This window comes from Passer montanus, unplaced genomic scaffold (genome assembly GCF_014805655.1).
Source record: "Passer montanus isolate IOZ18808 unplaced genomic scaffold, ASM1480565v1 scaffold66, whole genome shotgun sequence".
NCBI lineage: Eukaryota > Metazoa > Chordata > Aves > Passeriformes > Passeridae > Passer > Passer montanus.
In genome coordinates this window covers 504,235-626,130 of record NW_024371704.1, presented here as the reverse complement: position 1 = coordinate 626,130, position 121,896 = coordinate 504,235, and the positions used below count along the sequence as shown (strand labels likewise).

At 44.3% G+C, this 121,896-nt stretch overlaps 1 protein-coding gene across 5 annotated transcripts; it reads right to left on the bottom strand.

The window, feature by feature from the left end:
• Nucleotides 1-252: 252 nt before the first annotated feature.
• Nucleotides 253-52,329, bottom strand: FN1 (fibronectin 1). Of its 5 annotated transcripts, XM_039728587.1 has the most exons (46): nucleotides 52,108-52,329; nucleotides 51,748-51,876; nucleotides 50,135-50,272; nucleotides 48,178-48,309; nucleotides 47,914-48,051; nucleotides 45,422-45,580; nucleotides 43,815-44,015; nucleotides 43,010-43,189; nucleotides 41,377-41,553; nucleotides 40,789-40,941; nucleotides 38,849-38,977; nucleotides 37,234-37,377; nucleotides 35,346-35,467; nucleotides 33,960-34,137; nucleotides 33,659-33,835; nucleotides 31,970-32,098; nucleotides 31,763-31,852; nucleotides 31,030-31,224; nucleotides 29,436-29,708; nucleotides 26,268-26,534; nucleotides 24,580-24,674; nucleotides 24,090-24,258; nucleotides 23,729-23,815; nucleotides 22,816-23,007; nucleotides 20,167-20,439; nucleotides 18,937-19,119; nucleotides 17,549-17,638; nucleotides 17,144-17,413; nucleotides 16,681-16,797; nucleotides 16,168-16,332; nucleotides 15,380-15,535; nucleotides 14,517-14,630; nucleotides 12,587-12,856; nucleotides 10,654-10,841; nucleotides 9,502-9,589; nucleotides 9,155-9,331; nucleotides 8,578-8,667; nucleotides 8,205-8,384; nucleotides 7,585-7,674; nucleotides 6,330-6,796; nucleotides 5,666-5,804; nucleotides 4,635-4,799; nucleotides 3,458-3,583; nucleotides 2,784-2,890; nucleotides 2,164-2,274; nucleotides 1,012-1,882 (listed from the first exon to the last, which is right to left on the bottom strand). In XM_039728587.1, the coding sequence occupies exons 1-46, from the start codon at nucleotides 52,262-52,264 to the stop codon at nucleotides 1,808-1,810; spliced, it is 7,452 nt and encodes a 2,483-aa protein (XP_039584521.1). In that variant the 5' UTR covers nucleotides 52,265-52,329; the 3' UTR covers nucleotides 1,012-1,807. The 5 variants fall into 5 exon arrangements, with proteins under 5 accessions (XP_039584518.1, XP_039584521.1, XP_039584517.1 ...); XM_039728584.1 differs by lacking the exons at nucleotides 1,012-1,882; nucleotides 20,167-20,439 and adding an exon at nucleotides 253-969; XM_039728583.1 differs by lacking the exon at nucleotides 20,167-20,439.
• Nucleotides 52,330-121,896: the final 69,567 nt, after the last annotated feature.

The following is a 121,896-nucleotide window of genomic DNA, read 5'->3' as shown; positions in this document are numbered from 1 at the left end:
AAGGATCACTGCAGAGTTGTTCTCTGGTCCCTCACTTGGGAAAACCAATCTGGTTTAATGGGAAATGACCCCTCTGTGTCTCTGTCTGGGCCAGTTTTAGTTCTCAGATTTTTTTAGGGACATGTTTGGCTTTTGAGCACAGGTGGGGTAGAACTGACTGCTGCTGCAATCATCCTACTCTTTGCAGAGGTTTGGGGTGCTCTGTAGATAGCAATCCCTGAGGGCAGCTGCCACATGTCAAGAAGGCAAAAGGAGTTTTCAGGTGATGCTTTATTGGGTGCAGAGCATGCCAGTGCCTGGAGCAGTACAGTGCGTGTGCAGCCGAGGGGAGGGGGCTCAGCAGTCCTGACAGCACCTGGCCTCTCCTGCCTTGGCAAAGGCTGCACAGGTCCTGGCAGAGCAAGCAAAGGGACTCACTGCTGGCTTGGGTCACTCAGCAAAAGGCTTATGAGGAGCATTTTGTTTACCTCCCTCCCCACCATGAGGTAGAAGCACAGGAGACAGGGGGCTGTGCCTGTAACAGCCAGGCTCAGACCCAGCTGGTGCCTGGCTCCTGCTGCGTTTTGAAGCTTTGGACACATTGAAATTCACAGGTTTGGACTGTCTCACTAATTCTGGCACCTCGGCTACTGAAAGCTTATTGAATTCCAGGTATGGAACGAGCTGTAGCTCAGTTCATGTGCGAAGCAGGGGCTGTTTGCCTTTCCCTCCCTTGCCCTGTTGCCCCAAAGCAAGCCTGTGCCTCCTGTCCATGCCATACCTACCACTGTCTGTGCTCTACGGGGCAGGGGTGCAGCTGGAAGCCTTTGATTAACAAACTGCTCTACCAATATTCTCTCCAGGTTTACTTCACTCTTCTTGGGGGTGTTTGTTCCATCTCGTGTCAAGGCAATGTTACTCCAGCTCTGAATCATCCCGCTCAGAATTATCCACCTCAGAATAATCCAGCTGAGGATAATCATCTTCATCCTAAATTCCACGGCAGCAAAGAGAATCACTTAAACTATATGACTGGTTTGTAAATCTTTTTATTAAAAGAGTTGGTTTTTTTTTTCTTTTCCACAGTAGTAAAGCTTTGGCACTTACAGTATAAAAATAATCACTGATCATAATTACACCAAATTCCTCTTTTGTCAACTGCATACTAAGTGTCTTCCATACATTTTATTCCCATATAAAAACACTTGAAGGTCAGGGGAACAAAACTGATAAATAACAGTATGAGATATAAAGATACAGCTAGAAAAATACTAGGATCATCAAGAAAGAATTAGGACTGTGCATATTTTAAATATCACAGTGATTGGATTTGCTGTTCCTATCTTATTGCTGGCTGCACGCTTATGTGAAAGCAGAAGTGTTTGGTGGACTTTCCTATCCCTAAACCTCAGTATTGTTGTACTCAAATGTTCTTGCATAGCACGGGAACCTTGAATTTCTACACCCTCCCTCCCCATTTGTGTTTTGATCCCCCACCAAATTTGTGATTTACAACCTCTCCCCCTCCTCCCCTTCTTTTTTTTTTTACTTGCCCTCTTTAAATTTGAAAATATTGACTGGAATTCAACCCTTTGAGCAAAACCAAGACAATCGCTATCAATCATGAGAAAAGTCTGAAACACTCCAAGAGTGGCGCTTGGAGAAGCTGTGAGTTGAGCTTAAGCTGGGAAAATGGCTCCAGAGCAGGGGGCCATTCTCACTAGATGCAGTTTTGCTAGCATCACTCCAGTTTGGATGGTAACGTGGCACATAGGGGTTTACACTTTGGTTTGTCTGTTGCCATGGCCGCAAGCAGTCCCGCTGGATGTTACTTTCCCCGTGGATGTTGTGTGTCTGCCTGTACATCTAGGGGCATGAAACACTCAATGGGGCAGTTGACGTTCTGTCGGGAGGGAAGGAAATCAGTTAGAGCTCTGTCCCGGGTGCGGTTTGTGCTGGGAGCTGCTGTTTCCCAGCACAAAGCACACAGCTGGAAATCTCTCCATGCACTACTGCCTCAGAGCATGCATCGAGGCCCTGCTGGGGCTGTGTGTGTGGGGGGTGAGCTCAAGCAGGTGTGTGTGTGTGCTGGGGCTGCCATGCACTGCTGGGGAGCACCGACCCGCAGCCACCCCGCCGCCGGTGCCACGCTCAGGAGGGGCATGGAAGGGAAGCTGTACTCACAGTGTTGGTGGCCTGGTGGTACCTCTGGGTGAACTGCGTGTAGGTGTGGCCAGCAGAGCCTTCGGGGGCCACCTCCACGCTGGGCCTGCGGCAGTTGTCACAGCGCCAGCCCTGCGGGGACAGAACGGGCCCTCAGTGCCGTGGCCAGGAGCTGACAGGGCTCACAGCATCCCAGACTCAGAGGGAGCCTAAAGCTCATCCCATCCCACCCCCTGCCGTGGGCAGGGACACCTTCCACTGTCCCAGGATGCTCCAAGCCCCATCCACCTGGCCTTGGACACTTCCAGGGATCCAGGAGCAGCCACAGCTTCTCTGGGAAACCCGTCCCAGACCTCACCACCCCCACAGGGAAGAACTTCTTCCTGATATCCAATCTAAATCTACTCTCCTTCAGCTTAAAGCCATCAATTCATGATCATTCATACATGAGGCTAGAGCCAGCAGCACCCATGAGGCTGCTCCTGTGTTACACCACACAGGCACCAATGCAAGTACTGCAGCTCTAAATACTTCTCTCCTTATCTGGGCCCATTTTGGCCCCTTCCATGACCTGAAACCCTGCTAAGTGCAGCCCAGCACAGCCTCCCCTGTGTCCCACATAACCCCCCCCTCCTGCTTACCTGCTGTCCTCCGTAACAAGTGCAGGAGCAGATGGCCCCAAAGTACTCCTTCTGCCACTGCTCCCCAACGTGGTACATCTTGCCGTCGTCATAGCACGTGGTCTCATCTGTGGAGGCACAGGCAGAGCTCAGCTGCAGGCCTGGGCTGGGCTTTAGGCATCCTCAAAGCAGCCTGGTGCTCAGCAGGGGAGCCCCTGGGGAAGCGTGCTGCCCTGGTCTGAGCAGAGGCTCCCTGGCTGGCAGGGGAACATCAGACATGTTCACAGCCCTGCAGACACTTCAACCTACAGCAGGGGGGTATTTTCCTGACATGAGCAATGCAGTTTAAGTCACAGTGTGAAGGCCAGAGGAGCTTGAGGTGACAGGCCCTGCAGGGAAGTCCAGCTGGGGCAATCCACCCCTCTGAGACAGTGACACGTCCCTGGTGTGCAGCTCCAGGGCCAGAGGCAGGCAGGTGCTCAGTGTGCTCTGACCTGAGCTAACAAAAGGTTTTCTCCGTTTCAAGCTCAGGAATGTGAGATTTATGCCTTCATCTCTTGTGAAAACAGACTGAAGCTGTCACCACTTCAGCCTGAACCAGACACACTGACAGTCTGCTTGTTCCCTGCAGGACAGAGCTGAGATGCTGGGACTTGCTGAAGGAGAGCTCAGACTAACAGCACAAAGACACTTACGAGGTTCACACTTGAATTCTCCTTTTCCATTCCCAAGGCAGGTGCAGCTCATCATCTGGCCATTCTCCCCCTGCCTGTCCCACTTCTCCCCAATCTTGTAGTTAACTCCATTGTCATGGCACCACTCTGGAGAAGGCAGGGGAACAAGAATCAGGAGTTATCCCACATGCAGCAGGAAGGAAAGAGCTTGGCATTGTCTCAGGAAAGGCAGGAGAAAGAATCTTCTCAGCTCATCTAAGGCCCAAGGAGGAAATGGGTTCAGCTCCTGCAGTTTTTAACTGCTGAAGGCTGTTTCAGCTCTGGAAAATGTGTAGAGGCTCTTGGGAAAAAAGTAGGATGTGATAAAGAGTGGGGAGAGGCGGTTTGGTTCATAGGAGATGAAAAGAAATTAAAAGGAATTAAGAGATGTGGGGCAGGAAAGGAGAGAAAAATATTTAAATGCTCTTTTTGTGCAAATACCCAGCATAAAATTTACCACAATCTCACAAAACAGCATGGGTAAGCCATGTGTATCAAATAATGAAACATAAATATTAATCCTGTAAAATAAGCATCTTTTCCTGCAAAATTAAGTGTCTATACACAGACTCGTCTGAATCTATGCAAATTGCAGAAATACTCTCTGCTGAGCTTATTTCACAATTTAAAAGCCTAATTTCAATTAGCTGGGTATATGTTGTGTTAAACTGCTCAATCAGAGCCTTTTGTTCCATTCCCTTATGTCAAGTTGGATTTTTTTTTTCCCATGTAAACCACACAGTTCTGCAAAGAATAAAACTTAATGCCCTGGGCAGAAGTGTTAGAAAAATTAGAAAACTGGTTTTGCAAGCTGCTTTGCAAAGGCTGCCTGCAATGCAAACCATATTTATTGTAATACCAGCACTGGCTGTAATACCCACTGAAATCCACACTTTCCCATATTACCTAGACATGTGTGGCAAGGTAAAAAATGTCTCTTATCTATACAATACTGATTGTTGCTGATGGCAATTCTAGATCAGCTGCAAAGCTCAGAGGCAACCAAAGTTTTCCATCACTTCTCACGATGCAAAACACCGCTTTGGTTTAAAGATCCTGCCTTCATTTGCATCATGTTTGGGTCAGGCTGAGTCTGTCAAACATGCCACTGCTGCTGGGGGAGAGTGGGGATGGGGATGGTTAAGAGCAAGCTACTCACTAGAAGAGTCACATCTGAAATGGCCACTGCCAAAGCCTAAACACTGGCACCAGAGCTTAAAGCCAGTATCAGATAAGCGCTCCCATTCCTCGCCAATGGAATAGAAGGAGCCAGTGTAAGTATCAAAGCAGGTGTCATCAGCTGGCTGGTTTAGTCCTTCAGACACTGGAACAGAAAGAGAAGAAACAGGCATCACAACCAGCAGTGGGAACTGCTGAAAGACAGACTGGTTTTCAGTGAATACACACGTTTTTCTTCTTGTAATATCCTGCCAGTAATGGAGCTACCCCATGGGCATACACTTGATGGTTGTCAGCAGCCCAGCTCCCTGTGATTTATTTTCCATTTGCATGTGTCAGAGCAGTTGAATGATAAAAAAAACTGACATGAAGGCTATTTTCATTTTCATTTGCCAAGTTTGAAGCAAGTATGAGTTTTTGCATTTGCTGCTGGTGAGCAACAACCTGACTCTGGCCTGTCTTTAGGAGAAAAGGTGCTGTAAGGTGCTGAGGAACAGCAGGGGGGTGGTAGCTGCATGTGCACCTTTTTGGGGTGCTGCAGGTTCTGTGTCATGGCAGGCAGATGGGAGATGGAGAGCAGACCCTGTGGTTGGGCAGGGATGGGTCACCTTAGGTGTGTGCCTTGGCTGGTGGGTGCTTTACAGCCACCGGTTCAGGGTGTGATGATCAGGGTCAAGAGCTGATGGTGCAGTCTGTGACAGATACATGACTCCCTTTAAGCAAAGCAAATACCACACCTGCCTTGGGGTGTGTCTGCAGCCTCAAGGCACACTCTCTGTGCTTGCACAGCAGCTCAGGACAGCTCTCATCCCACCATCAGTGTGTGTCAGTTATCCAAAACCAGAGGACCTCACAAATCACTTGTCCCAGTGTCCTGCTAGGAACTGTCCTTGTCAGAAGCTTCTTTTCTGAACTTTTGCTAAGCTTGGGCACCAGGTAGGTGACCCTGAGTAAGGGGAATGAGGCAGGGGCTGCACAGGTTCAGCCAGGCTCCCTAAGGCTCTTCCTTACCAGTATTGCCAACTGTGACCACCTCCTCCAGCACCTTCTGTCTCCGGTGGTCCTTCAGGGCTTCCACTATGATGTTGTAGGTGGCCCCTCTTGTGAGACCCTTGAGTGTGGCACTAGAGGAAGTGCCAGGAACCCTGAACTGCAACGAGAGACAATGCCAGGTCACCAGAAAGGTGGGAGGGAATAGCCTTTAGGTGTTACCTCTCTCATAGGAAAGACAGGGTGTTTAGGATGACCCCTATGCTCTGTACCATGATGGAGCCAGACCACTCCCCTTAGATACTCAGAGAACTTCAAACAACACCAAATCAGACTTGGCTACTCTGGACTATGGATCACGAGGGGTTAATTCTGCCATTTCAAGGAAACCAAGGGAGACTTCATAGCAAGAGTGCTGTAGCTTGGAGAAGCAGCACCTCAATCTCTGAAACTCCCACTCAGCTTGCTGCCCCCTTCACTGGTGAAACATCACTGCTGACAGCATTTCAAACTTTTCTGGTTTTGCAGTTTTATCCTGTAGCCTTTTCCATAAAGGAGATGAGGAGGCTTTCACCCATCCTGCTCTCAGCTACGTGTTAAACAGACTCCTAATGCTAATTCCTGCCACTCCCTTAGCACAGCAAAGGTGCTGAGAGACCCAGGTGAGGCTTCCCCACGCCGTTACCTGCAGAGTGTCCTCGTCCTGGCTGACGGGCTGGCAGGAGATGATGTACTCGGAGCTCTCCAGCAGCGGCCTCCAGGAGATGGTGGTCTGGGACAGGGCCTCCTGGCCCGCGCTGTCGTTGCGCCGGGGCCCGCGCGAGTGCGGGTACGAGGGCTCCACCACGATGGGCACCTGGTAGCCCGGGATCTCGATGGCCTCGTCCACGCTGGGCAGCGGCTGCCGCGAGCCCGGCCGCAGCGGAGTGGCCGTGGTGGGCCCGGGCCGCCTGTAGCCGTGCTCCTCGAAGAAGATTTGCTGGCCCTGGTGTCCCACTGTCTGCGGGTGCCCAGAGGAGCCTGGAAGTTGGATACCGTTGCCATTGTCATACCTGTTGTTGGTGAGGTAAGGGGTCCTCTCGTCAATGGAAGGCACGTCCAGGATGTCGGGCTGGTTGGGGTGTGGCCTGCTGATCAGCGTGGGGAGCTCATCTGGCCAAAGAAAGGTTAGAGGACATCAAGCAAAGCAACAATGGCAAATCAAACAGCTGCGTTACACCACTCCAAGCATCAAATTTTAGCAATTACCCCAAGATGCAACACACTTTTTATGACCTTGCACTGATTGTAAAGGTAATTTCCCTCTCTGTCTTTCATACATAGCCATAAGAAGTGTGTTGGTATGAAATTTTCATACAGCTGAGCGACACTTTTGAACACTGCAACCCAAAGAAGCCACCACCACTGCCCAAACTGAGAAGGAATGATTACAAGAGATAGTTGCAGGTTATCACTTTAAAAGGAATCATTGGTGAGCAGGAAAAAAATTGCTCCTTAATCATATGTGGATGTCCAGCTGGTATTTTGCTTGCTATAGGTCAATCCTGTACTGTGAAAGTTGCAATGTAAGAGGAATGCAACAAGCAACAAATTGAATGGATTATGCATTTGACACCAAGTGTTAGACAATGATGTTAACCCTGATTTAACTATCCATTAGGTACCCAAGCAAGATTCATCATGCACACTGTTCTGTTGCTAGTGTTCAAACACGGGTAAGTGTTATTAATATAAATTTAGAAGTGTACCTCCTGCATCCTTAGAAAGGAAAACCTCTTTACAAAGCCTATTTGACTCAAAGAAAAGGTGTGTGTGAATGGGATATTTTTAAAAACGTTATTATTTCAGTCCTCCACAAGTGTCCTTCAATGTCTTTCACTCTATTCCCCAAGTGGAAGCTCTCTCCTGTTGGCACACAACAGTCCAGAGCTTTGTTTTACCTGTCCTTTTTCTGCCAACCAGTGGTTCACTCTTCTGACTGTTCTTCACAGCAATGATGTAGATGATGTATTCAGTGCCAGGTTCCAAACCTAGGGAGGGAGGAAGGGCAATTTTAGACTTATGAGTTTCTTTTCTTTTAGATTATGAGTGAGAACTAAGGCAGAATGAGAGGTGGGTATGGCTACAGTATTGGGTAGGTGCATTTCACACCCAAGGTTTTCAGGACAGAGTTCAGGCTCCTGTTCCTCAGAGCAAGTTTGCAGTATGACCATATCAGCTGGGATCATGGACCCAAACATAAGGGATCTTCAGCACATGTAACTGGTGGGTGCCAGAATCAGGGGCTTTTTTTCCTTGAAAGAACAACAGTTGTGGTGACAGTAGAAACAAGCACCAGACTGTTCAAATGTGGTGGTTGTTCTGATCAGTGGAGTGCAATGTGTTTGTAGGACAGGTGTGCTTACAGGACCACTCTCTAGTACTGGAAACCACAATAAAGGAACACAATTTTCTGCCTACTAGCTAATCATCAATTATAATCACATTTCATAATACCCCCTCCCTCTCTCTTGAAACTCAAGTGTTTCAGGTGAAGAGCTCCCAGACAAAGCAGAGTTACCAGTAATGGTAGCCTCGGTGGTGCCAGGCCGGGGCCGAGGCAAGACCTCCTTGACTGGTGAGCCAGGTTTCTCATATCTGATGATGTAGCCCGTGATCTTGGCTCGGGGAGGCTGCCAGGTGGCCAGCAGGGAGTTGCTCGTGGTTGTAAGGAAGCGTAGGTTAGAAGGAGCATCGATAGCTGGGTGGAAACAAAAAGGGTTTAACAAGTCAAATGCAGAAAAAAACAGCATATTGTTCACCTGAGCTACACCTGCTTGACACCCTGTAAGCCACAGGGAATATTAAATGTGGTCAGATATAAACAACTCCTAACTGGCCACATGTGATTGCTGTGTGTTAACATGAGCAAAAAGGTCAGACAAGATCATTACCAGTGGAGGCATCCAGTACCACCGGGGAGCTGCGTGCATTCTCGTTCAGAGTATACAGGTAGATCTTGTAGTCAGTGCCAGGCTGCAAGCCTAAAATGAAGTTGAAACACAAATGTTAGCTAAGGAGAGGAAGCCACCTAAGATGGTCATCAGAAGGTCTTTCAATAACCTCTTCTTGGAGCCTAGTCTTTTGGAAATTAAAGGTAAATATCTAATACGTAGTTTTCACTAAAAAAGAGACAACTGCCCCGTGGGCCGGGGAGAGTGCCCTTGGCTGTCTTGCTGATCAGACCTTGACTGGACAGACAGAAAAACTTTGTAGATAAGGAACAATAAACTCAACTGAAGACCAAAAGCAAGAGTTCAGACTCCTCCTTCAAAGCGCGGCCTGCCCAGAACCACCTTTTCCCGTGCTGGGGCAGAGACAAGTAACAGCTGACCCCTGCAAGTCCTGATGCCTCAGGTATTTTTCCCATCTTTTGTCTTATAGTATTTCTCATCAAGGATATTAAATTCCAAAACAAGAACCCAGTGTACTTCCTGATATGACCCTGGAGCTGCAAAAGCCCTCACTTACCAGTGATAGTGTAACTCCTGAGCTCAGGGCTGATGGTCCTCTGGATGGGGTTCTGGCCGCCTGCAGGGACAGCTTCCACCAGGAAGCCAGTGATGGTCTCAGTCTTGGTCCTCCAGGTGATGGTGATGGTTGTCTCAGTGACATCTGTCACCCGGGGCCTGCGAGGGGGACTCACATCTGCACACAAGGCAAAGGGTCCTCTCAGTACAGTGGGGACTGGCAAGCTTACCAGCCAAGGGTTGGTGCAGCCTGGGATGGGCTTTGGACAGAGCCCCACTTTGGGCACAGCTCCTGCCCTCTGCACCCACACAGCACTAAGTGGTCATTTGGGGAGGTTCACCACTCACTTTCAAGGGTTGTGACCACGCCCTGGGCTGGTCTGCTGGTCAGGGAGTCCTTCAGGGCATACACACTCACTTCATACTTGGTTGCTACCTACAATGGACAGAGTTGTACCACGTTAAGAGAAGGACCTGGCACGGGGGGAAATATTCCTGCCCTCAGTCAGTGTTTGGTGGAGCCATGTTTCTCAGTCACCACTTACTGAAACGTGAAACCTTGAAATAAATTGGGGAAGAACTGATGGGTTAATTCGAATTATTTCCAGGTGGAATAAAATAGTAGGCACAGACCCTGACACACTGTGTACACGTGCACACTCAGGAGCAAAAGAAATCCTGGAAGAAGCTTATTTATCACCCCTCATTTTAAAATCTGTGCTTCAAAGCTGATTCTTCAGAGAAACTCTAATTTCCCTCCTATTTTTCCCAGGGTTAATGGATGCCATTTGCTATGATAAAGAATAAAATAATGTGAATAAAAGATAATTGTGAATGTAACAGCATGGAGGGGTGGGGGGGTGTATTTGGCTGCATCAGACCATGGGTCCATTTAGATGAGAATGTTTTTTAAGGCTCATTTTTGAAAATGATTCATAAAACTCCTTAAAAACAGATCAGTAGCTTTTTAAGATTGCAGGAACCATAAAAGCAGTTATTTTCAGCCTTCTCCAGTTCAGGAACTCCTGAAATGCTTCCAGTGGAGAAGATGGCTATATAGCAAATTTAAGCCTACTCACAAAAGACTTGTATTTTTAACTTATATTTTGCAGATGTCTTAAAAATGGGCAATAGACTGCCAGAGCTCCCATATCACAGCGTGAAATCTCTGCGTCAGATCACTTTATCTGACCTCTTTTGTGAAAGATGAGTAAAAGCATTTTGCTGGGTTACTCTTGATTGTGAACCTGGTAATTTGCATTTGATTAGGCATCCAGTCTCTCTGTGCTAGATGAGGAAGGGGGTAGAATGCAGCTTCAGCAGGCCAATTACTTGCCTTTTAAAAAACCTACACTGCTGAGTAGCTGCAGGCTGACTTGCCATGAGCTTCAGAGCCAGACCTTTAGGAGCTGCAATGATCTACTCCAACTGAAGCTCCTGACACAGGAATCTGAAATTTCTTCAAAAATCTACTTCCCACAACACAAAGAAAAAAGTTACCATCAGGCCAGACACGACTGCAGATGTGCTGTCTGGAGAAAGGTTGATTTCTTTCATAGGGCCAGTCTTTTCCTTGGGGTTCACTCTGACTCTGTAGCCAGTGAGGCGGACGTTGGGTGCATTCCAGTTGATGGTGAGACTGGTGGGAGTTACCTGAGTGAACTTCAGGTTTGTTGGAGGTGGAATTGCTGCAAAAATCCAGACAGGCACATGGTTACTTTAAAAAAAGACAGCTGGGTAAGACAGAATTCTCTTCTGAACATGAGACAGGTTTAGGCCAGGAAAATGGAGTGCCTTGTGCAAACACAGGCATAAAGAACCCTGGGAGGGGACACATTGTTCAGGAGGAGATTCTCAAATCTACAGAAACACTTTTCAGCAGAAATAAGGAGATATCAATGCTTCAACCCTGAAATTAAGTGAGCAATGACATTTGTTGTGATAGAAGGTAAAGGCTTGGGAAGGTGCTTAAATCTCTAGCAGGCCAGGCTGTTTTAATTATTCTACCAGTCTCTGCTTTTCATCACACAGCTCACGGTTTAGTCCTGCTCCACTTGCCCATGTCTGTTAATTTCCAAAATACGATGGATGATTTACAAAAGTAAGTAGGAAGCAGGCTCGGGAATTGCAGAGAAGATATAAAAATACTGCAAATGGAGAGGGGAAGCATTTTACAGCCACTTACACAGCGAGCAAGGCAATGGAAAAGCAGAGCTGTGGTGGCCATAAGGCTCATCACACAAGAGCCTGTTCAGGAGCTAACACATCCACTATCCTTACAAACAAATGCTTGCTAAAAAAAGGAGTGTCCATTGAAATATTCTCTTGTCTTACTGTTGGTAAGCCTGGGGCTGTAAACAGAGCAAAGATATACCTTACCAGAGTGCCCACTATGGCACATTGCTATCAATGCTTTCCAGTGTTACAAAGTGGAAATACAGGGTAACTCTTCCTTCTGGCTTAGCTCAGAGATCAGTCTACAGCCCATGAGAGTCAATGGAAAGTCTTGAATGACTTCAAATCCACTTTTGAACAGCCCTCAAAAGGTAAACCACAGAGGGTGTGTTTGAAAAAGTATTATATTTGCCTTTCTGGCAGGTAGTCAGCCAGCTGTTCCATCATTACATCACTTTGCTTCAGTTTAGCACAGCAGATCTGAACACTAGGACCCACTGAATTCATTCCACCCCTGGAATTGAAGTGCCAGCTTTTCAGCCACAAATGAATGGGAGACCTTTATTACACAGGTGCTACCTGTCTTTGTAATAAAGTCACATCTGGTAATGCTGGAAGCTTGCAATAGATTCCATATTGCTGGAAGCAATGTTAAGCTCATTCCTTGCAATAATTTTCCTTGCTTATCAAGGAATTTTCAATGCATGGAATTGCAGCTGGATCAGCCTGGCACAGAAGGGACTCTCCTGAGGAGGTGATGAGGGTGCAGGGTGTGGGCATGCAGTGGGCTGTGGTGCCTAGGGCAGTGTCAGTGAGGGATCTGCAGGCTCTGAGGGTTCAGCAATCTGCCAGCCCTTCCTGCTGATCTTTGGCTCCAACAATAAGGCCACTGGAGCATGAAAGCTGCCCTCATCTCTCTTGTTGGTCACCACCTGTGCTTTGAGGTGTCCCATACCTTGAAGGTAGGACAAGAGCATTGTGAGAGCGCTCACCATGGATCAGGCTCCGTGACCAGGGACAGGACACCACTGGACACCCTCCGTCCTTTCTCTACGATCTGCAATCCTGCTCTCCTGCCTGCCTTCCCTGATGTGTATGCAGGCTGACCCTGCTCCAGGCAGCTCTCTGGCCCCAGCTAAGCAAACCCTCAGGAGCAATCCCATCCCCAGGCTGCACCAGTTGCACATGGAAGCACACTTTACCCCTCGGGGCAGAACCCGCTGCTGCCATGGCCTGCTGGGGGTGGTGGGAGCTGTACCTGTGGACTGGGTCCCAGTGAGGGGCAGGCTCTCCATGTCATCGTAAATGGCAACGATATTGATAGTGTACTCAGAACCTGGCCTGAGGCCATGCAGCTCAGCAGTGTCTTCTTCGCCCCCTGGGGCCGGCAATAGCTCATGGATTCCATCCTCAGGGCTTGAGTAGGTCACCCTGTACCTGGTGACTTGCCCCTGAGGGCTTTCCCAAGCAATTTTGATGGAATCAACATCCACCTCAGTGAATGTTAGTCCTTTAGGGCGGTCAATGTCTGTTAGGCAAATTAACGGTAAGAGGTTAAGTGATAAAAAGCAGGTTGTGGGTGAGGAAAATAAAAAGCATTTCGATTACATGCAAAGCGGTTTTCAGTTTGGTGTGGCAGGGGGGCACTGGATTCTCCTCTGTGCTGCACCTTGCACACATGCTTACATCCCTAAGCCTGAGTTTGGAGGTGCCAGGCAGCAGGAAAGCAATCTTGGCTTTGCTGAAACCGAAAGGACCTGCATTGCCATCTTCAAAGCAGCCAGAACACCAATTCTTACTATTTTTGAGTCCCCTTGGCACCAGAACTCCTTTCACACAACTCCAGTAGCATTAAGCTACCTTAAAAGTGGACAACATGAAAGAAATAGGAATGCTAAGACCCATTTCTCCCATGTAAATGGTTGCTGGTGCCAAAGGCAGCCAGAGAACCCACCTGGCTCTGTAAGTTTGGGTTCATGCTGCACTTGCTGTTCACTACTGTGCTAAGTGCCAGTCCAAGGAGAATCCATCCCGCTATTTTCTTTCATAAATTAATATCCAATTAACATACTCATCAAGAAAGCAAAATTACTCAGCATATTACATTGCAAAATCAGTTAGAAACAAACTTTTCAGCTTTGTATTGAGTGCACAGGGAATGTCCACAGGTGCAACTGGGTGATATGCACACCTCCCAATTAAACCAATTCACAGGATTTCCTGGCAAGGTGGGAGCTCAGAGCAGGGGAAGTGAGCCTTGCTCCTCAGAAGTCTGGAGTGGCTATCACAGAAATACACCCAGCTGCTACACAAAATGGGGGGATTTAGCATGTAATTTTTATAGTGGATCAAAACCATGCTTTTCTAGAAAGTTTCATCTTTTTCATTTGCCATGTTGTATTAGTCCTCATTTTTCTACATTTTCTAGTTGGCAAAGGTGATTTTTGTCTAGGAATTTGTTGGTTTGAATATGGACTCTTCACTCATTTCTGTAAAGCTCTGGAGAAGCTCTTGTTGTCTGCAGTGTTTGGGGCTGACTCATGGTTTTGAATACAAGCTTGAGCAGGGAAGAAAGAATCATACAAATCCCTACTCCAGAGGTATCCCTCAAAAGCACTTTACCTCAAACATATCCCTGAGTTACAAGGTCCTTCTTCTGTCCCTCCTGTGACCTGAGCAGGACTGTTGTTTTGTACACAGCACCTCAGTCCTGGAATTTTTTTTCTTAGCAGTGTTTCATCCCAAGTTCTTGGTATAACCCATGGGGTTTCCCTTACTCTCTCACACAGGGCAAATGCTCCCAAGCCCAGTCCAGTCCCATAACAGCAATCACCTTTGCCACCTAGCTCCATACAAAGGAGATTTTGGCACATTTAATCCACTGATTGGTTGATGGCAAACCCAATTGGTTGATGGAAACCCCAAAAGACTGTGTAGCTTTAGTGAAAGAAAATAAGAAGCGCAGCACTTTGAGGGGGCAGGAAATTGCATTTTGGCAGTGTTTGAGGCAGAGGGACTGCATTTTTGCCAGCATCTGCAGCTTAGGTGCATGGTACTTCTCACAGGGCAGACCACCTCACACTCTCCTGGAGATCAGGCCCCTGGCTTTTGCTTTCCCTGGGAATGTGGTGGTAGGTTCAGAGATCAATAGAAAACCCGTGTTTGCTCCCATGAAGTGAAATACATACTGGTGACAGCTGTCTCAACCAAGGGCTGGCTCTCCCCGTTCTGATTCTGAGCAATGACACTGACCACGTACTCCACTGTGGGCTGCAGGCCTTCAATAGTGACTTGAGTTTGATCTGGCAGGAAAGAACACCAACAGTCAGAAAGAACAGCACAAAGCTGCAGAGAGCTGGCCTCAAAGGAGCCTTGAATGACTGGCCTGTCTAAGCCATACCATGAATAGATGTTATTAAAACAAGGTGGGACTGACAAATTAAATTTGCCTTTACGTTGTATCATGCTTCTCTGGCAGTGCACAACTGCCTTTTGTACCTGCTCCAAGGCTCCACAGCTGAAAGGGCAGGTTAGCACAGTGGGTAGAACTAGGTACAGGGGGAACAGCTTTCATCACTTTTTAGGATAAGACTGACCATCAGCTCAGCTGTATCACAAGCATCCCCAAGTGCTCTGCTGATCCCACAACATGCAGTTTTCCTGAGAGCTGACATGGCATGTTCCACAGGTACTACACTACAAACCTGTAGTGTATGTGACTGAACCCATGCTGTGACCAAGGGTCACATTATGTGACTTCCAGAAGGATTTCAGAGCAAGTTTTGCTGGATGCTAGAAAATCCAATAGTATTTCTTTGAAATGCAGGTGTTTTTCATGCACACTGAGGCTGCCAAGAACAAACTCCTGCAGTTCAGTGGTGTCAAAGAAATATGAAGCTTTTGGGACAAAAATCTGCCTGAGCTCATCTGTCCTGGATGAGACAGAACTAAAATCAGCAAGCTGCAAAACCAAGGTACAAGCAGCAGCAGGATTTTAGGGGTCACATCTTGCATTCTTTACAAATCCAGTGAAGGATGACATGACTCTTACCTGCGGGGACATTTTTCGTTTTTGAGGGTCCATGTCCGTTCTTGGGGACAGCAGTCACCCGATACCCTGTGACTGGGGATGTTGAAGGGAGCCATCTGATGCTGATACTGTTGTCCTGGACATCAGTGACTTGCATCTGGGACGGTGTGTCTATTTCTGGGCAACAAAAATAATTTTTCTGAGTATGTTGGTACAGGAAACCCTCCCTCCACTTTCATGTCCTGGCTGAATTTTATTCTGCACTGCTTGGAAGACAAAACACATGTTGCTATTTATTTGTCTCTCATGCTAGCCCAAAGCAAAAAAGCCTTAACCAGGATGTGTGGGTGAGTGATCTCATATCAGTGTTAGTTGAGGATTTTTGTTGTTTTAAAGGCTACTTAATGCCTTTATCTGCAGCTACAGCAGGAATAGGATTTGGCTATATCCAAACCAGGAGTGAGATAACAATCTTGGCATTAGAAAGTTAGGTCTCCTCAGGATCACAATCTGACAGAGAAGCTCTGGAATTAAGCCAGCAGTGAGCCCACATTATGAGAGCCCAACAGGATTTCCACTCTGCAGTGAGCAGCTGAGCACTGCTTTTATCCCCATCTGGACTCCACAGGGCTTCCCTTCTCCAAGTCCACAGACTCCTTTTGTGCCACCAAGATACATCACTCCAAAAACTGATGGCCCTACAGCCCATGGCTTCTAAAAGAAACCAGGGATCAGCAGCACACATTGATGGGGAAAAGCCAACACAAAGCTGTGGGGTTTTTGTCTTGTTTGGTTCCATCAGGACTCACCTGTCCTGTAGGTGACAGTGACTGGCTTGCTGCTGGCAGGGCTGTCTCCACGGCCAGTTACAGCATACACAGTGATGGTGTACTCAACACCAGGCTTGATGCCAGTGATGGTGGCAGTAGACACGGTGCCAGGCACTGTGAACTCCTGTACTGGGCTGCTTCCACCTAGCAAGAGTAGGTTAAGAAAGAAATGTAAAGCATACATTTAAAATCTCTACAAAAAACAGGACAGTCCTACATGCATCAAGCTGAAGACAGGACCCTGTTGATTTCAGTGGTTGTTGGGTCAAAATTGTTTTGAGGAAAAGAATGAAACATGTACATAGAACCATTTCTAAAATTACTGGAACACTCTAGATACACTTTCTTTTGGGTAGACAAAATATTATTTGCTCTTTTTTAAAAAAGGCACCTATATGTCTGCTACAGCCCAAGGTGCCTTTACTATTTTCTTTCTAATGGTCTCAGGACAGAGTTTCTGGTCTGTGACCAGCTGTAACAGCCTACCCTCACCTGTTTCACCATAAGTGATCCTGTAGTATCTGACTGTCACTGCAGGAGCATCCCAGGAAATCCTGAGGCTGGTTGGGCTGGTAGGGGTGACTTCCAGGTCCCTTGGAACATCAGACACTAGAAAAACAGAGAATTGAGAAGGAATTTAAACACAGTTGTATATCAGTTACATACTCCACTTATACTGTGCTCCTCTGCTATTCATCTGTCTGCTCAGGGCACACCCCTCTCTAAAGAGATGTATCTGGTTAAAAACCATATGGCATTCGAGTGGATTTAATGAAAATAGCTCTGCTGGCCCTAGAAACATCTGAAAGCAGCATGGGTCCCACCTTTTCCTAATAAATCAGGCCCTACCTCAGTGCACAGGCACTTCCTCACGAGTGAAGCTGGCGAGGGGAGACGTTTAAGAGCAATGATGTTGCTAGAGACACTCCAAACCCAGCCTTCCCTCCAGGCTCACCTGTTGTCTGCTGGCCACCCAAGGGCAGGCTCTCCTCCCTGCCGTTGACCGCGATGATGCTGACCACGTACTCGGTGCCTGGCAGCAGGTTGGTGAGAGTGATGGAGTTCCTGGAGGGGGGCACGCGCTCCTCCTTGGGCCGGGCCCCGCCCTGCTCGGGCTGGTAGCGGATCCGGTAGCCCGTGATGGTGGCACGAGGAGCGATCCAGTGCACGGTGAAGGAGTTGGCCGTGATGTCCGAGAAGTCCAGGCCAGTGGGGGAATCGAGGCCTGGGGGTTTCAACAGACACAAGGGTGAGCTCAACCAAACTGCTTGGCATCATCACAGGGAAAAAAAAAAAAAGTAATTCAGTTCCGTTAATGAATTCTTAAAGGATGGCATTAGCCATGTGTGCACCCAAGTACCTGTTTTCTGGATTCCGTACAAAGGTGCACTCTCATGCTGCTCAGAAACGCTGTAGACTCTCACCAGATACTCAGTGCCAGGCAGCAGGTCTGTGGAATTGAAGAACAGGAATTTGGGCAACTGTTTCCTTGCAAACATCAAGAAGTTAACCAACCTACACAATTGTAACTGTGTTTCTTAGGAGACAATCAGGTTTTGCTTGATGGAAGATCTGAGCCTCCAGGACAATCAAAAGTTTAAATCAGTTATTTTTGTGGCATTATGGTTCCTTGCAGTGCTTTAGCCTGAAGTAGCACAATATCCTAGGTCATTGCTTCATCAGGTTGTGGAGACTGACTAGCAGCAATTACCTTTTTACAAGGTCCATTCTAGTTATCTAGTAGTTTATCTATGCACCAGGCCAAAGCTTTAGCTGATATAAACTGAAACAGGGCCAAAGATTTCCAACACAGCTGCTCTAACTCAGACAAGCTCTAGATTTAGGTTTTACTCTGAAAACAGGTCTTGTCTCACTTAACCAACCAGATTCTCAGAGAAAAAACAAACAAACAAAAAAAAACCCCTATAAATATAACATAGCTTTTGCCCCAAAAAATTAATGTCAGCTTTTGGAAAATGGCAGCCCACATTTTGCTGCCATGTCCTGTAAGGTTCCAAAACAGGATGTGCTTTCTGGTCTGAGCATACAGAGTCAAAGGAGCAATGACCTTTTGCATAATCTGATCCTCTCCTGAACCTCTGCACTGCAAGTCCTTGACATTACTGGCAAACCAGGTGAACAACATGTATTTACCGTTAATACCTAACCTGGCTGCAAATCAATGCAATTGCCTCATAGCCTGATTCATCCCTGTCCTTGGATTGATAGGAAAAAAACTTTCCTGTGGTTTGGCTTTAACACGGGTAAAGCTAGAGGCCAAACTCCATTTGGTGTGAGTTTCTATGAAGCTACCTGCAACATCACTTTAGATCAGCTGAGAATTTGGCCAGCCACATTGAAACAATTGGTTTTTTTGCCTCATCTTGTGCCACATGGACCTTCTCACCCTCTACAACTACTTGAAAGGAGGCTGTAGCAAGGTGGGGGCCAGTTTTTTCTCCCAGGTAACAAGTGAAAAGACAAGACCTCAAGCTGCACTAGGGGAGACTGAGGTTGGATTATCAGGAAAAATTTCTGCACTGAAAGGTTGGTCAGGAGTGGAGTCACCATCCCTGGAAGTGCTCAGGGGGTGTGTGCATTGGCACTTGGGGATGTGGTTTGGTGGTGAACATGGTGGTGCTGGGTTGATGACTCAACAGCCTTGGAGGTCTTTTCTCTTAGTAATCTTATGATTTTATGATGAGGAGCTTCTCATGTTTGTTTAACTTATGCAGGTAACCCACTTACTTGTTAGGATCACCATGTTGTCTGAGGGTGCGACTGTCACCTCTGCAACATCTTCCTCCTTCTTGGCGGGGGAGTAGCGCACCAGGAAACCGCTCAGCACGATGGAAGTCGGGGGAGTCCAAGTCACCCTCATGGTGTCAGGCCCCACGTTAGTGAAGCGCAGGTCAGTGGGAGGAGGCACAGCTACACAGCAAAGAACAAACCCACCTCAGCTCTCAGACTCATATTGATCAAGAGGTCTGTTCAGGGAATCAATCACCAGAGGAAGTATCTCATGCACAACTGACTACGGCATCAGACTCATGCAAACAGACTTCTAAACTACATTTGGTTCTACTACAGTTAAGAGAAAAATGTGTCTGCACTGCTGTCAGGCTGCTTTAACCTCTTGGCAATTCCTGATATGTTAAATGTACCCCGCGGGGCTAATTTAAAAACAAGGTAGCAAGTTTCACTAATGTGCTTCTAGCAGCTGGATTTTGTATTACAGATGTGGTGCCAAGAGAGGTTTAAAGTTGCCATACAGCAGCTTACAGATGGAAAAGTAATCTCATCTAGAATCCATACATGCACACACAGGAGAGGAGAGGGCATATCACTAATTTCCTATGACTCTACTTCTACTCATGTCGAAGGATTTACAGCCTCAGGACTTTCAAACACAACAGGATTTCATGCAAGAACCAGTTTCCAGCTTGCCTTCAGCTCATGCACTATAGAAACCCCTGACGGTGTGGCATGGCTGTCACTGGCATGTACTCAGGGAGTGGTGTCCATCTGCATCCTTTGGGGCATTGTGGAAAGAGTGGGGCCACCATGGAAATGGGCTGCTGGAAGCTCAAACAGCTGTCAAGGCTGGAGGGTGTCTACTGATCTGCTCCGCCCTTCAGCACTCCTATTTTGAGGAATCACAGTTTTAAAGTCTGGCAAACACACAGTTCATGTTTCAGGCTCTTGATTCCAACTGGATCCTGGAAATCTGAACAGCAGAAGGTGAATGAGCCTGGCAAGTCTGCAGTCATTCATGGTATTAAAATGCCTCAAATTCAAAAAGGAGCAGCACCATATCCATCCCCAGCTGCCATCTGGGGAAAGCAGCCAGCTGGGTCTGCCTGGCTTCCCCGCAGGGAGGGGCTCAATTCCTCTTTGGACAAAGCCCCAGCACCCAGCAGCCAGTGACAGCCAGTGACACCATCCACATCACAAAACACAGAAGTTTTCAAAATTCACCCGTTTGCTGTGTCAGAGTGGTAGGGGCGCTCTCTCCGCCATTAATGAGTGTGATTACACTGATGTCGTAATCAATGCCCGGCTCCAAGCCTGTCACTGTGTAGTATCCTACTGAGGAGTCCACAAAATCTTCAAAAATAGGGACACTTTCTCCTGCTGCAACTACTGTGATGCGGTACCCAATAATGGCGGAGGCATTTAACGGGGTCCACCTCAGGCCGATGCTCGAGTCAGTTATGTCAACAAAGCTTAGGTCAGTGAGCTGGGGCACCTCTAATGAGGTAAAGAGCAAACAGGAGAGGCAGAGACACACGGAGGCAAAAGAAAGACAAGGGAGAAAAAAGCAGTGTTTGTCACTATTAACATCGACAGAACTCGGGAAGCAACTGCGGTGATATGCACAGTTTGTCTTGGGGTTTGGGGGAAAAGGAAGGATTTTGGTGGGGTGGTTTTTGTTGTGTTTTTGCTTTTGTTGTTTTCAGTTTGTTTTCTTATATTTACCCTTCAGTGTGGTGTCCAGCTGCTTCCCTGGGCAGACAGAAGTTGAAACCCCAATCCCCTCAGAAGCTGAAACCCCAGTTCTCTTTAGACATGTAATTTTCAAAGAGCCCTACAAAAGGCACTTAACTAGCAACAAATTTACTTGGAGCAATGATAAGCCACGAAGACCCATCATTTTTTGACAAAAACAGAAGCAGAAAAAACAGACCTTTTTTCTTTCTACAGGTAAATTACAAGAGAGTAAAGTTCACTGAAGTGTAAATAAAACAACTCTTGACTGACCCTCTAAAATTCTTGTTTTGCTCAAATGGTGAATCTAACTTTTAACACTGGGATCATAAACTCACTTGAAGAGGCTAAATCAGACCCTCAGCTAGTGAGAACCTTCACAAAGTTCCAGGGTAGATCATCCACTGTCTGAACTATTTACGCTGCACTTGGAAAAAAGCCTCAAATCCCTGCAATGGCTTGAGGATCTGGCCCAGAATTCCTCAACTCCTACCTACCAAGTAACTGCTGCAATTTATGTGCTAAAAACAGATGATGTGAAACAGTAAGTAACAGAACACTTCTGTGGAAACATGGAAATGGTTAAAAAATGACCTTTAAATGGTATTCATTTTGTCAGAGTGACAACATCCCCAAATTCAGAGGTCATGCCCAGCATATGGCATGGCCAAGAGCCTGACATACGTGGATAAAATTTCAAATTTTAGCCTCTGAAAAAGAATGCCCTTTAATGACCTTTTAGATGCCACCTAAATTCCTGTAGGGAAAATAAGCCCAGCTGTGACTGTTTTCCCTACTGATATTATTCCATTAGCAAAGGTGCTCATTTCCTGCATGTTAGGACCAGCAGAATTGGGCAGGGAATGGGGAACTTTAGATGCATCTTTAATTGACAATGGCCAAACCTTCAGTTGCTCAAGTCAATAAACTGGTATTGACTTAAGCCACAGGATTTGTCTGTGTAACTTTATCAGGGTGATCCTGAAACCAGTGGGAACTAATGGATGCTCTTCCTCACTCAGGATCAGACATCAGTGAGTCAAAGATGCAGGACTCTGTGTCCATTCTGTTCATTACAAGTTAGTTTGAAAAGAAATTATGGGACAGAAATATTGCTTTAATAATAGTGGTTTTGTTCTATTTTGATGTTTTTCTTGGAAAACACTTATTTTACAGAATAGGTGCCAAAAAAGAGCCAGTTTTCTGTAAAATAATTGTTTATCCACATGGAATGCATGTACCATATCACCTTTAAAGAGTTGTAAAAGCCAGACACATACATTCTTAGCTTTGCCCCACCAGCAGATGGTGAAGGGCTAAAGCTATTACTGCATAACTATGCAGCATCACAGTATTAGTTCACCCCAGGGAGCACACAGCACTTCAGTGAAGCACAGAAATTTTAAAGCAGTGTTACAAGAGCAAGCAAACACAGTAGCTGGCATCATCTCAGAGCAGAAACAAAAACAAACAAAGCCCTCACAAAGGAAAACTAAATGCAACCATTTGGGGAAATGCATATTGATTTTGCTACTGCGGCTACAAAGGCAGTTTCTGCAGTCCCCACAGATGTCATGTGAGGTGGCACACACCACAGGGTGCCTCAAGTGCTAGTGATGGACCTTTCCATTAAGGCAGTTTCTGCAGTCCCCACAGATGTCATGTGAGGTGGCACACACCACAGGGGTGCCTCAAGTGCTATAGTGATGGACCTTTCCATCTTGGCTTTCCTCTCCACTGTGCTCAAGTGATCTTCTGCTGTTAGTGCTGCCAAAATTTCTCCTGTGCTTGCTTCCTCACTCATACCTCTGTTCACCTACTTCCTGTTCCCACCAGCTGTGCTCCAGATGCTGGGGCACTTCAGGGCTCAGCTAAATCCCTGCTGCTGCCCAGCTCAGTGTAGAGCAGATCCATGTGCTGACACCAGCCTGTGAAGCACAACACAGGCTGCCCATGCAGAGAAGTACACGGGTGTAAGAAGTTCTGTCACACGTTGGAAGGTGCCTATTCTGCTTCTTGAGACTAAAAGTGAAGTCTAAGCCCTCTACCAGCAGACTAAAACAAGTTCAGCATTGTAGAGCTCTCAGGCTCAGCCATTTGAGCTTGTGCAGCTGAAATTGCTGCTCATGCTTTCGTTACCTGGCGTGATGGTTTCTGAGATGGGCAGGCTCTCCTGGTCGTCCTTGACAGAGTAGACACTGACATTGTACTCCACGCCAGGGTTGAGGTTCTCAAAGGTGCAGGTGGTCTGATCTGCACCCACCACCTCCTCCAGGGTAGAGCCCTGCTGCCCATCCGTGGGAGCAGTGGTCACACGGTACCCGCTGATGCCTGAAATACAGAGGCCAGTGTCAAGAGTTTCCTCATGGATCCACTTACATCAGTCCTCAATGCAACAGCTAAAGCAAACACATGACATTTCACAAGTGATTTTGCCACCCTGGGCCCAGGAAAGAGGTTACTTTGTCAAGTACCCCAAAATGAGCTTCCTGTTCCCTTTGAGACCTCACCAAAGCAAAAATCTCAGGAGTTTTGAGAGGAACTTCTCTCAGGACTCTGTCAGGAAAAGATTCAGCTACCAACACAGGTTTTCAAAAACTTTCAATACAGCTTTTATGGGAGTCAATTGTGCAGCTCCCATCAGCTATTGTGGGAGAAGAGTTCATCCTGAACACTGTCAGAACTTCCACACACTTTCCACTTGTCATTTCCACAAATCTTTGTGGTCCATTCTGCTTTCCTTCCCTCAGACTATTTTTCAACCACTAGAGATACCTGAAGAAATCCATCAAATCCTTAAAACAGCTGAAATATTCTAACACATTCATGCTCCAAAACAGGATTTTATACAGAATGTAAATCATTAAGAGTCCTACGACAAGCTGTAGTTAGTTGTGAAATATATCCTTAAGTATATCTAGAAACATGTACATTTTTCTTTAAATTAATCAACAGCTAATTTCCCATCAAATTACAGGCACCACAGAAGAAGTGTTACTTAGCATTCTGCTACAAGAGGAGGTCTGAGCAGAGAGTGAGTTCACGTGGTTACCTGGAGATGTGCTTCTCTCCCAAGAGACTATCAGGATGCCAGTGTCAGGATTGGACTGCAGGCGCAGGCTGGTTGGTGGAGCTAGTGCTGCAAGTGTTCAGACAAATGGGTCACTGATGGCACTGAGAACCCTGCTGGCTGCCTCAGTACCCCTCTCCCCATGATATCCTCAACCTCTGGAATTAATTAGCCAGCAATACTCCCCTGAAGCTGTGACCCTGCATTGCATAAGCCAGTGCTACTTTCACCTATGCACCAAAAAGAAAAACCAGACCACGAGAGGGAGGCAAGACCAGAACTGCCTCGCAGAAGGCAGTGGGGAGTGGAAGAAGGAATGATGGAGGAACAGCAGGTGCCTTACGTGTAGTGACTCTCCTGACGATGGGGGTCTCTCTCTCCTGGCCATCCATCAGCACTGTCAGGCTGTAGGTGTACTCCACGCCGGGGGTCAGCCCGGAGATGACGATGCTGCCGGAGTCGGAGATCACCTCCCGGGGAGCCTCCCCGCCCTGGCTTGGGCGCACTCCCAGCTGCAGGGCACAGACGTTTGCTTTTTAGCCACAAGCTGCCAGCACCCTGACTGACCACCCAGAAGCAGCACTATGGGCCCTCGTGCTGAACTCCAGCTGTTAGTGCTGTAACTTGTGGTGTAGATGTCCCACTTGAGCTGAAACCCTGTGACTGCACTGACCTCTGTCAGCTAAACCTGCTCCCTGTGAGCAACAGGCCCTTTGCACTGCTCCCCTTCGTGCTGCCATCTTCACCACAGTCCACAGAAAATGGCTTTAATCTGCCCTCCCCACCACACTGAAGCAAGAGGAAAAACCAACACAGGACTTAGCCCCTCCTACCTTGAAACCAATCCTTGGGGCAGGTGTCCAGGTGATGACAATAGAGGTCTCAGTCACTTCTGTGTTAAAAGGAGGAATAGAACCAGCAGGCTGATCTGTGGAATGAATTGACCAGAGTTCAAGTCTACCTGCTGTGATGGCTCCCAACAGTTTGAAAACCTGATCTACAGCAGGACAAATAGCCAGAGGTATGAAATTAGTGCTGAACTAGATCACTTCTGAAAATCCAGTGATTTGGAAGGGATCTGACAGATGATTTTTGTCTGCTGCTGGGCTTGACAGACACAGTATGCAAGTGGTCTAATCACAGCCAGGGCTTTTATTCCTGAGGCAAACAAAAATACTCAAGTGGATGCATGATCCTCTATGCATCCAGATCCAAGAATCTGGGGAATCCTGGTTTTTGGCATGATATCTAAAGTGTTCCTCAAAACTCAGCTGTTTTTTTTTAATTCACCCACCATATGCCTTCCAATCAGCAGAATATCACACCCTGTCTGTCATCCAGCTGTCCCAGCAAGGACCATCTCATCCCTCACCAACATCTTGTGAAGTCAGCAGAAAGGAGCCAACGTCAGTCTGAGGTATCTGTGGTCTCAGTGACACCTGTCAGAAGCATCACACAGCAGCCAAAGCCTCTGTGCATGCCAGAATCAGCCCAAATGAAAACACTGAGTTTAATCTGAAATGGCCTTGTTACTAGGGTTATTAATGAAGAGGCTTGGTTAATCAAATCCATAGTCTCAAACTGGACTGGTTTCATTCAGACAAGCCAGAATTTGAAGGCAATATTAAATCTAAGATACCAAATCACATTCTACTTGAGGGATATTTATAGATAAGACTGTCAGCAAAAAGCACCTTGCCAATGTCAACAATGGTACTCTGATTAAAAATTTGAGCCCTTATTTTAGTATAACATTGTTCTAAAAGAAACCACATTCTCTTTTGAAAAGAGGATGTGGTTCTGGGTTTGGGTGGCTCTGAGTTTTGCTAGTTTATGTGATGGCATCATCATTATTTAAATACTGGATCCATTTGTTCTTTTTAGAAGTATGTGGGGGTTTGTTACAGAACTCCCTTTCCTTCCAAAATTTGCTTAATATTTCTTCCAAACCAGCATCACAAATACAGATGACTGAAATGAAAAAAAAAAAAAACCACCCAAAAACCCCCATAGAATACAATGTTTGTGTCAGTTTGGGTAACTGCAGTTGAACTGCCTTAGATGGTATGGCTGAGCTTGAGAAATGACTGCTTTCAGCTTTATGTAAGTACCAGACTAATTATTCCCTGCCCATTTTAAAGGGAGTTGTATTCTCTCCTTGATTTGTCATGCCAAAACCAAACAATTAGGAAGATAAAGTAAAATTAAATTTTTCTGACATCCAGTTAAGCAAAAAGTGAGGTACCAGTAGTAAGTTCTCCCTCTTGTTTTTAATCACCAGGAAAGCTGAAATGTATTTTAGTAAAAGCTTTTTGATGCAAATTGCTCTTTTTCCTGCCAACGAGCTCAAGAAAGAACAACAAGGAGCATTTCCCAAGCTGTTCTGCTGGCACGCTACTTCAAAAGGCTGCCCCTGTAAATCAGCTCACAATAGGCACTTTCAGCATAAGTTCTGAAGAAGGGCAGGGCATAAAGGCAGAGCAGAATGTGATGTGTGTGTGTGTGTGTGTGTCTCACTCACACGTGGTGAAGACGCCGGTCTCTCTGCTGCTCTGCAGGTCACCTTTCACGGCCACGAGGTACACGGTGTACTCGGTGCCAGGCTGCAGGTTCCTCAGCAGGTACTTGGTGGCAGAGGGTCCCACGTTGTAGGTGCGGGGCTGCCCTCCCCTGGTGGGCCCTGCTGTCAGCTTGTAGCCCGTGATCACGGCGCGGGGCCGCGTCCACAGCACCAGCACCGAGTGCTCCGTGGTGTTGAGGAAGCGTAGGTTGGTGGGGGCATCGAGCTCTGGGGAGGCAAAGCACAACACACATCAGCCTCCCAGCCGAATCTCCACCTCACTTCCAAACCAGGGCCTGTATTTCTGATGGATTGTGGGAGGGCAACACAAGGGAAGGGAGAAGGTGGGACCGTGAGAGAGCTGGGAAGTTATTTCAGTTCTACATCCACGCCTCGGTGCCATCCATTAATACACTGAGACAGGCAGACCTGAGCACTCCAGGCTGCACTGATTTGGGTCGCTGCCACCTCTGCATCCCATGGGGAAGGCAGCCTAAAGGTTGACCCCAACACACTCAGGAATTTCAACAGTTTCTCATGAGCACTGAGCATTTTTTAAAAACCGGCTCGGTTTAGACTTGTCAGTGTAAGCACGGAAACCTAATTTTAGCCCTTTTCCATGAAAAAGATTTATTCTTTTAAATGCTTGCCCAGTCCTCTCAAAATCCCTTCCCAAAATAAACCACCCCTACTTTGTCATTTGAATGTCAAAATAAGTAGTAGTCAGCGACTTTCTGCAGAAAACCAGTTCCTAGATCTACTTAAAAATATTCACACCATGGAACCGACCATCCAACAATTCCAAGCATGTTCCCTGGGACTCAGGGAACAGCTCTTACCAGGCTTCCTCCCCTTTTTATCAGTGCCCCTGGGAAGCTGCTGAAGCTGATAACCCAGACAACTACATAAACAAGAGGCTGAGGCAGCACAGCTCCTTCACTGGAGCCACAGTGACTGGTGGAGATGTCACCGCCCTCGGCTGAGGCAAGGTGAGGCTCTGGAGGGGAATTTGCCCCCACAGCAGGCCTGGTACCACTGGCTGCAGCAAGGAGTTCACAGCGTTCACGTGGTAAGTCTCCTCACCTTTTCTAGGTTCTAAGCAGATGTTGAAATTAAGAGCAGTGAGGTTTCATCAATGTTTTTTTCTCCTTCTGGACAAGTAATGTTTTGGCAAAAAAAAACAATGTTTTCATCACTCTCTCAATGATTCAGCGGCAAGACGGTTTTGTCCTTTTTGTTTTCTCCTCACTTGTTTTCTCCATTTTAAAGGAGGGAGGAAAAAGGAAGTGAGGTCTTCCTTCTTCCACCACTGGAAAAAACTGGGGAGGACTTGAAAAGGAAAAGGATGAGTGTGACCCAGCTTAAGCCCATCTCCAACCCATAGGCTGAAAGTCAACTTTATCCCCAGCTGGTACTTAGATCTGGGCTAAGTCCCATCTGACAAAGATTGTATCTTAAAATGTGTAGCCTAAAGTCAGCTCCTTTCTGCACAATTTAATTTGCCAGCTCTATTAGGCTTTTATCACTTCCTCTCCCCATAGCAGAGGAAAAAGGGGAAGATTAAAAAGCCACACACACACACTCGGAGTTTATTTGTAGACTGCTTTGTAACGGAAGGGCAAAAAGAGAATCACATTTACACCGTGGGAAGAGGCTTTTGCTGCAGGGTTTTCCTTGGGAACCCTGAATGATTTCTGTTTCCCAGGCCTTTCGATTACAGGATGCAATTTATGTGAATAGTTTCTGCAATGTGGTTTAGGCCAAGCAGTTAAGCAGATGATCACAGCCTATGGAAAACGATCCCAGACATTTGTGACTGGCACTGTGCTGTCTGAATTAAATGTCTATACTCCAATGTACACCTCTCTGTGGAGTTTCAGAGGAACCCTACACCTAGCCCAGGCTCCTCAAAACAACCACAAAAAAATACAGATCTGGCTGGGAACTGAGCCCTTCTTGTTCTAAATGATTCCAAGAGGGTTCAGATTCCTAAGTCGCATCCTTGCTTTTGAAAGCCTCGCTTGAAAGAGGAGGGAGGGTGCTCACACCATCTGTGCTGGGCTCAAATTAGCCACCTATGGCAAAGGATGGACATAAGGATCCCATTCTCCCTGCACTGTCAAGGGACAGGCACTATTCATTGCTCATAACTTTATGGATGGAAGTAAGGATATTCCTCAAAAAGCATGGCTATATTCACAGATTATCCCATTTCCTTTCCTTCCCCTTCATATTACTAAGAAGGGGCCAAGATGGGTTCTCAGAAGTTGCTCTTATTTGCTGAAAAGTAGCAGAAGAGCAGCAGATGCACATAACTGAATTTTGTCCCTTTCAATAAGCCAAAAAACATCACAAATACCCACTCTTATACTGCCCAATAAACAGGACCTGATCAAACAAACCATGTCCCATGTTCTGTCTGATCTACTTCTCTTGGGTCAAAAATAGAGATAACCACCCAGATAAAACTCCTACTCTTCCATCAGAAAACCTACATCTTGCCCAGCCACTGCTCCTCTCTTCTCTGCACTGCTGCAAAGCAAAAAACAATGCCTGACAAAGTGCATTTCTCCTCACACTGGTGAGGTGCTGCACTGCCACTAGATCATTAGCAATCAGGTTCTGAGGGATCCTGCATGATCCTTCCTTGAATGTGCAGGCACAACTGCTACTGCTGCCAGGGGAGCCAGATAGGCATGGAGCTGTCAGAAGGGAGATGGGGATTTTCAGAGGAGTCTCAGCAAGGCTTCTAAGTCATACTGAAATCTGCCCTAAGGTACCAGCAAAAGAAAAAAATAAATATAGAAGTCACAGGCTGTGATCTGTTCTGTAAAAGAACTGCAGGGTCCATCAATTCTCAGTCAGTAATAAAAAAGTTGAATTCCAGCCACACAAAATTGTTTTAAAGCACCATGAGACTTAAGCTCCCATTGGAAAGCCCTGGAGGAGGATAAATCTGCTGAAGAGATCATTGTTAGAATGAGTGAATTCCCAGCCCTGTCATCCTACTGATGGGATACCTCCTGGGCTAGAACTGTTGCACTTCAAGTGCTCTGTTTATACATTTCTCCAAGCGACAGAGAAATCCACGCTTCAAAAGGCTGAAAAAAGCAGAGGAAAGACACTTACTGGTGGTTTGCTCTCCAGTCAAAGGTTTGCTCTCCCTGCCCTGGTTTACAGCAAAGATCTTGAAGAGATAGGTTGTTCCTGGGATCAGGTCAATGACTTCAGCAAAAGAGCTCCTGGTGATGGGCAGTCTCTGGCCGTGCTGGCCAGGGCGGTTGACAGGGATCACCTCCACCCGATAGCCCGACACCTGGCTCTGGGGGGGGGTCCACATGATGGTGATCTTGATGTCAGAAACCTCCACAAACTGCAGATCTCTGGGGGCAGGCACTTCATCTGAAAGCACAGGGGTACAACAGTTGTCAGGGGGAGTCCTTAGCAGGAGGAGAAGTTATAGGTTTCCATGAAAGGAAAAAATAAATGAATTTTGCTTGAACAACGGCTAGCCCAAGAATATTTACCAAATTAAAAAGTCAGGGTAACCTCACTGTAAACATGCCTTCACATTCCCAGGCAATATTCAAGCAGACTACAATTCCAAACATCACTATCTACTTCAAAGTTTACCATGTCTTCAGAAGGTATCTTGCTGTGACAGAAAGAACTGAAAGACCAGATGTAATATCCTACAGAACTTCAAGTGTATGCAGAACCAATGCCTGAGGGGAAACAAAGTACTCCAGGGGTTGGAAACAGTAACCTCCTTCTAAAATTAAAAGAGAGGGTTTTCAAAACCCACAGCATGTTCTGAATGTCTGATTAACTTGAAATCCACCTTTTATAATTAAACAAGTACAGGGGCTGATCTGGCCTTACTGCAGACAAATGCAAAATGCAGTTCCCTCAGTGCTGGGCCACAGTGCTGCACCCTTGAATTCCTGTGTTTAAATTAAGTTTCTTGAGACTAGGACTGATATTGCCCTAAGGTTAACCAGTGCACATTTTTGGAAGATGCAGAAGCCAAACCATAAAATCATTGAGCTGAGTTCATTCCTGGTAAATTCCCATTTGCAAACACGTGCTTGCAACTTGCAGGACCATGAAATTCCACTGCTTACCACATCAAATCCCAATTCTTTCACTATCCCTTCTTTTGGTTTGGTTATTCAGTCCAAGTGGATACTTAAAGAACCCTGAAACCAGAAGTTTTTCAAATACTGAGTGCCTCAAGTTTAGATCTTATGGAGTCGTTTTGGCACATCAGTCAATGCTGAGCAATCTCCCATCCCCACTGACTGCAAAGGAAAATATTGGGTAGGGCTGGAAGGGAGAGGGAAAAGTCAGGTGAACAGTCTGAACATTGAGTTGTGGTGTCTGAGTACATAACCCTGAAAATCCGTGAGCCAAGTGCTGGGTCAAAATGATACACCAGGCACTTCAGGGGGATTCTGCTAAGAAATCCTCCAAGATAACTTGGGAAATTGATCTCTCTTCTGCAGGCAATGCAAGACCTGCCCACAGTCCAATCCCTGGGAATTACATCCCTCTTAATGCAGAGTGGTGTTTTAACTGCATCAATAAGTATGATTTTACTACAGAACTTCAATACAGTGAAACCTACAATTCAAGCCCACAAAACCATAACAGAGTTCATTTAAGCACTCCCCTAGGTAGCAACAGGAATCTCAGTGACTGAAACCCAGAAGATGAGCATTACCTGTGCGTGGGACCCCAGTGGTTTCCTGCTGGATGAAGACAGGAGTGCTCTCCTGGTTTTCTTCCACAGCATAGATGCTGATGTTGTACTGAACCCCTGGCATCAGGTCACTGAGTGTCACAGAGGTGGCAGTGTCAGGCAGGTTGAGCTCTGTGCTGCTGCCTTCCACAGAGGGTACATAGACAATCCTGTAGCCTGAAGCAAGAGAAATATGCAATCCTCAGCACAAACAGTAAGCACAAAGAATGCTAGAAATGAGGGCTGAGCTGATCTCCCTCCTGAGCTTTGATAAAAATAGTCCTGAACTTCAGCAGGCCCTGTGGCCTGCCTGTGCTCACGTCCCATCTACAGACCACACACTCACACCACCTTCCAAAGCACCATCTGACCTGGGTTAGAATCTCTCTGAGGTCTGACATGTGGATTTAGCCCTGTGCTGTTCTCATGCTCACTATGGGATGGTCTGGATGACAGATACAAATATAAGGTCTTGGGGCTTGTTTTTATTTAACACAAATCCAGAAGGAATTGTTTTACATCCAGCCTTTGCATTGCTTGGTTCAGCCACCAAAGCCAAGGAAATGCTGAACTGCCCATGTGCTTTCCAGCTGGTGTCTCTGACCAGGCAGAATTTTGCACTACCTTTGTCCCAGAGTTATATTTCATTTTCCTTTTCACCTACATTTTAGATTCTACCAATAATGCAGAATAAATGCATTCCAACAGGACAAACCTGTGATTGGAGCCTGTGGTCTGCTCCAGCTGATGACAATGGATGTGTCATCCACACTTTCCACTGTGTGGTCAGGTGGTGCATCAGGAGCTGTTTAAGACAACAAACACAGGAGGACAGCAAGTGTGAGGATAAGAGGCAACAAAAAATTCCTGAGCAAACAGTAACATCAGCTTTCAAAGTGCAGCAACAGCCAACCACACATACCTGTAGTCTGTGAAGTAGACAGGATGAGATTCTGCTCTCCCTCTTCAGAGATCTGGTAGACATTAACAATATACTTGCGACCAGGAAGCAAGTCAGGGATGTTGACAGAAGTGGCTGTGCTTGGAAGATCTGAGGAAGGCAGGAGACAAAAATTTGTTTTAGCAATTCCATCCTCTTGCTGTCTCTCCAAATGAAATAATTGAGAAGCCTGTTCTAATCTGGGCTGAAGCACAGTCTTCCTGTGCTTGGTTCACCTCAGAAGAGTTGTGTGGAGAGTTTGGATCAGCAACCAAGGGCAGCAAGGCTTGCTGTGGGATATTGCAGGGCAGCTTGAGCAGCAGCCCCCTGCACACTGTAGCCATCTCAGCTGAATACTCGTTTCATACCCTGACTGTTGAACTTCCAGTACAGAAATATATGGAAAAACTTTCACATGAGTAGGTTATGTGGAAACACTGACTCATGAGTGAAGAAGAATGACATTATGAGGGCTGGTGAACTTCTTTCCCTTCTCCCAGATGTCCACCTACGTGCCAGATGTAGAAAACTCCCCAAGAAGCAGCTCCTTGCTGACCAGACTGAAACCAAGCATCTGAGAGGAGACTGGGAATTGCCTTTCAATCTGCCTGTAAGCCTCTGTCTGTAGACAGACAAACTCAGGAGCTACTTCACAGACAGCTCAGCTGTCTGGGCAGAAAGAAAGTTGGTGACAGTGCTGGCAGTCCCCACAAGAGCCACTTCTGCTCAGTGTCCAAGCCTGTGAGCTCAGGGGAGCAACAGTCCAGGGAGAATTATTAGGTCAGGAGATTGCTGTTCTTTTTGTCATGTTCTTTCACCACACTCATGTTCCAATAACTATTATAACTTCAAATGCTTGAGGTGAGACATTGCTATTACCACTGTTAAGACAGGAAACTAGGAAAAAGAAGTTAAAATGACATTACATGTAGTGCTGCCATGGGCTCTACAGTAAATGTTAGAAAACCAGGTTCAATTTCTGTGTCTGAGCCCAGTGCCTTTAACCAGCTTCCCAGATCAGCTAAATTGCCATATTATCCAAGATGAGGAAGATCTGACCCAAACAAAACTGACAGAGCAGACTGGAACATGAGATGTCCATGAGATAACAAGCAGCCAAGAGAGGGCATTTGGGAAAGATTTCTCTCTGTCCATTGTGATGGAAGGACAAAGGTATGCCAAGGGAAATCGGCCAGGAAGCAGGTTCAAAAAAACAGATTTAGTTCTCTTTTCATCTGAACTGCTGCTCACTTCAGGGTGCTGTGGAAGCCAGTAACTTTACATGATTGTAAAATGAAAAAAATAAACAAAAAAAAAAGAGAAAAAAAGAGCAAAGATTCATGGAGATGAAAAGAATAATTCATCTACTCAGAGTTATTACTCATCCACCACTCCTGGCTCAGGCAGTTTTCCTCTGCCAAAATCTGGGACAGTATTCTGAGGGGATATTGTTGTTTACTTGTCTTGTTCTCTTACAGCTATTAATGGAGAAAAGACAAGGAACTGAGTTTTTAATCCAAGCTGCTCCTGCCACTCTCATAGCCTCAATGAATCCTACTGAAGGACAGAGAGGTGCTCACTGCGATGTTCACACCAGCTCTGACTGCCACACAGCAGTGATGCCCTGGCTGTGGGCACTGCTTTGCTCTGGCACACACAGTGCTGTCTCACCAAGGTACTGTGGCTCATCACCCTCCTCGCTCAGCTCATACTCAACACGGAATCCAGAAACGGTGTCAGAAGCAGAAACCCAGGAGACAACAAAGCTGTTGGAGGTGATTTCAGTGACAGATTCTGAAGTAGCAACCACGGGAGGAAGAAGAGTTGTCTCTCCTGAAACAGTGTTGCCTACCAGAGAGAGGAAAAAGGTTGCATTAAATATCACTACACTTTTGTGTTAACTGGGATGCACAAAGCAAGGACGTGGGTGAAGGAGATGAGGTGTTCCTGGATGTCCCCCTGCTCAGCTCACTTGTCACTGCTGTGGTGCTGGTTGTGGTAAAATCAAAGCGGGTGACTTCTCTGTGGCCATACTGCTGGACACTGATGAGCTGTCCCTCATAAATCACACCAGGCTTCAGGCCTGAGATGGTGTAGGAGTTCCGGTGGCCAGGGATGGTGGCTTCCTTCCACTGCCTTCCTGAGTTTTTCTACAAGAAAAAGGACACTCAGATAGTGAGAGACTCCCTAGGCTGCAAGCAGGGCAATCCAGTGACCTAACCCACAGTGTGGTCACTACTCACTGTAATATTCAAACACAGCTATGACCTGAATGGCTTTAATGCACAGACAGAATCAAGTCAAAGGAGATGAGAAAAGTATGCCAAGAAGCAGGACCAATGGCATTGAGTTACTAAGTTTTACAGGGGTAAACTAAAAACAGCCTAGCTATGAACTTTACCCTTTAAAAGAAGAATTATTTGTTATAAATTCAATGCATTCCTTCACAAAAAGCACAGTAAGGCATGAAGTAGTGGCTGGAGAAGTTACTTTTGAAGCCTGTTCATAATAACTCTAAGCCATCATCTGAAAACAATATACAGAGAGGTTCTTCCCTTCTACCCTGTGTTTGAACTCTATGGGAAGCTTTAAAATAATGCTCCATCCTCTGAGGTTTGTACTCCAGCGCTTTAAAGTCCATTTCATTCAGGCCTTCATCCAAGATACACTGAAATCAGCAAAAAGACTTGAGTGCCTTGAATGGCTTTGGATCAGGGCCTTTATTGTTCTCCTAATAACAGGCAGCATTGAGGTACTAATGCTCTTAATTATTAAGTGGTCTTTTGTTAAACTGTACCCAGTGGAGCTGGAAGACAGCTCATCTACTTTGGTTAAACCAAATCATTCCTCACAGAGGAACCAGCCAACAAGCTGTGGTTAACCAGTTTTGGTTTAGACTTTGGAGAAGATGGGAGTGATTGTTTATTTAATCCTACACTAAGCTGTTTATGACTTCATATCTTAGTCATTTTTACCTCCACATTAACAGAATAAAATGTATCTCCGTAGTTTCTGGATGTGCACATGTTACTAAAACAGCATTTCTCTGGATGAAGAAACTTCCACAAGGATTTACATTCCTAAGTATATAAACTTGTCTGCTTGCTGTACTAGTGCTTTGTTTAATAAAATACTTCATGAACACAGCAACGAGTGAAGTTTAGGCAAGAAAACATTAAGTGTTTATACAGCACTGGCTCTCCTTGATGCTCAAGAGGAGCTGTTGACCTCAAGAGGACAAAGACACTGAATAAGCAACTCAAGTTTGCTGAAATTGTGTCAGCCACTTCCTTCAGACACCAGAAAAAGCCAAATAAAGTACTCTTGAGGAACAAATGATGACAAATGTGGCACTCACAGGTCTCCAGCGCAAGATGTACTGGGTGATGTGAGACCGTTCAGGAGCATTCCACTGGATGGGGTGGGAGTTTGGCTGATTGGTGCTCTCTGTGATGATCACCTGAACAGGTCCAGTTGAGCCTGAAAAAAAGAAATGCTGGTTTTAACCTGATGGGGATGTTGTGGAGTCATCAAAAAGCAAGAAAGCTGCATGGCTCACATAGTATTTCTATACATGGGAAATCGGTTCTATTGCCTTTCTATCCTTCATTGCTACCTAGAAAACCAGTGAATAAGAATAAATTCTGTGGGGAAGTTAATGTGCACTCCTTGGGTCCATGTCCTCCAAGTTACCAATGAAATGGAAGATGGGAGAGGTCTACTAGAGAAAAGGTCTGCAAAGCAAAGTCTTGCTGTTCAAAGAAATGGAGGGAAGTTCTCAGCAAGTAACTGTTTTCTTCATTAATATCTCCTGCAATGGCAGCAGGGAAGCTGATAAAAAACATCTGCCAAATCCAAGTCTAATCATGCAGCATGGTGAGGGAAACATTTCTGATCTGACACTGAATATACCCTGGAAAGAGACACTAATCTTCTACTGTTTTACTAAATTTCTTAATCAGTTCATTTGAAACATTGAATTTTCATGACTCTGTGGAGGACTCCACAGATAGCGAGACTTTTCTTCAGCACACAGAAGGGAAGGTGGAAGTCCTGAGACAAAACAGGCCCATGAACTGATGAAAATACAAGTTTTGCAGTGCTCTAATGCTTAAGACTACTGACTGCATTCAGCTAGGTCAGGCTCAGGCCTATTTCCTCCAACAAGCTCTCCAATAGACAAGGACAGGTTTTATGATCCTATGGGTTCTCTTTTCAGTCCCTCCCTCAGGGGAGGTGTCACTGAACACTCAGCAGCACTGTCCTCATGTTAGTTCTCAGAAAATCCCAGCAAAGGGATCCCTGGAATCTGCAGGAAAGTGTTTAAGCCATTAAATAGCTGCACCCTCACCCCATTCCCAACATTTCTAATAATAATTTATTTGGATAACCATGTAACATATATACCTGTTCCCTATTTAACAGGATTTCTAGAAAAACAAACCTGTGCCCACAGGCAGAAAATTTCAAAGCTCACCTAACCCCAAACCTACATTCAAAAACATTACATTTGGTTTATTTACACATTTTCAGTCACTCTTGTGTCTAAAGCAGCCCCAAGCCTGGTCTGCAGGCTGGAGGCATGCATATTTCACATAGCTCAGGGAGATGTTTGTTTAAGCAGTCCAACAGGAGTAAATGAAGCTCAGCAAGCCTTAATACTTCATCTTATTCAGATTAAGACAGTGGCAGTTGCAACCTTAAACAGGAAAGTAGAGAGGTTCCCCTCATGTTCTGTTCAGGGAACTGAAGCTGAACAACCAACAAACAGGCATTGCCCATCCCTATAAAGAGTTCCTGGAATTGCCTGGACAAACAAGAGATCAAATATTTAATGTGTTTGGGGCACTGATCAGGAAAAACATTATGTCCCATGATGGATTTTGCTTCTGTAATGAGTGGAAAAGGAAGAACTACATGTCTGAGTTTCAGGAAATGTAAGCTGAAGATTACACATGCGATATCACTAAATACCAAGAGGCAATGTGAACCCAAGCTGTTGTGTGCACTGAGGGTCATTCCCTGAACTAATCCTGGCCTCAGGAATAGCTGCAAACAGCTTGAACCCCTCTTTATAAACCTCTGACACATGCTTGCAATGTGCCAAGGGACAAGGAGAATCTGTTCTGCTTCAAAAGGAAACCAAAATGCATTAGGTACAGAAACCTGAAGAGGTGAGGGGTGGAAAGCTGGCCTTCCTCAGGTCTCACTCAGCAGGTGAGTTCATTTTCTGTTGGGTTTCTTACCTGGGTAGGTCTGCAGAGGTTGGCAGTGCCATTCTCCAATCCCACGGCCATAGCAGTAGCACTGGTACCTGACCCCATGCACATACTTCTCCCAGGAGTCTCCAATCTGGTAGAAGGTGCGGGTTTCTGAGTCCTGGCACTGGTCTGGAGGCACAAGAGGGACAGTTCACACTGAGTGTTACTGAAACAATGGAACAGCTACGAAAAAGTCCCAAAAGACTTTACACAAAGAAAGGCAGCACTGATGTTTATTTGCAAATATAGGTACATGAAGTGGCAACAGAACTGGAGTCTCAAATCAAGGTTCTTAATATAGCACTGCATGTATTAAGTTGGATATTAGGGGGCTAATTCAGCTGTGATGCATTTCAGTGGGATGTTCCTTCTAGAAGGACTTTCATCCACACTGGAGCTGAATTCTGCCCTGGCCTATTGAGTTCATCTCTCATCCAAAGCTAAATCATGCTGCTCCCAAGATCAAAGGCAAAAATTCCTCCTGCCTTCAGAATTCATTTACGTTTTAATAGTCCCCAGAATGTTTTTATTTTCAGCAGAATCTTTCCAGATTTACCACTGTATAAACCAAAGGAGCACAGATCAGATCCTGAAATCAGCTGAACTTGTGTAAATACAGCACAGTACAGCACTTCAACTCTGACAACTGCATGTATGCCTGGCTCCACGGAAATTTTCAGTGAGAACCAGCATTGTGTTTGCTTGGATAAATAAGAGCTTTGTTTAGAGAGAGCCAACAAAATTAAAACTTTAATTGCACTTATACAGATAGCTGAAATCCTCCCCCCACTGCTTCCTTTAAACTAGTAATTTTCAGGAGCTTTACAATCTATGTTCCTTGAGTAAACAGATACAGATACTACTGTTAATAAAGCACAGCTTCACAACTAGCAATTTCTAATAGATTTTCTTGGCAATAGTTTGAAGCTCTCTTGGACTTAGTAATTGCAAACCAAACAGCCAGGTCTTATCTTCCAATCAAGGTTTGCTAGGGAAGGGGGAGAGGAAGAAGACATGAAATCTCATTCCTGCAGAGAATCATGATGGTTTTAGCTAACCTCCAGAGCACTATTAACACATGTTCTCATACTGAGCTTTCTCTTTGCTAGAACAAACGGCAGCCAAAAAAAATCAATTCAGTCCAAGGTAAGTTAATATATGTGGTGCTCCTTCCTCACTTCAGGGAGAAAACTCTGAAAGATTTTAGGATAGAGAAAGGCAAGAAAATTGATCCCAGCATCAGGGCCCAGCTGCATGTTTTATCAGTGTTCAGGCTGAGAGCTCTGCTAAGCTGACAGCTGAGGTACCAGAATCCAGCCAAATGACCACAGGCTAACTGCCCTGCTACCACAGCCTGCTACATTTTACAACATATGCTTGCCAAAGTCTTCTGTGGCACGTGTGATAACTCAAGCATATGTCCTTAAATTAACAAATGTCCTTTCACTTACCCTCAAGCAAATGCAGTGTTGCATTTATTTTTGCTTTTGTACAACTGAGGACAGAAAGTGGACAAAGACTGGGCTCAAACTCACACAGCCAGTTTGTACAGAGCCACACAGTGTGTCTGGCAAGGGGGGAGGGACAGCCAGTGACTCACCAACAGGATCACACTTCCATCTGCCCCGGCCCTGGCCAAAGCAGGTGCAGTTCAGCATGTGGCCCTCATCATGGCGCTTGTGGAAGGTCTGGTTCACGTCGTAGGTGATGCCATCCACAATGCACTGATCTGGGGGAGAGAACAGAGTTTATCAGCAGTAAGTCTAAGCATTGAGACAGAACCCTGCCTGGAGCATCATTCCCTTGTCAGATCAGCACACAGACTGTGACCAGCTCCATCCAAGCCAGAAAGGAGCCCTCCTTTCTGTAATCTGTGACCCTCACAGCGCTGCACACACAGCCCTCCCCCTGAGTTCATCTGTCAGCACTGCACAAATAAGCAACACTTGCAGAAAAGAGGTCTGTAGGACACAATCCAGCTACAGAACTGCCTTGTTGATCCATCAGACAGATTCCACATGTGAACAAAACTCTGAACTACCACACTGACTCTCCAACCATCTCCTCTGAGGAACGTCTCAGCTGAAACTCCTCAGCCTCAAACCACTGCAACTACACAAGGAGAAAAGGGCTGCTCCAAATTTAAGAAGATACAATGAAGAAGTACAGCCATCCTCATGATGTTATTCTGCTGGGCATCTCTGCTCCCCCTGTAGCAATCTGAAGGTAAAGGCTGATCTTTTACACACAAGATGCTGCTGGTGCCTACCAGTCTACTCTTCCCTCATAACACAGTAACCAGACTCCATGCTGCAGTACAATGGCATCACTCTATTAGGTTCAATGTCCATCTGGGATCTGGCCCAGAATTCCTAAAGCCAGTCTAATCACAGCAAGGAGCAGAAAGACAAAACAAACATGAAAACAAGCCCAGAAGCAAGTTGTTTTGTTAAGTGGGACCCAAGAGACCCAAGTTCAGGTCCGGAGTCAATCCTGGACCAGCTGTCCTTGGGGAAGTGAGTCCATGATTCCCATGATTTTATTCCCCATGATACTTTCCCACACCATGGGCACAGCATCTGGATAAACCAAGGAGCACTCAGACTCTCCTGCAGGCGCCAGGGTCTGGCTGCTGTGTTTAAACAGCTCTACTCAGATAACCTCTGCCTTTTGGAAAAGCAAAGTATCTCTACCATCTCCTCAACAAGAAAGACCACTTCAGCTCCAGAATGGAACTGGAGAGAACTAGCTGTGTGAGTGGAAACAGGACTTGCACAGCCCAGAACTTTGAGCAGTGCCTTTCACGCTGAAGGGAACACATTAAAAACCCTTCCAAAGCCCTTGAGCGAGCCTTTCCCTATAAATTATATCCCACTTCAGCAGTGGTGTTAAAAGAGTCCTTTCTTGGCCTCTTGACAGCAACCCCCCTGCCTTTTCCAGACATGAAGCCAATGCTGTGAGCTAGCTGTAGGATGATCAAATGTCTGTGCTTTTAAGTCTTCTTTTTTTGGTATTGCTTAAGTACTTCTCCACGCGGACCACTCGCACAAATGAGTAAATAAATAAGAGTAATCTCCATGCTTTCCTGCCAGCCTTTCATATAGATTAGCCAGCAAAAGGCTAATCCAGCACAGAGGAATTGAAAATTTCACTGCAGAACAATAAAACACAACAGCTCTGCTTTCAAACTTCAGACTAGTCTGGAGTTTTGTCTGTTCTTGAGGTGGGGAGGTGCCTATACTGAGCTCTCTGTAAAGTCACAGTGCTGCCAATTCCTAAATGCAGACAAAAGGAGGGAGGGATATCACAATCAAGACAATCAAGGTTTGCTTCTGCTTCAGAGCCTGTAAAGGCTGGAATGTACTTTTCCAGCACATAAACAAGACAAGAACTTCACAGCTCCTCTAATCCCCTTCCTACTCCAAAAAGTAAACAACAGTTCTTGAGTGTGGGCTCAAACCCACAACAACAGAAAATAATACCAATTTCTGCCACCTCCCACTCCGACTGAAGTGGTGATACCAACATGAAAATCAGTACCTCTGAGCTGTGAATAGGCAATGCAGGTCCATTCTCCACGGCCATTTCCTACACAAGTACATCTCATCATGTGGCCCATGTCATGCTGCTTATCCCACTGGTCCCCAACGCGGTACATGACACCATCGTTGGTTGTGCAGATTTCTTCATGGGCTGGAGAAGAAAGCAAGAGGATAATTATGAGGCCAGAATGTACAAGTTCTTGAGGACTGAGACCATTTGCAATGTCCCTTCATACCAGGTTTCAGATTTCTGCATCTTAGCAAGGAAATTTTAGGCACACACTCAAATTTAGGTTCTCCAGCAGATCTACACCAGTTTGCACCAGCTGAAGAGCATGCCTACCACTGGCTTGTAGCACAGAAGTAATGAAAATTGCCTTCTCCTGGCACTGCTACATCTCTGCTAGAGGTGGTCAATGGGGAAAAAAGGACAAAAGAAAACTTCAGAAATGCCTTAAAGAGCTTTGGGCTGAGACTCAGCTCATTAGAAGTCATCAATATCTGACCAACGACAGAGATCTTCCATTTCCAGTTCAAAGAGCCACACAGAGGTGCTCCATAAGCCCTTTATGGCTCTCAGCCTTACCAGCCATGGGGCAGAACCCAAACTTCTGGTCAGCATCATAGTTCTCAGTGGTTCCACACCACTTCATGTTGTCCCTGCGTCCCTCGGAAGTGCAGTCCGTGTAGTTGCGGTTGTTGTACAGGAAGGGGAAGTGGCACAGAGCACCATTGGAATTGCCACCCCGCGTCTGGACCAAAACTGTACCAAAAAAAGAAGAGAACAGAGGCAAATTCAGCCTGCACTCTCTCTTAGCATGCATGGAAGAGCTTGGAAAATAAACCACTGGCACTACTTTTTCCCATGTGTGCCCTGTATATAATCCACAGGCCTCTTTTCTTGGCTTTAATTAATTCAGATGTGGAAACATAAGCTTTGCACGAGGTCAGTTCAGTTCAAGCTTTGCTCTGGAATGAGCTGCAGAGCCAGCCATGGGAATTCCCAGGAAGCAGGGAAAACCAAAGCTTACTGTGCTTGGGAAGAAGCTTTGCAAATGCCTCCTCCCAAGGCCTAGGGAATGAAATAAACTCACAGCTCTCAGCATACCTGTATTATCTCTGAAGCTATTTCCCAGTGGTGCCCCTCAGCTCTAAGGGAAGCCTTCACCCTCAGGAAAGGGTTACAGCTCAGTTATGTACAACAGGACAAGCCAAAACCTCCCTGCAGGCTGGAAGCTTCATGTTTTGCAAGCAGCACTGGAAAGAGGGCTGTAATCTACCTGAACTAATCACCTCTTGAGCAACTCTGCTTAACAAATATCGGAGAGCAACAAGATATTTACTGAGATTTTTCTATATCACATTTCTCTTTTTCACAGTGTATCACAAGAAGCCTCTCTAAAACATGAACCTGTACATGGACAGGGACAGTGTTTGGGTGGTTTTTTGGGGGGTTAGTTTGTTCGTTTTTTAAAAATAAAGTATTATATGCCCTGCAGAAAAAGGCTTGACTTTTAGCAGGAAAAAACAACCGAAGTAGAACAAAATTTTAAAGAAAGTGTCTATGCAGTGTAGGAAGCAGCATTTTCATGTGGAAACATGAAATATTCTTTCCAAGATCAGATCCCAAGAAGCTGCCTGGACACTGCTCCATGGATGTCTGACAGGCACTCCAGGAAGTGCAACCACACAAGTAGACAGATCTGTGCTGTGAACACTGACCATCCACAGACAAGAGGCAGTGCTGCTGCCTTAGTCATGCCCCAGCTCCTGATCAGTCACCACAAAGCACATGAAGAGCACTGCTATATATGGCAGCCTGGCTAGATATCCAGGATGGAGGGAGTGACAGGACTGCACAAACTGTACTCCATGGACATCCTCCTCTTTGCAGCCTAATATGGACATTGCTTGAAGCAATCCACCCAAGCAAAGCCAAAGATAAGCATCCCTTGGGCCAAAGCTCCACCATGATCAGGTACTCCCATTCTAGGGTCAGCTCAGAGAACAGGACTCAAAGGGTACATCCGTAGCACCCTCCAAAAACACCAAGAGTATACAAGTGCTCTGTCACCAGGCAGCCCTCCATTCACAGCACTGCCTTGCTGCCCTCCAGACTGCTGGAATTGTTCAGGCAGCCTGTCCCTGTGTCCTCTGCTCCCTCCTCCATCCCTCCCCCAGGGTCACAGGCATGTGAAGACCCAGTGAGAAGAGCTCACCGTTCTGCTCGGTACAGAAGGAGTATCTCCTGTCCTGCTCGAAGTTGGAAGTGGTGCTGCACCAGAAGTGCCCGTCCGTGCGGCCTTCGGTGGTGCAGGAGTAGAAAGTCCTTCCATCGTAGGTGAAAGGCAGCACACAGGGCTCTCCATCAGAATTGCCACCATACGTTTGGGTCACGGCTTCAAAAAGACCATCACAGCATTAGACTGCAGTGTAAAGCAATTCACAAATTACAGGGCTCTGAAACAGCAACAGCCCCTCCAGGCCAAGTTGCTGGCTGCTGGGAACCCACACTGACTGCCATGGAGCTGGGCCAATACACACCAACAGACAGCTCCATAGCTGTGGCATTCCTTCACATTCTTTTCCAAACATATATTATTGCAGCTCCATTTGAATGAAGTTATTAATGCTGCTCCCCAAGGGCGCTGTTTCCCTCAGCAGGTTATAAATAGCTCACTGGGAAACGTTCCTGCCCTAAACAAACAGGCTTCAAACAACAAAACCATTTATTTCCCTCTTGCACCTTTCTCCAGTGTGTCTTCTTCAGAGAAGATTTCTGACATGCACACAGAGGGTGCTGCTCCCCAAGGGCTCTGTTTCCCCTCAGCAGGCTGTATACAGCTCACTGAGGAACATTCCTGCCTTAAACAACAAAGCTTCCAATAACCAAACCATTTCTTTGCCACCCCGCATCTTTCTTCAGTATGTCTTTGTCACAGGACACTTCTGACATGCACACGACAGGTTCTACTTGGAAATTAAGCCACAGGACAGTCCTAGAGACCTCACACCAGCTCATACCTATCTCCTGGCAGCTGACTCCGTTGCCCAGGCAGGTGCACAGCATTTGCTGGCTGCCCTGTGTCTTGAGCCACTGCATGCCCACCGAGTAGACGACGCCGTTGTCGGTGATGCACTGGCCGTAGGGCTGGGGCTGGGGCTGCTGTGGCTGTGGCTGGTACAGCGCCGTCTGCACGTTCGTGATGCTGGGGGAGCCAGAGCCTGCGGCACAACGGGACAGAAGGGACATGTGGCACTCAAAGCTCAGCAACAGAAGGCTGCCATTAAGTGCTGAGATAATAAAACCTCGGGCACTCCAGCAGACGGAAGGCGCGACGCTCTTAAGCTTCCCGAGAGGCGGCTTAATTATTCCACTTAGCAAATTTCAAAATTAGAAGAACGACTCCCCCTCTCTGCTAATGACAGCCTCTGGCTTTCAACCCTGTAGAGTGGCTTTAGAAAGCATTTAGAAACTCTTTTCCATATAATTGTTTGGAAAACAATATTTTGGGGGCAAAAAAATTAGTTGAAGGAAATGTAGAATAGAAAAATCAAGATCAGTGACAATAGAATAAAAATTACCAAGGGAGTAGGGAGATAAGGCAAAAAAAGATTAATTTTGAATTTTTCATTGAGAAACAAGAACAAGAAACTTAAAATGTATTCTTTTACTCAGCAATTTTTAAATTTTGAATCAAAGTTTTTAGCACATTACCATTTGAAATAACACTGAGAGACAAAGAGGCTTCTTGTTGTCTGCATCATATGAATTTTTGCTAATGATTCCCACAGGAACCTCCACAAATTCAGCTCTGCTAAAGTAGGGGAAGTAATAATGGAAACCCTTGAAAATATTGGCATCCTTGAAGCGTTAGTCATTTTGAAGTTTAGACCTTCTGAGAGTTTTAAGTTAACCTGATGGTACCAAACAGTTAAAGGTCATTTACCAAGAAAAATTTAGTGCAGGCACTCGGGAAAACACAAGTTCTACATTGCACTCACTGATAAGAAACCTAGATCCTTAAAATGACAAAAAAAGAATTTAGGAGCTGAAGATGTAAACCTTGGGCACAAAAAATATGCTACCCATAAACTAGGCAATATTTCATACCGAAATTACAAGCTATCTCATGTACAGATACTAAACAGCATTGTATACATTCCTTGACATTTTTGGGTTTTTAAAGCTCAGCCATTAGTAGGTGTATTTATCATGTCAAAGAAACCAGATGGTCTCAGTGGGGTTTAAATAAAGGACATTTCAAGAAAGTTACCCTGAGGCGAATACATAAAGTTCAAACATTAACTTGGAGCGCCATGCTCCCAAGACAAAGATAGTTCCTGTGGATGCAGGGCCCTGGATGTGATTTACTGCCCTGTGATAGTGCAGGCAATCCATCTGCTTGTGCCAGCCCCATTTGTGCGTGGAAACAAGGTACCAATTAATCTTATCTCCACACACACTAACAAGGAGCATCTTCTGAACTCTGACCCTCTTTGCTGCTGATCTCTCCCAGACAAGACTCCAAAATATTTGAATTAGGATGGAACAACTCAGCTCCAAGTCCTGACCTGTCAAAACATGCCATTCCTCTTCCCTATGTTCCATGCCACGATGTCCCACTTACCAGTGCTGGTGGTGTGCAGGGCCGTGTGCCTCTCACACTTCCACTCTCCCCTGCCATTCCCAGTGCAGACACACTGCAGCAGGTTCCCACGGTTGTCCTTCTTGCTCCAGGTGTCCCCAATCCTGTAGGAAGTCTTGGTGTCGTGGTCATTGCAGCGATCTGTGTGAGGAACAGGACTCTCAGCTGGGCCTTCTTCCAGCACTCCACCATCAACTCAACCACACAAGCTCATCCTTTAAAGCCTGAGTTAAAGGCTCACCCATTCTCTGGAGCCCACTACTGCAATTCCTACATGCACAGCATCCCAAAATCCTGAAAGATTTCCATTCACTTCCAGAACTGTGCTTCCACTTTGCAGCCATTGTCAAAATGAGCTACTTTTTAAAGCCATTCTAAACCCATCCTGTCTGGCACACGCCTCTAAAGCTAAACTTGTTTTAATGACCCTTTTGTGTCTTCTAAGAAAAAAACAGGAGTCTTTGCAGCTTGGTCATTTCATATTACTCAAAGAGCACAGTTCAAGTTCAGGGCTCTCTCTCGTCTGGAAGGGACTAAAACCTGTTTGAGAGCAACACATAAAACCCCACTTCTTTCAAAAGAAGCCTGCAAGAATCTGCAGAGAAGTTAATACAAGCTGCTCAAGTAATACCAGGAGTACTTTCTAAATCTCTTTAATAACCCACAGCCCCCAATGAATTGAGCAAATGGGTTCAAAGGACAGCACAACAAACTACTTTTGTCTGCATGCCAGATCCACATGGATTAACTAGTTCTTCTTCCATTACAACATTTTACCTTCTTATTCAAGGGAAACTTGATACAGTGGCTCAAATATAATCACAGATCAATGAACATGGATTTATGAAGAACTGTGGAAGGACATATGCATTAAGCCAGACTGCCACTGAGAGAGCACATGGGACAGAGTGTGAATGTAGAAAACATGCTACTGATTCACACTGCTAGAATGACCAGAAATTGAGCATCTGCCAGAAGTATGGTAAATTGGTGAGGCATTCATCATGCAATTTTGCAAATGTGAAAAAAATGTGTCTAATGGACACACTTCTCAATGAAAAGCTGAAATGTCACTGAAGCAACCAGCTGTGATTCTGGAAAATGCTGGCCATAAAAGATATATAACAGCAGCACACACTCGAAGCGTAATGCCGTTTTGTAGGCTAGAGGTATCATTTTATAAACATGAATTTGAATTTCTCCATTCAACTGTAATTGGAAAACAAAATGAAAAATGAACAGCTCCTCATACTGCAATTTCCCCCATGATACAACAGCACAGACCTGAGTGATGGAAAGAAAGCTACTGCCAAATGCATTTTATTAGTAATAATAAGTCCTCCAAAATTCACAAACAACACATTCTGTTTTATTCATTCCCATTTGACAGCTAATGATTTTTCCCCATATGTCTTTAACAGACTTAATATTGTCAAGGCTGGGTTGATTTTTATAGCTTATTTCTTGACCAAGTCTCTCCAGATCTTCCATTTTAATCTCAACCTTCCTTAGTATCATATTCTTTACTGCTGTTTATATCATCAGCTCTGCTGTTTATATCAGCAAAAATCCATTATTTGTGTGCCCCAAGGCAACTAAATATGAGGCAACTGAAAGGCTACAGAAGAGTTTCTCAAACCTTGCATAACCAAGGTGTAAGGTACAAAGTTAAATTTTCTTGAGGCAACTGGTGTAAACCCGAGACAGAAGTAAGCTCTGTGGTGGAGCTAACAGGACTGGAACAGAAGGTCAATAAACAAGCAAGATTTTGGGTTTTAAAAGTCCTGTTTGCTCTGCAAATACAAATAAAATGGAGTATTTACAGTAATGTCCCTCAATGATGCAAAAACTTTAAAAAAAAAATCACCTGTGCTGCTGGAGCGGGCAATGGGGTGGGAAAAATCATAGGCGAGATGGTAGAGCAGGCAAAACAAACCCTGGTTTGGCTAACACATAAACTAAACAGTAATAAAGAGAAGTAAGAAAGTATTTTAATCTTGCAGATCCTGCTGTTGGAAAGGGTATTTAACCTAAAAACCACTTGACTGTCCCTCAGAAGGCTCCTCGAAAGCATAGAAATGGATGTCCTCAGCTAAATGCTCTGCCATTTTGTGGGCCAAGCCATTTCCCTGACTTCCTGGGAGATGCCTGCTTGTGGCTCAGCTGACATACAGATCCCTTACACCCTTCTCTCTCCATGAGACTAAATCCCCAAATAATCCAGGCATCCTTGTCCCCAGCACCGATGACCAGCTCTGGGGAGTGTTCCCAGACTGCAAATGGCGACTGGGGCACCACCACAGGCCTCTCTCCCCTCTTCTGCTTCCCGCCACTCCTCAGGGGACGCCCATCCCTCTCAAACTACTGTTACTTGCACAGGGCAGACAAAGGGGTAACTCTCCTTTCCCACCCAGGATGAAAGATAAGCAGGAAAATAAAAAATAAAGCGGAGCAGCCGGCAGGCTGGCACTTACTTCTGGAGGTGCAGGTGATGCGGCCGCTGCCCTCACCGAGGCAGGTGCAGTCCACCATCATCCAGCCCTGGTAGGGCTTCTCCCAGGTCTCTCCCACCACATAGGATGTCCCGGCCGTGTTGTCGTAGCATCGCTCAGCTATGAGGGGAAAGCGGATCAGAGCCCACCCGGGGCATTCCCACACGGGGACACCCTCAGGGAGGACGAGGAAAATGGCCCACACGCCCTGACTGCGTGAGGGAGAGGGAAGGAGCAGCCGCTTACCCACAGGCTTGCAGGTCCACTCGCCCTTGCCGTTGCCCAGGCACACACACTCCAGCATGTAGCCGCCCGTTTCGTGGGGCCGGCGCCATGTATCGCCGATCTTGTAGGACTGGCCGCCCTCATGGCAGCGATCTGTGGTGGCACACAGGGGAGCCAAGGTGAGGGACACGCCAGGGACAGCATGGTGGTGACAAGGTAAGGGCCATCTGGCCAGGGGCAAAGGGGGTCAGCTGGGGTAAGGGGCAGCAAGGAGGAGGAGGGACACTGAGGAGAATGAGGGGGGACGTCAGCCTGTAAAATGGCGCTCAACATTTCCCACTGGCGCCCGGCATTTTCTGTTGGAGCCCACTATTTTCTGCACTTCCCAGGCCCTGTCCTCTTCCCTCAGCTAACTTCTCCATGTTCCAAACCCCAGCCAAAGCCTGGCTGTGTGAAAAGGGGATGCCAGGGAGTCATGAAGCCCTGTTTCTCCCTCAGACCCTGCTCTCAGGCTGAGGGGTGGCCAGAGAGGGTTTGCCTCCATCTTGTTTGAGGCAACGCCACTTGGGCTTCTCTGCAGACATTCATGAGGGACACGACAGCCAGGACAGCACGTGGAGGATAAGGAGGTGCTTGGTGTGACAGCCCATGGGAAATCAAACCTCTTTTGGGGTTTGGAAAGCCTGCCCTGGAAAGGCAGATTCCCACCCATCAACACCCCACAGCTCTGAGGCAGCCCAGGCTGAGGGAGGGCAGCACGGTGCAGGGCAGTCTGCAAACACAGGGTTTGTTTCTTTGTAAGCATCCAAGAGAAAAAGAAAAAAAAGAAAGAAAAAACACGCACATCCCATCATTTATTAAGAGCCAGTAAAATGTTTTGTGGGCTCATTTGTGAAAGCAGGGAATCTCAGAGCTCTGAAGATTGATTCAAAGCCAGTTGCAGTCAGTGAGACTCTCCAGTGAGCTCTAAACCAGGCTGATGATGAGGAAACAAGGCTGCTCTTACACTCACAATTTCCTTACTGACTCTCTCTTACAACACTTATCATCCCTGCCCAATAAAGTGCCATTAAATTCAGAAGGGCTCCAGCTTCACTTGTTAGATTTAATGCATTATTTTTTTCCCATGCTACAATGATGGCTGGTTTCCGAGTCCTCTGTGGCAACACTACTAGGGTCTGCATGTGTGTCTTAAACAAGAAACTGGATACTTTTAACAGCAAGACTTTTCTCAAAAGGTACCTCAGAGACTTTGAAATCTCAGTCTAAAAATCCTGACACACAGCAATCTTCCTCTGGGCTCATAGAAAGTCCAATTATGAACTGAGGGGAAATTGTGAACAATTCAGTGACTCAATAAGGAAAGGATTTCCAGACAGAGACGTGAAACAGGAGCTGGGGATAAAGGACCAAGGCAAGAGAGGGAAGAGCAAGAGGAAAGTATGGGTCAGGCTAGTGAAAAAGGAGTTGCAGAAACGTGTTAAGCTGCTGTCTGGATATCAAATCCCAGTTCCCTTAGAGACAAGTGTTCAATGACATTTTTGCAGGATGAAGGACTGGCTCTCAGGTGGCATTCATTTATTATCATTTATTCTGAGTAGTCCCATTAATGCTGACTGTGTTATTTTGACCTACCAGCTGCAAGCAGACTTTTTCTCCAGTCACAAAACTACTTTTACACTTGCACCTGCGAAGATGTAACACACTCTTGTACATAATAAATTACTAGCCTGTATGGCTGGACACTAAATTTTGACATATGCTTTCTCACTTAGCGCTTGATCTCTTAAACAAAAGAGGAGTTTGGTTGTGCAAATGTATGTAAATGGGGCAGGGACTTTTAATTTCAAAGCTTTAGTGGGCTTTGGATTAAACCCCATGCAACTGTAGCTAAGAGGCACTGGGAATAGTATGTAAATTGCTCTGGAAAATGTGACTAAGGAACAATAGCTGTAGGAAGAGGCTCTGAGTTACATACTGGCAATGGTGCAGCTGATTCTCCCACGTCCAGCTCCAATGCAAGTACAGTCCCAGATCATGGAGTCCTTGGGGCGCTCGTAGGTCTCCCCGACCCGGTAGGTGGATCCAGTGTATTTGTCAAAGCAGGTCTCCTCAGCTATGAGGGAGAAAAAAAATATTTAAATAATCAGCTTCATGTAACCACACCAGAAACATGCACAGTCAACAGAAACGCATTCCTTGACTCCTCACACAGATACCCCTTCTATCCTGGGGAAAAATGGCTATCAGTCTCCTCTTTCCTCATGGGGTGAAACAGCAGAGAGGAAGTTGGGTGAAACTTGCCCCCTCAAGGCCCAACAATGCTCAACAACCTCAATAACCTCTTCTTCCCTCCCTCAGGGAACCAAAAGTTGCACAAGGCAGGCATGCCTGAAAGCATCAATCCCAGCTGTTTGAAGGCAACAGAAGACAGGAGGGAGCAAACAACCCCTGGAAACTGTGTGCTTTGTCATGCTAATCCTCCTCACTCTGATTTAGCAAAAACTGAGTAGGTTAATCCCAAATTCTGCAGCAGTCCCACCAAAGAAGTCAACAGCAAAGTTCACTACTTGTGCATTGCTCACATTGATGCTTAGATAAGTGATTACAGAACAGCAGTGCTGCCACCAGACTCAAGATGTGAAGCAGAGCAACTTTCTGCACTGCTGGGCAGATAAAGTTCATTGTATCATAAGGAAAACTTTCTATTGGACTTCATAACTGTAAAACTTGGGAATCTCTGCAGGGGAAGGAAAAGTAGTTTGAATCCTCTTTTATGGAGTAAGGGGACTGAGTACTCCTTAAAATACTCCAGTCATGAGGCAGGCAGCACACAAACCTTGCAGAACAGATGGCTGAGATGCTCACATCTGTCTTACATGAACACTGTCAGCCAGGAACCAGTTTTTCATCTCGTCTATCTCCAGAGCAACATAAAGGAATTATGGCAAACCAGTGGCTTCAGACCAATAAATACAGATAGATTGCATCTGATAAACTGAACCACACCGAATCCTGGAGAGACACATCCTCCAGCAGACCTTGCATTTAAACTTCTTTCTGTTCCCTAAACTTTTTCTGCACAGACTAAACAATCTCATTTTACACTCAATTATAGAAAGCTCACAGCACGGCCGGGAGGCTGTGGAAAGTTGTAAGTTGAAATATTTTTAAACAAGCTGACGACACTGCACAGCTATGAAAAGTTGGGGTGAAGCAATCAAACAGAGCAGAGCCAGAGCTGCAAAGTGACTCCAGATTTGAACTTCCCCGTGCGAGTCCAGGAGTCAGTTCAGTTCATTATAAAGAAGAGGTTGGCTCCAAAATTAATGTTTAGATCCAATCCTCCAGAGAGATGAGTGATGTTTGGCTCAGGGTTCTGGTGGCAGGCCCATCTCTAATGAAAAGCATTTCTTAAAATCACAAGCCAGATCTTCAGTGTAATTGAGTGTAGATCCCATTACTGACCCTAAGTACCAAACTTCAGTGGAAAGCCTGGGCTGCCAGCCCTGACTCGTACAAGGCTTGGCTTACTCGGCACCAAAAGCCGCGCTGGGGTCTCGACGCAGACAAAAGGGGCCACCAACTTACGTTCGGGCTTGCTCTCGCAGTTGAACCCTCGGCTCCCACCGTAGCAGGTACAGACCAGAGTGTTCCCCAGGTAAGTGCGCTCCCACTGCTGGTTTATCTGATAGTACCGTCCATTGTCATAGCAGGTCTCTGGGGGGAGAGGAGGAGGAGGAACGGGGATGCAGAGGGGGAAAGAAAGCAAAGTTCGGCGTCACCGAGGGCAGCAGCCGGGAGGGAAGGGGCGCGGGGCGCACACGTGTGCGGCTCCGCCGAGCCGAGGGGCGAGCGCGGGGGTCACACAAAGCCCCCCGGGGCCAGCAGCGCTGCCGTGCCAAGCCCCGCACCCTGCCCAGCCCTGCCCTGCCCGCGGGCGGTACTCACGCTTTCCCTGCGCGGCGGTGCCCTGCGGCAGCGAGGTGGTTTGGGTCTGCGCCTGCCGCCGGCTCTTGCCGCCGGCTCCGCGGCGCTGTCCCCCCGCCGCCACGGCCCCCAGGCAGAGGGCGAGCAGCGCCAGCCGCCACACGGTGCGGCCCGGCATCCTGGCACGGCTGGGCTCGGCACGGCTCGGCTCGGCACGGAGAGCCCGACGGACGGCACGGCGCCGCTGCCGGGCGCTATATAGCGCGGGCTGGGCGGGAGGAGGCGGCCGCCGCCGCCCCAGCGCCCATTGGCCTCGGCGCCGCCGGGGGCCGGGCGGGGGCCGCCACCGCCCCGCCGAGCCCCGCCGGGGTGGGAGGCCCGGCCCCCCTCAAGCACAGCGGCCGTGCCATTTTGTAGAACATCTGGCTGAACAAAATGGCTTTTTTTGACGGGAGAAGCAAACTTTTCTTTTTTTTTTTTCCCGTGGAGCAGCGCTGCCTGTAAGCGGATACTGCTCCGTTCTGCACTAGGGAGAAGGTGAGGTGTAACATACGGGTTGGAAATGGCAACCCTGAGTGATGTTTTATCTACTGCTGGGAGCTCAAGGTTACAAGCTTTCACACCTCACTTGGAAAAATCGGTGTCATTGCATTCCATTCAGAATAAATTTAACACCCTCTTTGTCTGACTTTATTTCTTGCTGTCCAAAATCAACTCTGAGGGAAAAAAAAAAAAAAAAAAGTGAAAGAACTACTAGGTGTTGAGCCTTTATTAAGCAGAAGGGTTCTTCAATGTGATGCCCTAATGTAACCTTGCTGTACACAAATTTTGCCAACCTCTTCCATCAGTCTTCTTCCCATGGCCATCTCTGCTGCTTGGGGTTTTTTTTTTTCCTCTAGTTTGAAGGAGTACTGCAAAGCAGAGTGTGTGTACAGTAGGTGTGGCTCTCAGTGAGCAAAGCACAGTGCATGCCCCATTCTGGTACAGTGCCTGGACCAGCACCCAAGTTCAGACCATACAGGAAGGTTCTGTTTCGTGCTTCTCACACATATTTAGTCTTGGCAAAGGAATTGTTACTCTAAAAAGTCTGCTGCAGTTCCCAATGTATAAAAGCAATTCTTCAGACAAACCTGAGTGTGAAGTAGCCTACAGTGTTTCCAGACATCTTTAAGGTGAACATCCCCAGCTTTCCTTAAGAGTTTTTCAGCATGTTGAGCCCCACGCTCTGGTTCCACTTCCTGCAAGCCCACTGTGTTCTCTTTGCTGATGTGCAAGCAGTAATGTCACTGCTGGGATGAAGGCTATGGCAGCAGGCAGAGTGCTGATCCAGTGCGTGCTGCTTCCAGGAAAACACGTACTTGTGATGTCAGGTGTCTGTTTCAAGGAAAGTTCTTTTCCCCTGTATGAGGGGTGCCCACAGATACATTTACACAAGCTACTCTGCTGAAAACTTACTGGAAATTGAAACCTGACCTGGCAATTGAGGTGAGCTGTGGTGAGCTAATTCCCACCTTTCCTAATTTTTATTTTTAGATCCACTGCGCTGCCTTTTTTTTATTTATCTATTTTTTTGAGTCACCAGACACACATTATCCCGCATAATATTCACAGAACTAAGGTGACCACAGCAAGGGAGAGTATTAACTTTTGAAGCAGGACACAGCATCATAAACCAGCAAATATCCAGTTTCCTGAAATGAGAACCTGCTTTCAGAAAGTGTTCCTGCTTTTCCAAGACCTAAGATATGATGTGTCATCCTCAAATTCCATCTCGCATTCCACCTTATGTCTGGAATTCTCTGATAAAAGCCAGGTGAAAAGCACATTGTCAGAAAATGCTGCTGTTTGAGCGTTGGATGTACTTTGCTTGCTCCAAAGGAAGAATCACTGAGTGGAAATCAGTGGAAAAGAGGAGTTTCCATCCCTACATACAATGAGGAGGCAATTTGAGGTTATTTTTCCAGTTACTGAGTATAGAGCCAATGAATGTATGAACAGACCCTGCTGCTGATACAAGCTGCTAATTGAGCTCAATTTGCATGGAAAAGGAAAGGGTTATGAGAAGTCTTCAAGGACAGCAGGGTTATGATATATCAAATTTGCTCAGGGAAATCTGCTAAATGTAAGAGCTAAGTACCTAAGGAACAGGATGTAGTGAAATAAGCAAACATGAGGAAGAAATATCTGCTTTTAGCAATTATTTGCAGGTGGCATATAAAAGGTTCATGTATCAGGTATAGTTCCCATGAAGGTTAAATTATTGACATTGACCTCATTTCTGCCTACTTTAGGTCCAGTTCATGTAATTTTGCACTGCACTTAGGTCTTCAAGGGCAATATAAGTATTTACACAAACTGAAAATTGTATTGTCTGAAATTTGAATGAGAAAACACAGTGTCAGCAAGCATGTGACTATGCTAATGCTTTCCACAGAATTAGTTACACAAATACAGGCACAAATGTAAGATCCTTGTGTGAGAAAACATTACTGGAAGCACATAAAACAAAATTATAATTTCCAGTGATGCTCAAATTAGTTTCTTGCATAGCCATCGTTTACAAGTCGGCAGAAATAGTCTTACAAGTAGTATTTCAAGATGATTTGGAACAGCCTGGTTTCTTTTTTAAAGGAATTTCTGACAGTAATTACAATACAAGCATGTAGTAATTATTATACTGCATGCTGTTAAACTTTGTGAGATGTCTCTTATTTATTTCTGGAAAGGGATGTAGCTCCTCTGTCCGTCCCTCTGTCAGTTTGTCCCTCAAGCTAACAGGAAATGAAAGGAAGATTCACCTGAAGTCTTCCTTCAGATGACATCAGTTTGAATTTATAAACCACCCGTTCATGGGTTCTGCATCCAAATAAGGATTAGGAATGTCCCAAACCTCTGCTTTAGCCATTGGTATTCTGATTCATGTTCTTGGTCTATTCAGATTTTTTTCCCTACTGAAATCCTACCTTTTTGACTCTTGGCTAGGAAAGGCACATACCCTTATAAGGTTCTCCTGACTTTTGTTGCTCCATTGTATTGCTCTGCAGATAAACCTCTCCACTTGATTTCCTTTACTGCACACACTTGTGGGGAGCCACACGTGTGACTGGGAGCATGGGCTGTCCCTGTAGCCATTCTTCAGCACATTCCAACAGCAAAGAGAGGATGAATCAGTACATAAAGGAACAATCCAAGTCACTTGTTATTCTATAAGCAACTTTAGGGAAAAAAGCCACTTGGGCTTAATGATATCCTTCTAAAATGATTGCTTATAAGGAACAAGAACCATGAAGAGAAAAGGTCAGGATTCCTCTCCTTGACATAGGGAGACCATTAAACGCTTCCTGCAGTTCCCAAATATTTTGCAAGAACCCCTGTTGCGAGCTGAAAATTTCTGAATCATCACAATTTCAAGTCTGTGGTTTTTGTTAGGTCACAGCAAAATTCACTTCAAGGCTGCTGAGGCTGTGCTGCACAGTGCTTCATTCACTGCTGAGCGTCTCGTCCAGGAATCCGGAACAGGCTCTTGAAATGAAATCCATTCCTTCTGCCTGTTAGCTGCAGCTTCAGGGAGATGTAACTCCATGCCGGCTCTAGCACAGGAATGAATTTCATCGGGTATAAATGCTCTGTGACAGGACATTAACTGCATCTCTGGCACTATCAATGGAAATTCCTTCTCTTCTCCCTCCTCCCTAGTCCTTCCCAATGAATTGTTCGTTTCATCAACACAGAAAAATGCATTTCCTTTCTCTAGCTGTCCGTGGATTAGGAGATTTAGTTCGGTCTACCCAAATTGTTGTAGTTTGCCAGTGATGAGAAGTTTGCAGCCACAGCTCTTGTTTTGCATTAGAGTCTGCAGTACTGTCAGCCCCAGGCGTTTAACCCTCGTAAGCCACTCCCTGCAAAATCAGGGGAGCAGCTTTGGAGGGCCAGGGGGAAGAGATTTCCATTCTTTCCAGGTAGAGAGGTTCTCCTGGGGCTTTCAGGTTGTTTGTTTTCCTAACTTTCAATGAGGTGTTTACATCACATACTGGTGATTTAAGAACAGAAACTGAGATCCTGGCATGCTTCCTGTTGCCAAAACATGAACAAAAATGGGAACTCTCATTAGACCCACGACAATGGGAATTGGCAGGCAAGTGGCATGGGACAGACAGTCCCTCATTCCCTGGTGAAGCTTCCAGATGGGCAGCACCAGCTTCAAAGAGCTGAAAACCTGTTCTTCATCACATTTGAGATGTTTGGCAGAGACTTGATGCCTGAATCCTACCTATGTTGCCCTAAATACTTTGGATACCTCATCCTGATGCCCCTACAGGGAGTTCTGCAGCACCTCTGGGAACTCTCAGGACAGCTCTGGAACTCTGAGTCGGCGTTTCAGGATGTGTCACGAGCATCGCTGATTGGGGCTGTGGGACCTGGCTTGGTGTCCCACACCAAGCACAGTGGGGCCAGCTCTTGAAAAATGCTATTTTAGGCAGAGTTGGAACTATTTTCTCTCAAGGGCTGTTCCATCTCCCAGCTGATGTCTGCCCTTTGAGAAAACACAGTGTCAACAAGCATGTGACTATGCTAATGCTTTCCACAGAATTAGTTACACAAATACAGGCACAAATGTAAGATCCTTGTGTGAGAAAACATTACTGGAAGCACATAAAACAAAATTATAATTTCCAGTGATGCTCAAATTAGTTTCTTGCATAGCCATCGTTTACAAGTCGGCAGAAATAGTCTTACAAGTAGTATTTCAAGATGATTTGGAACAGCCTGGTTTCTTTTTTAAAGGAATTTCTGACAGTAATTACAATACAAGCATGTAGTAATTATTATACTGCATGCTGTTAAACTTTGTGAGATGTCTCTTATTTATTTCTGGAAAGGGATGTAGCTCCTCTGTCCGTCCCTCTGTCAGTTTGTCCCTCAAGCTAACAGGAAATGAAAGGAAGATTCACCTGAAGTCTTCCTTCAGATGACATTAGTTTGAATTTATAAACCACCCGTTCATGGGTTCTGCATCCAAATAAGGATTAGGAATGTCCCAAACCTCTGCTTTAGCCATTGGTATTCTGATTCATGTTCTTGGTCTATTCAAATGTTTTTTCCCTACTGAAATCCTACCTTTTTGACTCTTGGCTAGGAAAGGCACATATCCTTATAAGGTTCTCCTGACTTTTGTTGCTCCATTGTATTGCTCTGCAGATAAACCTCTCCACTTGATTTCCTTTACTGCACACACTTGTGGGGAGCCACACGTGTGACTGGGAGCATGGGCTGTCCCTGTAGCCATTCTTCAGCACATTCCAACAGCAAAGAGAGGATGAATCAGTACATAAAGGAACAATCCAAGTCACTTGTTATTCTATAAGCAACTTTAGGGAAAAAAGCCACTTGGGCTTAATGATATCCTTCTAAAATGATTGCTTATAAGGAACAAGAACCATGAAGAGAAAAGGTCAGGATTCCTCTCCTTGACATAGGGAGACCATTAAACGCTTCCTGCAGTTCCCAAATATTTTGCAAGAACCCCTGTTGCGAGCTGAAAATTTCTGAATCATCACAATTTCAAGTCTGTGGTTTTTGTTAGGTCACAGCAAAATTCACTTCAAGGCTGCTGAGGCTGTGCTGCACAGTGCTTCATTCACTGCTGAGCGTCTCGTCCAGGAATCCGGAACAGGCTCTTGAAATGAAATCCATTCCTTCTGCCTGTTAGCTGCAGCTTCAGGGAGATGTAACTCCATGCCGGCTCTCAGCACAGGAATGAATTTCATCGGGTATAAATGCTCTGTGACAGGACATTAACTGCATCTCTGGCACTATCAATGGAAATTCCTTCTCTTCTCCCTCCTCCCTAGTCCTTCCCAATGAATTGTTCGTTTCATCAACACAGAAAAATGCATTTCCTTTCTCTAGCTGTCCGTGGATTAGGAGATTTAGTTCGGTCTACCCAAATTGTTGTAGTTTGCCAGTGATGAGAAGTTTGCAGCCACAGCTCTTGTTTTGCATTAGAGTCTGCAGTACTGTCAGCCCCAGGCGTTTAACCCTCGTAAGCCACTCCCTGCAAAATCAGGGGAGCAGCTTTGGAGGGCCAGGGGGAAGAGATTTCCATTCTTTCCAGGTAGAGAGGTTCTCCTGGGGCTTTCAGGTTGTTTGTTTTCCTAACTTTCAATGAGGTGTTTACATCACATACTGGTGATTTAAGAACAGAAACTGAGATCCTGGCATGCTTCCTGTTGCCAAAACATGAACAAAAATGGGAACTCTCATTAGACCCACGACAATGGGAATTGGCAGGCAAGTGGCATGGGACAGACAGTCCCTCATTCCCTGGTGAAGCTTCCAGATGGGCAGCACCAGCTTCAAAGAGCTGAAAACCTGTTCTTCATCACATTTAAGATGTTTGGCAGAGACTTTCACAGATGCCTGGATCCTACCTATGTTGCCCTAAATACTTTGGATACCTCATCCTGATGCCCCTACAGGGAGTTCTGCAGCACCTCTGGGAACTCTCAGGACAGCTCTGGAACTCTGAGTCGGCGTTTCAGGATGTGTCACGAGCATCGCTGATTGGGGCTGTGGGACCTGGCTTGGTGTCCCACACCAAGCACAGTGGGGCCAGCTCTTGAAAAATGCTATTTTAGGCAGAGTTGGAACTATTTTCTCTCAAGGGCTGTTCCATCTCCCAGCTGATGTCTGCCCTTCTCACATTCTGTTGGCTCTTTTTATTTAGTCATTGCGGGTTTCTAACAATAATTTGACTTTTGACTAATAAAGGGTTTTTTCTTTTAATGAAAGGGCAACAGTCAGTTATGTCCATTTTGTTAGGATCACTTGCATCTCCCTCAAAGCCCAGAAACAGAGCTGAAACCCTCTCTTTTTCCACAGCACTTTTAAAACTACTAAAGTGAAGTGAAATAATGGTGATATCACCACCAGCAGCATGAGGTGAACTTGGCCACAAACCCTGGTGTTTGAGCGCAATTCCTTTTATTCTCTCCCAGTGAATATGGCAAACCACACTGAGTCTTGTTTGGTTTTAGGCAGGCCTGGTTAAAATCCAGAAATAAATGCTAGTGCTGGGTTGAGCTTGGCTTGCTGCGAGGAAGTTGAATACACTGAGCAAGCAAACAGCCACATATTATGATGATTATAGGGGAGTGCATAAGGGGTTGAAATTGAGAGTCACAAAGGGCTGAAGTGAGCCAGGAGCATGCAGAAGGGAAATGTTTTGGCTCCAAGCTGCAGTTTGTCCCCTGTTTCTTTCTTACCCCTTCCACCCAGCATTATATGGAGCCAAGAGTGTGGATAGTTCTTTGCTGCCAGTTTTGAGGGGGGTTTTCTTTTTTTTGTTGTTGTTTCCTTCTTCTTCTTTTACTGTAAATAATCTGATTTTTTGGCTGCATTCTCAGAGATGAGAGAAGCTCTCACTTTCACTTGTTTTTCAGCCCTGCCCAGAAGTTCTCATTGACCTCCTGCTCTGTACTTTCCAGCTTCTGGGGTAAAACTTCAGTCTTCTCCCTGTCTTCATTCTCACTTTCTTCTTCTTGCTTTTCCACCCTCCACCTTCCAGTAGTCCAGGCCAGCAAGATGTTCCTTGGTTTCTGATGTATTTATTTTAACTTGGTCGTTTCTATGGCCCAGCAATAGTGTCACTTCTCCTGTGAGACTTTCACAACTCTTTCTCTTCTGTGGATGGGAATCCAGCCCAGAGAGAGGCCCAGAATAAGGCAGAAGGGATGTTTCTAACTTATTCAAACCCTCTGTGGAGGCTGAGCTTCTAGCAAGAAATTGTAATAAAGCAGGCTGGAGTTTCATCCTGTCTCTATCTGTCAGCTCATAATTAGTCTGAAGCTAGGATTTCTTACAGGTGTGATTCTTCTCTGGGGAGCTTTGCCAAGGGACAGTTTTGGTTCTCAATTGGCATCAGTATTGAAATTATTTTTTCCTCCCTTCACTTCCATTGGAAGCCCCTAATGGGAGTCAAGCTGGCAAATGGAGCTACCTTAGTCCTAATGTCTCATTGCCAAACTGATTCTGGGGTGGCTTCCTGTTTCCTTCTAGTTGGGCTTGGATTCATTTTGGTTGAAAGCTAGGCCTCATGGCAAAGGACTTCTTATACTGACTCAGAAAATTTCTGCTCCATCATTAATCCTTTGAATTCTTTCTTTACTTTCAATTGTTGATTATAGTGGGTTAGACTTTTTTTTTTCCTTGCACTCAAAACTGATAATAGTCTGCACATGTTTTTTGATTCTGGCCTGGTTTTTTGATCCTGGTTTTGGGGCTTCTTTGCATCTTGGACTGGCTTGGAGCTCGTATTTTCAGTCTGTAGTGAGCTACTTATCCATGAAATCATACAGATTTGGAGCTTTCCAACAGCTGTCACTCACTTCATTTGCCTTTCTGACAGTATTTATAAGTTTGCAGTGTGCTCACTCTTGAGATGATGAATGGCTGTAGACAGTAAATATACACGGTTTTCATGGGCCATTTTACATCATTCTTTTTGCCATCTACCCTGATACAGCCCCACCAAAGGAGTTTGTGTGGAAATGGAAGCTTTATGACTGATAGGATTCAGCCTTGATGTGTGTGGGATTGGCTCTGCTAGAGATGCTGCAAGAGGTTTTCCACTGGGACATCCCAAGTGAAAACAAGTCAGTTTGCCTGGAACAAGGAGCCATGCCATATTCCAGGAATCTGTTTCACTACTTCCAAACACTTACACACTGATTTAAAGCTTCACAGTGTTTTGCAGGAGAGCTGGTGATTCAGACACATCTCTTCTCTTGCAGAATTCTCCTCTCAAGAGCAGCCAGCCCCTCTGAGTGCTGGGCAGAGGGATGGCTTCATAGTTTGGCCTACACTTTCTTGGCTACACTTTTCCTATAATGGCATGGCAGCAGTGGCCAGGCAGGTACTTAGGCATGTAATAGATGGAAAACTAAATCTCTTACCTTATAATAAGGTAGTTGCCAGTCCAGCCCCTTGAACTGAGAAAAAAAGATTCATATTTTTCTTAAAAGGTGCAGAATTTCAGCCTGTTAGCAGGATGTTCTAGAGTAATGATTATCATTTCCATAGGTATGGAAACAGAGTGGAAAAAAGCTGTTTTAAAAGGGAAAAAAAAAGCCTGAATAGGTTGACACTGTCTGAAGAGGAAAGTTTCTCTTTATGTTGTCCAGGATAGCTTCTGGCAACACCAAAAAAGCTAAACATTATTATTAAGTGAAGTAGGAAGTGTTTCAAAGATGCATCATATCTTGGTCATATGCTAAAAACAAATATCCCAAAGCTCTTGATGATGCATCTGGTGTTTGTACTGATTGAATATGTCCCAAGCCAGCTATATTTATTGGAGGCACATTTTTGCTTAGCCAGGTCATGCAGAAATGGAAGTAAACATTACCTAAATACGTATCATCAGGTTGGGGTATTAATCTGGCAGGATTAATATAAACCCACTTGCTGTCCATTCCATGTCTGAAAGATTTATAGGGGAAGGTAGAAGCTTTAGAGTCTGGAGATATACGTTGCTTCTGCATCTGATTATAGTCTCCAGATTTATATACAATGTGGAAAGAGGTCGTAGCTCACTTTCCAGGAACAACATTCATATTTTCCACAGAGTTCTTTAGTATAAAGTGAAGATTACATGCTCATAAAATGAAGGGAAAGTTTTGACAGAAGGTCTCTTCAATTAATTTACAGTCAAAAATGTCCTGTGTAGTATTGAAAAATAGTGCTACACAAAGAATTTATCTTCTGATGGACTCTTCCTTCTCCCTTTTTTAAAATTTTGTTGCATTGGTGCACGGGGACATAGAAATGGAAGGCTGCAAAGGGCCTGTATAAGTCTCATTTCTTTAGAGAAAATTTTCCTGAAATATAAATTTGAAAAAATTACTCTTTTTCCTCTATCAAATAAAACAGCCTGAGACATTTCTTACAGGGAAGACAAAGTGGGGAAGAGAGACACATACCTTTGACAGGAATTTTTATAGAAGATGGAGCATCTGTGCATGGGAAAGAGATCCTTGAGACAACAGAATCCTAAGGATCACAGAAAAAGCAGTAGTGTTTTACCAGCACTGTTGTAAGATGGCTCTGTGCTAGAGCTTTGGGCTCTGGATAGTGGTGTTTAAGCCCCTCTGAAATGCAGGGGGCTCAGGCCACCTAAGGACATTTACCTCCCATGTGTTTGTGACCTGAGATTGTCTGACAGGCCAGGTCCTAGAGACCTGTGAGCCTGAATCTCATTGAAAGACAGTAAATTTTGGTGTCCTAGTGCCTGAGTCCACACAGCCATGTCCTTTATGCCCCTGGCTCCTGTAGAAGCAGTGCTGGGAGAAACTTTGCCACTGGGAAGCAGATCAGCTGGGGGAAGCACTGTTAGGCCAGAGGCAGCTCAAGGCTTACAGGGAAGACAAAGTGGGGAAGAGAGACACATACCTTTGACAGGAATTTTTATAGAAGATGGAGCATCTGTGCATGGGAAAGAGATCCTTGAGACAACAGAATCCTAAGGATCACAGAAAAAGCAGTAGTGTTTTACCAGCACTGTTGTAAGATGGCTCTGTGCTAGAGCTTTGGGCTCTGGATAGTGGTGTTTAAGCCCCTCTGAAATGCAGGGGGCTCAGGCCACCTAAGGACACCTACCTCTCCTGTGTTTGTGACCTGAGATTGTCTGACAGGCCAGGTCCCAGAGACCTGTGAGCCTGAATCTCATTGAAAGACAGTAAATTTTGGTGTCCTAGTGCCTGAGTCCACACAGCCATGTCCTTTATGCCCCTGTTTCTACAGAAACAGTGCTGGTAGAAACTTTGCCATTGGAAGCAGATCAGCTGGGGGAAGCACAGTTAGGCCAGAGGCAGCTCAAGACACTGAATTCCTTGCTGTTGTTGGCTCTCAGCTTGGAGATCTGTGAGGGTTTGCAGCTGAAATGCTCACATTTCAAAGGCCAATTAAAGTGTGTAGCTTTACCTGCTGCAGTTATTGCGCGATTTGATTTACCTCGGCTGTCACCTGAATAAAGGCAGGCATGTGCTCTGTCTATCAGAGCTCGCTCCCTGCACCCTGTGAGCAGCGTTTAGATACCTTGGTATCCTCAGCCTTGCCACTGGGAAAGTGTGTATGAATAAACTGTATGACAGGGTCATAAATTACAGGGAGAGTAGAGCAAATCTTGGCAGCAGATCACAGCTACTGGAGAGATGAGAGCTGTAGCAGACACATGAGGAGAGAAGCAAAGGAAGACTAATATTTAAGAGGAAGGCAGAAATTTTGCTACTAGACTTTGTTCCACTGAAATGAGACCATTTCTGATCTTGGTTTCTTTGGGAGCAGGCTCAGTCTCCTAATTTCTGTTTAATGTTTTTCTTTTTGTCTCAATTCTCAGGGAAGGATTGATGCCTTAAAACCATTAGAAATTCTTCCTTCTTTATAGAAAAGCCAAACTGGAAACCATAAAGTGGCACTGAGCAATCTCACAAAATTGCTCTCAATACATACTGTCCATGCTCATCTCCAAATCCATGGACTGAAGCTATATCCCTAAATTTGTGTGTCAGCCTTCACAGGATGTGGGCCAAAATATTCTTGCCACATTCAGTGTCCATCACAAACTCTAAGCACCATTACTGTGTAAAATTAATTTTTTTTGCTTTGAATGACGTTTCATACACTTATAACATTCTCATAAATGTGTTTGAAAACTGTGGTGTGACTTTAAGATACTCTTGGAAAACCTTCAAACAATTACAAATATGCACACCAAAAAAATCTGTGCTTGGATGAGGTAATCCACAAGAGGGTTTCCAGTTGGCCTTTTGAAAACCAAGTATTTTATATATAAATGTCAACCTTAATTAAAAATCAACACAGAACAGGAAATAAAACCCCATAATGCAGTATTGGTTATGATCTGAATACACTGATTAGGTATTTCTTAGAGTTTATTCCTGCTCTTGGAAGCAGTCAAGCTTTTCAAAAGAAACAAACAGATATGCACCCACAGGAAGATACAGCCCACCAGATGATTTCATACTGAAACAAACACGTGGAGAAGAATTTTCAAAGACAAAGGTCCTTGCACAGTGCCTGGTTATTAATTAAAATGGAGCATCCTAATCCTTTTGGCATTTAGAAAAATCCCTCCCATGATTTAAGCATATTGGCCAAAGCCCCCTCCCTGGAGAGCTGTGTAGGTTCATCCCATGAATCAGTGAGACCTCATGAGTTAATATTTGTGTGCTTATGCCCTCAGTTAGCTTTTCTGAGTGGTGCTAAATGGCTTTTTAGATCCGGTTCTCAGATACACAAAATGTGCCTTCCAACATTGCTGGTTACAGCCAAGCTTCAGGAGGAAAGAGGAAATGGCCTGAGCTTAATCCATCCTCAGGAAAATCTTAAAGTGATTAATTTGTGGCTGTCCTCGAGTGCCACACAGCAGGTTTCAGTGCTACTGAGTTGTTCCAGAAATCTGTTTATTTATTGGTGCTGCATACATTACTGCCTTTTTTTAGGGATGGCAGAGTATGCCACAGCTTCCCAGGCACACTTAACGCCTTGCTGGTGGGGTGCACACTTGGAAAAATTTTGCAAGTCACAGCACTTTAAATCAGGGGTCATACAGAGATAAAATTAATTTTAAAACTATGCCCTATAGTGTGCTCAGTGCTCTGCACACCATTTGTTTCTATGAGTGCACAGGGACACTGCAGACATGCCTCAGCTAAGGGTGACTGCTTACATCTTTAAGTCCTTTTAGGTAAAATTCTCTCCTAAACGGTAGAATATAAATAAACTGAACCAGATTCACCTCCATGGAAGGTAATGCTTTCTGGTATTCAAATGCCACACTAGATATCAGTCACCGATTTGTTTTGCCTTATTGAAAGAAGAAACTTCCTTTACCAAACTGATTTTTGATATTGATTTTAAGTCCAAGCATAACTTTGGGGTGTTGTGACCTGGGAATTTTAAATTTAGATTCATATTCAAATTTGTATTTATGTGTATACTGAATATAAATTCAGTCTAAATGAAGAAATTACATAACGTTTATTGAGTAGGAAATAGAAGACATGGTCTTCTTAAACTGGTGCCAGAGGAGCCAAGACCGGGAACAGCATCACAAACATTGTGTGTGTGTGATGCCTTTCCAAAAATAAAGGGATTTTGGTAGGGAAAAGGCTCAGCAAATGTCCGTAACTGTCTGGAAAGGACCAGAAATCAGTCTTCAGTCTTTCCTGCTGCAAAGGAATCTGAATGAGGCTGCAAGAAACTGCTGAATCCTGCAAAGAAGAAAGGAAACTTTTCACCTGTCACCATTTGCAAGTTGCCAGAGGCAATGGAAGTATAAATACAATAACTCACTGCAGTAGCAAGAGCTTTGCAGTGAACTGCACCATCACCCTAAAGCCCTGTGTTAGATTATAAGGGTATGCTGTGCATGATGAATGCTTCTGGTTTAAAATATTCCAGGGAGAACATTTTTTATCTCTCCCCCTCCTCAACGTCTACCAACTGTGTTTGCATCTAATAAAGTCCAGATGCTTCTTGAAATAAAATTATTGCTACATTGGACCACAGAACTTCTTTTAAAATTAAGGTTGTGACATTTTTAGCAAATGTTCCCTTTTGCTGCAGTGGGCTCGGAGCAGGAGGCAGTAACACAGGCAGAAGGTGTTAATTTTATCTGCTAACTGTGCTGTTATTGCTCTGTGGTGATCTGATGGACAGGTTCTAATACGTCCTGGATCTAATATCCAAGATCTTGGAGAAACTTTCCTGAGAACAAGTGGGATTTCTGCTAATCTAGTGTATACTTACATCTCTGCACCTACAGGACATCTGAAAAGTGCTGTTTTCTGTCTCGATGGCCAGAGGAATTAAACCAGCAGTGTGCACATGAAGTTTGGAGGGCACACTTTTTAAGGAAGAAATGTAGGATGCTGTGTCAAGGAAGGCTATGAGGCATCATTGCAATGGTTTGTGGCAGAGGGCCAAGCCAGGCAAAAAGTGAATTTATAGCGGGTCTATTATGTCTACAGTAATAACAATCTTTTATGCTGGTGTGACAGCCTGTTTTCATTTTGTTTAAAAGACCAAAGGCTTTTATGGGCAAACCTTGGCTTGCACATCTCTGTCTTAATCATCTTTCCTCCCACTATGGTGAAATACCTTGACTCCTTGTGTGTTTTGTATTTTCAGCTATCCGTGTCCCATTCCTGCAGGAATCTTCCCTTGAGCACACCTCCATTATTGTGCAGATTTCCCCTTATCCAACTTGCAGCATTAAGAAATATGGTTCCTTTTTAAAAAGAACTGAAATACTTGGATTGCAAGAACTGTTCCCCCTGTGTTCTACAGGAATTCACATGTGGCCAGATACTTCTGGAAGCCTACTCCCTTTCTGAAGTAAATGCATCTCTGAGAATCACAGGTCACTTTTCCTCTAAGGTCAGGTGCTACATGGAATAGCATGATGCTAACTGTGCTCTTTTCAAGTTTTGAAATTCTTTTCAAATTCAGTTTTAAGTCCTTCTCAGTCAGCAAAATTTGGCAGCTCTTCAGCCCTTTGAAAAACTGAAAGTTAATAGGGAGAAAATCAGTTTTCAGGTCCATCTTTGTGGTGAAAAAAGTCTTACTGTTGAACAAACAAAATGTATAGTTTATGTAAAGAAAATAGATAAATGCTTCAAATTCAATGTCATAGCAAATTTTAGCAATAAATGGAAAAAATTAAACATTTTATATCTATTACAATTTCTAGGTATTCTGATACTCACTTGGAAAACAATACTGAGGGGACCCAGGGAGGAAAGATGTCGATACAAGGATTGTTTCCTGCAAAAGGCTATAAACACAGCTATTTTGGATGTTGTAAGTGGAAGCAGTTTTGGAAGCGATATAATGTACAACAAATTAAAGAAAATATGGAGATATCTGCTCTGCAGATTCTGAGCCAACCATTTAGTCTGCTAATGTGTCTGTGTGTATGAAAATTCACACTGGTTTGTTTTCAAGGTAGAAAGAACATTCAGAGTCTCAGGTGAATTTAAATTTATAAAAACTCACCCTTGGGAACAAATACAGAAGACAAATTGAATCTTCAAAATAACCCCTCTGCATTTAAAAAACAAGATACTCTTTTTCAAGAATGATCACTTCTGTCTCCAGTTTTATATATGTTCAGCTTTACTGGTGAAAGGATGGATGTGAGTCCTTTGCAATAGAGAAAACTTGAACCCATGAATTTCACTGGTTTTGACCTTCACTTTCACAGCAAACATGCTGGGATTCAAAGTTTGAGATCTGGACTACTTTCAAGCCTGGTGCAGAACTCCTTCACTTGTTAAAAGTTCAAGACTTCAGCTATTAATCTGGACTGCAGAGAGGAATTGCATGTAGACCTGGTTACTGCAGGTGCTTCTGCTCCATGGAAATAAGGTTAGAGGATCCAAAAAATCACATGCTCCAGTCTGGAGTCTGAACACACCAGAGGTGTAAAGGTCCAGAAGATGTTGATCTAACCATAACCTGAGCACCTCCTGTGGAGGAGATTGCTTCTGTAATCAGGGCTGCACTTTGGAACTGCAGAAAGTTCTTCCTAAACCACTAAAGATAAGAATTCTGCTCAGTTATGCTCCTTGTGGATGTTCTCCCACAGCCTCAGTGACAGATCTTGATTTCCTTCCTTCCTTCCTTCCTCTCTTTCTCTTTCTCTTTCTCTTTCTCTTTGTCTTTCTCTTTCTCTTTCTCTTTCTCTTTCTCTTTCTCTTTCTCTTTCTCTTTCTCTTTCTCTTTCTCTTTCTCTTTCTCTTTCTCTTTCTCTCTCTTATTCTCATTTGCTTTCTCTTATTCTCATTCTCTTCCTTTCACTTTCTTTCCTTCTTTCTCTCTTTCTCTTTCTCTTTCTCTTTCTCTTTCTCTTTCTCTTTCTCTTATTCTCATTCTCTTCCTTTAACTTTCCTTCTTTACCCAGATAAAACTCACTTTCAGATCTGATCATCTTTTATTCCTTTCCTAGTGCTCCCTTCTAGATTCTTTACAATTTGTCCCTAGACAACTTGTTGAAAGGCTTCAGAATAACAGGATGGGAATCAGCTCTGAGTCTTGCCTGTACTATTCTACTGCTTTTCTCCTTTCCTACAGCCCAAAGTGAGAATTCTAATTTTTGGCAACAGCATCTCATTGATTTTTATAATCTTTTATAAGTTTTCCTTATCCCTAATTCCTTGCCTGAGTTCTGCTGCTGAAGCACATAAGATCCTTTTATTGCTGAGCATTCTGTGCTTGTCTCTATCAGATGTCAAGTTATTGATTCAGAGGTGATGTCAAGGTCATTTGGGATTCTGACACTCTCCTTGAGAGTTCTCCCTGAGAATTCTTGGAAATTTTGGTGAATTTTGGCCAGACACAAATGTCCTAGTTACATTCTATTTATTCCTGACAGCTGTGCCAGGGAACAATGTTTTAATGGGAATAATTTACATTTTTTGTATGTCGGTCCCTGAAAAAAGAGCATTCAAGACTGCAGAAATTCTAAACACTATCATGCTTAATGCAATCCTTATCCTACCCTATCTCTTCTTTCTCTTGATTTTTGAAAGAGACTATGGTTTATTCATAATCATTGTAAGTGAGCATTAGCAGTTATGTTCAATGTGCTAATAATGTGCAGCAGCAAAGCAGAAATGGAAACTGGACTATGTGCAAATGTTTCCTTTTTTCCCCCCATGCATTCTGATTACTCTCTGTGGATGTAGCATCCCACAAAAATATGTGAAGTTTACATACAGAGCAACAGACAGAACAAGTTTGAACAAGAATTCCTTTCTTCCTGGCTGAAGTGTATAAACCCAGAGACTGTGCTCCCAACACAAGCTGCAGTTTACGTGCCTCCTGTACATGTGTTTGTGTATTTGTGGGGCTTTTCAAAACAAACTGGGCTGAATCACCTTGGAAGAGCTTCACAGGCTGTGTCGTTGGCCAAGCCTGGAACAGCAGACTCACACCAAAACCCCTTGCCTGCAGGCAGGTAGGGATAACAATTGTTTGTTTATTCACTTGCATGAATCGGGAGGGAGTTTTCCCTTCACTTTAGAGTCCCATATGGTGATGCTTCTCTGCTGGGCACTCTCAGCCTCTTCTCATGCACCCAAAGTGCCTCCAGGGGCATGAGATCCTGCTCACTCCTGTTCCCTTCTCTGGAGCCACACCATCCTGCACTTCCACCTAATTTTGTATCCCGACTTTTAATTATGGCAGGTGGTCCAGAAGTTCTACAGACAGAAAGAAGAGACAGAAAAAGTGTGTCTCAGTCTTACAGTCAGCTGAAGGATTTGCAAAAGCTTAAGATGACTGACAGCATTTTGAGCTGCACTGAGGTGTTGGTGGAGGGATTACAGCATGTAAAACGATGCATAATTAAACACCCAGGGTATTTATTGGATCTAAGCTCATAGCAGATGATTGTCCTCTACATTTTTGGGGGTTATTTTGACTAAACCATTATGTACTGGCCTAAACCCAATCTCTGGAGGAGAAGATTAGCAGGACTATTATGCCATCTTGCCTAATACCTCTCAAGATTTATTCTCACTGGAAGCTATAAAAAAATATTTTGTAATCTCCTCCAGGTTACAGACACATTGGCAGACACACCTCCCTCAGATCAGGATCACCATTTCCTTCAAGGCTGATGGATGATACTGTAGAACAGAGATAAACTCGGCCCTTGGTGTATCATGCGTCTGATTTCAAAAGCAGGGATTTTTTGCATCAATATTAAATGCATAAGCTTGCAATTTTAGGAGATATTTATTCAGAGAATCCATGCTCTGGCTGTCCTGAGCATGTGAACCCCTCAAGAGAGGCTCCACAGCCAGACTGCTGCTGCCCTAATTAATTCTCCTGCGCATTGGCATTTACTAGCAATAATTTGACTCTCTCTGTTTTATTAAAACACATATTGTAAAGTGCTCAGCTAAGGAGGAAATTAAAATTTCCTTTCACACCCAAGACTTTCCTGGTAATGCAAATACCTTGATGTTTCAACATGTTGTGTAGACAAAGCAGGGCAAAGCAGCCAGAGACAGATTTCACGGAGAGAATGATCAAGGGTGTTTGTGGAGGCATGAGCTCCTCTGCTGCAGAGCTGGGGCAAAGAGGCAGGAACGAGAATAACCTGACCAGGTCTTTAGCTGGTGCAGTTGGGAGTCATTTAATTGATTCCAGAGGAGCCACTCTGCCTGGAACAGAGTGGGTGGAATTCCTCAGAAAGGCTTGCACCAAGGACCTCACTATTCATGAGATGTCTCTTACAGAGCTTTGTTCTTATCATAGGCAGCTCTGAAAGAGGCTTGAAATGAAGGGGTCAGCAGAGAGGCCAAGGGTACAGCTCTTCCAGCTGTTCCACAGTTGGGATGGGAGAAGTGCTCCACAGCTCCACCCTGTAAGGTCCTGAAGTGCTTTATTTATTCACGAGGGTGATTATTCACTAGAATAACTACTTGGTGGAAACACTTATTCAAGGGAAATAATCACTCAGGAGAAAGTAGGATCAGGGGGAATGAAGCAGCATATCCACTATATCCATCCCTGTAGAGCAGCATTTACAGGAACAAGAGGGGAACAGCAACTTTTTCTGGTTGAAACCACAAGTGAAATTATACGCAGGCGAAATCCCATTTGAAACTATGCCAAGGTTGTGGGCTTTCACTCCTACGATTGTGGCAAATGGGATGGGTTTTTTAATGATGAGATACTGTTGATGTAGAGTGGTGCCTCCTGGGAGAAGCAGGAAGATCCCCTTAAATTGACTTTTCCTGCCTCCTTAGTGGATTTTATCCTATGCCATTGTCATTAGGTGACATCAAAAGTGCTGGGCAATGCCCCGTGTGTCTCTTAGGAATCTGTATTATTTCTTTTTGCTTAACTTAATAGCTATTACTTCAAAATATTTCATGACACAAGCTGTTGAGTGCAGTCCTGGGTGAGAATCTGTGGGACTCAAATGCCACTATGAAATATTTTGCTGTTGGAAGGTACTGTATCCTCCAAGTCAGAACTCTGGAAATGTAAGCAAAATGCCCACAAAATTCCCAGACAATCACACCCAGCATTTTAATAATATCAAATACCCCTAAAAAGGCAGAAAATCTGATTTTTAAATTTATGCTAATTAAAAAATTTTAAAGAAAATTTTCTTTTAAAATCTGCTATGAAAGTCAGATTGCTTCTGTTTTGATCAGAATCTTGAAAAGCAATATTCAATTTGGAATGAAAATAAATGCTGAAATTGCAGGGCTTTTGAAATGCCTTGGATGTGAGTCTGCTCTGATTGGAAAGTCAGATTGCTGGTTTATTACCTCAAACACAGGTCTGTACTGAGCCTCGGTGACACGTAAGAAATTCCAATGACTTGGGGCTAACTCTCTGCACAGGTATGTCCCTGAATCTGTTAAATGCTGCTTCTGTGTTGCAGTCTCAGGGAGGCCACCATAAAAAAAACAATTGCCTCTATTTTTTCAGGATCTTTAAAATGGTGGAAACGTGAGATCTCTGGCATTTGTTGCCCTGCTCTTTTAAATAGGAGTTGTAACATGTAGGAATGGGCCTGCTTCCCTTGAAATCCCATACCTGTATGGGGTTTATCAGTTCCTGATGGATTGCCTGCATGGTTGGACTTCTGTCCCTCTTGCTTGCACAACCTGCTGTATTCCCTGCTTAGGGAAGCAGCTGGGAGCTCAGGAGTGGGCTGATTTGAAAAATAAGGATGGAATGTGCTCTGAGCTGGGGTGCTGGGAATGGTGGTTTGGATCGAAGGGAGAGCAGCTTTACCTTCTTAATCATCCCATGTTTGCTTAATTATCCCCAAGTATGTTTTTCATTCCCCTGCCCCCTCTGAGAATGTGAGGCAGGCTTGTTGGGAGCATTAGGAAGTATGAAAGGTGAATTTCCCCGTAATTTAACCGATTTCCAAGTCGCACACGCTCCCTTCAGAACACAGCTGCTTTCTCTGCTGGTTTTGTTTGCTTTTCTTCCAGCAGCCTTGCCTTCCTTTGGTCTGTTTTTCCATCTTCTTCTCCTCCTCCTCCTCCTCTTCTGAGTCATATGTTGACACAACTCAGTGTTGGTCTCAGTTGTTAGAGCGGGGCATTGTTGCTGCATATAGGTACAAAGGGGGTTATTTTCATGCTTGCCATGTGGATACCAAAATTCCCTTCCCTTCTATTTCTTCAAAGTCTGCTATTCAGTGTCAAGAGGTTCAGCTGGTGCCAGTTCACTTTCAGCTCTGTCCTGGTGGGCACCAGTTGGAGTTGATGAAGATTAGAAGGTTTTTTTCCCAAAATATCCTGTCTCCTCCGTAGCCCTGTTTTCAGTGCTGTGGGAATGCCAAGTGTTTCCAGGAACATTCCAGTATGGAATACCCTGCCTTGATGGCTGATTGTAAATGGTGATGAAAGGCAGCTGAGAACTGTGACTGTGGCATGACCAAGGTCATGTCACCATGACACTGATTCCCACCTCAGGAGAGCCCAGCTGGCAATCCTGTCTGTGCACCTCCTGATTTGGGACAACCTTGGTCTCTGTGACCACAGGAGTGCAGCTTTCTTGGACCGCTCCTGTGTCCTGGGGTAGCCTCCTGTCAATTCCTTCCTGCTGCCTTTCTTATTTTCCTTATTGATCTCAAAATGTCACTGGTGAGAGACCAGCCTGATGGGTTTACAAAACAGCACTTCAGGCTTTGGAGTAAAAATAGTTTTAAATGAAAAACACTTCTTAAGTGGCTGAGATCTATTCTTCCTGAAGGAAAATAACAGACTAGGGAGTTGTTGCACTGAACATTTAACTGGTGTCAGGGGAATAAGTGTGCTGTTCCCATTCCCTCTCCTACAACTCTTCGGGGCCTGGATTTTCTTTTCCTCTGCCTCTTGCCTTCCATGCTGAAGCAGTAAATACTTCAAGGCAATTTCTGTCTTGTAGTTTGTTTTACAAAACATCATGCTTTAGAATTCTTGATTGTCATTTTAGGCCTCATGGCGCTAGCGTAAAATATCAAAAAACACTGCTGTCTCAGATATTATGTTTAATGGAGCTTTTTTCTCCCTTAATGATGTGCTTTGTTTTTAGAAGGATTTCTGGCCTTTCTACTCCATTATTATTCTTTCCTTTGTGCTCTTCCTTCTCTGGGTGATGCCTCGTTACTCTTCATTCTGTTCAGAAGACATTGTAAAATGAGTTTGGGTTGTGCTCAGTGAAATAAAGCCACATGAATCTGTATTTATTTTTGAAGAGAAACTGGGAGCCATATCTTCAGCTCTGAACAGGCTGATTTTGCTTTAATTGGCTGTGTGACCCCTTTTCTTTGCTTTCTCCAAACATCTGTCCGACCACTTTTATTTACAACAGTTACAAAACTGGAAAAGAGCATGTCTGAAAAATGGAAAGGAAAAAGCATGACACCCTCTGAAAGCATTTGCTCAGCTTTTTTGGAAGTTCTTTGTGGGTGTTGGAGTGTTTTAATCATTCAGTAAAAACAATGCCATGTAATTTAGCAGTTCAGAGGCCATTTACACAGCCTACTCAGTGTTCTGGGGCTGGAATACATTCAGCTGGTGTTGACCACTAAAGGTCTCCTTAATGCCTCCAAATCTGGCTTTATGAAGTTGTGTGGGTCCATTAACATGAATTTTAAGTGGAGTTCTTGTTGACAAGAACTGTCATACAACTGTTTTCTCCCTGTGGGTCTTTCTAAGACCATGTTGTAAAATGCTTTACCATCAGTTCTTACATAGCCTGATTTTTAAAAAAGAGTTTGTTGTAGAGGAAGTGATTCAGGAGGAATGATCCTGAAGAGATGGACCCACACAAATGAAATAACAATCCTCCACTGGGGTGAATTAGGCAGAGCAGAATTACAAGTGCAAGCAATACACTGAGTCTCTGGTGGACCAAGATAACACAAGATCAGAGAGGTGGGATGAGATGAGTACACTGGAGATCGTAAAACTCCAGGGAGTGACTCTTAATTGGATTAAATGATGGATGAATTGATAGAAGTATGAAAGCAGTCAATATGTCTGAAAATGGGGGACATTTACCCCATTTCCTGCAGCAAGACATTGTTCTGTTCATGGCATTGGGACCCTTAGAAGTTTCTGAGAACAAGGATTTGGGAATTTGCTTTTTATATGGCAAAAATAATTGCAAAAAGCAGGGTCAGGATAGGACAAAAGCTAAACATTTTCCAAAGTGGAAGGGAAAAAAATCCAGGCAATAACATTTTGCTTTCCAACCACAAGACATTAAGCAGAGTGCTTAATTAGGTAGCTAGTGATTAATAGCAGTAGGTGTTTATTAGAATAAGAGTGAGGGGATCATAGAAAAGACAGGGGTTTTCATTCTTGGTAGAGAAACTTCACTCAGACACAAAGGGCAGAATTGCTAGCAGAGAGAAAAAAAAAGGAGAAGGATTTGTAGGAAATTTCGTTGAGAGAAATGGGTGGTGAGTCCAACACTCTGAAGAAAGTCTTGTTCTATTACATGACACAGCAGCTAGAATTAGATAGCTGCTTGTGAAACACTGCTTACTTGGAAACCTCATCACAAATGTCTCTTGAGCAACAGGAAACCAGGATATAAAGCTTTGCAGTATTTATTTTTTTAATTCAATAATACGTGGGGTGATCTGCCTTTTTAGCATGCCTGTATTTAATATATTAAAGAAGTGTTCATGCTCTCAGCGATGTTCCCCATGCCTCCCACTTCCTAAGATAAAACATTATCTATCTATGCACCCATACAATAATGCTAAAATAACACTCAAATTTCCCATTTGAGCCTCCTTGTGATAAATTCTGCCCTCAGCCTCAGCCTTGCTCTGAGTCTTGCTTCTCGCAAGCAGTCATTTCAAGAGGGAGTCACATCCCTAGGAAAGATGAGGCTGGGTTACAGATTGTGAGATCTTTTTAGCTGTGTCGCCCACACTTTGTTTCCTTAGGCCATCATCCTCCTGTCCCCTCGACTTCTGAACCCGCTGACTAAAGCCAAGCAATTGCACCAGAAGGGCAGAAATGTCAAGGATAATTTTGTCACTGTAAGAGTCAGCAATAAATTGTTGAGTGGGAGAGAGATCTTGTGACTGAAAGGAAAGATTGAAGTGTGAGCTCAGGTGTGAGTAAGTCTGAATGTGCCCAGGAGAGATGTTATGAAAGCTCCGCTAATGGGGAAATGATTGAGAATCCCCATATCCGACGTGGCTCGGTAGCAAACCAGCTTTCACTGCGTGTTGAACTAATAAAATTAATTGGGGGTGCTTTTGACTTGTGGCCTTGGAATCTGTAAGGTTCTCTGTTCTGCTTTCCTCCACAATCTAGCAGGGGTTTTTCACCATGAAAGTCGACATTGTTCTAGCGCTCTGTGTCTTTAGAAGCTCAGCTGTTAAGAAAACTGCTAAATAAATTGAGATGAATGGTAAAATTAAAGGTGTTGACGGCACAGAAGAGGTCTTTGGAGAATCCTGGATTATAATGGTGTGGAGATCCAGAGGTGACATGCCACAGGAGCTCCATGAATCTGTGAACTCTCAGAAAACAATTTCATGGTCATTATCCTGGGTAGGATTGATAGAAAAGAAATAATAAGCTTTTTAGATACAATTCCATCCATTTTCTTATACCTTCCCATCAATGGACTTATTCCCCTGCCTCCCTGCATTTACTCTGAGGTGTCTCTGTGCTTCCTGCAATAGCTGAAGTGGCTTTAGAGCTGTTAAACCCTGCCTAGAAGAGGCCTCTAAGAACCTGAGCAAAGCTGTCCCTCCTCAGAAGGGGAGGCAGGTTGCGCCAGGTGACTTCCAGAAATCCCCTCCGATCCTGATGCTCCTGCTCTGGGGACATTGCTGGCTCAGAAAATCCTGTTCTTCCTCCTTCCCATCTTTAAAGATGTTAGATTAGATTCCAGCTTTATTATGTATCTTAAAAAAAGAAACAGGAATTTAACAACAGGACCAGTCTTTTGCCATGTTACGCAGAAGTTGGGGTGTTTAGGAAAATAACCAGATGTTGAAAGAACCATTAAAATAGCAAGAAATGGTAACATTTTTTGATAGCATTACTTGCAAGGACTGTCTGTGAGAAATGTGACAAATTTGGTTCCAGAGTGTCTGTTTGTCTGATGCAGAGCCTCTGATGTTTTGATTCTAACTGAGAGTAAATGCATATTTCCCAGATAACTTTCAACTCTCCTCCATGGGGTGGTGGGGAATGTTACTAAAATAATAAACCCACCAACCAATCTGAGGGGGACACACAAGTTCTTGGAGACTCTGAGGGAAAATGCTGGCTGAGAAAACTTGTCTGTGCAACTTCATTAGACACAGACTATCTGCTTCTGCAAATCAGCATAATTTCACTGATGTGAAGTGCTGCTGGGTTAGTGGTTGGACTTGATGATCTTCAAGGTCTTTTCCAACTTAAACGGTTTATGACTGTGAAGCAGTAATTTTGCCTTGCACCAGATGAGTCAGTGGCCTCAGACCTCCCTCTGGTGAGGATTTCCTACCTTCTTCTGGAAGCAATCATTCCTGCAGCTCTGCGGATACATTTTCCTCTCAAAGCCCTTTTGTCTGTGCAGCCATGGGATGGGCTCCTGTGCAGCCTTCCTTTGGCCCTTCCTAGAGCACATTTTGGTATTTTTGTCTGCAGATTAACAAAACTCCCTTTCTATATCTTCCATGATCTATTGACCCTAGAAAATTTACATTCTAGAAAATTTACATATGATCTACATGTAAAAAGTTCATGATAAAGCTGCTGATGGAGGTGAGGGTCTGCTGCCATACCCTGCCCTGCCTGGGAGCTGCCTTCCTCCAAAATGTGCCTGCCTCAGACCAGGAGGCTGCCCCCCCCACATCTGGACACATCTGTGTAGCAGATGATGTGGGATGCTCCTGCAGCAGTGACCTGGAAATATCATCTGTGGCTCCCTTCCAGCCACGCAATCAACCTTGGTGCCACTGAAACAGGGAGAGTTTTGCTGTCCATCCCTCTGGGAGATGGATATGCTGCTTAAAAGGTGATAGCAGTGTCCAGAAGAACTAATAAAGCTTTGTCATACATTTTCCTTGCTGGATTTCTCTTTCCCAGCTTTTCTTAGTGAGGGGATGGTGAAAAATCTGGCTGTACAGCTGTTTTCCTTTGCAAATGAGAGTTGTCAGTTCACAAATTACAATTTAATTTCACCACGCCCTTCCTGTAAATGAGTGATAATTAAAATCAAATGGGTTGTAAATATTAATAAGAGGAACACTGATGGTTCTAAAGGGTGTGATTAGAAATAAATGGATAAATAGGATGAAAAATAAATTGGGTGAGGAGTGTGATTTGAAACAGAGAGCCCCTTCCTGCTGCCTCTAATATATTTGGGGTAAAGGAAAACTGGTTGGAAATATCTAGTCAAAGCAGAGTTTTGATGGGAAATGTTCCTCTTTCTCAAGCCCTTTTGGCATGGCTTAGGTGGACAAACCCCCGTGCATGATACAGGGCTTGGACAGCAGAGCCAAGGGAGAGCAGGGCAAGAGGCACTGAATCTTTGCCTCTGAAATACAAAATTTTAGCGTGTACTGAACAAAATTTGAACAAATTAAGCTTTGAATTTACTGGGCCTTTTCAGTTGTTTCAAAAGGAAGGGAGAAATAAATGAATCTCAGCTCCTGTCAGCCTGGAGCCCGGCGTTAGCTCATTAGTTAGCTCATTAGCGAGCTCATTACTGGGGTGGGAACTGGAAGGGATGAGGGGAGGACGCCAGGTAGATTCCATGGTAAGCACCACGTGGTTGCTGTTCACAACCTCTAAATTGAGGAGAAGCTCTGTAGCTGCTATTTTATAAGGGAGAATCTTCTCTAGGTGCTGTCCTTGTTGGTACAAAGTTCTTTGTGGGTCCTGGTTTGGAAAAGGTGTCCCTGGAACAGACTATGGTGTCCCTTTTCCCTGGCTTTCTATTGCTTCATCTAACTCCCATGAAGCTTCCTCCAGGCTCAAAAGTATAAAAACTTCCCACAGTGAGCTTTTTCTGGAGAACAACTCGTGTTGCAGAATCTGCTGTCTGTGTGTGAAAGGGGGTTTTTAGATGCTGACTGTTTTCTTCGTTCTGATTATGCACCACTCCTTAAAAATTCAAAAGTATTGCAGAGAGCTGAGCTGACTATTTAAATCTCCTTTATGCCCAGGAGGATGTTTTAAATAGGGAATATTGAATCTCTTGCTGGTTTTAGTGCTGTCTGTGTTTTCTGCTGGTACTAACCAGGGGTGAATGGAATAAACCCTTGCACTCCTTTTGCCCTGCTTGCTTTAATACATCTGACTGGCTAAAAACCCCTGTGAAGGCCAATTATGAAAGTGATTTAGTGGTGGTTTTTTCCTGTGCTCTGTTTTAATGCCTTCCTGTGCATAAACTTATATTTGATATCAACAAGTGCTCAGCTACAGCTCTGTGACTGAGCAAAGAGAGCAGCCTCAAAGCTTTTAGCAGGTAATGCCTTTCATCAAGTTTTGGGTAGTCTTGATGGCATTTTTTCAGTGTAGTTCCATGAGTTCTGCAGGTAAGATAACTGTTCTTGGTGCTGATGTGCAAAAGAGCCAAAAAAGCTGTATAAATATAGGAGTTCAGAAGCATCTCTCCATGTTTTCATGTGGAAAAGCTGAGAACATTCATGGTATAGAAGCCTGAAGACAACATGTCCTTGTGTGTGGGAAATGAGCAAATGGATGGTCAATGATTGACCATGGAGATACTGATTCACCAGAAAGATTGCCCATGATGCTCTTGAGAAAGAGCTTTACAAATGTTGGGGGGTTTTTTTCTTGCCTTTTCCCTGGCCAAGCTAATGGAGTTTTCTCACAGTGCTGGAAAACTTGCTGTTATTAAACAGAAGAAAATGAAGTTTATTTCTATGTCATGAAAAAAAAATTCTTCAGTTTGTGGCCTTCATGACAATGAAATAAATTCCTTTGAAAAAGAAGCACAGATTATAAATAGTTTACAATATTTTGTCAATTATCCCAATTCTAGCAGTTAAAAAAAATTAAACTCAGTCCTTTGTTCTCGTAGGCAAATGGTGAAAGTCTTGTTTTCTTATATGGAGAAGTGTTAATATTTCAGCAGAAACCACTGAAAGTGCTTTTGTATGGAGGTCTAGACGGAGTGATACTTCCCTTTTTAAGCAAAGCCCAGAAGTCAAGGCTGAGACAGAGACTGGCTTGTTTATGGAGGGTGGCACAGAGAGCAGCTGGAGCAGTTATGGGTTAGAGGAATCCTTCTATTTCTTCTGTCTTCCACTCACAGACCCACCTGTCTTGTATGCTTTTGGTCCCTGTGTAACAGGCAGAGAGAAGTCCCAATGCAAATCACTATTTCTTCTCATTCCTGTTGTTCACTGCGTGTTTGGGGAACTGTATCTGGTGAAATTAAATAGGTGATGGGCTGTATTTTAAATAATTTCTTAGAGATGAGCTGGGTAATTCCCATCTGGGTTATCTGTGAACAAGGAGCTGTGCTGCAGTCTTGTCCAAGTTCATGACTGTTTGCTGGTGGTTGTGATCATACAAGCTGGTGGGAAATTTATCCCAAGACTGGGCAAGAAATAAACCAAATCACCAATTCTAATACCTCCTATATATTGTGACATTCTAGGATCCTTCCTGGAGATCTATGGCCTCACCCTGCCTTGATCCTGGTTTCTACAGCTCTGACAAGGCTGGCTGTTAAGGGCTCAACAGGAAGTGAAGTGTGAACCATTGTCACGTTGAGTTTCACCCATTTAAGCTGAAATTCCATGTTGGTGCTTTTATTCCAGCCCAGGCAATTCCAGATGCTTGTGCTGCACTCAGCTGCAGCCATCAGTGTCTTTGGGCTTCACCCTGCAGCTCTCCCCCATGGTGAAATGAATTTTTTGACCTGCTGCCAGGTGGTGGGGTGGGTTATCAGTGTCAGGCTTTTGAAAGTGTTCAGTTCACAGCTTGGGGAGGTTACAAGCTTGATAGAATTCAGTATGATTCCTTTTTTTTTAACCAGCTGAAAGTCCAGTCTGTGTTGAGAGTCAGTTTGGAGTATTGTGAGTGCAGGCTGGAACAACACAGTTGGAGCTTGTGCTATTTCTGCAGTGATGGCAAACTAAAATCTCCCTGTCAGGAGATAATTGGGAGATTGGGCCATGGTCACCCACACATTATCCCTGCTCCCTACAGCTGCCTCTGGCTTTACACCCAGGCAGAAGATTTCTCATTTTCCACACTTGGGCTGAAATGCATTCTCCTTGCACCACACCCATGGCAGAGGCAGAAAGGCTGCAGGCTGTGACCCAATAGTCCTCATTTTCCTTCCACTATTTGAATCTTCCCAATCTTAATATTACTGCTCCTATATCTGTTTATTTCTTCTTTCTTGGCCATCCCTTTAGTTTTTTGCTCTGCCTTTTTTTTTCTGGCTTATTTGCTAATTTTGCAACTGGAATATCAAGGCTTCTTTTGAACAAACATAATTTCCACTCACTGGAAAGTTATCAGTGCAGTTAATTCCTTTGCATATGTCTGAGATCTACCTCTTCAAAACATTTAATGATAAATACAAGAGTAGAGAGCAGTATCTGCCATCACTTCTTTGAACATACACATTTTAAGGTTTTAGTCCTAAGATACAAAAAGGCAACCATTCATTAGATGTTATGTATCTCTCTCAAAAGCCTGGCTAGAAATATGATTTATGGATACACAGAGCATTCTTCTTACCTGGCTGAAACCTGCAGGGCAGCAAATTGGTGTCTTCAATGGAGATATTGCCTAGATAATTACCACCCTGAGGCATGGCTAGGAGAAATTGAAATTAGAAGCTTTATAAATCATGTATTTACAACTTTGTGTTATTTTTTCTTCTTGGTTTATTGATCAAAAATCACTGAGGTGGGAAAACCATGCAAAATGGAGCTGAAGTAATAAGTGGGAAGCTGGGGTCAGTGTAAGGAATATAAAGCTTGTGCTGCTGAACATTTATTGACACACAAAGAGTGGTCTCTCAGCAGTGGGGAGGTGCTGATTTTTGGGAGTCCTGTCTGCAACCTCCTGACTGCTCTTCCCAGAGCCCACTGCCCCACAGAGCCTTGTGCTGACAGCTCTGGAGAGCACACGTGGGAGGAAGCCTTCTGACAGAAAGCTTCCACACAAAACAAATTTGTTTTAACAAATCCAAAACTTTCATGGTAAAACGCTGGCATCGGTGTAGCTCTGTCATGTAAGCAAACAAAGATGAAGGATTTCCTTTCACAGTAATGCTTTCACTGGGAATATGTTGCATTACAGTATTATCAAGCTTCAAAACACCATTGTTTGAACAAACCTCCTCAATTTTATTGAAATAGAATGATTTTTTTTTTAAATTCCAGCAGACATTTTCCTGAGATGGTAATTTAATTGTTGAAACAGAAAACGTCTCAAATTTGGGATGAAAACTAACTTGGAGGTTTCCAGTAAAATTGAAATCTCCAATTGGGAGTTTTGACCATGCCCAACACACAGAAGGAAACTTTGAATGGCAGGGTAGGGGAAATGCCAAACCCTGTGTTAAACATGTGCTTCCAAGAATGCGACTTCCAGGAATTAATTCCTGGGATTAATGACTGTGTGCCAATTCCAAGTGTCAATGGTCAGGAATCAGCTGAGCTCCTGTGTCTGATGCTGGGGGGGTGAATTTAAGTGTTGGGTGAAGACTGTGAAGAAAACATCTATAGCAGGAATTTATTTAAGTTGCTGCTCCAGTGAGGTTATTGGGGGAGGAGGTCCCATGTGGGCTTTTTTAGCCAAGTCTGCCTGTGAGGGAAGCCATAAAGGTGAGCAGAAAGGGAAGGCACCTGAAGAGAAACCTCCAGGCTGAGCAGCTGTTGCTGTCCATGATTGCCGAGTGTGGGAGCCCAGGCACCGGGAATATTTCTCTGTTCTGGGGTGCCCTGACCCCCAGGGGAGTACTGACTTTGACCCTCATTCATAGAAAAATTTCCTGGACTTCAAGATAGACCAGAACCCACTAAAGTGTGAAGTAGACTGTAGAGAGTAGTGCAGGTGTATCACTTGGTGAGAAATTTAGGTTTTGGGAGTTTTAGTGTGTTGTGGGTGGAAGCAAGATGGAGGGCACAATGTGTCATCCTGGGTTTCTTCTTCATGCTTCTTCTTCCTCCCTCTTCATGGGTTTGGGTGGCATTTTGTAATTCGGTGGAAAAATCCGCATTACAGGCTTTTAGGGATCAGTTATTGGGTTAAAGGGGGAAATAACCTAGGTGTCAGTTCTTAATTGGATACTTTAGTCTTAGAAGACCTTGTAACAAGAGATTGTTGGCCATTTTTGCGGTGCTTTTCCAGTGCACTGAGCCTGATGTGGACAGTGTGCAAAACTCTAGATAAGATAATAACAAACAAGAACCTGAAGACTGAAAATATCCAGTGTGTCTCTCTTTCCTGACACAAAACCACTCCAGGAGGGTCTCCCTTGACAGGGGAGGCCCCTGGGAGGGGGAATCAGCAACAGGTACCCCAGCAGCTCCCTCTCCCCATGTGCCATTTGTGTCCCCGGTCTGCTGTCCCAGCAACTGTGCTCTCCAACCTGAGGCCTGTTGGGAATGCCCTGGGGGAAGCTGTGACTGCTCCCTTCTCCAGCTGTAGGATGAGCTGGCTGTTGCCTCATCCCAGAGCAGCTGACTGTGACTGCTCCAGAGCATCGTCAGTGGGGACAGCAAAGAAGAAACATTTCAGCTGTGTTGACTAAAAATCAGCCTGCTGACACATCACTGGAGCATGGCAGGAGAGGCGAGAGCCTGGCCTTGCAAACCAGCCTCCTGCTGCCCTCAAAATACTGCAGTCAGCACTGAGGAGTTAATTCCCTGACTTAAAATATTCTGAAATATTCTGTGCTCTGCGTCTGTCTCCTTGGCCAGCTCTCTGCTCTGGTTTCTGCATCTTTTCACTGAAAGGCTTCTTCCTCTTTGGACAAGGTAATGTGAGAGCTCTGTGATGCACAGGGAGTGGCACATGCTGAGAGGAGTGAAGTTCATCACTTAAAGCTTTCTTGATGATGTTGGGCTTTGCAGATATAATGGAGGTGGGAGATATTGATACAGCTTACTGATGTTAGTCATAGTGTGGGAGGAATTCTGTACCTCTGGGCCATATGAATAAACCATGAGCTGTATCCTTCCTTCCCTGTCTTTGGCTTCTCCAAAGGAGCTTGAAGTAGATAAGAAATCTTCTGAGGCAGAGGCAGCAAAGATAATTTGTCCTAGATCACAAGGTGTGTGGTGGCCCAGGAGCACACTTGAGAAATCCTGCATTATAAGTCAGTGTCCATCCAATCAGCCATAAAACTTTGGGTTTGGGCTGAGAAAATAAGATTGTGTGCATTCCTTGTGATACTTGCCTAGAAACAGCATTTTCTACCTCATTTTGCCCTGGCTCTGGGTGCTGTGAGGAGGGTGGAGTAGGTGCTGATGCCAGTCCTGCAATAAGACGTTTCCCCACATCCAGACTAATGGCACTTGGCTGGCTCTGGGTGTTTAGGTCACCAAAACAAACCAGTCCCACTGGGACCAGGGCTGATGGGACTACTCTTGCAAGATTAGAGGTAAATGTCTGAGTGCACTGAATGTCAGTAAATGGCAAAGTTTGGTAGTGTTTGGATCAGGCCATAAATGGTCACATCAGCCACAATCCACTCATGCCAGGATCTTAAAAACATGTGAAATCCTTGTCTGCCAGCTCCTGATAAAAGAGCAAAACTGTCCTGCAAGTTCCCTGCAAATAAAACTGTGTTTAAGCACTTCCACCCTGTAATTTAGTGCCTTTTTTAAACTGCTCGAAGTTGATGACTTTGTAACAGACAACTTCAGTAGACAAATATTATTTTTAAGTGGTGTAATGGTGGTTTGTTATGGTAATGTTCAGACAGCTCATACTGCTCCACTGGCTAAACCAGTGGAAAGTCACTTCCTAATTTTTCAATCTTTGAAGCCTTCAGGGTTGTACTTTCAAGCATATGTACCAAAAGCATACAATAACTGAAAACCAATTACACTAATTATCAAGGATGGACCTTTTCAGAAAATTTGGAGTTTGATCTTGCTTTTAGGAGCACTAATGCTCATCCAGTTTTTTACAGCTCTCCCAACAATTGCCATAATGTTCTAGAAGCAAATATTCCTTGCATGAAGGTGTTTTTTGCTCCTGTTCTCTCTTGGAAAAGCTTTGAAAAGGAACTTTCTCACACTCTACAAGCCAAAAGTAATCTTGCCTATTCCAAACGCACAAATGGAGAAAACATTCCAATCCAGTACTCTTTTGATGTCCAAATGTTTTGGTTCATGTTCCTTTCTGGGCATGACTAATATTTGAGGTGAAGAAGTTATCTGAGGACTGCTGTGGGAGTGTGGCTCCTTGTCCCTGTAGTAATTGTACCAAAATATCTTCTCTTAATTGTACTAAAATGTCTTCTCTTAACCATTTTCTTGGGGGAAAAATATCTCTGGCTATTGTAGTTGTAAGTGGATCCTCCCTTCTCACTTTAGAGCAGTTAACTCTGGGTTTGGACATGAAGTGAGCCCCAAGACCTGGTGCAAGCCTGGCAGAGGAATTAAGTGGTAGGAATTAAGTGGTAGGCACAATCCCAAGCAGAAATGTGCAGAAGGGTTTAAGCAGCACTAAGAAATGTTCAATGGTATGAAGGCAAAAATCTTCACTGGCATTCCAGGAGGATCTCAGTGAACAAAAACATGGCACATAGTGCATAAGTTTCTTTTAATACAAAATAAAGAGTAATCCAAAGGGGTTGGATGGTTTAGTTGTTCTAAAACTGATGTATTTTGCACCAGACTTTAGAAGCAGCTGGTCATGTATGGTGTGGGTGTGAGTTTGTCACAAACCCCCAGGATTCAAATCAGTGTAAGTCTGATGCTGACTTTTGAAGCTTTGTTTTCAGTTTGGAGGTTTTGATGGCTTTTAAGTTGTTGTTTGTAACTAGCTTGAGTCTGAATTTTCCTGTGTACCTTACAACCAAGATATGTCACTCAGGAAACCCAACATAAAGCCAGAGTACTGAATTTATTTTTGTTGTGACGACACTGCTTGGAATAAGGTTCCTCACTGCATGGTACTGGGGATGTGTCCAATAGCCATTAAAATGGAACTTCTGAGGCTGGATCTGACATTCAGCCTTGAAAACACACAAAAATGTCTGATCAGAAGTGGGGGGAGAGACTTCCTATTAGGGTGGAGTGTTTACTTAGCTCTGTGATGTGTTTTTACAGTGTTCTTTGTTTCTTCAAAGCTCTCTATGCAATCATTTAAGAAATGAAAAGGTTGTCAGCCTTGTTAAAAGCAAGTCCTGGAAGTGTTTTTCAAACCACCTCTGATTCATCCTGCCAGTTCTCTCTCCAATATCTCCTATCCATGTGCACAGTTGATTTTTGAGTTCCATGTTTCATGCTAAAAACCTGCTCCTGCACGTACTTGCAGCTTATGTTTTGTAACGAAAAGGATTAGTCAGCAGCAGTAGGGTTATATGCTCTGTCTGTCTGTCCAAACAAAATACTTTCTGCTCAGGACTTTTTCTTTAACTGCTTTTGGCTTTGCTATGTGAGAACCTCAGACTATAGCTAATTTAAGGATGAATTTCATTATGTTCCCATTGAAATAAGTGTCTGTTCAGTCCTACTGCAGGCAAAGCTTTGTCATCATAGTTAGACTTACAGCTGTGCCTTGCCTGCTCCAATGCCATCAAAGGAATGTTCTTGGTGCAAAAGAAGGGGGAGATGTTGAAATATGAAATGCAAGGAATTCTTAGAACTTTGGGCCTGTAAGCCAAAGCTTAGAATTAAACACAGGATGTAGAACATTTAAGAACTAAAAGTTCTAAACTTACCTGTTCTAAAATTTAGAACATAGAAGGCTTTATTTAAATGCATCAGAGGTGTTGCCTCTACCTCTCCCCTTTTCTGAGTGCTGGAAGCCCCAGCACTCATGAAGCAGCCTTGTATCATTTTCCATTGTATCAAGTGATGATGCCTTCATAGGGCATCCAGGATTTACATCCCACTCCCTCTATTCTCTAGGTCACAAATTAACCCCAAAGAGATTGTGGCTGAAGCCTGCAGACCCTGTGCTCATGCTCTTTGCCTCCCTGTCTTGAATTCCTCCGTGATGGGATTGTTTCCAGGATGCATGAGGGGGAACGAGGTGGATCTGGTTTCCAAAAGGACTAAAGCAATCGTTCTGTGTGTGTACCACAGCAGGACACCAGCAGGGATCAGCTGTTGTTTTACCTAAGCCAAAGATGCAGTCAGCTTTTTGAGCAAAAACCCTCCAGGAAATGTAAACTCCAGCATTCTGGATCAGCTGATCCTCTTGATCTTCACAGGTACCACTGATTGTTTTGGGCTTGCCCAAGCACAGTGTGAGGCTCATTTAGGTTAGAGGGGCTGGTGACACTTGGCTCCAAGGTCCCCTGGATGTGGCAGGATGCCACAGTGGGTGTGGTTATTTCCCAAACTTGGAGTCACACCAGTCCTTCAGAGCCTGCCACTTCCAATAAGCCTGTACAGCTCAAATCTACACACAGTTTAATTGTGGGCTGGAGTCAAACTGAAAATCCAGAATGAAAGCAGCTATTTCCACTCTGAAATTGGACAAGAGAAATTCAGTTTGCTAAAAGGAAACACATTTCTGTGGTAATGTATCTCTTCCAAGACTGATAGTGTAGCTCAGTGTGCAGAACTACTTAGACCAAGCTGCTGTAGGCTGTGGGAGGAAGTTATTGTTCCACAAATCCTGCAAAAAAAGGTGCTTTGTTGAGAAGATGCTGCCCAGGAGCAGGGACAGTACAGGTGCACCTGCTGGTCTCTTCTGGCTCTACAAACAGCTCCTGCAGGTGTGTCTTAAATGCTGCTTAATGCTGGGTGTACACAACTTTTTTGCAGCCTTAAGTGTTGCTCAGTCAAGGTTTTCAAGAGCAGCCCAAGTCCTGGTGATGCTGCAAGGTTCCCAGAGCCCACTGAAGTTTGTACAGCAAAAAGGGCAGGGACAACCCCATGCCTGCTGTCAGCTAAATCATCTGACTTGTCCTCCTAAAGCCATACTGACCCCTCAAGCCACTGCAGCAAATTCCACCTGCTTTCCCCATTTGCTTCAAGATCCTAATCTGCTTTGCCTTTTTGTTCTCCTAACTGCAGGGGTCTTGGCTCTCACCTGTGGGCAACGTTCAGGCTGAGATTAGCATGGTGATGGAGGAAAGAAAACCTGGGAGAGGCTTAAGCAGTGCCCAGCTCTTTTTCTGACCCTTGATTTCCCCCACCTGATAAGAGCTTCCTCAGAAAGCTCACAAACAGCAGCTGGTTATACAGTAATGGAGATTAAGAAAAAGGGATTTGCTGGAGATCTCCATGCTCTGGGAAGTCTCTTGTTAAAACCCTGTTTTGCACTTTGCTGCCATGGTTTACTTGGGTTATTCCAACCTCAAGGAAGGAGAAGGTGTGCTGCCAACTCATGGGTCATTAATTTCCATGCCATGCTGGAAGGTGCAAAGGTGGGCATGTTTTCCTTGGTGGTTTACTTCCAACAAATACTTGTTTGGAATATGTTTGTGAAGAGCAGAGTCCAGCACTACCTTGGAGCTTCTCATCACACCAGTCTGTGGTGAGGTGTTGGGAGACTTTAGGGCTGTGTGAGACCTGCCTAACAGGACATGGCAGTCATTCCCAGCCTGAGATTTACAGGATGATAACAAGTTCAGAGGGTTATTCTTTTCTGTCAGCTGTATGCTAATATTTTAGTAAAACTTACCTCCTCTAGTTACTCAGAAATTCTGCAGCCCCTGGGTTGGGAAATGTTTGAGCACGTTCCCCTCCCAGCTTTGCTGTGCCATATCTCATCCCATGCAGGTGATGCTAATCAAATCAGTGGCACTCTCCTCTGGGGTTTGCTAAATTAAGATAAACCACATCTGAGATGCAGAGGCAAAGTTTTGACTTGTGAACATATTGCTGAAAAGCTTGTGTTGTGCTTTTTGCCTGGGGAAACGATGTAAAATCTAGTCCTGGTGAAGTTTTAATTTAGGCTGTTGTGTTCTGCTTTCCTTGAACCTGATGGCTTTATTTCTTCTGTGGTGTAGAGCTTGTGAACAGCTTTGTCTTGCTGCAGAGATGTCTGTATTTCAGTGGGATGTAAGAAATCTTTCATGCACACTCACTTCTGCAAATACATAAACTGGTGACTAATTTTAAATAAATGAATAATCTCACTGAGTTGGAAATAGTCTGAATAAAAGTCCTCAGGGTTTTCCTAGGATTTGAATGTGTTCCACATGTAAAGCTTTCTGGGAAGAATGTCTTTAAAATACAATTCCAAATGTTTGTTTGTAGTTACACAAATCTGAGTTCTTTCAAAGTTAGAGGGATATCTTCAATTTGTAGCCTAAACAGTGTAAGTGATTTGTTGTAGGTAGTTTCAGATATCCTATTTTCTATGTCAATTTCTATGCTCTTACAGTTATGGTTTCTTATGGTTAAAAGGCTGCTTTCCCCCTTGTTGCTAAGAGAAAAACACACAAACAGAAAAGCAAACTAAATACAGTCAGTTTAACTATTCATGAGAAAACCTTTTATTTGGTCTTACATTTAATGTCTCTTTCTCTTAATTTTTCCATTTGCACTATACACATTTCACAAAGCTCTAATAAGATTTTTTGAACAGGAGCATAATTAGGAGAATGCACTTTAAGACAATGACAAATTTGGTTTGTAGAATTTAATATGTGCCTCAGAAAATGGTGTGGCTGTGGAGCTGTGCAGCTTTAAATCAACTCTCTATGTTCAAAACCATATCCCAGGTTTTATTATTTGATTTTTGATGCTATTTTACCTATGACAATGTGGATTTTATACATATCCCCAGTGCTGGTTTGATCAATGTCATTATAAATAAACATAAGTAAAAGGGGTTTTTTTACTGTGCATTTCAGACTTAAAATAAGACACCCACCCCACTGGGTTTAGTTTCTCTGCAAGCTGTGGTTTTTCAACTAGACAGTGGGAAAGGCTTGGAGGGAATGTTGTGGCATCCATAGTTTTATCTGGAGTTTGTGTGATTCAGTGGTAGATTTTGGAAGTCAACACTGAGGGTTATTCCTGCTGCTTTGAAATTCCTATACTTTTAAAAAACAAAAGCCTTAAAAACATGAAACCCTGAAAACTTGGTCTGAGAGGGCATCTTCAAGAAAATGCTGTGAAATCATTGTAAAAATTATCTATAACAGCAGTAAATTTTCCCCCAAACATGCTGTGACAGACACTGAAATGAATTTATGACAATATTCATTCCAAATCAGGAAGGATGCAGTTTTGTAATTAAAATGAAACATTTGAAGAACTTCTTTTCAGCTTTTCACTTTTGAAAAACATTGATTTCTTGCCTGAAAAGAACACTTTAGAAAAGCAGAAATCAAAATAACTGTCCTGACTTGCTGCACTATGGCACAGCAACCATAACCCTGCAGGTCTCAGCCATTCTTGTTACTTCTGTGTGTGTCAAATATCCATAATTTTCTACTTTTACCCAATGATTCAAATAGAAAAAGGTATATCTGTTTGTATTATCTAGAAGATAATCTGATTTCTTGGATAATTTACACTTTGCACAGATTTATTTTCTAGCCCCTGGGTGATCAATGTGGAGACTCCTTTTCTGAGGGATAAACTATATTTTTGGAGCAAAGCCTCCCCAACACCAAACTTCACCACAAACATATATATTTTGATGAAAAGCCTATCCCAAACCACCTCAGTTAAGGTTTTGTTTTAGAAGCTCATAACAAGATCTACATCAGAACTGACAATCCTGCAGATGAGCCCAGTGTGTTGGGCACAGCAAAGTAGAGCAGGGATCTGAATAAAGATTTCAAATATCCCTGAATGCCTTATCCACTGAACTAAAGCAAACAAAAATGCTTATTATTGTCTTTTTGGTGAAACATTCCTTCAGTCCTGGCTGCTGCTCTCTGCCAAGACTTCTCATCTGGGTTTAGTCATCACTTATGACTTGTAAGACTAACAAACATTTATCTAAACACTTATGTAAAGCCTTGTACTATTGCTTTGGTATGAAGAAAAATACATAAATTCTGCTTGTCTTTGTTAGAAAAAAGCATGATCCTCATAAGGAGCTAGAGACATTTAGAGTGAAATTTGGGGTTTTTCCTATTTTCCTGTGCAGCTGTGAGAAAGTTGCTGCTGGAAGGCAAACCCCACACCACTTGCAGCCTCTCCTAGAGCTGCCTGTTCAAGCACAGCCAGCTCCTGCCAGGGCTGCTCCTTCACCTGGGCATCTCTCCTGAGATCTTCCTTTCGTGGTGTCTCACAAGCCTTCAAGTGCCCTTGTCTGAGACCTTGTGCTGTTTCTCATCTTTATTTCATGCATCAGGGTGTTCTTTCCATGGCTTGTCATTCAATTTGATTCCAGCTGTTACAGGCTTTTCTGCAGCTCCAAACACTTGCAGAATAATCTCTGTATTCCATAGGAAGTCCAAAGACACAGTGGGTCCAGTCTTCCTACTGTTGTTAGGTAAGGAGCAAAATAGAAAAATATCAGGAGTGATGTTGTCCTGCTTTTTAGACCATGTTCCTGAGGGTTTTGATTTCTATCCAGCTATGGTCAAATAATCCCTTGTTCTTGCAGATGAGCAGTGAATTTCCAGTAGGGATGATCTTAGGAGACTGGTAAATCCACACGTAGTTTCATCTGTTCCACACATTTCTCCTTGCTTTCTGCCTGCCAGTGTTTCTCTTGAACACTTGGATTTTCTGTAGAAAGCCATCCTTGTCCCATCCCTAGACTTGTTGTTTTTCTTCCCCAGTCTCCAAATGCTTCTCTTCAGATATTATACATTGTCTCTTTTATCAGGTGCTTAAATTCTAAAAGGAAGCTCTGTTCTAAAACTCTCTATAACTATCAAATAAATTGCTGATATCTGATCACTCTTTAAATGTGAATTTTGAATATTATTCAACGTATGTGGAGCAAGTTAGCTGTGCACTGTAACCTCCTGCTCAAAGGATACCTGGGAATTCCTCACTAGGGAGAGTTTTTGTAAATAGTCCAAGCTGAAGAAAAGCTGCAGTTGAAGCTGGAGGTCAGATTTTTAGATTTCCAGGCTAATCAGATATGAAGATGCTTCTGTGCATGCCTGGGGACAGTTGAAATATTTCATGCTGGATGCTCATGTGCCTTTATTATTTTTTGAATGCTCTTAAAAACACTTGACTTCTCTTAAATATGAAGATCAGCTCAATCCTGGAGTCACTGGTAGAGGTATGTCCAAAGCAGCATCCACCTAACTAATAACTAAATAATCAAACTTCAAGAGGGATGGCTTGGTTTTTCTACACCCCTGGGGCATCCACTGAGTTATTTCCCTGTGCTCTGAGTCCTCTTCTGCAGTACACTTCTTGTATTAATATTTGTCATGTTTATATATATTTAACCAATATATTACAGTCAAGACTCCTTTTTCTGTAGCACTCATGGTAGAAAAATTATGCCATATTTGGAGCATGTAGTCTTTATTTACAGCACTTCTGTACCAATAAATCCCTGTGTGATGCTAAACTCTGAATTAAGGGGGAAATTAGCATTTCTTTTGAGTAGATGCTGTCAGAGTGGCTGCTGTGCTGTGCTTCATGTAGAGAAAGCTGTGGCAGTGCCTGGGTGGGCTGAACAGCTCTGGGGCATGGAAAAGGAGCATGGGTTGTACCCCTCCCACACCATCCTGGCACTGGCAGCTTCATCTTTGACAGCAAACTGTTCCACGTGTTGATAAAACAGGCTGAGGAAGGATGGCAGAGATTTGCTCCAGCCTGGCAGCTCTGCCTTGGGCATCTCAAGATGCACTGACAGCCATGACTTGCTTTGGGTTAGCTGTTCCTAAATGTTTGGATTTGCAGGGATACCATGCAGCTGTCACCTACCCCCTTGTCTTGCAGAGCAGCATGTCTCTCCTCACAGTGTCCTTTTTCAACAAGATATCAACAGTCTGAGTGCAGGAAAAGAGGAGATGTTCCAGATTCCCGCAGTTCTGAGAACTGTTGTGATACACACTTGCATCACATGGATTACATTCAGAGTCTATAGGGTATTGTCTGAATCTGGGAGGGTGAGAGATCACACATGACACAGGATGAGCTCATCTGGCTGTTAGAAACATGTTTCTTTCTACCCATCTGCTTGCAAAGCCCTTGGGTTAAGAATTATCAAAAAACCCCCAAAAAACCCAACTACAGAGTGCCCAAGATGTGAACTGGCGCCATATGTGACCAACAAAGCCATCAATAGGAAAAAAAAATAAATAAAATACTTTAAAGACAGAGCTAGAGTCTCTGAAACCAGATCATTTTCTTGGGAGAAGTTTCCAGCGTGGCATCAGCTCTCAATACTTTTGATTTCAGTTGTGGTAAGATGTGGCTGTGAGGTTGGAGTTCAACTTGACTCTTCTTAGTAATGTCAAATGTCACAGACTGCAGTACCAGCCTAAAGACAAGCTTGGGATTTTAGCTCTCCTTATTTTTCAGTTTTTGAGCTGAATTCTACTCTTTAAGAAAAAGCAAACAAACAGCTAAAACCTCCAGACTTTGATTGCTAGGTAAGATGAATTTGGAATAAAACTTACTTGGGAGATCTTGGTATATCTCCAGTTCAAATGTCAGAATAAAGGACTTCAGCAGGGTGAAACTTCCTGACACATCTCTCCAGAGTGGGTGTACTTCATGTAGCAACAAAACAAACCAACAAAATTCTAAAAAAGCTCAGTTATCCAAGAGAACAGTAAGAGAATAAATTTCTTTAGTGCTCAGTTTTACCTGTATTTTAAATAGAAGGCTGCTTCTCAGGGGTAAAAACTGCTGTACCAGGTGAAAGTGATTTTCTCATGTGGTAGAGGATGCAGGCAGTATTTTGAAACTGAAAAAAATACATAATAGTGCCATCAGATAGCTTAACTCTGAATTGAGGAATTTAATCTCACCTTGCCTAGCCTATGTCCAAATTTGAGTGCTCCCAATTTAAAATGGGAAAGGAAGATGCTGCATGGCATTGGATATCAGTGTTGTGGGGTCAGAGGCTTCCTTGAGAAATCCAGAGAGACGTGAAACAAAACCAGCTTTGGGGAGTCAGGGCTTAGTTAAATTCATCCACTTCTTTTGGCTTCTATTGCTGGAATTTCACTGCTTGCTAGAAGAGGCAACTGGGATGAGAACAAACACACTTAGCAGTAAAAATCTTAGCCTTGATAATATTTGGTTTATTTTAATACCTCTTTCTTCCATCTTAGGTACAAATAAAACTTTTTTTATCTCATAATTCCAGTAGAATAAGATTGCCCTGCTTGTCCTTCCCAAATATTTCTTGATAGAAAAATAAGAACTTAAGGTTAATTTTCAAGAGAGAGTGTGTGAACTGCTTATATAGCTCATATTTGACAAATTAATCATATCTCTAATTCTAATTACCTCAAAGGTTTATAATGAAGCTTCACATAACTCTTGAGGAATGCAAGGACTGACAAGTGGATATTTTTCTGTGTCCAGCTGCTTTGCTGCCTCACAAGAGCTGTTGGATAAAGTGAGGGACAGTGCAAGTCCCTCAGTAGGAGCTGATTGAGCTGTCACAAATGCTCATTAAATCAGAAGGTGGAGATTAATACATAATGAATAGCAGGTGCTTGAAACTATTCATGTTCCATCATCACTTATATATAAACTGGATAACCACTGTGAGACTCTGGTGATTAATTTCTATGGCAGCAGTTCTGTGCCCAAAAGGGAGGAAAGGGAAATCTGTTCCACCTAGTACAGAGGGGAAAGGAAGTGTTGTCCTGGTGCTTGTTTGGAGCTACAGAAAGGCAAATGCCCCCCTCTGTTTCAGTGCTAAGGTACCACCATAGCTAATTAAACCTCTATTTTTATTATTTATTTTTTAGAGAGGTCAGCTTTTTTTTTTGAGACATCACTTAGTGGTATCTTGAAAGAGGATTTTTAGAGCTGTAATACTCTAACTGGAACTGAATTCAGACACTGAAAAACAAAGTAAAACCAAAACCCAATCAGTACCAAAAAACCTTGGTATTGTAAAAGCTTTGAAAGGCGCCAAAGGATTCAGAACTTGGGTTGAAATGAGCTCAAACCTTTTGGCTGGATATTCTCAGCCTACATCTCTTCCCTGTGATGACATTCTGTTACATCTGTGTCTGGAGGCCTTTCCTTTGAAAGACATCCCTCATTTGAAGAATGAGGTGCCATAATCCATGGCTCTTCCAGCAAAACCTTGAGGCTGCAGGCCTGCAGATGGCTGCAGCCAGAAGCCATTGTGCAGCCTGGAATGTGAGATACCTCGGGACACCTCCAGCCTCAGAGACACTCAGATCTGTTCCATATCTCTCAAAGTGCAGGGATGATGCTGGTTAGTGGGAGCAAGGCACAGTTTGAGCACATCTGGTGCATTGCTCGGCAGGAGAGAATATTCTGGATATTGGTGATAGAGCAAACATAAAAATTAACACTTCAGGATATCTCTTGGCCATTTCAAACCTGCTAAAGCATCCTAATCCTTGTTGCTACTGGCATGCCTTAGCATGTACCAGTGGCAGGGAATTAGCTTCCTTTAATGAGAATGTTGTCAGAGTGCTGGATGTTTTGTGGACACTGGTTTGGGAAGACAAACTTCTCTGCCCACTGGTTTGTGGACAGAGAAGGCAGAGGGTGCTGAAATGTTTTCTGTTCTTGTCCCTACATTTTCATGAGGTAAGGGACAGGTTGGTTTCCCCTAGTTGCTGTGTGTATTTACTCCAGTGGACTTGGCAGGTATGTGAAGAGTTTACGGGTCTTAGGGAAATTTTACCTGGTTGAATATGATGCACTTTCTCCTTGAGGTGAATTGTGATTTAATTACAGAAGTGTAAATCAGCCACAAAGTTCTGGTACCACTCATTTGAGGCATGGGCCAACTCTTGCAAACACACATGGTGGTGGCAGGAATGTCCTGCTTCCCTTCCTGTGAATGACACCACCTTCTCTGGAAGGAAGGGAGCTGCTGGGGCAGCGAAGATGAATTGAAACCCCCCATTTTGATGGTATCAGAAAGATTAGCAGGACTGATGTGGTTACTTGTTGCCCTTTGACTGAAGGATTGTGGTGTTCTAATTGGCAGCACTAATTTTAAAGTGTTTTGTTTCTTGCAGTTATGCCAGTTTGGGTATATTAAGCAATTTCTACTTGCATTTAAAATCCTTTTTTATAGGTCTGGTGTTTGCTAAGTTGAGTGAAACAATGATAAATTTGGTCTCCTAAAAAGAATATTAGCTTTGAGGAAAACAATTTATTGTTTTCCCCTTAACAACACCTCCCTTTTATTTCTGTTTGTTTCTCTTTCCTAGTTCCTCTGAAGTTCAGAGGTTCTGTAGTGTCAACGGATGGTCATTTGGGAAACTCTTGATATAGTGAGAGGTAGGAGTTGAATGTTTCTATCTCTGATTAAATAAATTTCTCTAATTTCTTCTTAATGAGAATATCTCTTGTTTGTTTCTTTGTTCCCATCTGGGAGAGATTTTTGAGCAGTGACGCTCTAAGAATGTATGGCTGAATTATCTGCTGCTGCTCTGATTTTAGTGGAGTTGGGCCAGCAGAGGCTTTGGCCCAGTGTTTGTCTGTGTTTCCCAGAAATGCTCTTCTGAGCAGATTTGCACTGTTTCCCAGAGAAACCCTAACCCCATTTTGTGTGGTGATTCAGGGGAGTTTGTAAAAGCGAGAACCACGTGGCAAAGTGTGACATGGGAGTGAAGGCTTTGTGTTGTACAGCACGTGAATCAGTCAGTAGTGACCCCCTTTGCTCAGAAAATCTGGTACAAGGATCTGTTGGCCTTGTTGCCACCTGAACATCTCTTTGCCCCTGCAACTCTTAAGTGCATAACCCAGCTTCTTACCTATCCCAGGACCAAATCAAGTAGTTGGTTTCCCACTTAGATTTGGTTTAGATTTAAACCTGGCTTGTGGGCAGGTGCTCACTGTGCAGCAGCTGACTTCACCTCAGAGACTTGTACATGCATTATAAAGATCCCATCATGGAATGAGTAGGCTGAAATCTGATGCCCACTGCCTTGTGGGGTTTTTTCTTACTGATATAAGTGATTTCAGGATGCTTCTTGGTAAAGTAACAATCTGTTATGGACAGTTTGGAGGGATCTTTGTCCAAATCTGCCTTAAAAGGTCACCTGGGAGTGGCTTGCATGATTATTTGCTGGACACTTACAGAGCAAAGGAGTCTTGCCATGCTTTAACTGCCAGTGCTGGGAAATCTGTTGGATATAAACATTTGTGATCCTTCATAGTGAAGTTGTGTAACTCACCAGGCACTCTGTCAAGTGAGATGAGCCAAACTGTGATGCCAGGCCCATCTTACTGCATTTTCCTTGGATCAGTGTTTTTTATTAGTCCCCAGTGGAACTTGTGTGCCTTGTTCCAGTGATGCCTTGTGAAGGCTGACCTAAAACAGAGACTAGACAGAGTTAAAGAATAGAGCAGGGATTTATTAAGAGGCCTCAGTGGATCCACCTTGGGCAGCACAACCCAAAATGGCCATGAAAATTGATGACAGGTCACGTGGTCTCACACTTTTATAAGTTTTGGTCCATTTGTGTATGGGAGATAATTTTTCTCTCTTCAGTCCACCATTGTTTGTGCTCTTGGGCCTGAGATCTGGATTGGTTGTCCTTGGTCCCCAGCTAGAGCAGGAATTGTTTTGTCTCCCTGCTCTGTGAAGAGAGCTTGCCATCCCCTAATATAAAACCTAGACTTACACACTAAAGCAGAATAGAATCTGAAAAATATAAAAGCTCAAACCTGAGGCATCACCAGGATGTGGTGCTTGTCACTGCATGAGGTGACCTGCTTGGGCTGAGTCACACACAGTGCCTCTGTCCTTGGAGTGACAGAGGGAGCTGCAAGGGGTTAGACCTCCAAAACGGATGGGTCACAAGCAGCATGTTGAGCTCCCAAGCATACACATTCCTACAGGTATCTGACTTCCTTGGAGCCCCTGTTTTATACAGAGGGTTACAATGCAGGAGTCTGGTCTCCAGTCCTAATGCACAGCTCAAAATTCGGCTGTTGTGATCAACCAAAAATATGCTTGTGGAGGATTCCTTGCATTGCTGCAGCCTCCAGAGCTTGCTGCACGTGCCAGGCTGGCTGACTATGCCTTCCTGAAGCCATAGTGAGTTGCTGTCTGGTTCAAGTGCCCCTTTTGGCACAATTGGCAATGAGTCTCTGCTTGCTCACTGGATGTGGAGCAGTTGTGGCGTGTCTCCCTGCTTTGAGCAGAGGCACAGCATGGCCTTGTGTCTCTGTACAAAAGGCCCCAGTCTTACTGACTATATGCCACCACATGAGTCACTTCAGAGTAATACTGTTCCAGGCCGTGTGAGCAATTGCGAGAAAGGTCCTGGTGGGAACAGCTTTCAGAGCGTTAGTCCAAGTGGATCCATCCCTTCCTGCCATTTCCCAGCATCTGATGTTGCAGGCAGACTTAAGAGCAGCTGACTGCAGAGCTAGAGGGATATTTCCTAAGTTCCTAAAAGAGAGACCATCTAAATTCCTGCCTGAAGATAGGAATAGTAATTAGGGAAGAACCTTCCGTAGATGAGAAGATTATGGCCTACTGGTCAGAACATCTTTATTCTTCTTTTTCAGGAACTTTTCTGGGCTATACTGTAAGAGGTCATTCTGTTGGGGCCTAGAACATGTAACTGAATACCAGGCACAGACGTGTCTGCAGCTTTTCTTTCAAAAGAGGAGCTGAATATTTGTGTGACCCAGCAGTTCAGAAGTTCTGGAGGGTGTGAGGGTGAACCCATCACTTCTGATCCCTCTTTGGGAAGGTTCAGTAAGAGATGGCAGAGGGAGAGTCACAGTGATGGGGACAATGTTGTGCACTAGTGACTCTAGGCATTCAAGTGCTATTCTCAAGCAGGCTGGATGGAAAAATCCCTTCTCCTGCAGCAGGGCCTGAGCAGACAAGGCCCGTGCTATTCCTGCTGCACCTGTCCCAGTTCAAGGACAGGAGTAAATCTGGCCGGCCAGGTCTGTTTGTTCCAGAACACCGTAATCATTTACCATAAAACACCAGCCAGTGACGCTTCCCTGAAACACACTCTGAATAAATATTTTCTTTTTCTCCTTCGTCTATTTCTGTAGAAAGGGTCTTTTGATGAAAATACCATTGGTATGTTTGAAAAAACCAACCCCTGAGTAGTTATTTACTGAGTCCTTAAATACACAGGCTCAGCAGTTGGCTGCTGTGAACGCCTTGTCTGCAGTGGCAGTGCTGAAATGCCCCAGCTCAGCCTGGAGGCTCCAGACATCTCCTCCCTGTTTGTGTGGGTCCAAGGGGACAACCTCTGCCACCACTCCCTGCCTGAGTGACGCTGTAGGGCACAGCCTGAGTCTCACCCTTGAAAGACAAAGGACACTGAAACCTGCAGAGGATGTCAAAGCACCTTGGGAGGTTTCAACACATTATTTTTCTGGTGGTGCATAGGGCTGGAATCAGTCTTGCCCTTCAATATCATCCAACGATGACTTTAATAGAGCTGAAAAAGTTTCAGTGTGGGTTTTGAACCTCTGGTGTCTCTGGCTGGAAAGTGCCAGCAGTGTGGGGCTCCTTTTCTTCCCCCATCCAGCTGAACATTCTGAAACCTCAGGGAGTGAATGCAGGGTCACCATCTACATCAGGCAGCACAACTGTCCCCTCACTGAGTTCCTGTTCCACGTGAACTGCTTGGGTGGAAATCTGTGCAATGACTGACTTGGCAAAACTCAGAACATGCTCTTTACTAAACATGACCTATTTTGCTGCAAGCAAAATATAAATATATATAACATATATAAAAAAGGTCTGAAGTTGAGAGGCTGATGAAAGGTTACCCTATAAGCAGTTGATGAATCCTTGACCTGTTTCACATCTCATTGAGTTTTTTTACAGACTAAGGAGCTGTAAAATGTCTATGAAGCCTGATGACCAGCAACTCAGATAAATAACCAGCTCCTACTGGAGAGTGAAACAGGAGCCAGGAAATAGTCTTGGTTTCCTTTTGTTTTTGCAAATATTATTTTCAGTTATTGTGTGTATCTGCTATAATGTACTAGGAATGATCTGAGGTATGGGTTGTGACCAGGTCTCATTAGCCAGGAATTGCTCATTTTTTTATCTTGTGTTTGTCCTGATCTAGGGAAGGATGCAACACCATATTTATTCTAAGTTTTAGGTTTTTTAGCTACAATTATGCCTAATATTCCCTGAAGTTTAAGTCAGCTCAGATGGGGAATCCACAAATAATTGTGTTTGGAAGAATAGCAAAAATGAGTGAACTAAACTAAGTGTTCTGGTCTTTATGCATCTTCTGAGAGAGACTAAAATACATTGAAGGTAATACAAATCACTTAATCCTCCAAGTCTCTGAGATGCTTTAAAAATTTGACCATACTTTCACTAAGAGTTTTTTTCTTAAAGTTTTTAATCAGTGTCAGTCTGCATCTTAGTGTGTCTAGAGTAGTTCCTAATTTGGTCACATGCTTGAGAGCCTTCAGGATGTTTAGATATCCGCCACTGACCTAAATCAGTCTAAAAGAAAATGAGACCAAGACTTTGAAATCCAATGGTGCTTTCTCATAGACAACCTTGTAGCCAGCTGGTGTAAAAGAAATCATGGTGGTCCAACTGCTGTCCTCCAGAAATTTATTCTATTGGGTATTTTCTATCATGGATAAATAACTTGATTTATCTAGGACCAGATCCATTTTGTGGTTGATTTGATTGCCTGTCTAATCATTAATTTGTGGTCGCTTTTTCTATTAATCATTAGTATTCTTTTATTATTCAGCAAGGCTTGGTATTTTTTAATATAATCTTAGCAAATAATTTACTGGTGAGTTTTGGCTGCTTTCTCCACTTACCAAGGGGTGCTATGTTAACACTTCTGCACAAGTCACCAGAATAGTGAGTCTTGTTCTGCACATGCAAACCCAGTGTGGATGAAAATGTTGGCTACGACTGTGCTGCTGGAAAGGTGATGGGAATATTCTATGATTTTTTGTGATGTCTACAATGTCTTTTTGTGGAACATTGAAATTCCTGGTAAAAATCTATCAATCTATGACTGCCATGCACACGCTGAAACCAAGAACCTTTTGAGGTTTAATGATGTATGAAGTCTTTCTGCGTGATTTTGGGGAACGTTGCAGCTGCACAAGTCACCAGAATAGTGAGTCTTGTTCTGCACATGCAAACCCAGTGTGGATGATAATGTTGGCTACAACTGTGCTGTTGGAAAGGTGATGGGAATATTTTACAATCTTTTGTGTTGTCTATGGTTTCTTTTTGTGGAACGTTGAAATTCCTGGTAAAAATCTATCAATATATTACTGCCACGCACATGCTGAAACCAAGAACCTTTTGAGGCTTAATGATGTATGAAGTCTTTCTGCATGATTTTGGGAAAGAGTGCAGAAAATATCCCTTTTGTGCTGCCAGTGCAATGCAAAGAGCTGGCAGTGTAAGCTGGAGTTCAGTTCTTCACATTTAAACTTGGGGAGGGGGTGTTTGAACCAAACCTCTTTGTATAAATCGTATCTGATTTATATTAATACCTGAAATATAGGCTTCTTCAACAGCCTCAAAATACACTTAAATATGTGCCTGAACTGAAAGCTTCCAACTTCCCCTTCCCATGTCCCAAACTCATCTAACTCCAGAGCTAGATTTGTGTGGAAATAGGAAATGTCTGTTTTAAATACACTTTTAAAGTGTGCTGTTTAAGGGCTAGAAATTGTGCCTCTCTTCTAGACATCTTTAATTTTCCATAGTTCTCATGCTAGTGTCTTAATAGAGTTGATTGTATTTATACACAGTGTTGAGACAAGGATGGCTTTGTGTTCTTCACAAAGAACATTTTCAGGCCACAGTGGTGGGCCAGCAGTGGCAGCACAACAGTGTTGAGACAAGGATGGCTTTGTGTTCTTCTCTCCCTGGCCCATTTTCAGGCCACGGTGGTGGGTCAGCAGTGGCAGGACGGTGACTTTGCTCTCCAATGCTGTGTTTGAACATTATGGGTTTTTTTAGTTTCATGTTCATCCATGCTGTCATTCATGTACTTATTAATAGGACTGCCTGTTCTGTTGCTGTTTCCATGAAAAAGAAGATGCTTGGTGTGTTCAACAGCCTGGAGAGCCACATGTCCCATTCCCAAAGTGAACCCTTTAAGCCCTTCTAAGTTACATTGAAAATTTCACTTTTGTATAGTACAGCTTGTGTCCTAAAGTAACAAGTGGAATAGGATCCTTCACATCCAACTTTCTCTTTGCACGGGCACAGGGTGCCCAGAGAAGCTGTGGCTGCCCCTGGATCCCTGGAAGTGTCCAAGGCCAGCTTGGACAGGATTTGGAGCAACCTCGGGTAGTGGAAGGTATTCCTGCCCATGGCAGGGGGTGGAACTGGATGAGGTTTAAGGTTCCTTCAACCGAAACCATTCTGTGATGCTATGATGAAATTTGGTGTATAAATGTACATTTTGTGCTGGCATTTATCACTGTAGACAAAACTAAGCTGAGCTAGGTGTTATATTTAAAGCAGAGGTGATAATATTACCACCTATGGTTACAGGCTTCCCACAGTACAAGGGAAACACGACAAATCCAAGCCAGATTTTTCCAGATTTTGTGCCAGAGTTCAGTTTGCATAGGTGGCAGTATTGGAAACTCTCCAGAGAAAGCTTTTTGTCTGGCCATTCATTTCTACCAGCTCTTCTCATCCTGAATCCCATTCAGGCTGAGCCTAAACCTGCCATGTCTGCAGGAGCCAACCACTGTGTTATCCAAAAAATTCACAAGTTTTAAACCTACTGCAGACTGAGACAAGCAAATCTCAGATAAAGGCCAAGCTGGGCTTTTCCATTTCCTCTGCTAATCAGAGCCAAAAACCCCTCTTCTAACAAGTTGAACTCATCCAAAAGGAACTAAAAGGAGAATATGGATTATTGGCTGCTTGCTTTCTACACAAACATATAGTTTTCCACCACTGACACAGGCCAACGAAATATCATGTGTTGTGCTGAAGCCCACCCAGAGGTGGGTTGGCAAGTGAGAATTTGCTTGTGGCTGTTCTTGGTTCTGCTGAGGCAGGTTGGAGGTGAGGGGGGAAGGAGCTGTGAACAGCTCTCTCTGCCATCAGGAGTTGTGTCTGTGCCCTGGCTGAGTGACTGACCCCTCTGAGTGACAGCACCAAGCACTTAATAATAAACTTTGGGATGACATCTCAGACAAAGGTTCTATTGTAGTGAAACTTTGGGAATTTGGGCTGTTGTCCAGTATCTAAAGATACTGAATACTCATGTTCCACAAATAACAGAAGAAAAATTCTGAAGCACTTCCAAAACGTAGGTACTCCTCTACATTATACATATATGGGGAAAAAAATCCCACTGGTCTTTTTGAGCAGTTCTTCCAACTGGCCACTCACTCCAAGCCAGTGCCCTTATGGGAACCAAAGCTCTTGGAAGTTGTGTTTTCATCTGGGGAACTCTTAGCAGTCTTGGAAACATGGCCTTCTCCTTTCAGAGCAACGTCTCTGGAAGTGTCTGCCAGGAGCCAACAGGAATGGCTACACATGGGGTCACCTCCCAGGGTCAGGGTAATGGATGGGTGAGTCTGTAAGCAGCTGGTGACAAACAGGGCCCCATGGGTTGAAACCTCTTCTGCACTGTGTCTTGAGAGCAGTAGTTAGTCCTAAGCTCTCCTAAAATTCCTAAAGTCACCAATTATCTCAAGGCTTCAACAGCCTCTGAAAACCTTTGACTTTTCTATTGGAAAGCAAAGGAAAGATCAAAATCTCCTGATTAAACAAACTCAGGATATTCTATAAAGATTTTGAAGGCTGAGGTTCCCCTTTCCTCCAGAGAATATGAATATTTTCTGCTGAATTTTGAAAAATAGGGTTACACCAAAAAGAAGAGCAGCTAATGGCAGTGGGTGGAGGGACTGATCTCATATGTGCAGAACATGCTCCCATGGGATTCCTGCTGACTTGACTGAGAGGACTCCTGTATTAGGGTAACTCACCAGATTAGATTTTAACCATTAGTGAAAAGGTTTTCTCTGCTCTCTAGGCCAGGAGAAACAGGAGCTGTGCAAAGCTGGAAGGCATGGCCAGTTGGAAGTAAAGGGACACCTCTCCTTGGAGGCCTCATGAGCCTGGGGTGAGAAAATTAAACTGGAGCATATTAGGGGTATCAGCAGAAGGTGGAATGTGCCAGTGAGAAGTGAAATGCTGACTAAAACAAATATCCTTGCAAACCTATGCAGCTGGATTGATTGGCAAGCTTGATTACTCATCCTTTCCTGTCTAGACAGAGCTAGTTTTTAGATTTCATATAAAAAGTTAATGCTTATCATGTTTGTTGGCTGTCTTGGTGCTGGCATGAAGCTCCATGAATTCCTGTCAGCTTGATTGGAAATGGAGTTTGAGAAGGCATTCGTAAAATGGCCTTGACTTTGGGTAGAAAAGAGAGAACCTTTTCCTGCCTCTTTTTTGGAGTTCAATTACAAAATGCACTTGGCCTATATAGGCTGCCATAGTAGAGAAAATCTTACCCCATTTGTCTATAAATAAGAAATATTGCACCCTGCCAGGCCTTGGCACAAACCTGAACCAAAGCAAAGTTGTCAAAGGTATCAGATATATGGAGCAGGGAAGTAGATGAATTTGTACCTGGAAGATTTTTATATCTTGGGGATAGCGTGGCTTGTTCAGAACCATACAGGCAGAAGGTGACCTGTGTAAGCTGGGCCCCAGGCTTTACACTGTACAATGATGATGAAGCTTCCAAACACCCGGTGCATGCCCAGGCAAGGCAAATTCCTTCTGCTGTTCTGGTTGGAAGTGATTTCTCCTTGCTGGTGTGGAAAAGTGGGGATGGGAACCCCAGAGGTGGCTGTGTGCTGGGCAACCTTTAAAGGGAGCAGATTTTCAGTCCAGTCGGTTGCACATGGAGCATCAGAGCTGATTTGAGCCATTCCAAAGTGTTTTGATAGACTTCAATAGGTCCAAGGGAAGCAAACATGAGAAATAGCTTTGACCTTGTCAAAAAACCTGAATTTTGTTGGAGAAAGGGGGTTCACTCAAGGCTTAAACAGGTATTTGAGCCATCCTTTCATCTTTTATGAAGCACGTTACGCTAAGTGCTCTTTGGCTGCTGTTTTGGGAAGCTGGCACAAGCAGTGCTAAGGAGCTCATTTAAATAGAGCTGGCCTCATTAGCATTCCACATGCTGAAAATGTGCACGGCTGGATCCCTGCCAAAAAGCAGGCCTCTTCATCTGTGGCTTTCAGCTGGGCCAAAAATAGAGTTCAAAGTGACTTTATTAAAGTCTCTATATGTGTACCTATATAAACATATGTATTTACACATACATAAACACAGCATGGCCAGGCTGATGTTTGCCTGTTGCCTGCTTAAAGGATTAAGTCCTGCCCTGTCTTTTGCTGGTGGAGGTGGTGTCAGATTGTAAGAACTGTGTGCACATCCAGGTGTTGAGGTGACAGGTCAGGTTGGGATGCTAGACTGCCATATCCCCACGATCACCATGGCTGTGTCCCCTGTGTGACCAGCCTGGGATTTCATCATCCATGTGCAACTCTAACTCCTAGTGAGTCAGAATGTTTTGAAACACAGCTTTTTCAGTAAAAGCTGCAAGAGGTGATTGTATGAAAATAGCCACTCAGCTGAGGTCAAATGATTTTAAGAGCTACCAAAACAGAAAACACAATAAATGAAACTTGTGGCAATGTATATATCCTCAACACATCATTCCCTTTAGGACTTTGTGTGCTGTTTGATACCCAAAAAGAGAATAAAGTATAGAGAAAAGGACAAAAATAGATCAGGGGTGCAGAATGGCTTTTGTGCAAGAAGTGACTGAAAGCGTTAATTGTTTTAGCTTGAAGAGAGGTACAAGAGAGAACTCTTTATCTGCATGACCTGCAGGGAGGAGATCAGCAGGGCAGTTGTAGTCACTCATGACTTAAAAATCAAAGGCTAAATTTCTAAGTAGAATCTACCAAAAAATTTCCAAAAACTAGTAACCTGTGTTTAAATAGTGGTGTACATCTATTCCTTTTACGCTCTGCGTTATCAGCAGAAAGGAGTGCCTTTCTCTGGCTGCTTGGTGAAGGTCTGTCTTCACCACATTCTGTCAATTCCTGGATTTCCAGACATGGGAGTTTCTACCTGGGATCTTAAAAATGTCTCATTCATCTACCTGAGCCAGTCACTCAGTGACACAAAGCAAATGAGGGATGGTGAAGGAGAAGTTCAGTAAATCACCTGTGTGAATGGAATTGATTTTAGGGGAAAGGGAAGAGTGAGAAAAAGGCCAGCAATCTGAATGCAGACCAAGACTGTGGGAGATCAGTGTCCATGCATGTCATCCAGGAGGAAGAGGAGTGGCTGCAGAAGGTCAGCAGTATTCCAAGTCACAGCTGTGCCCGGAGAGGAATGAGGCTCCTGAATGGTGATTTCAGTTTTCTGGAGTAATGCTGCACCATTGGAGGCTTACAAGGATGTCTGAGATGGGAAATATCCCTCTACCATTTGTTTACCTATACCCAGTGGCTCAGTGAGCATGTTTGCAAGTTATCCCAGTTCCCAGTGAGGTGATGATGTTGGATGTAATCACTATTTTCCATTCCTACCCTGGTTCAAAGTTGGTCTTGTGGGTTTATGGCTGTCTAGCTCCCTCTCCATACTGGTATATGGGCTCATTTTTAATTAAATAACCATCATTTAAGGAGCTAAAAACAGTAAAAAAAAGTTTTGTTGACCAAAGACTGAAAATATGAAATGTTCTTTGGGGGGTTTTGGGTGTGGATTATGAGGCACATTTTAATAATATTTAGTATGTCATCTTCAAGCAATGTTTTTAAACCTCAAAACTCCAGGGAAGTTCTGTAGGCTTTAGCAAACAGATGTTAGCAGTCAGGAAAGAATTATGATTCTTGCCCAAAAATATTCCCTCCTGCCTATCAGGATATCCTGATGTGCAACACTTTTGAGATATGCCTCCTATGGAAGCAGGGATGCAATGATTCTGCAGATCTGTGAATCCAGGGATGAAAAAGAGGTCTTGAGTCCCTCCTTCTCAGTCATCAAGGCAGCAGCAGCTCATTTGGGATATCCTGATTAACAGAGGGTGTGTGCACATCAGTGCACACTTTGTCCCCATCTAGTAGCTGCCTAGAGTTATTGGACTCAGCTGGTGCTTGAAAGTTTACAGACTTTAACTTAAATATCTGCATAAGGATCCTAAATCCTGAGTTCTGTAATCTCTTTCAGGGACAAACGGGAATTATGAACTATGAATCCAAACTCCTGCTGTTATGAAAACTGGGGAAGGGTTGGCCCCAGAGGTCTTGATGAGGGAAAAAGACAATATCTGGTTGATGGGAGAGGTTTAGATTAATGTCCAAGGATTTACATTCACTTCCTATCACTTTCTGTTTAAAGCTTAATGGTAAAGGTCCAGAGAGGTTCCTGAGACAACAGGAAACCATGGCTCACAGATCCAGAAAGACTGGAGTTTTCTGCTGTTTTATCAACAGTCTGAAAATATCTTCATGAAACTGCCAAGCAACATAGGTATAGTTGTGTGAACACCTGAGAGGAGTGGATGTGCTGATGCACAGCAAGAAACCAAAGGACTGTTCCAAGAGGCACCACATCGTAACACAGCTTCATTATCTCGGGCTGGTGCCTCTCTGTGCTGCTTCCTTTCCATGGGAGAGCCTGAAGGATCTCATCCCCTCACTCTCCAGGGCTTGCATGCTCTAAGATTTGCTGGAGACACCTTGAAATTGTCTCCTTCCTTTATAGCACCCCTCAGAGTGGTTAACAAAAAAAGCTGTAGTCAACCTGCCTGTGAATGCAGTGGTGGCTTGACTTAATCCTTGCAGAATTCTTCCCAGTTTTGCTGTATTCCCATCCCTCTGTGGCTGTCAAGGAAAGGGAAAGGAGGGATGAAGGCTCTGTAAAGGGAGTTACTGCACTTGTTGGCTGTGGTGTACACTCCTGCTAATTTATAAGTTACTCTCTGGTGTTCTGCTGGCAGTACAAATGAATGTCTTTCTTTATCTTTGTTTCCCCTCTGCATTCCTGTTCCTGATGTTCAGTGTGAGTTCCAGACAGATGCTGCCTTTTGAATGTTCAGTGTCTGTTCTTTAGGTCTAGAGGCAAAGCCAGGCAGCCAAATACAAAAATTTTAAGTTTCCTTCTAGTTCTTTTGTCAGCGGGAAGCTGAGAATGCTCCTTGGTATCTTCTCTGTTCTTCACTAAAAATACCAACTGGTTTTTTATTTCTCTGGGAATTCAGTGTCCAGTCTTAGGGCTGAACTGATGTGCCTTTTTTTCTATATATAACCAATGGATCCAATTATATATCTCCCATTTTATCCCTCTGCTTGCTAACACTTGCATAACCATTCTTTCAATGAAGGTGGGAGTCCTGATTTCAGAGTATTTGAAGTTCTGATTTTTGATCTTATGGTGGAGTTTATTAATAATTTAAAATGAAAAAAAAATCACTCTTTGAAATAGCTCCACTTAATGTAAATACTAAATTTAGGAGCATGTTCTGCCAATTTTTCCTTTGATACACATGCCCACTCTTCACATAAAGTTTGCCAGGCTTTTATGTGACAGTAAGGTGAAATTGGCTGCCTGTGAAAAATAAATATATCTGACTAATACACACTCATTTTATCTGTGAAGTATTTATATGATCCCTCCACTCATCTTCAAAAAATCTTCCTGTGTCTGTACTATATCGTCTCATTTTACAAATGATTCATCCTTTGTGCTGGTGGAGAAAGGACATAGGGGATTCCCTAGGAAAATGCTGCATTAGCCATAGCTTTAGTTTATTTTTCTCCTGTGGAAATACATAATATTGTGCATGGATCAGCTTTTTGGAGGCCAGCCCAAACTCATTTGGGTACTTGAATGAAGTTCCCCTTGATTTGGGATCTGTGATGGGGAACCATTACTTTAAGAGGTGTTAATTAAACTTAAGAGGATTATAGTGTCTTAATTATGTTCATGTAATCACTACTAGTTTGGAAGGAAGCTGTTGGGAAGGCAGTGATGAACCTCAGCTGCAGAAGTACAGATGGCTTAGGCCAAGTAACTCTGACTGATGTGGAGGAAAAGAGATGTTGCAAGAGCAACCTTAATGGTAGTATTTTTTCCCCACTCAGTCCATGAAGAGTTTGGAAAGGCTCCTTTTTATACTTGTCTGGGCTTAGGACGTGCTCCCAGGGCCCAAGGAAATTCATGGACCTTGTGCTGTGACTGAACATGAGCCCAGCCATGCTCTGGTGCTGGCAGGTTTTCTGCTTTAAGGTGAAATCCCTTACAAATGGCTCAGTCAACCCATAATAAAAATCAGAGCTGCAACCTCTTGGTTCAGGGAAGTCTAGCTTATTTGTGGTTATAACCTTCTGCTGTCTGAGGCACTTAAAAATGAATGACAGGCTGAAGAAAAGGAGAATTCACGGATTTATTTATTTATTGCCTTTACTTCCTCAGTGGCTGGATGTAAAGATACATTGTATGATTGCAAGTCCCAGAAAGGCTCCCTGGGATGTTTTTGAAAGCTTCCAGAAATAGATTCTGACGAGCTTGGATTGAAAAGTGTAAAATTCCAAGCACAGGAGCTCACAAATTTTGTTAGAGGCAGGGAAGTCTCATGTTTATAGCTGCTCTAGGCTTGATCCAGCTCTTGCTGGTGTCAAGGGAAAGGCCTTTGCTGGAGTTCTTCATCAGCAAAGTTCTCAGCCCTGAGAAAAAAACAGATTTATGGAGAAAGCTGTAAATGGGCACTTGACACCTTTACCCTGTTTAGCAGAAGGAGCTGCAGAAGATTAATCTGCAGCAGTTTTGCTGCTGAAGGCATTTGAGCCATGAGAAGAAGCAACAGTGCTGGTAATGAGTACTCAGCTGCTGTCATTGCATTTCCAGGATTTTCAGAGAGCAAGCAGTGACTGCTCAAGTGGTGAACTTGGGAAATAGTGTCTAGCCTGGTTTGTTAGAAAAAACATCAGGCATCTCTCTTTTTTTTTTTCAGAAGACAGGGTAAAGTATGACAGCAGCACCACCGGGCACTGGAGACAGGCCAGATATACATATTTGGTTGGGCAAGAAAAACAACCATCTGTCTAGAGAAGGATGTAAACATCAAGTGTTAACTGTCTCTCTCAGCCTCTTCTGTGGCAGAAAGGCAGCTTTGTCTCTTGAGTTATCCTGCTACAAGCTACTGTAATGCAGACTGTGTTGAAAAGGAGCAATTTAGGACAGGATTTTTCTTTTACTGTATTTTTCCAAAGGATGACTTTTTTTCACATAGGTCCCTTCTGACTCAAGAAGGGAGAAATCACTTGGAAGGAAATAAATCTCTGCTGATGGCTACTCAGAAAAGCAGCCAGTGAGCATGGGTGATCTAAGATTAATAAATGCCATGGATGATGCACTGAGTTACTTCTCAGTTGTTTTTGTTATGCTATTAAGAAGTTCAAATTTAGGCTTCCAAGAACCACAGGCACATTTTTTGGGGATATGTACATTGCAGTGAAACTTTGCCTGGAGCATCAGCACAGGGAGTGAAGGAGAGACAGCAGCAGCAAGCTGTGATTATGGCACATTCATTTTGTAAGGCTGGAAATCCACAGAGTGCAAAGGAGCCTTGCACCCCTTGGCAGTGCAGGACTTGGGCTCGGGGGGAAATCAGGGCAAGTCCTGCCCAAAGGAGACTGACTTTGTTTTCTGAAAGGATTTACTGCTGCACCATCGTGCCAGACCACGTGCATTAACTGAGGAGCTGACCCATTCCATGCACGTTGTCTTCAGGGTTGTCTATCCTCAGTTCCAGACTGAGCTAGGCTGGCTGCCAGCAATCTTCAAACTCAGGTCCCCTTTCTGCTGTGACTGATCCTCCACCTTGTGTCTTCTCCAGTCCAGCATCTTCACCTCAGGCCCTTTTCTCACATCTTGTTAAAGCTGTTGAATACAAGACCATTTCTGTTCAACCCTCTACTGCAGCCAGGAGTTGGAAGGCAAATGCAAACCTTAAATCAAAAATCTCCAAACAGTGGTGCCTGAAGATTTTTATTATGGAATTTTATGTTGTCACTTTTTCCTTCTGTTGTATATGCAAGGTAGGTAACTATCAATTAATCATAACTGATGTTGTGTTAGGAATCTGATTTAACAATTAACAGAGGAAAAGTTCTTCTCAATATAATAGGGCAGCTTTAATTTAAATAAAAGGCTAATTAAACTATCTCATTCTCACTGCTGCACTTGAGTCTGCAGGGACTGAAGAACATTGGGTGGGATTTTGGGGTTATTCTCTGCTATGAAACAGAGAATGAACGTGGAAAAATACAGGAGAAGTTTGACTTCTGATCATCAAACTAAAACCTCAGGAGAAGGCAGAGGGAGCATTGGAGAAGGTATCCCAGGGCAGGGATATTTTTAGGGAAAAGCATGCTGGGAATACAAACACTCCCAGGTGCAGATCCAAGGCTGCTGAAGCAATGCACAGGCTCCCACTGGCTCGGTGTCTTTATGCTGGACCAGGCTGTTTCCTCCACCCTGCACACCGAGCCTGGAGTTTGTCTGGGTGAGTCATCCCTGCTCTCAGAATAGGAGCCTGATGCATCTGGAACAGCGAGAGCCTGGCCCAGAGCCTGCTCGGATTTGGTGAAATATTCTTGGCAAGAACCAAGCGCTTTTAAACCGGGCCTTCATTAAATCCATTTTCATGTGCCAAAGTATGCCAGCTTCACTTTATATGCAAACTACTTGAAGGAGAGCTCGGTGCAGATTTATATTCAGGATAACAGCAGGAGCTGTGCTGCTACAGCCAGGCTCAGGTGACAATCCCAAGGGATGAGCACTGGCATTTGCTGTGGCAGGAAATGTCATTTGTCATCTTTCATCCACCCCACCTATGTAAGCCCAGATCAGGCCACAAAATCTCAGTCATATGGATTCCTGCTGACTCCTGTGGGGCTCTTCTGGCACGAAGGGTTCCTCCAAAAGAAGATCCATGTCCTGAGGCCTCACAGGGCACTGGCTGCTGTGTTCCATGTGTGTCCCAGCTGGTGTCTCATGTGGGGTCACACAGTGAGTGATGGCAGTGCTCTTGGTGGCTTCCTCAGCCTTTGGGGAGCAGACAAGAGCTAATAGAAAGCTAATTTTAATAAGTCAGAATCAGTTTTAAGATGATACTGGCAGGAAAGACATAAATAGCACATTTTGTTTTCCAGATTTTCTTTGGGAATACTGTGTGGTTGGGATCAGCACTCACCTTGGCATAATACTGTTGGACTTACTGGTGTTGGACTTCCAGCATCTAATATTTTGCTGTTTAGCATTTGCAAGGCCTTTCCCTTTCCACAAAATTCAGGGACTTGATAGAAGTCCCCTCTGCAAGCCCTTCCTGGAAAGGAGAAGAGGAGCCAAATGCAAATCCAGTCAAGAACCAACTTTGCAGCTTGGGCCTGCTGTGAGGAGTCTGTGTGTGGATGGAGTTTTGGCAGCACAGAACAACCCCAGAGGAGGCAGAGCAATAGACATGATCCTCTGGACCCCTGAGCACAGCTCTGCATGTTCTGGGACAAAAGGGCAAGGCAAGGTGCCAGGCTGGCATGAGCCCTACAGCCACTTTGTGGTTCCTCCTGCCTGTCTCATCTGTGCTGTGACAATCTTTGTGCCTTCTGGAGAGCCTGTGTATTTGCAGTGTTGATTTGCAAGCCCCTCAAAGCTGTTTCGTTGTTGCTGTGTGCAGAGGGAAGCATTGCTGACCAACAGTTCACATTTAAAATTATATTTTCTCTCTTTCTGTGGCATTCACATTCTCTGAAAAAATCCCTTTGCCGAGGATTTTTCTCCTGGGAAGCTGAGCAGCCTCAGAGAAAAGGAAAACAATTCTTATCTCATTTGCTTCTCCTGTGTTGTGCTCATGTGGAATGTGTTTGGAGATTGTTCACCCACAGGTGATTGTTTCATTGGATTCTGCTGTGAGTTGTTTTGTCTCAATGGCCAGTCAGGGCCAAGCTGTGTCAGGACTCTGGAGAGAGTCACGAGTTTTCATTATTATCTTTTTAGCATTCAGTAAGTATCCTTTCTGCATTCTTTAGTATAGTTTAGTATAGTATTCTTTAACATAATATAGTATCATAAATTAGCCTTCTGAGAACATGGAGTCAGATTCATCATTCCTGCCTTCATCAGGGCATTCCCTGCAAATACAATACTTTCCTTCTGGAAATGCAGTGTTTCATTTGACCCCAGGTGGGAGCCTGATGATTTCTAACTCTTGGTGCAGTCAAAATTTTGAAATCATTTTGGATAGATCTGAAACAAAATAACATGTTTTCAAGTCCAGCCAGGGAACCAAAATGTAATTATTTGCACAGCTGTAATCACACTTCAAAAGAGCCATGACTCTTCCTGGGGTCCCAGGTGCATGGAGAGGACATTCCAGCCCTCAGGAGCTCTGCTCCATGGAAATGCAGGACTGGCCACTGCTCAGCTGATGGCTGGAGCATCCTGACCAACAGGTTGTATTTTACAGGAGGAAACTCCAACTATGGCTTGACTCTTTTGTCAGGAAATGCAGCCAGATGAGGCTGTGTGGAGCTGAAAGCCAAGGTGAAGATACACTTACCTGCACAGACCCCAAAACCTCTGCCTCCAAATTCCCATTTATGAATGGGAGCAGCTTTTCTCATCTTAGCAGCAGTCCAAAAAATTATGTGAAAATCAATGGGCTTTTTAAAAACAAATTTTTCCACAGAAAGGTTTCTCTGTGAAGTATTTTTCATAACATTTTTTTTTAAGTTATAAAACTTCCAGCGAAATTGTTTTTCAAAACATTTTTCATTTCTGGTAGTCAAAATGTACTCTTGGTATTTGCATTAAAAATTTGAGGAACATCCTTAAAAACCTTGGGAAGGCTTGAAAAAACAATGTCTGCTTTAAGTGCTTTCAGAAAAAAAAATCTGTTTATTTTTATACTAGCAAAATAAGTTTATATAATCTAACTAGCTTGTCCCTTTGGCTTCCAGTTTGAGCCGTGTCCCAAGGGAAGTGGGCAGCAGCAACCTCAGGAGAGCTCATGTGGCAAGGTAGAAGTTTCTTCTGCTCTGTCTGGACCTGATCAGCCTTATTTAAAACAGAATTCCCAAGGGCTGGCTGTATTTTAATGCTCATGTTTAGTGTTTTGCTTGATATGAGTGCAAAAACATGCCTTTTAAAAAAAAAAGACATTTTTCTTCCTTGTGGTTCTGTCACAGCCTGTTGTGTCCCAAGTGCTGTGATGGGTGGCACCTGTTTGATCCAGTTTGTGTCTCAGGACTGGTTTGTGTTCCTTGCAGAGGGAAATGAGACTGAAGGGGGCTGGGAGAAAATTAGGAAATGGGACTGAGGGTTAAACATCCAGATAATTTGTAAAAAACCATGTGATTTGGTATCACTGGAGATTTTAGCCTGTCCAGTTTGGGTTTTAGTGGAGATGGGGGAGCTGCTGAAAGGATTGCAGAGAGCACAGCACAGTGAGGCAGCTCCGTGGGGTCTGGGACCATGGGAGAGAAAGTTTATCAAGTGAAACCCACTGCATTTGCTTTTTGCTTTAGTACTGAGTTCTAGATCTGATTTTAATGGGTATTTATTCCCAGCTTGCTTTATAGAGTGGCTATTAAAAAAACAGCCTCTTAAAAATTATTAAAAATGATGTTTCCATTGGCAGGGAACATTTTCACAAACAGGGTATGTAATTACTTGTTGAACTAACAAGGGACCTGCCATTTCCTCCAGTCACTGACAGCATTGCCTCCTTTTAATGACTGGGTGCAGAGATTTTATTGTTCAAGTTATTGGGAGATGCTGGCTTGGAGACTGACTTCTGGGGCACTGAATTCTCCAGCAGGGCTGTTTGAGCAGCTCTGTGGTCTGGGCAGATGTCCAGCTGGATGTATGGATACTTTGCTGGTAGGAAAGTTTTGTTGCTAAGTTATATCTTGACTGGTGAATCCTGCTCAGCAGTGGTTTGAAATCTGCCCAGCCTGAGCTTTTAGCATTGATTGGGCTCTGTCATGGTTTGACCCTAGCACAATGCCAGGGCCTCCATGAAGGGTATATTTCCAAAAAGGGTTGCTATGAGATGTTACCCGGGAATAGAACAAAGCAGGTTCCCATTCGGATGGATGGAAAAACACACCACTTTATTGGCTCATTTGTCCCACTTAAATCTGGGGCAAGAGGGAAAGGTGCACTGCAGTCCAATTGCTAATTCCCAAAGAGGTGAATCTCCAACAAAGGGCTGAGGCTCCAGTTTTTGAGAATTGTGTACATAGGCTTCCCTTCAAGGAAATGAGTTATCATTTGGGAGCAAATGTTCAAAAGCTGAATTTACCCTCAAATTCTTTTCTCTGCTCAAATCCTTTTGTCCTGATGTGCCCATGGTTATGATGCTGCACTCTTGAACACGATTGCAAAAACCAGTTCTCACATGGGCTTGTGACAGGATGTGGCCTCAAAGAAGACCAAGGAGGACATGTGCCAAATAATCCCTGCAAGGGCATCAGGCCCTGGTTAGACAGATGGAAAGCTGGAACATCTGCTGTGCTGTGGAACACTGCTCCCTTCAGCTCCTGCTGCCACCCACATTCCCATCCTGTGTCCATCCACCTGCCCGGCCTGACGTGTGCTCTGTGTGTCTAGACAGGAGTCTGTGCATCTGCCTGACAGCTCAATCACAGGCATTCTTCTGGATTGTCTGGGCACCCTGGAAATGCTTGCTCTGGGACACAAACATTTGTGGCTTACCTAGAGCTGCCTCGCAGCCTTAAACCACAAACAGTTTGTGTGCTGGCATGAGCCTTGCATTTCCAAGTGTGGTGGTAAGGCAGCCATGGAGATCTAACCCAGACACCTCTGTGCTCCCCAGGCTGCAGGGATGAGAGATCCCCTTTTCTGACTCCTCTGCACAGATGGTGTTTCTACACTGGCTGCTCCTGTGCCATGTGAAATTCCCAGCCCCTCTGGCTGTTAATTAAATGATAGGCTCAGTGCCCTCAAGCACTGGCTTCTGAGACAAGGAGCTAACAGCCCTGTGTTTATGGCCCTTAGCAACATGTGTTCTGTTTTGAGCAACTCATCAACAGCACGGTACTGGCAAATTAGTGGGATTTTAGGGAAAAGAGCATCTTGAAGGCTGGCACAGTGGCATTATCACAGGGCAGGTTTAAATTTTAATTACTAATAACTTAAGTGAGCAGCACTAAAGAGTGTCCATCTGCTAGTGACTCCTTAGTTCAAAGTATGATTCTTCTTAGTTCAAAGAAGATTACCCCAGAAGAGGCTGAAAGCACCTGAATCCAGAAAAGGTTCCCACATCCTCAGCAGCTGCTCCCCAGCCCCAGGGGCAGATCCACTGCTCCTTCCCCAGGAGCAATGGCAGCCTAAAGCATCCCCTGTGTCCCCTCCCTTCACCTGCTTGTTGTGACCCAGTGCCTGGCATGCATTCGGTAAACCAGCAGGTAAATTGGACAGTGAACTGCTCCAGGCTATAAAATAATCCTGGAAGTGAAGTCTAACCTGATCTGTTCCCTAGTGCTGTGTCCTGGCAAGCCCTGGGGTCAAGTGGGCTGTCAGAGCAGAGGGAATGATTGATGGCAGACAGGCAAAGGTGGGAGCTGCTGAGACCAGCCTGGGCTGACTTCACCAGCCACCAAAAATCCTGCTGGCAGTGAGGCATGCCTGTGGGCTGGGCAGCCAGGCATTGCAGCACTTGCTTCATCCCTCATCCATAAGTTAGCTGTTGTCTGCCTTAAGCACGGGGTTCAAAGTAGGGCACCTTCCCACACCCTACAGGGCACACTGCACGCCTGGCACAGCACACAGGGCAGCACTGGCACTGCCCCTACCCAAGAATTCATGCTTGTGGCACACTGAAAGGATGGCTGTGCTGGTCAGGGTGAGTCAAACCCAGCACATCATCCCCATCCATCTCCTGATGGGTTTTGCTTTTTGTTTTACAAGCTAGTAGCTAAAATTTTGGTGGTGGGATGAAGCAGTCCATCTAACTTGGCTGCTTGAACTTTAGTATGTAAAAGTGCAACTCTGCACTCTTGGTTACTGAGGGGTAATCATATTCTTAAATACTTGCTATTAATTATAGGAAATACCAGCCTTCAGCTATGCTCAGTGTTGTTGGCCTGTGTGTGATTGATCCTTCTGCTCCAGAAAGGTCTTTGTGACCCTGGAGCATTTTTACAGCTTCTTGAAATTTGCTGATGAAAACCACTTTATGAAGATCATGCCTGGCTTGTAGCAGAGTGGTGGCCTTGTTTCTTATGGCTTGGGAGGAAAAATGAGAGGGGATTCCAAGGGCTTTGGCATGGAAGGCATAAAAAGAATTCCAAGGACTTCATACATTCAGCATCAGTCCTTAGCTCCAGTGTCAAATAGGAGCAGCTGATGAGCAGAAAGACTAAAAGCTTCCTTTTACCCACACTGACAATCTGACCTGTGGTTTTGTTTTAACCAAGATATCTGGTATTGTTGTATGCAGTGTTCAAAGTACCCAACGTGAGTTTTATCTCAGATAAAACATGAAAACACTGGTTTGCTTTGCAGTTTTGTAAACAGGCAAGTGGATTGTGTATAGAGTAGTTTTGTTTGGGGCCTGTGTGCTCTGAGACTCTTTGAAGACGCTTTAAGCAAACAGCACTTGCTGCTAGCTTATTATCTAGTCAAACAAAGAGATGTTGTGGGTTGAGTTGTAGAAAGGAAAGAATCAGCGGCTGTAAATACCAGTCAATGGATGAAGGAAGAAGCAATGTTCTTTATATTCATGGCTGTCAGAAAGCAAAGCTGGGACTTGCAGAGTATTTGTAAAACCTTCAGCACAGGTATAAGTGCCACCATCACATGGAGCAGTGGGACCTTTATTGAAAAGTTAACTTTGCTCAAGGCTTTCCCTGAGAAAGGACCAGTCTGTGAGTTTCCTGATAAATATTTAAGAGGGACATCACTGTCTTAGACCTACTTGTGCATCCAGAATACCTTAAATTGAGAGCTGGGATAAAGCTTAAAGAAACCAAATAAATGGACAAAGAAGCACACAGAGCCAAATTCCTGCTTGGCAAAGTTCCTCCAGCATTAGAGCATTTGGCAGACAATATTTAATAAAGCACTTTGTATCCACACTTAAAACTTTACACCATTTGTGTTCCCTGCCTCTCTTCCTGCCTATTGTTTTTCTTCAGACACCTTTGGAGTTACAGAGAGATGACCATTATAGCACTCAAGGCACTTGTGTTAGGGAAATGAGGTGTTGGGCGGTGTGTGTGTGTCTGCTCTTGTTTTGCACGGGTTGGTCCTTTGCTGTGCAGAAATAATTCCCTGTCTTAATTCCAAAGGGCAGCAAAGGATGGAGTTAAGGCAGGTAATCTTTTCTCCTTTTCACCTAGGGATTAAAAAAATCAGCACTTGCTGCTTCTTCTTTGCCAGAAACTTGGAGATTATGGCTAAACACAATTTTTTGAGGTAATGTTTTTCACAGGATAAAAAGGATGTTGTTTTCCTTGGAACTCAGCAGCTGGAGAGTGAGATGCTTGGGATCAGTGGTGCATATAGGAGATAATGTGCATTATTTTTTTCCCCATCTTTTGCAGAGTGTAACCCTGAGCTCTTGTGCTGCTGCATGGCCAGGTGTCCCCAGAGGAGCAGCACTGGATACCCCCCTCCTTCCTCATTCAGGACCTGGGTTTTGTGGGGAAATCCCTCCAGCCAAGAGCAAAACACTAATAACTCTACTTGCTGAGAAATTCAACTGCTATCTGTGGAGTGCTTTGAATGCACATGAAATGTTGTTTCTAGCTCTGCTGAGAGCCCAAGCAGCTGGAATATGGCAGGGAAATAGTTAGGAAGCCTCACTGGGAATGAGGAGCCTCCCCAGCTCCACTCAAATCATGGCAATGGGCCACTTACCCTGTCCTCAAAAGCAAAACACTTTACAGATGTCCATGAAGAAAAATGATCTGGGCTGCTTTATCCCATGGAGCTAAACAGGGTTAGGAAGCTGTGTTTTTTCCTATTAGAAATTTTGTTAGGGGATAGTTTGTGGTCCAAATAATCAGGTTTAAGTAAAGGCCACATTGACCATAGAATACCTGAGGCAGGTGTTTTCCCAGACAAATGCTTTCCAGTTTTACAGGGCTGGAAAACTTGTAGATTTTCTGTGGTTTATTCGTGCATGTTCCTCTCCTCTTGGCTTACTTTGAGCTCTACAATGTTCAGGACCTGTACTATGCCCAGCACATCAGACTCTTGGTAAGGCATGAATCAGAAGACAATAAAAGGGGCAAGAAAGAGCAAGCTAGAGCTCATAAATATTTGGGTTTCAAGCATTGTGGTTGCTCAGAGCCGAGGTATTTAATTTATCCCATTGAGAGGAATGGATGCTGTACTACTCTTTCCAAGTATGAAGCATTTCCAAGTATTTCTCTTCTCCATCCCTCACTGTTATTCATTTGCACTTTATTCCTCTTGTCCCTTCTCTGGGTGACAATGAACCTTTCATTCTTTGTTTTTCAGATGGCACCTAAGGCTTGGACAGGGTCAGATCAAGGCCTCTGTCTGAACCAGCCTTGGCTGTGTTGTTTATCAAAACAGCTCCTGTCCTCGTGTCCAAGGGGCTCACCAGGCTGCAGAAAGGTGCTTGATTTCCCTCCATGCCCAGCAAACTGCCCTGGCTCAGCCCAGCCACCCCTCTCCTGCTCCCTCCTGGGCTGAGCACTCGGCTCCCTGGATTGCTGCTCCCTGCTGGGTGTGGATTTATTGGAAATGGAGCAAGCCACACTTTCAGGGATGTTTTTCCAGGGGCTGGGAGCTGTGCCCTACCTGCTCCACCCTGAAGGCTTCTCGTGGCAGGCTCGGCACAGTGGGGCACAGCTGCCAAGGGAAATTGGGGTAACATGAGTGGGTCTGGGTCTGACAGTCTCACAGGACAGGTCTGAACCTGTGCAGCCCCTTTTCTCTTTAAAACTTGTGAGAAGGGTCTGAGAAGTGCAAGCAGAGGTAGTGTCAGGAGTTGTTTTTCTGATTCCTTTTAATAAGAACTAAGGGCAGTTTGACTGAAGAAATTTTGTTTGCATTTCTTCTGAAAAATCTGGAAGTGTAGGACTGGTGGGGATTTTGTCAGCAGAGGAACCATGTAAATAAAGCTGATGAGTCAAGAGAGAAGTAGGTTTTAACCCAAGGCATTTGTGCTGAGGGCAGCCCCACACTGCTTTAGGAAAGCTGGGATATGAATTATACCTGGGAGGTCTCCAGCACCAGGAAAGGGGAATGACCTGGAAACTGGGGCTTTGGCTGGTTTATTATCAGAGTGCCTGGGGGAGAGAGAAGGCCTTACAGTCACAGACTGACCCTGCTAAGGGCAGAGAGCCCCCACACAGAGGTCCTGTCTTGCTGCAATCCCTCCAGCTGCTGGGACACACACAGTCACTTGGATAGATGCTATTTATTCCTTGCTGGCACTAAACCTTGCCATGGAGAGGTGCTTTTAGGAGAGGAAAAGCAAAATGCCAGCTTTGCTGGATGAGACAGGAATAAGAAATCCAACCAGCCAAAACTTTTGCTGCCCTGCAACCCAAAACGTCTGTGCCTCATGCCATATTTTTCCTTTGAGGGCTGTTCTCCTGTTCCTTTGCTCATGGGCAAACCTTGTTGCTGTAGCAGCTGCAGAAAGCCTCGTTCCTCCTTTCCCCACTGCTCCTCTTTGCCCTCGGTTCCTCCTTCCCCAGGAGCGGATGGGAAGCACGGGGCATCTGCCTGCCAGGAGTTCTGCTTCACTGACAGAACCCTCCACTTCTTCATTAAAGACAGGAAGTGTTTTCCAGGCTGGAGGTGACTCTAGGTCTGCTTGTCTCAGGCTTTCTAGTGACTCATCTGTCTGCAACTGATACGATGCAGCCTGATGGATTTTTTTTTAAGTGCAGACAGCGTTATGTGTTGAGATATTGAGAGGCTGATTTCTGTTTTGACTGTTGTCATGTTGGCTTGCAAAGCCCAAGGTATGTGTCACTTTTGGGGGTTAACCACTCTCATTCAGGGATTTTATTAATAGCTGATATGCTCATGAATGAAATAAAAAAAAATAAAAAGGGCAACTTGTTGAAATTGGAAGGAGTAGGAGGGAACTTCTCATTTTTTTCTGGTCTGCTGTGAATTTCAAAGGCTTTCCCCAGAAAGAGAGAGGCAAGGAGGCTGAGTTTCCTTCTTCCTGAATGGAGCCTCTGCTGATCACAGCAGATCTGACTCTGGCAGTGTTGTGCTACAGAATATATTGAGCCATATGAATGAAACCTGTTACACATTAACACGCTAAATATACACCCACAGCGTCTGGAGCTGTGTGGTAGCAGCTTCAAAGCTTAGAATTTAGAACAAAAAAAGTGAGGCTGTAGATTGTGTGTAAGTTCATAAAAGAGATAAAGGTAAGATGCAAATTTCAGCCTGGAAGAAATCAATTTAAAAGAATTGTCTGAGACAATTTGAAAGTATTTCTGTGGCCACTGACTATTAACTCTAACCCCAGAAGTAAATGATAACAAACACGCCATTTCCTTTAGAGGCATCTGTTCCTTTTTGTTTTAACTGTATTTACATGTCCTGACCCCTCTGTGATTATTCCTCATCTTTTTGAATGAAATGGAGCAGTTAAGTAATTTGAGTGGCATTTACAAAAAGCCCCACAGGTTCAGGAGCTGTGCAGCTTCCAGACGAATGTTTTATGAAGCCTTCCAAGGGTGGCCACATCTCATGTCCTTCATTGCTGATTTGGGGCATTTTCCACCAAGCACAGCATCTCTGCAGAGGTGATGAGCTTGGAAGGGAGAGGATTTGAACAGAATTGTCTTTTATCACCTGAGTAACCTCCAAGGTACAGCTGGAGGGGGCCTGTGCTGAAGGTGAGGAGGCTGGGAGGCAGAATAAAGTTTTAGCTGGTCCTGATCCAGCCCAGTGAGAGATTCCCTCCAATCCAGTGGGCTGCAAATGACACCTGGAATCGTTGGTGCCTGAGTGCATCACCAAGAGGTTGATAACTCTGTGTCAGAGGGACAGAGGTGATTAATTAGCTGGTGTTCAGACTGTGCATTGACAGAGCTGCAGGACCAGGCATCCAGGACTGCCTGAGCCATTCACTTGCCAGCAGATACCAGAGGGTAAACACAGCATGGGAAAACAGGGAAACAGCTGAAAGGGAAGAGGAACACCCCAGAGATCCTTCCAGTCTAATGAGAGGGTGTTGCATTCCTCCTTCAAAACAGAAGCCCCTGAGACTGAAGTAACAGGAGAAAGCAGAGTCCTGCTCTGAAAGTCTTAGGCAAAGAGGTGGAGGGGCCAGGTTATCCCTCTGGAATTTTTATTGACTCCAGCTGCTTTTCTCCAGGCTGATTCACCTTTGTCTCTAAGGAAACACGGCAAAGAAATGACGTTTCAAGCAATCTGGAGGGACTCACAATGTGCCTGCAGGGCAGTGGGTGTATAAACAGAAGAATGT

Bases quoted from the DNA above. Each gene is read 5' to 3' on its own strand.
- FN1 (XM_039728587.1), bottom strand. From the start codon at position 52,264: ATGCCGGGCCGCACCGTGTGGCGGCTGGCGCTGCTCGCCCTCTGCCTG. The intron at 48,052-48,177 runs GTAAGCGGCTGC...TTCCCCTCATAG, and splicing joins GTGGACCTGCAAGCCTGTGG to CTGAGCGATGCTACGACAAC. The intron at 2,275-2,783 runs GTAAGCAGGAGG...CTGTCCCCGCAG, and splicing joins CTTGTTACGGAGGACAGCAG to GGCTGGCGCTGTGACAACTG.